Here is a 121896-nt window from a genome sequence, read left to right as displayed (position 1 = left end):
TGCTGGGGTCCAGCCTCAAACAACATTCCAGAAGTCTCTGAAGTACCAAGTTCCAAAACATTTTGGTAGCTTCGAGATGAAGTCGCGGGTGGGGGGTGGGGGTGGGGGACAGGTCTCAGAAAACAACCTCTGGAGGCCGCTAGTGCAATACAAATGTGCCAGGAGGGGGTTAATAGGGTTCGATGGGGGTGGTGGGGGGAGCTTTTTGGTCTGTCACAAGGCAGCTGGTGCTACTGTAAGGTCTGTGGCAACTAGAGAGATTAAGCGTTGGTTATACGCCAGCACCCAAATACCTCCCACACAGGAAACCTTCTCTCTGTCCCGGGCCTAGAAGGGGGAGTTAGGATAAGAGTGCAGGAGAGGAGAGTCCTCGAAGCTCAAAGGCACTGGACTGAACAAATGGAAGTTGGAAGGGAAAAGAGAACCCGGGAGGTTGGGACTTGCTCCCACCCTACCCGAGGGCCGATACCCAGATTAGAGGCAGAGGGAAGCCCTTCCCTCGCATTAGACAGGTTGGGTCTCCCGTGCCTCTGGTCCGGTAAGGTCCCCAGCCATCAGCACCCTGCCCAGACTGGAGGAAAGCAGTCCCCCATTCCTCCCAAAGGCAGCTCTGAACTGGCGCCCCAGGCTAAATAGTTGAGCTGAGGCTGAGATTAGGGAGAACAGAGGAGAGGGCTGGACAGGACTCCTTGGTGCTCTGGTGCCGAGGAGTCCCGGGTGGGAGGTTTAGTTCAGGAGGTGACAGAGCTGGGCGAAGCTTCTGGGGAGGTGCACGTGGACTGGTCGGAGGTGTCTCCAGTCGCCTCCTTGGGACAGCCTGGAGGGGCTGGGGGCACCCGGCCTCCCTCCCGCTCCCGCTTCTTCTGCTTCATGCGCCGGTTCTGGAACCATATCTTGACCTGCGTCTCATTGAGCTCCAGGGTGGCAGCGATCTCCACCCTCCGGGCCCGGCTCAGGTACTTGTTGAAATGAAACTCCTTCTCCAGTTCGGTCAGCTGCCGAGTGGTGAAGTTGGTGCGGAGGCCACCTGGCGCGCCCAGGCCCAGCTCGGACACCTTCGCTAGGGGCGGGGCAAGAGAAGGGCCACGTCAGTTCTCTCCTCTTTCTCCTTCCCCTCCCCACCGCCCCCCTGCCCCGCCAGCTCTGCACCCCCAGTCACCATTCTATCCAGCTTCAGCTCTCAAAGTTTCCATGGATCACCAGGCACCCCTCCAGGCAACCTGGAGCAGGCCCCACACTTCCACCCCCGAGCTCCCCCTCCTCGGAACACCAGGTCCTAGGCCTGCGCTGAGCACACAGATCGAAGTAGGGGTGTGTCTGGAGACTTACTCTTAAGGATAACTGGGCACTCACTGGGTGGGGAGACCCCACCTGACCTGAGACTGAGCACAGTGCTCTTACCTGCCTCTACCCGGTGGTGCAGACAGGAACCCAGCCCAGGACACCTCAGTGCAAAAGCAGCAGAGCCGCTCTGAGCCCCTAGAGAGGGGGTGGCCACATCTGAGCCCTACCTGTCTTGGGTGGGTTCCTCTTAACCTTCATCCAGTCGAAGGTCTGGGCTGTAGGGGTGCTCGTTTCTGACGTGCAGGCCGATTCCTTGTCCTCGGAGAGGAGATCAGCACAGGCCGGTGCAAAGCTCCCTGTCTGCTCGTTCCCATAATGGGGCTGTGGTGGAGGGTAGGGCCCTGGGCCCACTCCAGCGGTTCCATAGCCATCGGAGGACAAGGCCCCTAGCTGGGCCCCGTAACTTGAAGGATGAAAATAGCCTCCATCTCCTTCCAGCTGGCCCAGAGGGTAGTACTGAGAAGACCCGTAGCTGGCACTGCAGGCAGCCGGGGAGTACCCCGAGGTCGCAGAGCTGGGGAAGGGCACCCCTAATGCCGAGGGTGGCTGTTGGGCCAGATAGCCTGAGTTCTGCTGCAGTGCAGAGCTGGGCAGCCCCCCACCATAGCGGGTCTCGCCTGCATAGCTGTCAACAGCAGAAGCCGAGCTCGAGGGGAAGGAGGTAGGGGCGCTGTGGGCGCTGTAGGCGCTGGGTCCCCGGTTACAGAGTGGGTACTCTAAGAAGGAGTTCATCCTATTATAGTCCATGCGTGGAGGCCGCAGGAGGGTCGGCCCGTTTGGGGGAGACACCCTCTTGCCCTACAACCTTTCGGCAGTATGTCACAGCGCCGAAGCTTGCATCCATGGCCTAACCCAGCTCGCCTGGGCCAGCGCTCCCCCAGGAAGGGGGTAGGGAGTGGGGGTGGAAGGGTGCATGTGATCTCTCCCAGGCCAATGGGCGCAGCGGGCCACAGTTTGGCAGCCCCAGCGCCCATCCATCACCCCCCAAGCATTAGCATGACAAAGACACTTCAATCACCCGCAGCCCATCCATCTGAGGGCGACATGGAAGCGTCAAAAACATCTTTCTTCAAAGACTTTTGGAAAGAAGGGACCAGAGGGAGAGGGGGCAAAAGTTAGAGGAATATTCAAGACTTTCCTCCCCTCTCAGTCCCCAAGGCCTTCAATAGGCTCCTAGGTTATTAGATTTGGACAAATTCAACCCAGCTGCCCTTCATTCTTCCCACCACCGCCCCCCTCACCTCACAAAGGAGCAACCCCCTCCCCAAGTCTGTAGACCAGGAGATGGGGAATCCAGCCTCCTTTGCCCAGAACTCCCACTCTGAGTTTCTTTCTCCTAATTTGGGGTGATGGGCTAGAACAGCCAAGTGAGGTATGTTGTCTTGGGCCAAATGGATGACTGTGAAGGAAGAGGGTGCAAAAACACCTAAGGGTGTGAGGCAGGGCCTAGAATCTAGAGAAAGAATTCATTAAGTGAGGGGTGGAAAACTGGCATTTCAAGGAGCAAGACAAGATGACAGAACTGCGGAGAAGAGGATGAGAAATGCCCCATTCCCCTCTCCACCTCTCTACATAACCACTCTCTCCTCATTCACACATCCATTTCTCTCCCTCAGCTTCTTTTTATATTCTCTCTGTCTCAATCCATCTCTCTGTTCCTCCATCTCTCTCCATATTTATATTCCTTCCCTACCTATCCATCAACTCATCTCTCCGGATGTATTTATCCTCTCTCTAGCCATCCATAGCTGTAGTTGGCTCACTCACTCAGACTCAAATAACTCCCTGTGTCTCTCCAGAGAGCCACAATGAGCACAGAGCTAGGTGATGTTTACTTACAGGTGAAGACGAGGGAATTTTTATTCTTTTCCTGAAATGCTTTAAACTAGTGTAGTGCATTCTTCTGGTTCCTTCCTGCCCCACACCCCTCTCCCCCAAAATCCCAAGCCTCAAATCCGTAAATTCAATAGCAGTTATATCTTAAAGATTACTCAAGTTTCCAAGGAATTTTGTAGAATAGATCAAAGGACTTTGCTTAGAGAATGGGAGCTTCTGAGTGGCGAGTGGCGGGTCTTGAGGCTCAGGAGGGGAGTCTCACCCCTTTCTGCTGGGTGTGTCTGTTGGGTTATGGTTGGGGGAGGGGAGGGGAACAGGAAGTGCCTCCTTCAGTCCGTTCAGACTGAGATGGAACTAGAGGGAAGCTCTTAGGTAGAGCCCATTGATTCCCCTCCTCCAGACTCTGGGGACAAGAGCTTGGCGCAATCTAACACCCACGCTCATTTGTAATCTGTCAGGGTGTCTGCCTGGCTGAGCCCTGGGGCCGGGGCTAGGGCAAGTCCAGGAGGGCAAGAGTTCAGAGGAGGATCTCTGTAAACAACTGAGCTAAGGGGAGGAAGGGAAAGCAGGTGGGACAGGCCCAGAGAGGACCCTCAAAACTTCTCAGGTTTCCCCACCCCAGAAAGGGCAGGGCAGGGCGAGTCCTCATCTCTCTGCAGGAGGCCCAAAGTTGTCTCTCTCAGTCTCTGTGTCACTGCTCCCTCTTTCTGTTTCCCAGTTCCCTTGCTTTGCCTGCTCTCTTCTACTTTCCGTCTCTATCACCAGACTTGCACTGCCTTTCTCTTTTCTTAATAACTGTGAGCCTTACTTAGCCCCCAACTATGAAAAAGCTTAAAGCATTTCACAGGACCCCTGCTTCCCTCCCTCTGCTTCAGAGGAGCAGGACAAGTTGTGGGGAGGGACCAGCTGGCAACTCTTTTAAGAGAGATGCAGTGGGGGAGGGTGAGAGACTGTTCAGTGCCAAGGGATGAGGATGGACAAAGGAAAGGAGGGTTGAGGTGGGAGGTGGAAGTTGGAGGGGGCAGGCAGTGGCTGCAGAAGGATTGACGAGAAAAGGAGTATTGAGGTGAGAGCAAGCATATTTCTGTTGCCCTTTTTGGATTGGTAGATGCTCCCAACTGTTTCCTCTCACTTTAAGATGTCCTCCACAGAGGCCTTTGGAAAAGAGGGAAGAAGGGAACCAGGGTTTCCCTTCAAACCTCACATCTGAGCTAGGCCTTTATCTGACCTGGCTGCCCTTCTTCTGGGAGACTTGAGACTCCACTTTCTACATTTCCCTCCCAGGGAGAACCTCCTCACCTCATCCCTTGCTCTTCTAATCAAGGAAACAATTTGAGGTCTAAAAGAGGAAGTAAATTCCAAATCAGATTGATAAAAGAGTAGAAATCATTCTGGGAGTTGGGGAAATGCAGTCTCCCTAGTTAATAGCTGAAGTCACCAATAGTCAATTATAAATACAGAAGGAAAGGGATGGAGCAAAAGTGCCTCAAATTGTACTATCAAGTGCAGTAATTGTTTAGGCCTCAGCGTCCCAATTCATCCCTGAACCTTGCTACCTTCTCCTATGTAGCAGAAAGATGAAAACTTTCCAGATTTCCTGCTGGCTTCCCTGGTGGCTCAGCAGTATAGAATCCTCTTGCAGTGCAGAAGACATGGGTTCAATCCCTGAGTCTGGAAGATCCCGTGGAGGAGGAAATGGCAGCATTCTTGTCTGGGAAATCCTATGGACTGAGGCTGGTGGGCTACAATCTATGGGGTTGCAAAGTCAGACATGACTGAGCAACTAAATAACTCCCAACCCCAGCAGAAAGGACTGAGAGAAAAGGCAACGTGGGTTCTTAGGTTCCCAGTCTCTTCCTCCTTAAAAGAAACCTCACTGGCCTCTGGCTTGAGGAGAAAATCTATGGAGCCTGGATTCCTTGTTAAACCCACAGCTGAGGGCAACCAAAACAAAGTAATCCCCATCTGAAGTAGCCTGTGGCCTATAGGAGTATCTGGTTGGCCAGATTAAATTCACCAGGGATGGTCTGTGTAGACTCAACACCAAAGTTAAAAATGGTTGATTTCCTCTTTTTATAACCTATTTAGACATATAGGTGAGCAAGGAGAACACAGGAATATTTAGAACTGATACGATCTTTGAGAGATGCTGGTCCCTATACCACAAAGACAAGACCATTCAAATCAGAATAGGGATGTGTTAGTAGTTTATACCTGATTCTGGACCTTTCAATGGAGGAAGCTGCTTTAGGTGAAGGTTGGCAGAAGCAATCGGAACAGATCTTTCGTTAAGTCCTTAAGTGCCTCTCCGCCTGCTCTCCCAGCCCAGATCTTAAAGGCCAAAGCCCAAGATCAAAGATTGGAACTTAAGAATTAAAAGGATATTTGGGGTTATAATTTTTTTCTCTGTAAGAAATGATTTCTTGTTGCTGTTTTTGGGGAGGATGCAATCTGAATTTAGGGGTGTGTTTTATTGCAAGCTCATTAAAATGTCACATGTCTGGTTGAGAACCATAGACTGTGGATGGTGCATATTGTAATGGGAAAACTATTAGTTTTGGGCCTAGAAAACTTGGGTTCAAATCCTTGCTTAACCATTTCTTAGCATTATAATCCTGGACAAGTTCCCTGGTTTCTCTGAATCTCAGCCTCAGAGAAGAAGCATGGGTTTAATACTACTTACCTCCCTACATTGTTAGTAGGATTAAAGCAAACAAGAAAACATAAACCATAGAGAACTCTGTAAGTGTATGATATTAACATATACATGCACATTCTGAAATACTATGAGCAGTCTTCTGTTTTTAATATAACTGACATATTAAAATATGGAAATATGTGATGGGAAAATAGCAGATGTGCTATATTTTTATATACCATATCACATATATTATGTAATATGTACTTTATCATATGCACATTTCATTGAAAATTCAGAAGGCTGCCTCTGTTTAGGCAAAGAAGTTTCTTCTAAACTGAAGAGGTGGTTTTTTTTAAGTAAAGCCTAGTATTATATAATCTATAACAAACCCTAACCTCACCTAATATAACTCTAATATTATATAATATATTAAAACTGCAGCAGAAAGATTTGAGATTGGGCATTAACAAGAACTCCCTGACTTTCCCAATTTGGGAGAAAACTGTCCTTGTCAGGGTTGAGGGTTGAACCTGACTTCTGTGATGTCAGAACAGGATGAAAACCTCTATCTGGATGGAAAAGTAAGTCAGAGAGTTGGGATCTTGCTAAAAGGAAAGATTAGAGTGACATGAAGAGTTGTACTTATTATTAACTTATTATTAAGTTGCTACTTAATTGGGCTTATCCAGGTATAGTGGTTGTGGCCAAAATATCCACATTGGAAACTTTATTGAACACTAACTGAGCTGAATTTGTATCCAAATGACTGTCCAGACTGTGATTTTTCTGTGGTGGTTGGGAATTAGAGACGGTTTTGTGTGTTAGCCACACAGTCATGTCCAGCTCTTTGTAACCCCATGGACTGCAGCCCACTCGGCTCCTCTGTTCATGGGATTTCCCAGGCAAGAATACTGGAGTGGGTTGCCATTTCCTTCTCCAGGGGATCTTCCCAAACCAGTAATCAAACCCAGGTCTCCTGCATCGTAGGTGGATTCTTTACCATCTGAGCCACCAGGGAAGTCCAGAGAAGGTTTTAGGAAGGCACTTTTACTGCTAACTCTCTCCTCAGAGGAGGAAGCAGTTTGTTATATCTCCTTCAGGCACCAAATATCTGCTTCTGAGTAGGAAGAAGGATGGGGGTGGGGAGCAGGAGGGCAGAGCTGGGCTGGAAAGGTCAGTGGAGGATTTGGGCCACATTAGCTGCAACAGGTGGAGAGACTGATGTAGGGCCTAAGAGTCTACTTTCTGCAAACTGAGGACATGTATTCAATAGAGCATATTTCAGAAGGATGTACAGTGGGACCATTGAGTGTTTGTCAGAGACTTGAAGGAAAGGTGGAGAGAAGGTTCAGCAGAGCTATTTAGGGAGACCCATAACTTGTACCTATGTTCTAATGCCCTAGCAACCAGATAAACACTGACCAAAGGGGATTTTTAAAGTCTAGTACACTGGGAACTCCTGGCAGCCCAGTGGTTAGGACTCAGTGCTTCTACTGCAGGGGCCACAGGTTCCATCCCTGGTCCAGGAACTAAGATCCCACATGCTCAGTGTGACCAAAATGTATGTGTGCCCAGTCATAGCCAACTCTCTGCGACCCCATGGACTGTAGCCTGCCAGGCTACTCTGTCCGTGAAATTTTCCAGGCAAGAATACTGGAGTGGGTTGCCATTTCCTACTCCAGGGGATCTTCCCGACCCAGGGATTGAATCCGTGTCTTCTGCGTCTCCTGCACTGGCAGGCAGATTCTTTACCACTGCACCACCTAGGAAGCCCTTAAATAAATAAATAAACATTTTAAAAAAAAATGAAGTCTAGTACATCATGGCAAAGAAGTTTGGTGCCTCTTTTTTTATAAAATGTCCCACTTCTTAATACTCATATTCATTGAATACCTGGCGCCTGGCACACAGCACTACAGCTAATTACATTCTTGTTGAAAAGGTTTCTCTCCCTGCTCACTTAAATAATGCTTGGGGCATGATTGTTGGTGTAAATAGGCAAATTAAAATTCATTAAAATGGCTCTACCAGATACTTGGGAAGTGGGTTATCATCAGACATCAAAAGTCACCACCTCCATTTAAAAGCACCTGACACCAGGTGCTATAATAAATATTTGATACGTTGTTTGTGAAGACTAATGAATATACTTTTGGCATATACTGATGCAGAGAACATTAGAGTCATTTAGTTCTTCCATTTATTTTACAGTTGGAGAAACTGAGGTCCAGAAAGGGGAAGAGACTTACCCAGGCATAAGTTTTTTAAAAGTGTAATGACTCAGGATTAGAGTGATTGCAAATAATTTCTCAATCTAATGGTCTTTTGCTTTCACCATAATATTAATGGGCCATTCTTCTTAAAAAATGACTCACCAAGAGTAGGACGGACTGACCAGCAGCTTTCAGGACAGCACTGAAGCCTTCCCACTCCAACCACAGCCAGTTTATAACCAGTCTGTCCTACAGACCACTTAAGAGGAGCCATACCACATCAGGATGGGATAACTGAGTGCAGCCACCTGGCACTGCCCTCTAACCTGCCATTGACGGGGGGCAGTCTGCTGCCCTGTCTAAGAACTCCCTTCTCTTTGCCTTCCTTCTCCATAGCCAGCCTGGAAGACTCAGGTTAAAAAGGATGACCCTAGAGATGAAACAAACAGAAGGAGCTAACTTAGAAAACAACTTAGGCACCCTGAGTCCAGTTCCTTACGAATTCTAAATTGCCATGCATTCCTTTGAATTTGAAGTCAGATGGAACAGAAAAGAGAAGTCATTTCTTTTTAGAAATGCCTTGCCTCTTTGTTCTTCTCTGGTGGCATCAAAGATGGTGAGTTTCATGAACAGGAGACAGGAGAAAGAAACAGAGGCTGTGTGTTGCCTGTAAAAACAGCTCTAACTCCTCTCTAATAAGCAAGGGAAATACTGGACCTTCTGATTTCCTGGATTGGTTGTTTCTCACCCCCAGGATGCAAAAAGTACCTAGATCTAAGCAGGTAGATTGAGCCTTTGGTTGGGCCCTCCCAACTCCCACTCTGTTGGGCAGGGAAGATTCAGGAATTCAGGGAAGACTCAGGCAGAAGCTAAAATTCAGGGCCCTTTGGGCCTCTGGTTTGGGTTGGGGAGGATTGGAAGGAGGTGACCAGATAAAGTGGGTGAAAAATTGTTAAACATGGAGGAAGGCAGGAAGCAAGGTGGCACTGTGATCCAGCAGTACTTCTCAGACTTTAGTTTGCCTGTAAGTTACTTGGGGATCTGCTAAATTGAGATTTTGATTCAGTAGATTTGGAGTGGGGCCTAAGAGTCTGCATTTCTAACTAGCCCACAGGTAGTGCTGATGCTGCTGGTCCATGGAGCAGCAAGTCTCTTAGAAAACTGGAGTCTCAGAGGCCCCTGAGTATTACAAACCAAGCCATGATTCCAGGAGGTGAATTCTCTCCAACGGAGCAGAGCCTGTATTTTTGGCATTGATGAAGTGTGCTCTCCTTTTGACCAAAGAAAGCTGAAAGGTGGGCAATTAGCAAGATCCTTCTGGTATTCTCCATCTTTGTAAACAATCTGCTATAGCTGAAAGAGCATTTTTAATTAGATCAAATTATCTAGTTTGGCTGTCCATAGAAATCAAAACCCCAGCTGAAATGTCTGTTTTATTTTGTTGGTGTAGAGATGGTTATGTGCTGTGATTTTAAAGAGGTTAAACACTGCCTATAGGCATATTTTATGGAGAAATAAACACACAGCCCAATGAGATGTATAGTGTGGTTTTACTATATTATATATTCACTTATTTATGGGGAAAATAAACACATAAGCCAACAAGCTGTATTATTACTTTAATATATTGAAATTATTTCATATGTATATATTTTATGAGGGAAAATAAACTAATAAGATACATGGTATTATTATAATAACACATCTAATTGTTCTATATTAATTTATTTATGAAAGAAATAAGTGCAATTTAACATGGCATAAGATTATTTAATGCAGGAGATGAATTCTATATTAAGACAGTTTAAGGGATTAAATTCCAGCTGAATAAGATGTGTGTACTGCCCACACTGAAAGACCAGATTTAAAAAAAAATATGCAGGGGTCTGTTTAGTCCTGTATGTCACGACCTATGTTCGCTCCTGGCTTTTCCTGACAGTTGTTGCCTTTGAGTGCCTGGTACTCCAAGTCCCCATCCTGCTGGTTCAGGGGAAAGTCTGGGAGGTCCGGGAATAAACTGCTTTTCAAGAACAGCAGCATCTGCTGGGGAGGTAGCCCTGCGGTGTCTGTTTCTGAGCCCGAGAAATATTAAATAAACCTAAGGAGGATGGATGGCTTTCCAGGGCCCTTTAAATCTCCACGTTCCCCGGAACAAACCAGGAGGCAGGTGGAAAGATCGATCCTTGCCTCCCGCTTACTGGGTTTGCAAGAAACCTGCTAAGGTGAGGTGAGGGATAGGAAATAGTGCTGAGACGGCAAATGAAGTTGTTGGCAAAGACAGGTAGGTCTGCATTTGGAGAACGCTCTGGCCGGGCATCAAATCCCAGAGCGAAGGATCAAAAGTCAGATTTGGCGAGGCAGACCCAGCCAGAAAGATCCGCCATTCACCCTCTCCCATTCCCACCCCCTCGCGGACTATCTGTCCGGCTCGCATCCTCAGCATCCGTTGGGCTGATTTTTCAAACAATACAATACAAAAACAAAAAAGGAACCCGTGAGACAGGGCTCCCTGTCTTCACAGGCATCGGGATGGTCCAAAAAGGTGAAGGTGGGTGCGGGGACGGTCCCGGGGCTGGCCGCGCGCATCCTGAGGCGGCTGTCATGGCGGCCACAGTCTCTTCCCTCCCCTCCCTGCCTCCCGACCCCAGCGCCATTTTGAGCATCTTCCTGGCTTCCCTGTCTCTCTCCCGCTCTTCTCGCTCCTCCTTCGCTTTATACAAGCCAAGCGCCTCCCAACGCTGCCCGGGCCTCCCGGAGCTTGTCGCCCCGCAGCTCCTCGGACGCTCCTCCCAACCCCAGGAGCCTTAGGGTGACCGAGGGACCCGAAGAGCATTAGTGCCCGCTCCCGCTACATTTTCCACACGGCCTCCTTTCTTGTCCACTTGGGAGGCCAGTGACCATCCCTGGGTACGGGACCCTGCTTCTCAAGAAAACTCCCGACCCTACTCCACTCCTTGGCCCTGCGCATGACCCCAGACCTCGAGTTCCCCAGGCGTCCTGCGTCCTGGAAAAAACCCCTCCATTCCACTTGGGGCACTGAGGCGAGAAGCCTAGGAAGCCCTAGGGACCCTCCCAATCTAGCTGAACCTCTACGCCTCCCATCACAACTCTGAAGCCGGTGCCTGAGATCTCTTTTTGCTCTCACTTCAGTTGGCAGCACACCCTCTTCCTCCAAGGGGCCCCTTTTGTACCACCCGGACTTACCCGGCCCAGGGCAGACCCAGAAAGAGAGAGAGAGAGGGCGGCCTGGCCTAGTGGGTGCGGGGAGGAAAGGGACTGGGTCCCAACACAAACATTATCTCGTATCCGTATTATAAAGACATTTATTTAATCTATGAAAATAATGTACAATAAATACTTTCCCCTTTTCCTATTAGTAAAGAATTTTAATAAATAATCTACGGCCTAAAACTTAAAAAAAAAAAAAGAGACAGAGAGGAAAATAGGTTCCTCTAGTTCTTAAGAAAGCACACCCCCGCTCCCCAGAGTTTAATTATTCCTGAGATTTCGTTGGAAGGACTCTACCAAACGGATTTTTTTATGTGTAATTTGTAAAAGACGCCCGTGTGTCCAATATTTTAGAGAAGAAAGGAGGTGGATTAAACGCTAATTCAATAATACCTGAATTTTAGCAAAACACATAAAGAAGTCCATACAACTTGGGGAGGGGGGTCCTTGGGTTTCCCCGCAGGCTGCTGAGGGGGGCCGGGGGTCGAGAGAAGGAAGCGGGTTATTAAGGGAACTGCAGGTCGATGGCACACAGCGTGCTGGTGAAGAAGTCCAGCTCTTCCTCGGAAAAGGGAACCGGGCTGTCCAGAGAGCCCTGGAGACTAGGGGAGAGGCCTCCGGACAGCTGGAGACAGGAATCGGCCGCGAAGAAGCTGAGGTCCGGCAAGAAAGGCGAATCCTGCCGCTCTGAGAAGGCGTCTTCTGGCAACGGCTCCGGCTCCCGTCCGCCGGCCCCGCGCAGCGCGCCGCCCGGGCTCCGCGCGTCTGCGCCCTCCACGCGAGCGGCCAAAGCCCGGGGGCCCGAGACGCCCGGAGGCCCTTGCGCGACCTCGGGCGTGAGACAACAGGCTGCTCGCGAGGCCTGCAATACGGAGGGGCGACCCGGGCTAGCCACAGGCTCTTCGGCTGGCTCGCCGGTGTTCCGCAGCGCGCCCGGGCAGGCTGGCTCCCCGTCGGGCGGCTCTCGGTGCTGCGTCTGCCGCTTGTGCTTCATGCGCCGGTTCTGGAACCACACTTTAACCTGCCTCTCGGTGAGGTCCAACAAGGCCGCGATCTCCACGCGGCGCGGCCGGCACAGGTACTTGTTAAAGTGGAATTCCTTCTCCAGCTCCAGCAGCTGCGTATTGGTGTAAGCGGTGCGCAGCCTGCGCGCCCCGCCGCCGGCGGCCTCCGGCAGTCCCGGCCCATCTGCGGGGAAAGCGGGCTGGGCGTCAACGCGGGCCGTGTCCTCAGCCCAACCTCAACTCGGCTGAAATAAAAGACTATCCCATCCTCCCAAAACAATGTCAGCGGCACCCCCAACCTGCCCGCCTACCAAAGCGGCTCGCTCCCACGGCTCTTGCCTTCTTTCTCGTCCCTCTCTCTCTCCGCCAGACCCGGCCAGAGTCAGCGCGCAGCATTCAGAGAGCCGCCCACGGACCATGCAGGGGTTACGGAGCGGCTCCCCTTCGCCCCCAGAACCTCAGAGCCCCTCCCAGGTCCTCCGAGTGGATCCCTCATTTCAGCACTTTCCAACTCAGCCTGGGGAGAGGATTCATAAAGAAAGATTGTTCCTCACCTCTTCTCCTCCCTAGCCCCCAGCTCTCAAATTCCCCCTCTTCTCCTAGAGCTAGATTAGATGGGATAGAATCTTTTCCTGCCTCCAGATTCGACCCCATCCAACAATACTCCTCCACACAGCTAAATGTGAAACCTCAATCGAATCCTTTTCTCCTAGCAGAAAAAGATGCTCTTCCCCAATCGGCTTCCAAAATCTGCTGTAGGGAAAGGGAAAAAACCAAAATGCTGGCAGCGGCCAGGCCTGAACCAAAACGATCTTTTCTGCTTTCTCGTCCCTGGAATCGACGGGGGCAAGAAACCCCAACAGGCTCGACACCTTTTTCTACCTCCCCCATCGCTCTTTCTCCCCCTTTTTTTCTAGCTGCCCCTCACCCAACCCCTATCACGCTTACCGACCTGCCGGCGATCCGACCCCGGAGGCCAGGACGGAGGAGGCGGCCGGGGGAGACGCGGCGGATTGGCTGGGTTTCTTGGCGGATTTCTTCTCTTTCATCCAGGGGAACTCGGGGGCCAGGGGGGCGGCGGGGAGCGGCGGCAGCGGCGGCAGAGCGGGCCCATCTTCGGCTCGCTTTTGGCTCCCGGGTCTCTGAAGGGTGGAGGCGCCGGGCTGGAGGCTGGGGAAGGTTTGCTCGAAAGGAGGAGGAGGAGGAATTAATGTCGACTCCTTGATTGATGAAGTTTGAAATGTCTCCAAGACAGCGGGGAAGGAAGTCAGACACTCGGCGAGCGATGGCTGGCTGTTTATAAACCCAATCTCCCTCTCAAATTCAAAATTCATGGCTTTCAATGGTGGGGGAGGGGGCCTGCTGGGGGGGCGTCAGGAGGGAGGATCGGAAGGGACCCCCCCTCCTGCCCCCCCCAGGTTTGTGTGATGCAGCGATTTTGGGAGGGGAAGATTTTGTTCTCTCTCTCTTTTTTGTTTTTTTAAATTTTGGGCCTTTATAATTGTATATTGCTGATAAATACAAGCGTATGGGGACTCTCTCTATTAAACCCAGGACTCCGGCGAAATTGCAGGGAATTCATGGTCACGGGACCCGCCTTGGCCAATCACTCGTCTGGGCCTGGTAGAAAACAGAGCATTATTTGCTTTAATTGATTCAAAAACTCTAGAGGACCATGACCTGGACACCATGAGCCCCCCAGTCCTACATACCTGCTCCCCATGCCCCGCTTTCTCCAGAAAAGCTAAAGGAACCTTGTCTTCATCCCCTTCAGAGGAGGGGAGGTTCTGGAACCCAGGAAACAAGAGAACCTGAGGGAGAAGTCTTTCTCTTTTTCAAATATTTTTAATACAGTAAAGCTTTCTTTACAAGGCCAGCAGCATTCCCTGCCCCCACCCCGGAAAAAAAAGAAAGCTGAGCGAGGATCTCAATATGGGAGGAAGAGGTAGTAGAAAGAAGTTTTCCCCTTTGGGAAAGGCCTGTGTTACAGTGCAATAAGGAAGAGAAGAGATTTACAATCATCAGCATCACTATCCCCAACCCACCCCCTAAAAGCAACAGATAAATCTTAGAAAATCGACAAGCACTCCTAGGCTGACACAGAGGAGTGAGATAGACAGTGAGGAGCCCTTTTGGGCCTCTGGCCTGTGGAGCTGTGAAGTCTTCTCTGCCCAGCATTTGCAGCACTGCCCCTGCCCCTATGTCTACCTGCCTCCTCACCTGGAGGCATCTGCTCCTCAATGACACCCCAGCAGACAGGGTCTAAGATGCACATGCACCCTCTCAAGCCTCAAGCCTGTATCTGCATCTATATCCAGGAACAGGACCAAGGTAGCCCCCAGTTTGACTTAAAGAACTCTCAAACCTCAGGTCAATGTATTGGAAGGGGGTACTCCCCCCCACAGGAATGCCCTTGCCATTTTCGTCATTGTATGTATGTATAAATATCCCCAACAAGATAGAATTCTCTGAACATGGAGGGGGTGCAAAAATAATGATCAGAGATGATATCTCATTTCTAGCCCCTGGGGAAATTGTTGTTTTTATTTCTTTTCAGAAGTTCAAGATAGTATGAACTTTAGGGAGTACTGTAATTTACTGGAGGGACTGACTGGGTACAAGACTCAGGGCCCCAAGCAATCGTTGGAAAACTAGATCTCAAAGCAGAAAATGAAAAGTCGATCTGGGGTAAGATTTTTAAATAAGTGGGTCAGAGGGACCGAGAGGAGATGAGGCCATCAATCTTAGCCCCCTGACAGCTCCCTCCGATGGCATCAAAGAATTTGTTTCTTTGGGAAAGCAGAGGGAACAGCCGAAATTCCCCATCCCTTTAAAAGGCCTGGAGGTAGGGGGTGTTAGCGAAAGAGAAAGGTGATTCTGGGAGAGCAGGGAAACAGATGGGAAATGGGGACAGAGGAAAGGCGCCGGGTTGGGTGGAAAGTTTTTCTGGAGAACTCCCACGGCTCCGGCCTCCCCTCCCCCTCCTCGCTCGCTGCCGCGGAGCAAGGAGGAGAAGGCTGGTTAGCAGAGAAATGGCAACTACTCGGCCGGGAGCTGGAACTAGAAACTTTCTGTCAGTGTCTAACAGCCGCGTGGGTGGTGGTAAGTATTCATCCGTGTGGGGGGGGGGGGGAGGGTGAGTGTTTAAAAAGGACAGAGAAATCTGAGGAGAAGGGTAGGGGTGGAGGAGAGCCAGGAGGAAAAAGGGGGAGCTGGACGTGGGGGCTGCAGGGACAAGGGGCGGCAGGCTCTGGAGGGCTCAGATCCAAGGGAGCTGCTCTGAAAAACGGGGCAAACTAGCCAGAGACGGTTGTGTCCAGCTCGGCTCCAAAGAAAGTAATTTTTGCCACTTGGAGGTGAGGACGGGGGTGGAAGTGGGGGAGGAGGCACAGAAGAGTAGTCGTCTGCAGGTTGTGCAGGGAGGCCTAAGAGGGGTCTCCCTCCGGCCACCCCCTTAAGAAGCCCTGGAAGTTTTTTCACAGCCTCTCCAGCTGGCTGCAGGGTTGAGCGATTCTCTCCGCAACAACTCCGGCTGTCCCTGCAGGAAATACGGCTCTCTCTAACCCTGCTGACAGATTTTACGGCCAGATTAGAGAACAGCAGAAAACTTGGGTGTTAAAAGGGGCCAAGAGAACCTTCCTTCCCAGAGTCGCTGCTTCCCCGCCCCCTTGTTGTGCTGTGAATCCTACTGTACAGATATTTTCCCCTCGACTTTGGCTGCTTAGCTAGGGGCTGAAATCTCTAAGAGAGAAGGGAGGGGGACACCAAGCCAAGGTGGCCCTGATTTTTCTTGTTTGCAATTCCAGTGTCAAGCCAAAGCTCTGTTTTTCAAACTCAAGTTAAACTTTCTGACTTGGCCTGCCTCTCTCCTGCTAGATAAATAATCAGTCCACTCTACATCTAGAGCCAAACATGGCGCTTCATCTAGTTACATCATTCAGAAAATGTTATTCAGGGAAGACGAAGAGAGAAAGAAAGAAAGAAAAACCCTTGAGCGTTATTTGATCCCAATCAAACTTTGCACGCTCTTATGCCTTTAAATTATAGCCTGACCCAATGCTAAATTGCTTGCTGCTTGGATGAGCCTAGTCCAGTTAAAATCCTACTTGGTGGTGGTGTGGGGGGTGGGGTGAAGAATTCAGGTTGCTTTTTTATTGTTATTTATTGTTGCATAAAGACTATAATTACTAACCTTGGACTGCCAGGATACAACATAAAAATGAAAATCAGCCCTGGCTTTAAGGCTGAGGGCCTGGAATGATTCTCACCGACACGCCCCCCACCCCCCCACCATCTCTACCTCCAAATATATGCTCCTAATTAAGCAATGCGAGAGCATCGCTTACAATTAGAATTATGCAACTCTTCAGCAAGCAGCCATCGCTTCTCTTTCAACGAATTAGCTCCATATTTCAGCTTCCCTGTCTCCTAGCTCTTATCGGCTTCAGCGACGCGGTGGTGACATTTCATCTTTGACAGACCCTCTCTATCCTCGCTCCAATGTGATAAAACTTTTATGGAACCACGACTAAGAAATGAAGTTTTCCCAAGGATCGTGGAAACAGAGCGGCACATTAGCCTGGGGACCGTTTTATGTATGCTTGGATCCATAGCTTCTCCCACCCTCCTCCTCTCCCCTTACCCTGGCAGGGGAAATCAAACAGGCCTCCTCTCCCTCTGCCCTGAGTTTTATTTAGTGATTTAATTTCACTTTAGTTTTAAGGTTTGACCTGAGAAGTCTAGGCCTCAGAATTTTTTTTTTTAAGATTAATCATTTTCCTTTGTTTTCATTTTAGACCCAATGGTGGTTGGGCTTCGGGTCACGTGACGACTTCTTTGTAGCTCCGGAAGAGAACTGTGAAGTTTAGGTTGGAGAAGCAGTAATGGGCCAGATTTCTGTTGTTGTTGATGGGTTGGGGGGGGGGGGGGGGGGGCGGGGCAGCGAGGAGGCTGTGGCCAAAGAAGCAAAAAGACAAAAGGTCAGTCAATGAGGAAAAACTGAGAGGGGAAAAAGACAAACAGAAAAGACCTAGACAGAGTCCCCTAGTCTCCCTTTGCCCCAAACTTGTTACTTAAATCTTAAGAAGTTGGCAGAATGTTTGTTCCAAGCTTGTGTGAGAAAAACCAAATAAACCTGAGACACAGATGGGGGAGGTAGGGCCCTGAGCAGGGGAGCATAAAAAGGCCAGGATAGGGTCTTCACCATTCTTCTTCCCTTGGGGAAATCTGGCAGTCAGCAGCCTGCTGCTCTGCTATCTAAATTGGACCACCAAGACAAGATAAAATTGATAACAGAAAGTTTATTCAAGAATTATATGACAGACAACCCTTTTAAGTAAGGAAAAAAAGTAACTACAGAAGAACAAAGAAAGTTCCAAGAGGGAATTAACTCTAATTCTACAAATTCAGGACTATACAGTGACAATTAGGAGCTGAGTTCATGCCTTTTAGAACTAATTACAATTGTTCATAAGTACAAGTTTAACATAAATCTATAGCTTTTTTCTAGAGTACAATAACTAAAATAGCTGGTTTTACATGACAGGGAACACAACGTCCTTTATAACAAGTAAATACTAAAAAAAAAGTACAATTTTTTCCTTTTTCCCTCATATAAATACATAAAGTAGGGGGATAAATAATACAAAAAAAAAAAAGAAAATATCTTAACAAGCTATAACCAATAAATATATATGAAAATGTTCACTAGAACACACGTTTTTTGAGCAATGCTGGACTCCTGCAGGCCCAGGCATCTCTCACAGTTGTTTTTATATCCATTAAAATGTAAACTCTAAGTGCAACAAAAGTGTCCTGTCCAGGGTTGAGCAAGGCACACAGGCCCAGCTGCAGCCCCCGCCTGGGACAGTTTGTCAAAATATACCCTGTTTTCACGTTAAGTCAAGAGAGCAACAGAAGAAAAGAAAAGTGTAGAACCTCGCTGTCACCGACTGCTTTCTGTGAAGAGAGGGGGATGGACCTGGAGCTGAGATGGGAGACAGCGGAATGGGCAGACCTTTAGTCCTGACAACTTGCCTGCCCTCACCTCCCAGCTTTGCCATAAAAGAAAATATATATATATATATTTATAATATAGACAGCTCTTTCAGGATCTCTCACCATCCCTGAGCCCTCTGAAGAGTGTAATTGATAGGGGTGGGGTATAGATATTAATGTCCTAGAGCAGAAAAATATGGGACTAGAAATGGAGTGCCCAATCAACCTTCTCCTATCATGGGAAGAAATCTGAGGATTCAGGAAAGTGGGAGGGGGACATGCTTTGTGCCCTTGGTTTTGAAATGTATTTGAATTTTTTTTTAAAGGAGAATTGCCAGGAAAGAAAAATCAAGATTTGGGGGAATTAACCACATGAAAGGTAAGTTGGTTGGTTGGCTGGTGATGGCCTAGCCATCTTGTCTGTTTTTTAAAATGTGCTTCTTTGCCTGTTTCCCTATCTCCTCTTCCTCTACCCGACTCCCTAAGGTGGAATTCCAACTGGATATTGCTGGAGGCCTAGGGTTGATGGGGTCATCTCCAATCTGCTGTAGATTCCTTTCCAATGGGTTGGCAGGCAGACTAAACAAGAGCTGCAGGACTTAAAAAGCAACCTCTCAGGCCAGGGGGAGGGGAAGGACCTCCAGGCCCTTTCTTCCCAGGAAGCCTGGCTGCCATCTCCCTGCCTCCTCTTTCAGACCTCCCGACTGCACCCAACTCCACAGCCCCCGTCCCTCCTGGGTCTTCTCCACCCCAAGACCTGCTCCTCAGCCCTCCCTCTCCCATCACAGGTGTGTTAACTTGGGCGCTTCTTGGATTCTACCCTGAGGAGGAGGCGCATGGTGAGAGGAGAGGTCTGTGTAGGTGGGGTGGGGGTCGCAGGGTCCGTGGTGCTGGCTGGGGGCCATAGGGGGCGCCCCGTTGTAGTCCAGGTTCCCCGAGGGGTGGTGGGAAAGGTGGTTGAGGCCGTAGAGGGAGGGGCCGGCAGGGGGCGGCAACGGATCCGCGTAGCCGCCCCCGCCCACGTACACGGGGCTGCCCTGCATGGTGGGCGTCCCGTAGGCGCCCCCGTTGGTTTGAAGGACGTGAGGCTCGTAATCGGGCGCCGGGGTCTGGGGATACTTCTGCGGGGCGCCGCAGCCTTTGAGGGGGGGCTGGTAGTTGGAGGGCAGCGCATAGGCATTCTGGTGGGCTTTGCCGAAGGCGGGCGGGGACGGGCTCTCATAGCTGGGGGTCATGGAATGCAAGGCGTTCATGAAGCCAGCCGTGGACTGCATGGGCTGCGAGGGGCTGCCGGCGGGAGAGGGGCCCCCCGAAGACGAGGCCAGGCCCTTGGCCTTCTGGTCCTTCTTGTATTTCATGCGCCGGTTCTGGAACCAGATCTTGATCTGCCGCTCGCTGAGGTTCAGCAGGTTGGCCATCTCCACGCGGCGCGGCCGGCATAGGTAGCGGTTGAAGTGGAACTCCTTCTCCAGCTCCACCAGCTGCGCGCTCGTGTACGCCGTCCGCGCCCGCTTGGAGGCCGCAGACCCCGGGGGGCTCTTGTCCCCTCCCCCGCCGCCGCCCCCACTGCTGCCACTGCCGCCGCCTCCTCCGCCGCCGCTGCCGCAGCCCTCCGCTGGACCCGAGGGGGAGGGGTGGGAAGGGGAGAAAATGAAATAAAAGATAATTACTGAACACGCCGAAATTGAATGCATCGTTTCTTAATAAATCCAGGCCTGGACTCGGAGGCCCCGCCGCCCTCCCCTTCGCGTCCCCGCCTCCTCCTCTCCACCGCCCCCCGCCCCCACCCGCCGCATTAGCGGACACTCTATAATAGTGGCATTTATTAAGAGACCTGTTCTCCTCTCACTGCCCCAGCTTATGAAAATTTGATCATGTCACGCAGACAGAGCCGCATGGCCATTTATTTAGGGCTGGATTTTCTCGCACACGCTTTCTCCCCCCTTTTATCCCTAGTTCCAGGTGTAGAAGACACTCCTCCGCCCTCCACTGCGCCCCGTCCTGTGGCCCAGACAGGTGCTTGAGGAGAGCTCCTGGGCGAGTCTGGACATTCTGGGCAGGGCACGGAAATGGGGGGGGGGGGTGGCAAAGAGGTTGCCATGCCTGGAGGCCAAGACCGCGGGCCGCCCGAGCGATTGTGATTAATACCCACAGTAGTAATACTTAATAACAATCAATCGTTGACGACTCTGCGTCTACTGGCAGCGTCTCGTGACTCTGCGGCCTTGCAAAGGGCTGAGGCCGAGCACCTGGCCTTCTGGGCCTCTCAGAAGTTCAGGTGGAGGAGGGCAGGAGGGAGAGGGTGCTGGCGGGGTCAGGGGTCGCCAGGTGAGGGGGGAGGGTATGGGAAATGCGCCGTAGCTGCCGCCGCCGCCTGGGCGCCTAGGGGCTGGGTGCTAGAATAACAGTGACATTCCTGGCCGGGACAAAAGCTGACGACGACGAAGCCAGAGAGCCGGTACCTGTGCCAGGGGAGCTGTTTTTCAGCTTGGACGTTTGCCTCGACTCTTTCATCCAGGGGAATATCTGTTTGGTGAGGGTGGAGTTGGAGCCGGCACCGCACTTGGGGGGGCCGCTTTTGCTGGGACCGCCCCCGTTACTGCTGTTGCTAGTGGTACTGGTAGGTGCGGCGCTGGGCGGGGGCGAGCCGGGCGGGGCCGGCAGGGGCTCCGAGGCCAGGCCCGGCCTCATGCAGCTGCCGTTGAGTTCCTTGCCCTTGGCGTGTGGGGCGGCGTTGCCCAGGGACTGCAGCGAGCACGCTGAGCGCTGGTAGTCACTTTCCAGGTGCGTGGCGGCCTGGAAGGGGGGCTGAGGGGGACCGTCGTAGCCGAAGCCATTGCTGCCAGGGTATGAGGGGTAGCCTCCGAAGAGTGCTGCGGCGGTGTTGTCGTAGTAGGTGGCTTTCTGCATCGCTGGGTGAGGCCCTGGTGGTGGGTGGCAACTTGCAAGGGCCAGATACCCTCACGACCGGACATTGGCACCCCTTGGGGTCACGTGGCACGCCGGACCCCCCCCCCTTTCTGCCCCCCTCCTCCCGGGATCTCTTCGTAGCGGTTGACCTGCGGGGTGAGAGAAGAGACACGGGGAGAAGAGGACTGGGGCTCGAATCCATCTTAGGAACTGAAAAGGGAACTGACATCAATAGGGTTTTTCTTCTCCCCCACCCAACATCTTCACAGCAGATGCTGAGGCCACTTGTTTGGCCTGAAATGGATTTTTCTTATATCAGTGCTTTAATTTTAAAAGAAAAAGCCCACCAGTTTTCATCTTCACTTAAAAAAAATAAGGACTCCACTCCTTTGGGAACTCTCTGGATATAGAATCTTACTATGGCAAGGGCCATGGCTTCTCTCCTGCCTGCCTACTAGCCCCTGACCTTTCTTCTCTCTCCCTACACCCGTCCCCCAACTCTGGGATAGGGTGGCTCAAGGGGGGGGGACTCCAAAATAAAAGCATCATCAACACCCTCCTCTGAGCTGAGAGGCCTCCTGCTTTTGCCCCCATCTAGGTCCCTTTCATCCAAGCAGAGTCTAACCTGGAGAAAAAAACTGAGGCTGAGGATCGCTGGTAGAGGCAGCAGGAAGAAGCAAGTTGAGCAGGGAACCTTCTGGTGTGAGGGAGCCTCTCCTTACCCTCCCATCTCAAGAAGCAGCACCCTGACCCAAAACTTCCTGAAGATTTTTAACCTCCAGAGCCAGTGGAACTGAGCCGCCTCCATGGCCTTTGCTGCAGGTACCACCACCTCCAGTCTGAGTGTTTGCTAACCAAGTCTGGGATCCCACAGCCAGCGGCCCCCATGGGGCCCCCAAATGGAACAGGATTGTTTCTTTGGTGGGACTGGTTGGTGCTGTGACCATTTGGCTAGGTCTTCCCCCACTCTGTTTTTTTTCATCAGGCGTAATTTTTTTTACCCACCCTTTCCTTGACAGTCTGCTTCCTTTGATTTTTCCAAAAGAAGAAAAGAAGAAAGAAACTGGGTAACTGCTGGACTTTTCTACAAAGAGATGGGAAAGTCTTTCTAAAACAGAATTTTTTTCCCCTAAGAAAAAAGAAAGTAAACAAAGCAATCTAAGCAATATTATCTGGGCTGGAAACTGGGTGCCCCTGTTTACTGAAGTTCTTTGAGGCAAAAAAAAAAAAAAAACTTTAATGCAGGCTTTTAAAAGTGTGCTGGAAAAATAAAGGTTCAAGCTGTCACAGGATTTTGTGTATTTCTTCCGAAACTTCTGACTACATCCCCCCAAGCTCACCAAATCTGTCTTCTCAACTCCTCACCATCACTTTTCATAGAATCTTTAGATTGACCCTCTCTTCTGACATATGAGTTTGGACTAGTTAAATCTCATTCAGCCCAGCTAGTCAACTCCAAAGAAAACTAAAAATAGGAAAATAAAAAGGGAGTCCAGGTGAAGGAAATCCCTCCCACACATAAATCCCCTTCTTAATGGCACAGATTTATACTCAAAAGGGAGCTGGGTAACTCTGAGTTCCGATTGGTTTCTGGGAAGAATTTGTTTCTGGGAAACACACAGGGGTCTGCAAAGCAGGAGGTCCTTCCAGGGAGGAGAACTGGAGTTCAATTGACCAGGCTGACCCAATCCCTTTATTATTATTACCATTAGCCTCTGATGATTTAACCAAAATTAGCTTCGGAGCAGCCCTGGTTGAAGGGGGAATTAATTAACAGGCATCAGTTGAGTTTGTTATTAATAGATAAGAGAATGAAATAAAAACGTTGGAGGGGGTTGGCTGGCTGGGCCCTGGCTTTATTTAGTCTAAATGATTGTTACAGCAGTAATGATGATGATGATGATGATAGTTATAATAAAACAATAATTTGACTAGACGCCTGGGGCCGAAATTCCTGTCGCTCCCCCTGCAATGAACTCGCAAACCATTGCAGAAACGAGGCCAGGCAAGTGTGGGAAGCAAGAAGCTAGAGACATGATAGGAAAGAATGGAGGCTCCACCGGCAGCCAGAAAGGGCCGGGAAGGTTTGTGGATGGAGTTAGTCCCTGGCTGCCGCTGTCGCCGCCGGGCTGTCTCGGTTGCTGCTGCCATGGTGCCTGGCGACAAGCTATGTTGGCCAAGGAGAAGAGAAGCGTTCAGGACGCAGAAACGATTTAGCAGCGGCAGGTTCCAAGCACACCCGGCCGAGGACCGGCCCTAGGGCGGCAGCAAGTTTGGGCGCTGAAGGTAACTAAATTAAAAGGCGCCTTAGTAACTCCACACCGGGACTTTGTCAGGCCCGGCCGGCCGGAGGGCGCACACAGAGGCCCGGCTGATGGGACAGTGAGAAGAAGGAGAGGTGCCGAGGGGATCCGAAACCTGGGGATCCAGGAAAAGGGGGGTGGGGTGCAGTTCTACCAAGCCAAACACATCTATTTCCCTTGCCTCCATGTTGAAAAAATCCAGGCTCCATCTGGCTCCTCGGGAGAGAGAGAGGGAGGGAAGGAGACGGTGGCTCCCGGCTTCCCCCCAGGGTCTCACTGGACAGGGGCGGTGAGCCACCCCAAGAAACCCACTTTTCCAAGCAACCCCCGCCCCCAAAAGCTTGGGAGAGTAACAATAGCTGGGAAGACCAGGGAGAGGGGCTAGGCCACCTTCCAGGACTTAAAAAAAAAAAAAACACATAGAAAGAAGAGAAATAGAACAAAAAAGGAAGAGAGAAAAAAGGTTAGGCTCTTCTTAGCAGCCGGGCGAAAATTCAGTCCAGATCTGGCTGCTGAAAGAAAAGAGAAGAGAAAAGGAAAGAAGCAGGAAGAGAGAGGGAGAGGGAGAGAGGGAGGGAGGGAGAGAGAGAGAGAGAGAGGGAGAGAGAGAGAGAGAGTCGCTGCGTGGAAGGAAGCTTAAAGCTTGTGAACTCTTCTTGAACCGAGATTGGAGTCATATGGGCCATAAATCATTGAGACATACTCTCCGCCATTCACAAACTGATAGCCTATTTCAGTCCAGCTTACCTTAGCCACCGACGAGGGGAGAACAGGCAGACATAATATATATTCACATCGAGCCCCAGCGCGAGCGGCAGGCGAGAAATCTCCCCTCCTTGAAGGCAAAGGAAAAAAAGACCACTGTTTAAAGCGGCGTCGCCCCCCTCCCCAATAGCCACCCCGGCTGGGGAGCCCGAGGGGCAGACCGGCCGGAGGAGCCGCTCGGCGTCCGCTTCAATTCACTCGGCTTAGGAGCGGGGGTGCGCAGGAGGGAGGGGGTAGGGGAGCGGGAAAAAAATAGAAGATCGAAAGGTGCTCGGGCGGCTCAGCTCGCCGAGAATCCAGCTCCAGGCTCCGGCACGGCCAAGCCGCCACAGTGCGGTTGCCCTATAAGACTGGTACGCCCTACTCTCCGTAACAATGGCCTCTGCTTTTGCACAGGGAAAAAAACCACACAGACACACACACTCACACACACACACACACACATACACACACAAGCTCACACACACCCCCACCTCTCCCCCTTTAGCAAGCTTAGATGCCTGATAAGGAAGGAAGGTGATGGTGGTAATGGGGGAGGGGGGCATTTTGAACGCCCCCCCCCCCCCGTTAAAAAAAAAGACTGAGAAAGGAAAGAAGGTAGAGCTTTTAAGTTTTGTTTTTGTTTTTTAAGGACAGGTAAATTTTTAAATTCAGATTTTGGTGAGGGAGGAAGAGGAGCGCAAAGACAAGGCAAAGCTGGTGGAGTTCACAGCTCCCCACCACCACCACTAGTAAAACCTTCTGTCTAAGCGGAGAAGTAGCTTGGCCTTGCGGGGCTTGGGGGGGATGGTTCCTGGGTGCCCCTCTGCATTCATTTGCAGTGGGAACACTAGGACTTTTTTTTTTTTTTAAGTCGTTTCACTCTTGTGGGACTGGTGGCTGAGTCTCAGCAGTCTGTTTGTTCTCTCCTCCACACCCTCTATTCCTCTTCTCTCCCGGCAAATCTCCTGGCCCAGTTTCCAACCTGGGGTGGGGGGAACAAGACCTTTCTTTTCAAAAACCCCCTCCCATTTTTGAGAACAGACAACAAGCGGTGAGTGATTATTTCAAAAATCCAGACCATCTTGTAGGGGAGGGTGACAAAAGGAAGACCTTGTGTTTAGCTTGAGTTCCAGACACTGCTGGCAATAGAGAGGCTGTAAGAACTTCACGAAGAAGTTTCTGTTAAGATTCTCACCTCCGGATAGGCAGAAGGGGCTAAGAGGTGATAAGGACATTTGTACTTCTAAGAAGATTCAAAGAACCAGCAAAATGCCTTAATTTTAAATGCACTGGCAAAAGAGATGGAGGATAGTTATTTTTATTATTATTGTTCAGAACAAATCTGTTTACTTCTCTTAGCTCTGCAAGATTTAGGACTCTTGAAACAAGTGAGGAAAACTACAAAAGCTCAAGTTGTCTTAGAGTGCGTTTTAGAAGGGCAGGGAAAGGCTAGGAGGCCTGTAGGAGGAAGATAGGAGGCAAGAATGTAGGTGTCTGCAGATTTGGGGCAGGGGTGGGGAAGAGCCATTCCTGGTGGAAGAAAAAGACAAAAAAGCACCAGGACTTTTCCAAAAGCAGGAGTGTTTGCAACTTGGCAGAACTGCTGACTCCGGGCTTAGAGGATAAAATAGAAGTCCGGCAGTTTCTCTTTTCTACGAAGGCAGCTTGGAAAACTTGTTCTCTTAACTCTGCGTAGACAGAGCCAGCTACTACCCTGTGATGTCCTGGTTAGAATCCTTGGCTTTTGCTTTTTCCCATCTGGATGGACCAGGAGAGAAGGGACTGGGAGAACAAAGGTGAGAATGGTTTCCAGCTATTGTCTCCCTTCCAGAAGAGGGTGGCGGTATCTGGCAAAACTTCCCTCACACCCCATAGCTCCCCACTCACTGGCTTTGCTTTGGGCTGAGAAAGGGTCCTACTGTCTACTCTCATCAGGTGTGGCCCCTGGCCTCCTCCAGTCCCCACGTCTTTCAGGCCCACTAAGTCAGGCTTACTTCGTGGGCTGGAATAGCCAGTTTCCTGGGGCCCTGATGAACTGGAGTGGAGAGGGGGACTCTGGCCTTCTTAACCTCCAGCAAGGAACCCGTTGAAGAGTCTCCTACTGTGAGGTCCCTAGGATCCTAATGCCTGCCTAGAGAGTTGGTGGCTGAGGGTTGTGGGGAGGTGAAGATGGAAGGTGGAAGCCATTTTTCTATGTTTATCAGTATCAAGAAAAGAAAATACCCAAGCTGGACCCACTGCTGGGGCTCAAGCCAGGACCGTCAGAGAAAGCAGTTAAGGCTACAAAGAGTCTGTCCTGAGATCTCCAGACCCCGGTTAGAGACCTGTTGGACTGGACTTTATGTAGCTCTAGGCCTGGTGGGTCAGTGACTCACTCACCCAGGATTCTAGAGGTTTAAGAGACCAGCACCTTTGGATCTTTTCCTCTCCCACATTAAAAAGTCAAGAATGTACCTCAGACCCTCCAACTCTTCTAGCTGTTACTGCCACTAGAGAGAGAGAGAGAGTCATTGTGAAGTTAAGAGGAGGATCTGGTCACTTGCGGGACCTGCACGGCTTCACCCCAATGAGTAAGACAGAACCCAGGGACATCCAGTCAGTTGCGGGCCTGCAAGAGGATCAGCCTGGAGCTAAGCCAAGGGCAGAGGAGTTTTCCAAACACAGCAGTGGACCCCTCCCCGCTCTGAGCCTGGATTCTTGTGGTCCCTTCTGGCTACACAAGGAGGTGGAGTACAGTGGAGTGGGAGCGGAAAAAGAGGGCTGGGAGAAAGAAAGTTAACTTGGAGCAAATTTTGAGAGGACATGCACCTCCAAATGCAGGAGGAAATAGAGTAAGGACTTCTTAAGTAATTCTGAGAGCAAAGCCCCTTCCAAATACTTGAGACACAATTAGATCCCAGTTTGGTTTCCTTCTGGACTTTATTATTCCTTTCTGGAGATTTCTGGTTGGCAGATAGCCCCTTTTGGGGGCTGGGAGGATGGGGGATGAATGGTAGAACGGCAGCTCCAGGGCACCCTTTTCCGAGGTACGTCTGCAGGCTAGAGACCTTCCAAATTTCAAGCGACAGAGTGGGGCAGTGAGGAGCCTGGGCAGGAAACTTGGGGTAGGAAACACCAGCGGGGCTGGAGGGAAGACTTTGAGGTCTGGAAAAGGAGGAGAGAGGGATTTATCATCCCTGATAGTGAAGTCATAATTTAGGGGGAGACTAGAGAGAGGAGGGAACAATCTCTCCCTGGATTCGAGCCGGGAAACTTGGGCAACTAACCGTGTTTGTGTCTGTGTATGTGTGTGTGAGAGAGAGAGAGAGAAATTTTTTTTTAATTTAAGAGAAAGATTAAGACACAGAAACCTTAGAAATTAATAATAAAGGCAAAAATCAGAGAAAATGCCCCCCCCCCCTTCATAGACATTCTTTCTTGTTTCCCCAGAGCTAGACCACTCACTCCTCCACTCCTAATCCATACCCAGTACCAGGACACCGGGCCCCTAAAATCCCCTTGAGCAATCACGGGGAGGGGGGCATCCTTGGAGGCCATTGGAGATGTCTGTTTCCCTCTGTGCCCAAAAAAACATCAAAGAACAAACGAAAATTCTCCTCTCAATAAGGGCAAACTGGCTGGTTCCTTTAAAATCGATTTCTGGTATCAGCCGTGGGATGACCAAGGGATTTTCCCCACCCCCTGCCCCAGCCTAGCGCCCAGCTCAGCCAGCCCCAAATCTGACTTGCCCGCTAGGCTCCCTGAGAAGCCAGGACCTGGGAGTGGGGCTGGAGGTGGTGAGGCGTTTAGCAATCTCTTTCTGGCCCTGTCTGGGTTCCGGGTCCCACACTCTTCCAGATTCACTGTCCAACTCTGTGGCCTCGGAGAGTCGTGAAAAGTACACACGCACACGCACACACACCCCTGAATCTCCATCTCTTTTAAATATTAATGAAATTTCAAAGATGGGGGCTATAAAATGGGAAATGCTCCTGCAAATCGCTCTTGGTATTTGGATCCCGAACTCCCACTTTTCTAAGATGCCTGAGCCAGTGGGAACAAAGGGGCAGAGGAAGGAAGATTTCCCGCCTGGGTGGAGGCTGGTGTAGACCCGGCTCAGTAGAAGCCGAGATCCAAAGAAGAAAAAGGCCACCGAGACTGAAGTAAATTGAAGTAAATTCCGAGTTGAACTCTCCCCTAACCCCAGGCGTGGGGGCAAGAAAAAGAGGAAGACAAAACAAGGCTCCCACAAGGGTTTGCAAAGTCTGCTCAGTGAGCAAGGAGGCCACGCCAGTGCCCCTATGCCGTGGACCAAGGCGGTGAGCGGCGCCCAGTTGGGTTTGAGCTTCACTGTATCAGGGGTCCCGCCTCACCCAGAAGCTCTGTCCCGGCCTGACAAACCCCACCCCTGTGGATGTAGAGACAAAAGGTGGGCAAGGCAAGAAGGAAAAGGGCAAATCTTGGACAGCTGGGGGCCTGGGGTCAGGGGTGGGTTGGGGGGTTTGGAGGGGGATTGCTGGGGAAGGAAGACAGAAGCTGACGAGGGAGGTACAGGGCCCAGGGAGTTGCTGCAAGGGACTGACTGCGCAGGTCTCTCCTGACAGATCAGATGCCTCTCTCCCACTGACCTCTGTTTAGCAGACAATAACTCATGGGATTAATGACCAATCAGTTGAAGGCCTCCTGAGCTGCCTCCAAATATAAAACTCCAAAGTCAGAATGGGATAGGCCCAGAATCTGGGCCTGCTGGCCCTTTCGTTTTTTTCTTTCTCTCAAATAGGGTTTGGGGTGAGACTTTAAGAAGTCTCAGGCAAAAACAGACTATTTCCTCTCAGGATTATCTGATTTCCAGGAGCTCTGATTTCTAGAATCCCCCCAAAATGAATTTGTTTCTCCTCTCTTCCCACTTCTTCCACCAGAATTCATATCCCTGACAACACTTCCTAAGGCAGTCTGGAAGCCGCCCCTCCTCTGCTAGCCTCCCCGTAGCCCTGATCCTACAAGAAATCTCCCTTCTCACATCCAGGCCACTTCTGAGAAGCCCCCACCTCTTTTGAATTTTATCTTTTTTTTTTCTCAGTTAGGAGAAGAAATGGAAAATAAGAGCAAGAAGACAGGGATCATCCACCTTGCAGGACTTCTGTCCTGGCTTCCCTGGGAGGAGACCTGGTGTAATGCCATGGCCCCCTGCGTCCAAAGGCTCAGGGGGGCAAAGTGAGGCTGGCAGTGGTGATGGTGGTCTCCTGTCTCAGATCTAAATTCTGAAACCATAATTTGGTCCCTGGGCTGGTGTTGGAGGGACTTCAAAAGCTGTTCCCAACAACTCCAGCCTCAGCTCCGAATCCTGGCAGAGAAAGTGCTCTGCTCTTTGAGGCTGAGCCCCTCCTTCCCTAGCTCCCCTCCAAATGCCAATCACGGCCCAACCCAGCTAGCTAGCCCCACCCACTGCGTTCTATCTCCAGTGCTCTAGGCTTGGGCTTCTCCTCTGCTGAGAATAAGGACACCTTCAGGAGAAGGAATAGTCCAGATTCCAGTGGATTTCCTCGAGTCAGTCTGAATAACCATGCACTTCTCTGGACATATACAAACTTCATGTATACTGCAAATATGCATGCACATAGCGACTTCTATACTCAGATGCCCACAGAACCCCAGAAGCAACAAAAAGGAGTTGCTCCCAAGCACTAAAGAGTTACTCAAGGTCAGAATTGGGAAGAACTCAGGGAGTGTCCTGTCCAATGCTGCCACTGCCAAAGATAGAGAAACTGAGGTCCAGAGCCAGGAAGTGGCTTGCCTAAAGTCGTACATAAAGGAAAGGTTTGGGAGTCAGGAGGCTTGGATTCTAGGTCCAGATTGGCTGTGTAATCTGAAGCAGAGACTTCACTGGGCCTCAGTTTTCCCCATCCCTAAAGCCAGATCACATGTGTGGAGGGGAGGGCTTGGGCTAAACGATCTTCCCTTTTGAGCTGACAGTTTGTGGTTCTCTGTGTACTGATGTAAAAGTGAGTGACAACAAGCAATCATAAACTGATTTCAGATAATAATGGGTACCATCTCATCCAAAATCAGACTATTTCCTCTTGGAATTTAAATGCTTACACCCCCACAACTGAGTGCCAACCCAACTCCTGAACCCTCAGAGGCTAGTGCACTGGTTTTTACTGCCTTTCTGTGTCGAGGGTGGGTTATTCTCCACCTTCATCACCAAATCAAAAGTACTATTTTCGGACATAGCAACCTGAGCAGTAAATAATTAATTTGTGTAATTAGAGGAGGAAGGCTTCAACCTGGCAATTTTTAACCAGGAGTCAATGCACCCATTGTACCAGCCTGGCCTTCTCACCCGACCCCCAACTCTACCCACACACCTACCAGCTTCCCCAACTGCCTCCCCCTACTGGGAGACCAGCATTCCCAGGACTGCCAGCCAGGGTTCATGGAGTCAGACTGTTCCCTCCCCAACAATGTTCCATTCTCTGCCTTCTCCCCTAAGAAACTGGTCTGCCTGCAGCTGCCCCTCGAAGCTAGCTTTCCCGACCCCCTAAAGCTGTGCTGGGCTCCAGGTACAGGCTCTCTGCTCTTGGGACACATGTAATCCACCTCCCAGCTCAAAATGCCCCAACAATGCAGCGAGTTTGCATTTCAAGAAACTCCCATTAATATCAATTTACTTCACTGAAACCTCGGGTTCTTCATCAAGTTGATGATTTATGATAAAATCAATTAAATTACAGCCACTTAGGGCCCAGCCGCTTCCTCTCAGATTTCATTGGTGCGGGGCCCAAGTGTCTGGTGGAAAAATGCAAGTTTAGCTGGAGGCGAGGAAAGATAATTCTGCGGCTGAGAAAATTTAATGCAAAACAATTTCCAGGCAAAGCCCGGTGTCTGGACAGAAATGCAAGAGCCACCGGTTGGCTGGCCTGCGGAAATAACTATCTGGGGTCAAAATATTTTTCTCCCACCCCCATCATCCTGCATGGCTCCTTTCCCCTGGTCCCCTTTGTGCTCACCGGCCCCCTCCCAAACAGAGATTTTGGGGGAATTTGAGCAGTACTAGTGGAACCCCCACCAGCCTCAAACCACCAACAGCCCCTACCACTTCAGGCCTTTTTCTCCCACCCCCTTCCCAATCCAGCTGTGCTCACTAATTCCTTAGTCTTGCATGGCAAAGTTAAAGGTTCAAAGTGAAGATCAGGCAGCGTGGGCAGATGACACAGAGGGGCCAGGGACCAGGCCAAGTGGGCACTGCTGCTTGTGGCTGTGGGAGGAAAGAAAGCACAGACTGCAGCAGCATTCCCCCATGGCGAGGGTACGAGGCAACAGAGAATGTCCAGAGCAACCAGGTCCTGCGTACCCAGACCTGAGAACACCAGGTCCCCATGCAGCTGCCGATGTGCTCACTTGTAAAGCGATGCTGTACCCGACAAACCCCGACCCGAATGAATACACATGTGCACTCACACAAAACACACCTACGTGTGTGTGCTTGCACACTCCTTACACCTCACATCCTGCCCCTGCAAAGAGACAGCTCCCACCATTTCCCCACATCTGGAAAAATAAATCCCAGTGAATCAACCTGGCATCGCCTTCCACTCCAAAGAGAGAGGCTTCTCCCGCCTCTGTTCTGTTTGGTTTTTGGTTTCCAGAGGAGGCAGGGAGTAAACACAGCTTCTCTGAAGCCATAAATCACCCCGTCTCCTACCTTCTCAGTTTAACACCCGTCCTTAGCGCAGCCCCTTGTAGTTTCAGCTTCAAATAACCCGCGAGGTGCTAGTAGGCTCTGACCATGGTGGCAGCTGGACTTTGGGAGCAGGACCCAGCCGCCCCCCACACCCCAGCAGCTGCCCCTCACATTTGCCGCACAACCCGGAGCTCCCAATTCCCCTGGAAAACTCCCCGCAGCTTCCACCGCCCTTCCTGAGCCCCAGCGCTCCCCAGGCCCAGCCGGGTCCCGTCCACACCCCGCATTCCTGCACACCGACCCGCACCCTACGCCCACCCTCACTGCCTCTTCAACTCGCCCCCATGTCTGTCTCGCACCGATCCGACTGTCCTCCTAGACCGGGGCGCGGGGATCTCGGGCACCCCGCTCTCACCCCGAGCCCGGCCCGGAGCCCGCACCTACCTGTGCGGTTCTGCTAGGGCGCGGGCAGAGGCAGGCGGCTGGCCGGGCCTGGGACCCGGGGCGCCAGCGGGGGCTGAGCGGCCGGCAGCATCCCGGCCCCACCGGCCGACGCGGGGAGAGGCCCGGAAGCACTCCCCCAGCCCACCTGCCGCGGCCGCCGCTTTGTTCGGCCCTCGAGGCGGCGCGCGGCCGGCCGCGTGGGGCTGCGGGAGGCTGGCGGGCCCGGCGTGGAGCGGGGTCGAGGCTTCGAGGCGTGAGCGGGCCGAGCGGCCAAGCGAGAGGAGCGGCGACTGCCGGGGCGCGGGGAATCGGGGGCGCCATGGCGGAAGGCGGGCGCGCAGCGGCTCTTCAATGTCACCGGCGAAATGGGTTCCATATGTCCGGCCCGGCGGAGGAGGGAGGGGAAGGGAGAGCATTCTGAGCAGGACGGGACGGGAGCATGGGGGGCGCGACGGGGGAGCCCAGCGGCGGCCAGGGGAGGGACTGGAGAGGCGAGCAAGATTTTCCATTTTCCCTGGAGTTGTCTAAAGCTGCTTAGGCTGGTGGCAACTTTCCACTTTTCCTTTTCTTTCCAGAACGATGGAGAAAGAAGGAGATTAGCGAGGGTAGCATCCATGTGTTCTGGCCAGGGCTTAAAGGGAGAAGATGTGGATTGGAGGTGAAAGGGAAAGTTCTCAGGCTGCTGGAAGATCAACTTCTCCCTGCCCCTGAAGAGGGAAAGAAGAGACCAAACGCAGGAGGGGGAAAGAGGCCAAGGAAGGAGTCCCAGGGTCCTGGTGTGAGAGACTGACAACAACCAGCAGCCCACCCCAGGGTGGGATTCTCTTTGGGAAGATTCCAATCTTTAAGTTACTGAAGATGGTGGTGGAAGAGGAGTTTGAAGTGCCCAAGACATCTTGGCCATTCTCAACACCAGTTCCTACCCCAGCTGCTTCACACCTGATTTAGCACCCCCGGGGCCTACTCTAGAGACGCTGCTTCTGGGATGGCCTCGGCTTTGGGCAGCTGCCTGTGAGAAGGCACAGAGCCTGGAGGAGCTTCCAGACCCTACAGTCCTTTCCTCAATGCCGCCCACCCCAAGGGGATGGGCTCTTTCTCTACATGTCTATCTCTATTTGTTTTTCTCCTCTCTCCCCCCTCCCTCCCTCCCTTTCTCCCTCTCTCTGCCTTTTCTAACCATCTCTGTGGTCTCTGTCCCTTTCTCACAGTCTTTTTGTCTTCTCACACTCTGCTTCTCTCTGTCTTTAGTGAATTTGAATGGGGCTTTGCTAAGGACTTCAACTTCGGAGTATCTCCAGAAATCACTTCTGGACTCGATTAGGCTGCTCCTCTGGGTAATGTGAAGCCCTTGGTCTAAGGGCCCTGTCCTCTTGGGGGTAGGGGGGTACTCATCCTTCTGCCATGGAGACATGTCCTACAGAGAAGGGGGCCAAAGTGAGTGGTTTCCTTTCCACTTCCCTTCTCACTTAACTCTTGTGTATGTACCTATCCAAATTGGGGGGTGCCTTCTGCCAGGACAGCCTCCCTGCCCCTCTGAGTGGCCTTTGTCTCCATTCTCCCTGTCATCCTCTCCTTGGGCTCTGCCTTGACCTCCCTCCTCAGAAAGGGAAACTGCTGCTGCTTCTCTCTCTGGGACCCTCTCTTTTTTCCTTCTAACTTTTTTTCCTTATCTTTCTAACTCCTCTGCTCATTAAAGCAATGGCAGCCCAGCTTCTTAAAGGCACAGAAATAAACACTATAATTATATACACAAAAGTGGACTCCAGCAGAGTCTGGGGAGAAGATAAGAGTCAGCAGCTTTCTTAAAGCCCCTTCTATCAAATACATTCTGCCCCATCTCCTGAACAGCACAAAAGCCAATGGTGTGTGTGTGTCTGCGTGCAGAACTGTAAGAAGCAGGGCACTTCATGGCTACATGAACCAAATGTTTAAAAAACAACAAACCTGCTGATCTGGAGGGTAGGCCTATATGCCTGGATGGAGGGCATCAGGCTTCACACAAGGAGATTTAGCAAGGGGCCAGAGACTGACTAAAAGATAATGGTAGAGAGGGATGTTCTCCCTGCTTTTGTCTCCAGGGGAAGAGAAGAGGAGGGGGGTATCCCCAGGGCCAGAAGAGACAAAGACATGAAGGGGGCAGAAAGAATGGAGAGGAAAAGCAGGGGGGGCGGTGGCGGATATCAGGCCTCCACTGTGACAGGGGGCGACACAGAAAGGGGAGTTGGAAGAACAGAGGCAAGGGCCTGTGAGGTTGGCTCCCAGCTCTCCTCTGGCCTGTCCCAGGGAGCAAACCCTTCAGCCTTCTTCTGCTATTCCCCACCCTCCAAAACAGGCTGAGCTCAGAAGCTACCAACACCCAACTGTTCCCTTCCCCCTGGCTCAGGGATTTTAAGACTTCAGCCTCAATCCTGAAGCACTGGATTGAGGGTGAACTCGCCCCCATCACTTCCCAGGTGAGGGAGAAGGAAATAGTTGCTTCCCACACTGAGGGGTGGGGGGCTTCTCCAACACCAAGGATGGGGTCCTGAAGCCCCCTATCCCTCAGGCCTCTCTGCTGCTCCTCCAGTCCTTCACACCTCCCCATGCTCTCCAGCCCTGTCAAAGCTGCCCTTGAATCCAGTCTCTCCCCAGCTCCTTTTAGCGACCCATCCCAGCCAAGGTCTTGGCCTTCTCCTTCTCTTTCTCACTGAACCCTTTTCAACCCAGACTCCCAAATTGGGAGGCCTCACCTACCACCCACCCCAAATGCTGTCTGTTCACAAGGACAGGGCTCAGTGCCCACTTGGAGCAGAGCGTGGGAGTGAGTTCCTAGGTGGACTGGGGCCTAAGCAGCCACTCCAAAGCACAGCTGATGCCATGAATAATTAACACCTGGGCGCGGCATCACTCTAATTTTCCTGCTCAAAGGTTTACACTAGCAGGCAGAGTTAAGTATCACAGATAATAGTGGCTATAAAGTCAGTTGGCCGGGCTCCAGCCAGGGAAGGAGATGCTAGCAGCCCCAACGGAACTTGGCCAATGTTCTGTCCCTCTGCCTCTCCTCCATAACAACTTTGAGGGGGGCAGTGCATAACATCCCTAAAAGCCACCTCTGGCTTTGCTCTCAACCGGCAGCCTCCTCCCCAGTGGGGAGGTACTGTGACCTCTCCCCCTCCCAGTCTGTACCCCATTTGCTCCCTCTTTGGATGGGGACTATGGACAGGAACATACCCTGTGTCCTGAAATGCTCTCCAACTTTCTGAGACCACCTGGAAACATTTCTCTTCTAGAAAAACTTAAGAGAACTTTTCCCTCCTTTAGCCCTCAACACACAGTCCCTCACCGCTGAGGAAACTTTCTTTGTTTCAGGAGGTCGAAGGAAGGCTACTAGGGTGTGAATTCACTTCCTTGTTTTGTTAGACAGAAGGGTGGGGAGCCAAAGCTTTCAGCTTCCCTCCCTGCCCTTCAGCCTCTGCCTCCATTGTCTTCCCCAGCTTGGGTAGCTCCTATCCCACCCTCAACTCTCTGTCACACAGGTCAGTCCTATAGGTTAAGCTTGAACACTATAACCAAATCCCTCCAGCCCCCTCCAGTTGCAGAGGACTTCTTTTTGGTCCCCATGGATTGCAAACATCTTTGCCTTCAACTTCAGTAATTTCTTCTCCTGCCTCCACCTCTCTTTCCCCCAGGCTCCTTCTGCCTTCAGAGTTGGGTTCTTTACCCCTGGCAGCATCGGAGCAGCCAAACTCCTGGAGGGGAACCGCTGAAAAATGAAGCTCTGTCTGCTGCTGCAGGAATGTTGGCTGTTATCAGGCTCACAAATATAATTTTTATATTAGGTCGTGGTCTTTGACTGGGTTTATATGCCAATGAGGCATTTCTAGTTTACCAAATTTATACAAATCTCGCCTTAATTGATAATCACAGATGCTGTAATTTAAGACCTCCAGCTATAGAGCTTTCATATTAACTGCTGATATATTACTGTAAATCGTCTGAAATAACCAACTCCTGGGAGCAGAGCAGAGAGAGAGGAAGTGCCTCCAAGAGTGACTCTTTCCCGGCCGCAGAAATAGCCCAGCTTCCACATCATTTTCTGTGAGAAATGATTTATCAAAGACATGGCCATAAACAACACAACTCGCTCACAAACACACGCAGACGCGCACGCACGCACACACACACACACACACACACACACACACACACAATGGCTGGCATGCCGGCCGAGAAGCTGACACCCATATTGCTATAAATCAAGAAAAAGGTTGGAGGAGAGGGAGAGGGAGAGAGAGAGAGAGATAGAGAAGAGGAATATTCCTAAAATCTCTATGCAATGCCTCAATGGGTACAAACACACAGAGCACCATGTGAAGAGAAATGGCAGGAAATGAAGATGGCTATTTGTCACATTTTACGACAATAACATTAATAACAAACAATAAATTTACATGGACATATAAGACGCGGTAGGTAGTGAGAAATCCCTTCTACTTACAATACCCCAGCCCGCGGTGTGGCTCCGGCTGCGGGGCTGTTTTATTGCTGCCTCCCTCTCTTTTTCTCTCTCTCTCCCTCTCTCTCCCCCTCTCTTTTTTTTTCTCGGGGTACAGGCTTGTTTTTCAAAGGACAGTTGAATTGCACGTCAGAAACAGGGAGACCGAGCCTGTGATTTTCCTGACGAATACATATCTATTCTGCAACCTCGGCATTAATTATTTAATGAATCACGTGACCAGGAGGGGGAAGGGGGTCTTTCGATTTCAGGCTCAAAGGACCACTATGACCTTCCCCTTCAGGAGGAGAAATTTTCCTGCGAAATAGGTTCCCCCCAACCCACCAATGGAATAGTAGCCAGTTCTCTTTCCCACATTCATATCTGTATCTGCTGTTTCTAACAGCATGTTTCTAACACTTCCTAACCAGCATCCCCCCCAGACACACACTTACCCACAGCCCACCTCTCCTCTCTCCCTTCTCCTCCTGCTTCTGCTTAGTTTGTGAAGGTGCAGAAATAGTCTGCAGGGGCGTCTCGGGGGGTGGGGTGGGATGGGCACAGAGTCCTTCTCCAAGCCCCTGGATTTCTCAGCATCCAGTTCCTCTCTCTACATCCTTTTAACATTAACATTCTCCCCAACTCTATTTTACCCTTACTCCTAGGATATTTTAGTGGGGCATACTCCCCCTCTTCCTTAAATGACCAACAAAATTTCTAAAGGGACCAGCTTCAAAAGAAACATTTCATAGATCCAGATTATATGTGTATAAAGAAGGGGGTTTCTGGCTTTGATTCTCTTTTTAAAAAAATCTTTTGTGGTACCTTTTGAAAGGGCAGAAAGGGGACAGGGTGAAGAGATGACTTAGGAGCTTCCAGAGTTGAGAGTAACCACAAGGGGGACTTTTTTTCCTTGTGTTGTTACTGTTAGAGGGAACCAAATTCTATTGAGAATACGCTCTAGAGACAAAGACCTGGAGTAAGAAGATTCCTACACAAAAGAAGTGGGCGCTTAATCTCTGGATACTTATGTCACACCCTGCCTCAGTCACTCCCCACCCACAACACACCAGTGAAGACAGCTAGAGGTTTGAACTGGAGGGGAGCAGAGGGAAGAAAGAGGCTTTGAAGTTGGCCTGACAGCCCAGTTCCTATTTTCCAGGTGTTAGTACCCGGCCCCCCAGCTTCCAATCAGCACACAATGGAGACAGATCAATAGGAAAAAGATGAGGGGTTTCATATTGAGGGGTTAAACACCAGTGCTGATAGAAGAAATCCATCCCCTCTGCCTAGAGAGAGAAACACACACAGATTTCTTCATCTCAGATATAAACAAAACAAAACATCCCTCCAAACCTTCACATACAGCTTGGCGCCAGAAGGAGCAGACCAGATACGACCAGAGTCCCAGAATCGAATCGGAGTCTTTGGCCACGGTGTGGGATGGGGTTGCAAAGGGAAGCAGAAAAGACATTCCTGAAGGAGCCCCTCGTCCAGCCCACACTTCCAGCCTTATCTTCAGCAGCTCTGGGGCAGCCGCAGGGGCCGGCGGACAAGGAAGAACAGATGTGGTTTGGGGCGGGGGTAGGGGGCCGAGGAGCCGCCAGCGGTTTATCTGGAGGGGTCTCAACCAAAAGCGACTCGAGGGGGAGAAGGTTGAAGACCCAGGTGCCCTCACCACCCCTGAAGAAACCACCAACCCAGGTGGTGTCTGGGTCCAGCGGGAGCGGCGGCGCGGGCCCCCGGCAGAGCACTGGGCCGGCCTGGTCCCCTAAGAATACCGCTCTTAACGCTCGGGTGGGGCGCCGGCGGGCCCGGGCTCTGTAGGGGGGTGATCGGCTTTGATTGTGCAGATACAAAACCCAGACTGGTATTGAATTCAGCCGCGCGCCCGGCTCCAGCGAGGGCAACTCCCTGCAAGGTCCTGGCCAGAGAAATCCATTAAAACTGCCTTCCCCCCAAGAAAAGCAGGCCACTAAAGTCTAAAAGGAAAATAGAGGGCGGGGGCGGGGGTAGCAGAGAAGAGAGGAGAGAATATGCGGGAGCATGGTAAGACACCAATCTCAAAACTGGTAAATTCATTTTAAGAACGAGCTAAAGAAAAGCCGGTAACACGGAGGCACGCCAGGCAGGTTCTGTTCAAATGCCCACACTCTTTTCGGATCCTGGGAATGTCCATGTTCAAATAAACAAGCGCCGGGGCGCAAGCAGAGAGCTTTCTTGCTGCCGATAAAGCGAACGTTTATACTGTGAGAAAGGCGAGATTGATTTACGAATCTGAACGCGCCGGTTTTATGGCCGATCACAAATCCGTCAGCGCTCAACTCACGCTGGGAAACTTCCCAACTCCGCTTTCCAACCAGACCCCCCTCCCGGGGCCGGCGCTTCCATGGGAGACCCACCACGGGCGCTGGGGCGGCCCCAGCGGCGGCCGGCACAGGCTAGTCGGGCAACCCCACTTTGCCTAGGCGGGTGCAAAGAGGAGGGAGCGTGGGGAGGGCCGACGAACTGGATGAAGAGAGGTCCAAAGGTTCGGAGGATAGAGGTGGCCGCTAGAATTGTAGAAGGTGAGCCCAAGGGGCTGGGGAGCCTGCCGGCAGCGCTCAGCTCTACAGAGGTTGGGGGTCTGGCAGCGAGGGTGGTGGGAAAGTCCCTCAGGTCCTGTTTGAAGGAACCCCAGCCTTCTCTTTTCCTTTGATGGACCTGTAATCCTCACATGGCAGAAAGTAGGTTGTAAAGACCCAGGTGACTAGATCTTCGTCACCTGAGCCTATAGAGGGCTCACAACTGGTTATCTGCTCTGAGGAGTTATAGGTGCACATCTCCCCTGAGTCCCAAATATTTTCATTTCAGGAGTCCAGCTTGCCTTTCTGCTGGCTCCCTTTTCTTACCAAGGCCACCAGCCCCTGCACTTGTTAAGCCACCCAGGGACAAAGGAGAGGCTGCCAACCAACGCCAGGCCAGTTATTGCTTGTCTGAGACAGTCCCCAAGACACAGGAGACCATTTACAAAATGCAAACCAACATCCCACATATATCCCAGCAAGGTTCTGTTTCTCCTAGTCTTAACTCAAGGGAACATTTCCTCTTCCCAGCTGGAATCTGTCTGTCTCTCTCTTTGTTTCTATCCCCTCCTAAGAGGATGGCTGCTGGTATAGATTTTTTTTAAGATACAGCAAGTAGAATTCAGATTTGGAAAGGCTCTCTGTTGAGTTCACATCTTAGCAAATGCTCCATGCATCTCTTAAAAGTTGTTGGAAACTTTGGTTAACATGGCACAGCTGTCCCTGAAAATGATCAGACAGCCTACACTGACCCTTCTCCCATCTCTCTTGCTCCTTTGGTGGGGAGGTACTCTGTGGGCACTGTGAGTAGCTGGGGTGGGATTGGAGAATGGGGAAGGGAGTGACAGTGATTATAGAAATAGCTTCCTAAACAAAGGGACTTCAGAAAATGGGTCAAGAATCTGTGGATTTGGAGAACAGACCTCAAGAGACAGTAACCACAACGGGGGCCCTCTCTCTCCTTAGGACCCAGGGGCTTGTTCCCCTAGCCCTCTGAAGCCCCTGGACCTCTCATATCTGTCTCCCTTTGTCTTTCTTCCCTCAGCCCCTCCAAAGGGACAGGAAAGGAGGAGGGGTGAACTGGACATGGATGGGGGGGTGGTGTGAATCTGCCTGAGGAAAGGAGCTCTGCACAGAAAGAGAAACCAGCACCCTACTTCCCTCCCCCATCTGAGCTTTTTTTTTTTTTTTTGCGCATTTTCTCTTCAATGGACTGTAATAGAAAAATAATCCAGAAACTTCAAGATAGAAAAAAAAAAAAAAAAACTGTTGGAGTCTAATGGAGGGTGAAGATGGGACATGCAACGGCCCAAGGACCCCTCGCTGCAGAGGTGTGACTTTCCCTTCTGGGCAGGAGGCAAGAGCCAACACAATGTCCAGTCTCAGAGAGGTCAAGGGGCTTCCGAGGTCATTTTGTGGTTCTAATACTGAGCTAATCGCCTAGAAAACGTGGCCTCTCCATGAACTCTCTCTCCTGCCGGCCTCCTACTTCCAAACCCTCAGTGAGTCCCAAGGAAAAAAGGCCAGCACATTCTGGTCTGAGGCAGAGCCTACTGGCTCCTTCACCCTTAGAAGCAGGGCCCCTGAGCGAGGAACAGAGCCCCCAAACCAAGAGAGCAAAAGGAAAGCAAACTAAACTCTGAGCCTTCAGGAAAAAGGGAGGGGGCAGAGTCGAAGAGGAAGATTCTGGCGTCAACGAACCTTGCCTGCAAGCAGAACAGTTTCCTGCTCCAGAGAGTGGCAAATATTTGTCTAGAACCCCAAGCTAGACACAAAAAGAAAAACTGAAGACATCCACCTATACCCACTCCGAGGTTGGGGCATTTCATCCAAAAGCTGCCTTCCATTTTTCCAGGAGGTAGCAGTGACAGCAACTCACCGGTAAACAGACCTGTGGGATACCAGCCCCAGAGTAGACAAGCAGAGTTATGGAACCCACAGGCCACATGTGCACCTCAGCTCAGTACACACACACACATGTTCTGGGGCTCCCCAGGCCCTGCTACATTTTCTAAAACCAGAAAGCACTTCTGAACTGCCTCCCTATCTTTTCTGGGGGCTTTCTGGGGCCCTAACACCTCAGTCCCAGTCAGATCAAACACTCTCCAGGTGTCAGTCCCTGACCCAAGCATCTGTCATCATAAAAGGCATCAAAACCGGACCAAGCATCCACCATAAAAACCCTGTGAAGATAGTTGAAAAAGAAAAAGAAGGAGGCGAGAGAGTATTTCTTCTTTCCCTTGTAAAAAGAGCTCATAAAACGATTAAAAAAAAAAAGCCAACCCAGGCGGGGGCTTTGTTACCTTTGCGCCTCTCGCCTCCTCTCGCCTGAACTCCACGGATCCCATTCATGACGAACAGCTTCTTCCAAACTGAGAGAAAAAAGTTTTCAACTTTATGGTTCCAAATTTTTTCCCCCTTGCAGATCCGGGAGTGGCGGCTAACACTTTTTTCCCCCAACAGCCGGTCTGCGGAGATTTGCTGTTGAATAATAACAAAGGAGAGAGGATACGTATTTAAAGAAAAGAAGTGATTAATGGTTTTCTGTATAATTCTCACATTTTTCTTAGCTCTTGTCTACACAGAATGGCTGTGAACTTTAAGCTCCATAGAAATCTTTTTTTTATTCTATTCATACCTTCCTAAGGGCAGCTTTGATTTGGTTCTATAGAGACATTCCTGGGGGGGGAGGTGGAATATGCTTTTTAGGAACTATTTTCCCCCTCTAGAAGGGAAGGCCGGCTGCATCCCTGGGCAGCTAAACATCACACCAGCGATTCTACTGAAAACAAAGCTCCGCTCTCAACCTCCAGGTCCAGGCGATTTGCTATGAGTCTCCCCACAGCATTGAAACAGGCGGTTCAAACACCCCTTCCCGTGTGGTGGACCCCAGGCCAGTCTGTCCCGGGGCCCTACCCAGCCTCAAACACCCGGGAGCTGCACACCGGAGAAATGCAAAAGAAATAACAGTAAAACGCGCTGGTGGAATTGGCTATTTTTATTTTCTGAAGGCAGATGGGACTGTAAAACGACTTTGAATTGCATTTGCTCTCCAGAGCCCTGAAATTTTGGGGGGCAAGATGGCTGTACCTGGGGCCACCACAGGACCAGAGTCCAAGACCAGAGCCTTAGAACTTCTCTTGGGCTTGATCCCAAAGTGGCCCAAGCCTCCCCAGAGCTTCTGAGGGTCACTTGCGCCCTCTTCCCCTTCCCCCATTCCATTCTAGGGGTGACTGGGACCTCAGAGACAGAAAGCTATTTGGTCCCCAGTCATACTTTCGATACTTTCTATGAGAAAGAAAATGAAAATTAATACAGGAGCAGGGCTTCACAAAAGAGGCCATTTGTCTTCTTGATTATCTATTTGCTTGTCAGAGTTTGAGCTATGGCACTGGCTAGCTCCTTTGTAATATAAAAATACTCTGAAAACCTGCAAACACCCAGAAACATCTGTGCAAAAAATTAGACTCATTAAAACCTTAAACACCTCAGAGGAAAAGGATACCTTCTTACAGGGAGGAAAGAGGCCAGCCGCGCAGAATCCTCCCTAGCAACTTTAATAAGCAAAGAGCCGTCTGTCTAGAAAGAGACAGCTTTAACCGCATTTTATTTGCTTATGACAAATAAATCACGATATGAAAGCTTTTGCCATACTTAAGCCTCTTGTGTCCTACAATGAAACATTTTCTCCCCATTAGGGATTGGAGTCAGCCCTCCCAGTCCTTTCAATCCATTTTTGGACTACAGGGAAAAAATTTAAAACCCCAAACAAAACACACCCACCCCAAAAGGAAAACACACCAGCTACCACAATTTGCAATCCTCTGAGAGAAGTTCCCATTGGATCCTTTGAAAAAATTCCTCAACCACGTAAATGTGAGGCCGAATGGACTGGGGTACTTTAAAATATACACTGGGTGGCATTGGTCTGCATCTTTACATCAAGATTTTAACAAAAACACGCCGTGCTGATCACAAGAAACCAAACATTTATTTCTATTGTCACTCTGTACATGACACACATTTTCACACCAACGAAGGGTTCTAGACTCAAGCAGCCCCAGGACTAGGAAGGGGCCTGGTTTGGAATGTCAGAAAGAGAATAGGAGAGAGGACAGACGCACATGACATAAAATAATAATAATAATAATTAATAATCATCATCATCATCATCAATGCAACAATGATAAACTATGGGAGAGGTCTCTGTAACCTTATCTCCCAGATGGGAAGGGCATTTTATTGCCTAGTTTCACATTCACTTTCAATCTAGGAGAAAAGGCCTCCACTGCACAACTCTAGATTGGGGAGAGGGTTGTGTCCAGCTCCCAGAAGGCAACTGGCCTCTCACCCCGCCAGGCATGGCTTGACCTTCCAAAGGAGGGCCCTCCCGGTCTCTGGGTCATCTTTTTCTCTCGGACTCAATTACCCTGCCCTGCTCCTGCGCAGCCAAGGCACCCTACGTCCACCTGTCCCCAGCCTGTCGTCCCTACCCCGGCCCCAAGGTGGAAGGGGGGTGAACGGGCATGGAGGGGGAAGGAGGTTGTGTGCGCGTGTTTGTTACCGTGGCCAAAACACTGTGCTATCTGGCAGTCAGAGGATGCTTTCGCTGGGTTTCAGGAATGAGGGACAAAGAAAGAAAATCCAGACTGTCTTCCAAGAGCGGCAGCAGCAGAGGCGGCGGCGGCCGAGCCGGGCCTCATTTGTTAGCCGGGTGTCGAGGTAATGGTCGCCACCGAGGCCCGTCCTCTCCTCGGCAGAGTAAACAAGACAGATGGGCCTGGGCCTGGCGTGATTAAAGATGAAACGTGGATCCATCTTCGCCAAAGCTGAAAATGAGGAGTGCAGCCTCCTCCTATTTCTCTTTCTGTCTTTTTCTTTCTTCCTTCTTCTTCTTTTTTTTTTTTTTTAAGGAAGAAAGCAAGAGACTTGAACCTTGCTTCTGGGGGGCCTCACCCGGCTCCCTATTGTCATTTCTATAAATAAAGCTTCCCCTCCCCCCTCCTCCGCATTTATTCGTGTAAATAGACAAAGTGGGGGGAGGGCAGGTAGGCTTTTTCGGGCCCATGCCCCAGGGTCCCCTCCCTCGTCTCCCCCAACCACCCGCGAGCTCGCAACCCACCCCCGCCCCGAGGTTCGCGGCTCCCGCAAGGGGGGCTCTAGAGCGCAGGGGGGCCTCCGTTGGGCCGGCCAGGGGGCCCTCCGGCTGAGCCTGCGGTGCCGCCCGAGCGGATCTTGGTGTTGGGCAACTTGTGGTCTTTTTTCCACTTCATGCGCCGGTTCTGGAACCAAATCTTGATCTGGCGCTCGGAGAGGCAGAGCGCGTGGGCGATCTCCACCCTCCGGCGCCGTGTCAGGTAGCGGTTGTAGTGAAATTCCTTCTCCAGCTCCAAGACCTGCTGGCGAGTGTAGGCGGTCCGAGAGCGCTTGGGCTCCCCGCCGGCGTAATTGGGGTTGACTGGACACACACAGAGAGAGGGAGAAAGAGAAAGTTTTATTGCCCCGAAAGGGAGGAGGGGAGCCCTTTCCTCCAGCTAACGCAATGTCTCCCTCCCTCTCCCGCCACCTCTTCTTCCTCCAGAGGGGGTGGGGACGAAGGAGAAAGCGGGACCCCAGGAGGAGAAAGAGACCTCTAAGTTTTGGACGACTGTGCGGTCACGACGTTGTTGTTTGGGGAGGGGGCGGGGAGGAGTGAGGAATCTTCACAAGGTTTTAATCGCTCATCTCTCCCCTTACTTGGCCTGGGGCCCGAGATGGGGAGAATGAAGGGTGAAAGAGGGAGGGGGCTTCCCTAAACCTTTCTGTTAGTTCCAACCCTCAATGTTCCGATTCCAAGTAGTGCTGCCCCCAGTAAAAACTTTTGCCCACTAGCCAAGAAGCCAGACTAGAGGAAAGAAAGGAAAAAATAAATACTGGGAGTTGACTCAACTCTCCGCTTAAATACAGATTACCTCCTCCCCCTTCTCCTCCCCCACCTCTCACACCCCTCCCCAATTTCCAACTTCACTGAGACTGCATCTCCCTGGCGAAAAAGTCGCTGGTGAGAATGGCAGAGGATGGGGAACCTACTTCAAAGGCGCGGGGCCCACCAGGCCATAAAAATTTATGGGGGATGTAATTATGTGGCTCTGAAAACAGGCGACCGTAAATCTCCGGCAATGGCGAGTTTATAGCGGGGACAATTGGCTTCCCCTAGCTCCCCCCACCCCCATGCCTTGAGGTCCCTTTGGTGTAAAGCGCCGGGGGTGGGAGGGGGAAGGGGTGCCCACGCACTCACCCGTGCTCACGTGAACTTTGCGCATCCAGGGGTAGACGACGGGCTCTTTGCACGCGGAGTGGGACGGGCTGGGGTGCAGGGGGTTCTGGGCGCAGGGAGGCGGCGGGGGGCTGCTGCTGATCGCCTCACAGCGCTGGCCCGGCTCCGGGAGGAGGGCCCCGGACGGCGGCTGTGCGGGAGCCCGAGGGGACAGCCCGGGCGGTGGCGGGGGCGGCGGGGGCGGCGGCTGAGGCGGCGGGGGCCCAGGGTCTCGGCAGGCCGCGTAACGCTGCACGGTGCACGCCGAGCGCCGCCCGAAGCCCGCCTCCGGCTGGAAGCTGCTCTCTCGCCTCTGGCCGCCGGCGTAGTACCCCGGCGAGTGGTCGCTGGGTAGGTAATCGCTCTGTGAATATTCCTCGCACGGAGGGAACTTGGGGTCGACATAGTTTGAGTTGATCAAAAAAGAACTCATAGCCATTAATTTCTGGGAATTGTCCACAAAATATACTAAAATTTATTCCGACCCCTGACTCGTTTTCCTGTTTCCGAAAGCCCTCCTACTTACTGTCAAGTGAACAAAGTTAGGGGCCCACGTGATCCTCGGAGCCAATGGCCGCCCCGCCTGCGATTCCCGGATAAGGAAATCTGCTCACCCGGACCCTACTCCAGCCAAAGAGGTTTATTTCCCCTTCTTCTCCACCCCCCCTCCCTACCCACCCAACACCAGGATTTACATAGGGCTCCTGCGGGGCCACCGCGTCCTCGCCTCGCCTCGCCTCTCCGGGATCGCGGAAAGGGAGGGAGAGAGAGAGAGTGAGCAGGTTGCCACCTAAGGGCCTGTTGGGGCGCTGGGCGGAGCGCAATCCCTGGATCCCCTCAGAAGTTGGGGCTCTGAATGTGGCCCCTCCCGTCCTGCCTCCCTCCCCCAGGCCTCCCTTAGGGTCTTGGCCCCTCTTATCGATGGGGGTATGGAGCATCTGCACCCAGCGTCTAAGCAGGGAAGTTAAGTGAGGGGCGGACTAGGGGCTCCGCCTGGAGAGGAGAACCCACACACAGGGGAACGAGGCATCAAGCGTGGGCCTTTTCTCTGCAGCCGCACGGGGAGGGGTAGTGAGTGAAAGAAGAGGCGTCGGAGCAACCAGGCGGGTGTACGGAGGGACTTGTCAGAGATGAATGGAACCACGGGCGGATCGATAGGAAATTCATGCACTAATTCGGGGAGACCTCGCCTTCCAAATCGCATTTAGCTGCGCTATTAGTTTGGCTGTGTCAGTCAGTCCGTCTGTTCCCCTCTCCTCTCCACTCCTCCCATTATCCCACGCGGCCCAAGCCGGGAGAAACGAGTTGGTTTCCCACACGGAACATGAACACTGGAGTAAAAAACCTCCAACTTCTGAGAGCACGTTGAATAGCAATTTGCTAATTCCAGAAACACCGGAGCAAGCCTAACCGCAGCTGCGAGATGTTCTAATTGCCGTTAATGCCGCGCCTCAGCAGCGAGCAGAAATCTCACATCCTCGTGATGCTAAGGATAGGAGTCTGGGTGATCCCCACACAATAACACCCTTTGGTAATCGCGTGTTTCCAGGGCATCTTGTTCTGCACCCAAACGGAAAGGCGACCTCTGCATCCGTTTGAAAAGTGAATTTCCTTTCCCTTCGCACACTGAAGACAATAGTCATTTTTACCAGATTTTCAGTGAAGCCTCCCTGCACCCAAAATAGGGAATAGCTGGACCAAAGGGAAAGGACAAAATAAAAACATCAGCAACAACATTAACCTTTTAAGATAAGTGAAAAAGGACTAAGGCTCCCAAGGGCAGGCATGGGTAGATTTCAGGTAGATGATTCCTCCATCTCTAACCAGTTGAGGGAGAAAAAGAAAAAGGAAGAAAGAAAAAGGAGTCTTCGTATCACCGGATGGTCCTCATTTAGGAAAAAAAATTTTGTCTTCAGAAAAAAAATGAGCGGAGTGTTTATGTCAACTACATATTCCCCTAGATACGAATTTGTGATCACAAAATTCCTTACACAAATTCGGATCTACAGGGTATATACAGAAGACAGACAGATCTTCTTGGCCCAGAAATTTTCCAGTCCTCCTATTTTCCGCGCATCCTTCGTTTGGGGTATGGTTTCAGTGCTTTGCTTTTCTTTTTCCCCCTAGTTTTGAGCTCTGGGAGCAGGAAAAGGCACTGTGTGTCCATTATTGGGATTACAAGATTTTCAACCCTCTTCCTCTTCTATTAGAGAGAAACAGAAACAGCAGGTTCCACAAAGGGACGCGAACCTTGGGGTTGCTGTGCATCTCCGCGGCAGTGCATGAATTATGAGATGTAAACATTAGCTAAGCACAAAAGGAGGAAGGGTCATCCTGAGGCTGCGGCATAGTCAGAATCAGGCCCTTCTGGGTGCCCTCCAGCCCCTCCCCTCCCCCAGGACTTTTTTTTTTTTTTTTTAAGAAAAACAAAACCCCAATCGGCAACTCCGTGTTCTTCTGCAGCCTTTAGTTTGTGATCAAACGAAAATCTAGATATTTTCCAAGGGGCCTCTCAGCAAAGGGAAGAGGGATAGGCGGCTGGGTGTGAAGGGGGTGTCATAAAAGTCCTTTTGGAAAAATTCAATGGTAAAAAGAGAAACAGCTGTAAAGAAAAATGCTGGGAGACTAAGCAGATGGGGCCCCAGATATTTAATGACGGGCAATTCCGTTTACAACCTGAGAAAAAGATCAAAGGCGTTTCATTTCCGAATAGAGGGTGAGGAGGAACCGTAAAAGATGCAGCCAGATGATATTCGGCCCCTCCCAACCTCCCATACCTCCTGGGGCCAGGAAAGGGGGATGATAGCTGAAGTGTGAGGAGTCCCATTTCCTCCACCTCCCTAGCTCCTGGCAGGCTCTCTTCATCTAAACTTGCTTATTCAGCCACCTGCTAGGGTTGCTGGCAATGGGACCTAAATGGGGATCTGGGAAACCTGGGGGATCTGGAGTTTCGAAGGGACTTCCTGAGGCTGCCAGTAACCTCCGAATTTACTAAGCTGGGAGACTGGGGATGGAGGGAATGGCATCCTAGACTGTGAAAGCTAAGGGCCTTCAGAGGGTGATGGGAAGGGTGCACAGAACCTTTTCTCCACCCAGACTCCTCACTCATCGCTCCAGGTCTGAGGAATATTTGCATCCCTAGTGATATAATAAAATTTTCTTTAATAAATACATCAACAAAACAAAAAACAACCCTCTAACCACCACACTCTAAAGGTCTGTGCCCATACCCAGCCCTGGGACCCTTGCATGTGGGTAGGAGGAGTTTTCACCTACTAGCCACTGAGTCCAGAGACTCTGATTTTTTATCCCAAATCTAGCTTGCCAGGTTTGGCTTCTAAGCTTGATTTCTAACACTGACACCTATATTTGAAAAATCACACACACACAATAATATTGCAGTTATTTTTGCCGAGAGGGTCCAGTAAGTAATTTCATACCTCCATTTGGGCACTCAGGAAGACTGGCACCTGGCCCTGGACCCACAGACAAAATGTGCGGACAGATGCACCACTAGCCCCCCAGCGTCAAGCAAGGACCTTTCCTAGTCTTGTCAAAGGCCACTTTAGTCAGGGGCACCATTCCAGCTGGCCAGACCACTTCCCCTACCCCATACCTCCTGTCCTTCTCAACTCGCCACCCTAAAACCCGTCCAACTCATACACTTTTCAGAATTGGGAGAGGGCCTCTGTGCTGCTCTACACTTTCTTAAGAGATGGAGTCCAGGTGCCCCCAAGCACCCCAAGAGGGAGGGTGGGAAGCAGAGCCTGTGGGGTTGATCCTGGGGACACAGCGCAGAGATTTTTCTCCTCTGTGCGCTGGGAGCCGCCACCTGCCCATCCCACCGAGGGGTCGCACTGCCCACCCCAGCCAGTCCCGCCGCGAGGGGTGGGGGACTGGGTTTATCAGCGACTTTCGAGACGAGGTTGGCCAGAGCAGGAGGCTGCCTCTCCCCTCCACTCGCGAAGACCACTAACATCAATACGCATACTAAAAATAAGAAAGAAAAAGCCAAGGCTCCGCGCGATTTCAGAGCCACCTCCCCCGCGCTCCCGGTGGCTCGCTGGCCCGCCGGCCGCCTTCTCCCGGCAGCCACAGGTTGCCGCAGTGACCTCTCGCTGCTCAGGCCCTCCGCCGTCCCGGGCGTGTCCAGCGCGCGCCACCACCGCTACCTTTTGTCGGCGGGGAGGGAGGGACAGAGCGAAGGAGGGAGTTCGCAGGCCGGGGAGGCGAGCCCCCGGGCGGCCCGCGTGGCAGCGGCCCGGAGGAGCGCCAGGCCCAGAGGGGCGCGGGCGGGAGTACTCACCGAGCCGCTCCCCGCGCCCTCCCGGCCGCCGGCCCGCTCGCGGGCCCGCGCGGCCCCCGACAAGCTCGCTCTCGTCCACTATTGTGTGTTCGGAAAACCGAACCGCCGCGGCGGGCAGAGGAGCTCCGGGGCCCCCTTGGTGGCCGGAACAAGACTTTTTTTTTTTGGTGTGTTGTTTTTGAAGTGCAAGTTTTCGTATTAATCTCATACTTTGGCAGTCTTTGTTAAACAGCTAGGCGCGTCACCAGGCTCTCGAACATTTTAATAATTTTTAGACGCCGTGACCTGCGGTTCACCCCCTCTCGGGCCTCCCCCAAGAGCAGGCAGTTACTATAATACGCTCGCGCAGTTCGCTGGGTCATATTGAATTTTGCGCAGGTCATTACTTGGGAGAAAAATGACAGAGCAAGGAATTTGATTCAGCTCATCCTCTCTAGCTCTACTTTTTGCCAGAACCTTCCCGTCCCTCCCCCCAACTCCTACCCGCCAAAGTCCCACTAGAATAGGGACTCAGCCGGTCCACCCCCACTTTGATATTCCATCATTTCAATATTTTTTGTCAGCTTTCCTTCTGGGGGCAAAGAGAGAGTGGGTAGAACTCTACAGGGGTTCACTTTGCAGCCCGTGATGGAGACCAGCACCTGGAGAAGTGGAAATGTGGGGATCTGGGTCCCAGAGAGCAGACTTGAGCCAGAACCCCTATAAATGGCCGCATTGACAGGGCCTGTATTCCCACTCAACTGCACACTCTGCTTTGTTCCGCCCCTCAGTGCCAGGGAGATCCCCATTTCTGCCTGAACTGGAAGCTCTCCTGGTGCTGAGATCTAGTCCACAGGCCAGCGTGTTTGGGGAAGATAGAATCCTGAGAGAAGGGCTGGACTGCACTGGTCCAACCTGGGGACTTGGCTTTCAGATGCTTTAATTCTCCTTTAAAAATCAAACAGTATCCTCCCCACCTCCATTTTTATTTAAAATTACTTCTCATCTATGCTATAACTCTTTGCCTGAACCACCACCAGGAGGTTCAGGAACGAATCAAAGAGGTGCTTAAAATACTCAGATTTTCTTTGGTTTATCCCTCCAGGACAGGACTAGAAATTGGTGGCATGCCAGCAACACATTTCAACCAGCAGAAGTAGATCAGGTGATTACCCCTCCACCCAGCTCGAGTCTCAGGCCAGTGTCTCCAAAGGGGTATCCCCCTAGTTTGGGGAGGTTGGGACTAAGCATCCCAAGGCACCCAGCTTGGCTTGGGATGGCAGAAGTCTCCCATTCCCAATTGTGAGGCCCCACCAAGCCCAGGACCCATTCTACTCCACAAAACTATCAACTTGCTAACACTCTGCCCTGCAGTGGAGGGGAAGAGACTAAGAACAGATAGAAATAGATTCTTGAGTTCAGGCTTTGACCTCTCCTTCCTCTGGAACCCAGGAATTCCCTCCTGGCCTGACTCCCCAGAAAAATCTGCCTGAAGGCCAAGCAGAAAGGAGGACCCATACCCAATTGGTTTAATTAAAAAAAAAAAAAACTGGGGTCAAATTGATTTGTTATCTTTTCTGGCCATGTTTCAAAAGGCGTTGATATGAAAACTCTCAAATTACCTTTTTTTCTGGCAGGACAAACACCCAGAGAGCACCTCCAATATGAAATGCTTAGAAGAGAACGATGACATCTCATAATGCAACAAACAGTCATCCAAAGATCCTAAATAAGCATATGTCCTGGTGTTATAATTACAGTGTCTCTAAGCGGTATACTTATGAGCTAAGCCCAATGCATAGATTCAAAGTTCATTTCAGGTCGCCAGTTAGAAAGATCTCTGTGAGGCCATTCAGTATTTTTCCTTCTCATTTTCCCTCCCTCCTTGAAACAGGAAGAGAGGCATTCTGAAAGAACACACAAGTGTAGGTTTGGGAGAGAGTGAGAGAATTAAGGTAACCTTCTTTCAATATCCAACTGCTTAAACTCAAGCACTTTGCAAGGAGGGATAGGAGTTTTTAAACTCCCTCTAGTCCTGGCCCATGGTTACTGGACTCCAACTGCCTGGACCCCACCTGAGGGTTAGGAATCCCTGAAAAACTAGCCTGCCTGGAGGGAGAAGGAGCTGGGGGATCCAGCTATTTTGCCCCTTTAGAGGAAGCCTGATGGGGCTGGTGTGGGTGGGAATCAGGAAGCCTTGGAAGGCTTCCTTGGCCCCACCAAACGTCCTACAAGGACGTGTGGGTAATTGGATTTTTAAAACGTGTGCGGCTGGGTAGGTTTTAATTAAATTTTATATGGCGACTCAAAGGTTATCTTTAGGAAAGAATATTGCATAGAGGATTGGCCATGCCCAGAGCGCTTTATTTTGTGCATCTCCCTAGCCCACCAGAGCCAGTCTGGGGAGGAGGACTTCTTCCTTCCGTTCTCCTTCCCCAGATATCTGCCTCTCCGCTCTCAGCGCCGCTACCCCACTCCCCGAGCCCACGAGTCTTCCTTACCTCGAGCATCCCCAGCTTGCTCTCTTCTCTCTTCACACACACACAGCCTCCTCCCCTCTCCCACCCCGCCCCCGCCGCGGCCGGCTCACGCACGCTGTAAACTTTTGACCCTCCAACTTTGCGACCCCTCCGGCAATAACACTGGCCTCTCCGCCCAGGGTCTCATTCTGCCGCTCCGGGTGCAGAAACCCAAGCGCAAACCATTTTCCCTGCCCTTCCCCCGTCGCCCCCTACCCCCGGACTCCCCTTCCGCCGCCCCCCGCCCCCCCCTCCCCGCCTACTACCCCCACTAAGGGCCTTAGACCTGGGAAAAAGGAGTCAATCTTTTTCCATTATTAAATAACTCCTCGGGAAAAGATGCCAACTGCACTTCCGACTTTTTTTCACCACTTCCCGCATTTTCACCATCTCTCATGGTAGATGCCTGGAAGAGCTTCTGACGACCCACCCCTCTCCATTCTTGTGTCCCCTAGAGTGGGGGCGCCATGGCTTTTGCCAGGCGAAAGGACATACGGCAGCCATAGAGTGGGCTGACCGAGAAGGGTGTTTCTGGGCCGAGGAGTGGATAGAGCTTGGAGGAAGGGTTCCTTGGGACCGGAGGGGGCCCAGGCCCCAGAAGGCTGGAGAGAGAGCTCAGGGTCCAGGCTCTGCAAGACCCAGCGGGCCCCGGGCCACCTTGCCGGACCGCTCGCTGGCGCCTGGAAGGCTCCAGCCTGGCTGTGAACTTGGTCTAAGGCGGACTCTGCTGGCAGCTCGGGGACGTTACAGCCTCTGCCTCAGCTAATGCAGCGGCCGCGTAGCGACCTGCCCTCTTTCGCTTTCCTTTGCTCCCAAATATCACCTCCCAAGCCCCCAACTCCCACAGAGAAGGATTTTGTTCCTCCTTCCCTAGGGACCCTTGGGGATCTGTAAACAGAAAAGAGAGAGTTAAGACACATATACGGAGAAAAAGAGACTAGGACAACCAGAAGCTCCGATATATCGGGTTTATGCTCCATCGTGTCCCCAAGGCCCCAAAAGGAGATGTTTCCACATGCAAGGACTTTCCCCCTTCTGCTCCCCTAAACGCTCCTTTTTCAGGCTGAATCCACACTCCCCTCCACCGGGCCTTCCTGGGTCATCTCTTGACTAGGCAAGCGGTGTTGGGGCCTTCGAAGTACCTTCCTCTCTAGACACATTCGTCCCTATCCTACTCGGCTCCGGCTCCGGGGGTCAGGCATGGTCAGCCGCTGCGTTCAGAGGCCGCAGCGGGGCCGCAGCTAGGGAGGCTCAGACCAGAGCGTGGCTGTGCAGCGGGGGCCGGGGGGTGGGGGTGGGGGGAAGCTAGAGGAGGCCAAGAGGAGATTTAGGGAGAGAACAGATAGGACAGAGGACGCCTGAAGCATCGAAGGAGAAAGAAGCGGGAGAGAAAGAGATTAAAACTTGGGAACGTGCTGATCTATTCGGGGTCCGACAGGTCCAGAATGGCCCGAAGTCCAATCCTCTCCAGTCTCCTGAATCCCCCACTTCCTCTTGAAGCCCGAAATCTAGGTCTCAGTAAATTCGCCAAAAGGAGGAAAAATCGGCCTAAACCTGTAGGAGCGCTGAAGGTGACGGCGGTGCGGCCGGCGGCGCTAATGTATGCGGCAGCGGCTCGGAGCCCCAAGTAGGCCGGCGCTCGGCCCGTCTGCTGACCTCTGCGTGATCCCGGACTCTATGAATTATTGATGAGATATGAGCGTTGATTTCCCCTTTCAGGATGCAAACTCCATTATATTGTTAAAATGGCGATTTAATCGTTGAGAATAGCTTTGGTGTGGGTTTTTTCCCCCAACTCATTTGCGCCTCCTTCCTTTTCATTTAATTCTCTTAATTAAATCCTTTAACAGATTTTAATCACTTTTTGGAGGGAGGGATAGGAGGAAGGAGAAGGCCATCACTACCACCACCAACAAACACTAAACACAACCCGGAAAGCCATAAAAAGCTTCTACCTTGGGGAAGTTGAAAGGAAGGTGGAGAGGGGATGTTAACCCCTCTAAAAATGTCCTGCTGGAAACAACCACCATCGGAGTGCTGGGGCAAGGTAACTCTGAAGTGTTTGGGCCTGGGAAGTGTTTAATTCCACCCTGAAGAAGTGTGTAGTCCGACTGTGAAGAGTAAGTCAGGCTTACCCTTCTTGCTGAGAAGTCAAGGGACACGCAGCTTGGGGAAGACACGTGTTTCTTGTGGGGAAATGATTCTCCAATCTGAGCCCCAGGGCATGAATTACTGATAAATGTCCATTTTCCTTAAAGGCCCCCAATTTCTCCCCTCCCCCATCCCAAACAGCTTGGTTTCCAGGCGGTGTCTGGGTTAATTAATATGGATGTGTAACAGCGCTGCAGCAATCGATAAATCCCGCTGTGGGCAGATCCCAGCCTCGAAATCTGATTATTCCGAGAAACTCCAAAAAATGGAGACAGTGACCAGTGGGCTCTGCTCTAAAAGAGGGGAAGTGTTCTTGCTAGCCCTGTTCTCCTTGCTTGGATGGGCTGATCCCAAGCTGTGAAACCCATACAGGCAATTGCCTTCTCTGCTCTGTCCCAAAAGGGACTGAGTTTGGGGGACTGTGCTGAGCGGTCTGCTTCTCCCTCATTTGGAATCCTTGGCATCCACCTCAGCATTCAAACCCCAGGATAAAGGAGCCATCCTAAGAGAGGAGCTTACTCTTGGATCCCGCCCCCCCCGCCCCCCCCACCAGACCCCAGTGAATACTTGTCACAGCCAGGGAAGAGTTAAGTGTCCCTGCAGCAGTTACAGAGAGGAAGCTGCCAATGAAATATGGGCGCTTGGAACTCCAGGCCCGGCTGGCTTTCCTGTTTACACTTCTTTATACTTCCTCCCACACCACAGCCTCAGAGAAACAAAACAAAAATAATAATAAAAAATAACCAAGTAAAACAAAAAACTAAATTGTCTATTGAGTGGTGGTCAAGCTGGCCTCAGAGGGAAAAGGGAATCTATAGCCTTACCCTCCGACTGCCAGTCTCCTCTATCCTGCCCCAGATGGAAAGTACCACAGATGGGCATGAGGATTGGGCTAGTAAGTTCCAGCCTGCAGCTCAAAAGGTTGGGGCCTGAATGCAGCCGGGGAGAGGAGAGAGAGGAACAGCTTTCTTGGAGAGTGTCTTGGGGAAGGCTGGAGAGCAAGACACGGCCTGGGGCAGAGAGAGCTCCTTTGCATGAGAAATCCCTGGGAAGCTCTCATCTTCTCCCCCAACAGATCCTTGCTGGGGTTCAGGGAAGACAGTTACCCAGAGAACCTGAAGTGGGGAAGAGGAAAGCCCAGCTAGGATGGGATCTTCCCCAGATAGGATCTGCTCAGAGCAAGAGGAGATCCTCCAAGAGTTTTGGCTATTGTGGCAGAAGTGGGCACCCTCTCCAGAGCTGCCCTTTGCCATTCCGGAAAATCTCTCTAGATATGCGGAACAGATGTCCCTGGGCTGCTGGCCCCATACATTCTTTATCAGAATTTGCAGAACTGATGTGGAACGGGGCCAAAAAATCTTTAGCAGCAGGCCTGGTGGTCTGGGGTTTCTGAGAGGGTGGCTGGTGGCATCAGAGTGAGACCAAGGGTACCATAGGAATGGGGTCCCCTCATCAGATTCTGTGCCCACTACACTCTTCCTTTGCATCTTTATTTAACTCATTTGCCTTGTCCAGAGTGGAAACCTGTGGAAGTCATGCCTCCGGATTTTACTAGTATTTTAAATGGTGCTTGATGTCCTCTGGGAACTGAGCAGAATCTCCTTTCCATGGGACACAGATGCCCCAACATTCTGGGAGAGATGTGTCTTCACACCAAGGGGAGGACACCTTTGCACTCAAAGCCTCTGTCCTCTGTCCTCTTTGCACTCAAAGCCCATGAAGGGTGACCAGTAAGTTAGGCCTGATCTGAGAGCTCAGGGAATAGGGAGCAGCTGCTGGAGAGAGTGTAGATGTTCTTTAATGTGAAAAGGGGAGGATCTTGTGAACCTCTCCTGGTCCCAAAGATCAGAAACCCCTTAAGTTGTCACAGATCCAATTCCAGGGACAACAGGAGTTGGCGAGCTATATCTAGAGATGGCAAAAGCAGGCATGAGGGGATGGTTGATCCGCATGTGTCTTAAAAAATGGAGAGGTCGATTTGGTGAGGAAGAGGCCTCTAGCTTTCAGAAAGAGGGTGACTTATCCTTAGAAAATAACGGGCCCCCTGGGGTCAAATAAGGCAATCCTTCTGGTTTGTGGTGCCACAAAACAAAGGGCCTCTAGGCTCTGGTAGGGAGAGAAGAAGAAAGGAGAGGAAAGAGAACACCTTTCCAATGTTCTCTCGCAGCTCCTGAGACCCTTTTACTCTCCCGACAGTTGGGAATCTGCGTTCTTCAGCAACTTTTATTTTTGGAGGGATCGCTAGGGATCTGCTTAAACACACAGATCCTCTAGACATAAAAAGAAGCTCTCCCCTTCTCCCCACTCCTGGCCAGGAATTAGGTTTTGGATTTGAGGGAAATGCCCTCCTCTGCTCCCCATTGGGACCTCAGGACCCTACATAGAGTCAAGTCAGCAGGTTGGCTTGGAACCAAAAGTCTGAAGTTGGGTGCAAAGGCAGGCAGGCGCGGCGCACCCCATTCCAGATAGCCCTGATGAAGGCATGGAGAACTCAGGTACCCCCTTTCATGGGTTCAAAGATCTAAAAGCCAGAGAGTGCGCCAGTGCAAGGCAGCCCACAGCAGCTGCTTAGCCTTCCCCAAGCTTTTTCTCAGCTCAGATGTATCCAGATAAAAGTGCCTAACGGCGCGCCCCCACACACCCCTGACAAATGAATGTCATAAAGTTTCTTTCCTAGGGGTGGGGAGGCGTCTGTTTGAAGATGGCCAGTAGTGGAGTGCCCCCCGCAACATGGGGCCCTCCTATCAGCAGTACACACCCCTCATTTTTGCCCCCTAAATTTCCAAGAGGACTGAAGGAACCCACACAAGCCTTTTGCCCACAAAAAGTCAGGCACTCCTGCAAATAAAACCAGGCACCCAACGACTGCGGAGGCCTTATCACATTGAACTAGATGCCCCACTTCAGACACCCAGCTGGTCAGAACTTGGTGCAAAACCAGGCTAAATTTCTCCCACTTATTACCCTATAGCCCTGCTGGAGGCACGGTTTCCTTCCCCTAGTTTCAAGCCCCACAGTTTCAAGGGGAAAAGCGAAAGCTGGAAGCAACTTACTGCGGGAGAGCTGGGCCTGGGCTGCCGCCACACCACCGCCTTCTGGGCCCGGAGAGCGCTCACCTACCTCTGCCCCCTTCCCCACCACAGCGAGCAGTTAAAGTGTCACTTAACATTCTGGAGAATGTGAAATATACCGCGCGGTGTCAACTCCCCAAAACCATAAAACTAACTTTATGGACCTCACGTGACTTTCTCGAGCCAGTGAGGGGTATCTGTCTGACTTCTCCGCGATTTTTACGATCTAACTTCAAGATAAAACCCCTATCCATTTGACATCTAAATGTCATAGCGACTTTTGGGATAGTTTGCTATGGACAAAGGGGGACAAAGTCAAGGGGGAAGGGGGAAAGAGGGCCCAATAGAGCCTCCAAGACCCTCGGCTGCCTCCTCACCAGCTCCCCCTCCCCTCCCCCAGCCCTGTAAGAAGTTGGGCCAAGCTGGAAGGGACGGACTGGGTAAGTGTCCAGACTTGACTCTTGTACTCAGGGTGGAGGCTGACTTGGATGGAAGAGGACTGGGCCCGGGCCCTGGGCCAGTTCGGCTGAAGGGGAAACCAAGGGCCTTCTAGGAGGGAACCCAGCTCCTAATCAAGAGGGCAGGTCAGTTGGGCCCCTGGAGAGAGGAAGCCCTTGATAAATGTAGAGAAGACTGAGGGTAAGAGGAAACCTTTGAAATTGAGCTGATTTTTTTTGGAGGGGGTGGGGGTTGCCTACTGGGTAACAGGGTTGAATTGGGATTTAGACTAGGGGGCCAGGGGGCTGGGCAGGCCTGTATCTCTTCCAAGACCAGGAGCCTCCTGCTTAGGGCTTAGGCCCAAATTACTTTTCCTGAAGAGGTTTCCAGAGACTTTTCTGGCCAGCTGGTGGAAGACCAGGGTGGAGTCCAGCTCAGCCTTTCCCTTGTCCCTTGCTTCAGCTTCAGGTGGGATTTCTGGGCCTCTCAGTCCCCCAGGCATGAAAGCCTGTCCCCTGGCCCAAGTACCGCTGGACTAAGCAGAGACTTAGGAGGCTGAGAGGGGCTGCTGGGGAGCATCCTACTCTCCCTTCCCCACACCCCAGATCTATCAAGAATGGTCTAGGGTGTGCCTGGTGATGGGAGAAGCAGGTCCCCAGAGAAAAGACAAGTGGAAGGGCAGTGGAGGAGGGGAGACATTTATTTGACTTCAAGGAAAGCTACAAACAAATACCAAAAGCGAATCACTGAGACAGGCCCGGCAAAGACAGATTTCACACGTAGCACAGCATCCACTCGCTCACTACAAATGGTCTTGGAATCGAAATGGGTAGGGAAGAGGGGATAGGTCTGACCCAGACTATCCCCATATTTACAAGCTTTGGGCCCTCTATACCAGACCCATGGATTCACAGAGAAATACACAAGACATTTTACACTGAGGATTATTTTTGTTTTCTGAGGCTCCCAGACCAGGCCTTGTGGGGCCTACCCAGGCGGCAGGAACTTAAATCTCACTATGTACCTTTCCTCTTTTCAACATCACCCCTTTGGTCCCCCTTAGCTCCCTCCCACCTCAGGACCAAGCCTTAGGAAACTTGGGCCTGGGAGTGGGGAGAGAGGAGGAAGAGGAAGGAGGAAAGAGACACAGTCATGGACTCCCGGTCTCCGAGGCCAGCTCAGCTGGGCCCCGCGCTGCGGCACTATCCCACCTCAACTGCTGCCCCTTTTAGAGAAGTTTCCAGCTGAAACTCAAAATACAGCGATCATCCTTTTATAAATAAGTTATAACACAGATGGGGAGGGGAAAGTTCACATTAAACATGCGAGTTTCTTTTTTTCCTGGGGGAAGGAGTGCAACCACAGACACGAACATTCAGAAACACTGGCGGATTGGGGGTGAACGCAGGGGAGTGGGGAGCATGGAGGAAAAATAATAATTATCATTATTATTACAATAATAACAAGATTAACCAGTCCAGGAGAGAGGGAGCCACAGGAAGACCTAAGACCAAACGAAAAATCGTAACACAAGGCCCGGGCTGAGGCAGGCTCGTGGGAACCGGTTCCCAGCGGGCGGCGGCAGCGCGAGGAGGCTTGGAGGGGCCAGGGCTGGGGGCGGCATGAACTCTTGGGCCGCCCGGGCTCCTCCCGGCGGGCTCAGGGCTGGAAGGCGCTGCCGGCTGTAGCCAGGCTCATACTTTTCAGTTTGTTGTCTTTCTTCCACTTCATGCGCCGGTTCTGGAACCAGATCTTGATCTGGCGCTCGGACAGGCAGAGCGCGTGGGCGATCTCGATGCGCCGCCGCCGCGTCAGGTAGCGGTTGAAGTGGAACTCCTTTTCCAGCTCCAGGGTCTGGTAGCGGGTGTACGCGGTTCGGGCCCTTTTCCCGTCCGGCCCGGTCATGTCTGGAGCAGACAGAGCAGAGCGGCGAGGCCGCGTTATTCTGGTTAAGGGAGGGGGCACTGGGTGGGAGGGGGGCGTGGAGCAGGACCCAGGCGTCCCCGGCACCCAGCTCACCGCAGCTCCGATCCTCCCCACTCCAGATGCCCGCATCCGAGCCTGTTTCCTGATGCCCCCTTCTCCTACAGCCCCCACTTCTGCCCGCAGCGAATGCGCCCGGCTTTGTCTCTTGCTCCCTCCCTGTGCCTCACCCTTCGCTGGGCTCAGGCGGCCGCTCACCCCGGGAGGGAGGAGAACGGTTGCACTTTTGCCCTGGAAAGCTCGTTTTACTGCTCGCCCCTCCTCTGCTAAAAGCAGTCTCAAAATTTCGGGGGCAAGCAGGACCCTTCCCCATGTTACATAAACCCCATCCTTCATCCTAAAGCTAGTACAGCTGGGCAAATAAAACCTAAGGCGAATCTGTGAACAAATTATTAAAAATACTCCTCTTCAACCCCCCAGCTAAGCCCTCTTTTGGCTCTGTCCCTCCGAGCTTTTTCTCCCCCTCCGAAAAAGAGAAATCTATATTTGAGGAAAAGCCAAGCTCTCCTCGCCGACTCCCCCCACCCACAAACGTGGAGAAGGAAAAGCCGAGAAGACAAAAAGGGGAGCGAGAGCGAGAATTACCATGGCTGATGTGAAGCTTCCTCATCCAGGGGAATATCTGCGGAGTCTGCCCCTCGGGCGCGGCTGTGGAGGTGGCCATGGGCTCTGGCTGCGCCCGAGCTAGGCTTGGGCTGCTTAGCTGGCTCGCCGCTTCCTCAGGCTCCGAGGACGCGCTGGCCTCGTCTATTTCGGTGAAATTGGCGCTGGAGCTGGCCGGGGTCGCCTGGTCGGAGGGGGACGAAGCAGAGGGCTTGGCGCCGTGGCTGTCGCCGTTGGTGCAGGGCAAGGACTCGGGCGAGGACAGGGAGCAGCTCGACGCCGCTTGCCTGAAGCGGGGCTCCTGGGCGGGCGCAGGGAAGGCGCGCGAGCTCTCGCCCACCGCCCCAAAGTGGCTGGAGGAGGCCGAGGAGCGGTTGACGCTGAGGTCCATCCCATTGTAATTGTAGCCGTAAGAGCCGGTGTGCATGGCAGCGGGATCCCTGTAAGAGCCGCTCAGAGAGCTGCCACTGCCATAATTTAGCAACTGATAGTCCGGGCCATTTGGATAACGCCCCGAGAAGGAGTTTACAAAGTACGAGCTCATTTGGGTGATTTTGGAGGGCTTGATTTGTGGATCGTGGTCGTTATAACCCTGTGCTTCACGATTTATGATGTATTAATGAATTATAGCGATGCACTGTACTTCGTTTTGCTATGTATGCGGCCAAATATGGGGGGGGGGTTGGAAGGGGGATGGGGGGGCGTTAGGGAATCACGTGCTTTTGTTGACCAGTCGTAAATTCTCGCTGATGACCTCAAGAGGTAATTCATGCTCTATGGTTACAAATAATGACGATCCGAGAATCGTTAGGGCCGATTCAATGCGAGCCTCCGAGAGAGGGGGAAAAAGGAGAAGGGGGAGAAACAGGGAGAAGGTTGGTGGCAGCCTCTGAGCAGAGCGCGCCACCTCCCGGCGAACGGCGGGAGCGCGGGCCGCTGACTGGCATGGCGGCGACGACTGCCTCCCTGCTGGCTCCGTGCAACCGCCGGGCTAGAAAGAAACCCGGCCTAGGCTCACCCGAAGGGTTGAGTCTTTTAGAAGAGAAACCCGATTAAGCCTTTACCCACTTTCTCGTAAGTGGAGTTTGTCTATCGTTCGGTACTTCTCCCTGTCGTCGTCGTTATTATTATTATTTTAACTGAAGGTGACCAAAGCTTGATTTGCTCTTCCTTTACTCGGGCCTTGCAAGTCTCCGAGTTGGGGGCAGAAATGGGGGAGAGGTTGGAAGATGTGTGTGAAAAACAATTATTGCAAAGGGTTTCCCTTGTGAGCCCGGCCTGGTCTGCTTCCTGACCCGGCTGCAGTGGTCCATCCACAGCATCCAGGCCAAGCCCGTGGGGCAAAGCCAAGGGTTCGAAGGAGAAACTTTCGCTTCTCCGGGTCCCCTGAGAACTTTGAAATACTCTTCCTCATCCTTAGCCCAGGACGGAAGGATGGCAGAACAGGATAGGGACCCCAAAAGAAGAGCCCAGCTGGGGCCAAGTGGCTTAGATGGGAGAAAAACGGTAGAGGCCACCGCATCAGGGACTCGGGTTTGGCTATAAATGTGGTCCTGAGATTCTGGGATCAAGGAAGAATCCTTCCGCTTTCTCACCAACTGCCTGCTATTGCCTTGGGAATCCCTACTTGAGACCCCTTGCTGGCATGTGGGTAGTTTCAGAATTTGCCGGGCGGCTCACGCCTTCCCGGGAAAGGAGTTCGGAGGACCAGCAGCGCCTTGCTGAGCGCGCTTGGCGGCCAGAGACCGCCACAGCTGGGCCCCCTCTGCCGGACGGCTATTTTCTTTAAAAATAAAAAAAGGGAAAGAGAGGGAGGAGGAAGAAAGGAAAACAGTCTCCTCATCTTGTCGCCTGGGTGAGGGTGGGGGTGGGGGGTGGGATGGGGTGGGGACAGAATGGGTCCGTTATAGTTGATGGGATGTGACCAAACTGCCCCATCACCTGGCTTCCTGCCCTCAGGTCTCCAAAGAGCAGGGGAAAGTCTTGCCCTTCGCCCAGGCGCCTGCCGGCGGCTTCACATCCCCCTACTTGTCGCTAAGCCGCTACTTGAGGCAGGAAGGGACGCCTGGAGACTGCAGCTGTGGGCAGGGAGACAGACACCCGGTGGCCCCAATTTAGGCCAGGAGCCGAGGGCCAAGGCCGGCGGAAATCAGGCCATGTGGGCAGGCCAAAGATCTTCGGCCTCAGGGATCCTGCGGACATAACCCAGCGCTGAGGCACAGAGACCCGCCTAGCTCAGTCTCTGCAGGAGCTCCCGGCTAGGGGGCCTCGGTGGCGTTCCCTCCTGCCACGGACAAACGAAGAAAAGCTAGAGAATAAAAGGGGAACGACTCTTCTCCGTCCCCCAGTTCTGCACGAGAAGAGGCTGTTGTGAGCCTCAGCACCGGCGAGGCGCGGCGTTGGAGCCTGGGCCGGACCGCTGCAGCCTTTATCTCAACTGTAACTTCCGAGTCGCCTCTGGCCCTCTGGGGCCGACCAGAGCTCCGGCCTTCGCTGCAGAGTTTCCGGCACCGGGACGCAGGGGTGGCGGTGGGGGTGGGGGAGTGGCAGGGGAGGAGCAGAGGTGACTGAGCAGCGAGGTTTTACGTCTTTATTATTATTATCATTATTAATAATATTAATATTATTACCGAAGTATTTCACGTCCAGAGCTAAGACACGACTACAAACACAACACATAGAAAATTAATAAAATAGAACTTTGTTTTCTTCTGAGGCTCCTCTTCTTACTTCTAGGTAGTATGTGCTCCTTCCAGTGGCTTTGGGGAGGGGCTGGGAGAGAGGTCTGGGGTCAGGGAGTCTTCGAGGCCCCCGCTGAGGGGACTGCGAATCTACCATTGAACCGTGCACGGGCGACATGGACGAAATGAGACGCGACACGGACAAGAGCATTTTGCTCTGCTTCCAGGAAACATCAAGTGAGTCCGGTCCTCAGTTCTCACGCGGGAGCCTGTTCGGGCGGAGGCGGTTGTGCGGGCATGGAGGCGGCGCTGGGGTGCCGGCTGGGCTCAGGCAGCACGGCCTCCCAGCGCCCAGGGAGGGCTCTGCGGGCGGGGGCGTCCAGGAGAGCGCGGGGCCCCGCCTGTCGCGCTCTGGAGAGCAGGTCCCCAGGCTCCCCCGCCCGCAGAGCCTTTCCCGGAGCTCTTCGCTGCCCTCCGTTCCCCGCAGGCCTCTCCCTTCGCGTCCCCCCGCCCCCTGCCAGCGCCTTCATTCGGCCGGTTTTTCTTCTTCCTCCTCGGCACTGAGCTGAGACGCGCTGAGCAGTTTGCTCTCCTTTTTCCACTTCATGCGCCGGTTCTGGAACCAGATCTTGATCTGCCGTTCCGTCAGGCACAGGGCGTGCGCGATCTCAATGCGCCGCCGCCGCGTCAAGTAGCGATTGTAGTGAAACTCCTTCTCCAGCTCCAGCGTCTGGTAGCGCGTGTAGGTCTGGCGGCCGCGGCGGCCGCTGGGCCCAAAGGATGAACCTGTTACGCAGAGAGGAGATGTTGAGGCCTGGGGTTACCAAGGCCAGAACCCCCCCTCCCCCATTCGACCCTCAAATGGGGACTCTAGCCTGTCCCGGGATGCCCTCCACTCTCCCTGGTTCCTTGCCCACCCCCTCCTTTCCTCACTCCTCCAGCGCCCCCTCCAGATTCCCTCCGGGTCTCCTAGGCTTTTGCCTTCTGTCTAGATTCTTGGTGGGGGGATGGGAGGAGCAGTTTTAAATCCCACCTGAGCCTAGGGGGAGGGGCTGGAGAAGCACTGGCCAGGTGTGTCTCTTCCTAGACGCATCTTTTTTTTCCATCTGGCTCCCCCACCACCCCGTGATAGATTCCGGCCCTTAATCTGTAATGACGTGGATCGATCCGTAGTCAGCATTAAGGGCTCCTCACTTTCGTGTCCCGTTAATGGACATCAATTTGGGATTTAAGACCGACAAATAATCCAACCTGAGACCCCGGCGCCTGCTTCTCCCTCTCTCCGACTCCGCCCGCTCCCTCTCTTTCTTCCCCTTATTCTCCCCCCCTCCTCTGACTACCACCCCTTTCCGGGTGCCTCCTCTTTCCCCAGCCCCCGACCCCCAGGGAAAACCAGTCCGGGACAGACTCAACTCTCCCTCGCCAGCGTCACGCCGCCCCCCTTCCCATGACGTACTCCGTTTTTAATGAACAGTCTTGGGGTGGGGGACCGGGCCAGAGCTGGGGGCGCCAGGGAGAGCCCAACCAGTGGCTGCGCGGACTCTGCCTGCCTCCCTGACCCGGATCTCGGTTGCGGCCTGGCCCTCGCAGAGAACCCACTCGCTCCCCCTGGCTCGGAGTGCATCTGGGACTTTGCAAACTTTGCAACTCTTGAGGGCGTGAGGGCAGCGCGGGAGATCGAGGCAGGCGCCCAATCTTCCCTAAGCTCCAACCCGAGATGCTTTCTCCGTGGAAAAATTGGGGCTCTCTAGTTCTGACGCTGGTGGGGGGGGGAGCCCGCGGGGGTCGCGGCGGTCGCAGCAAGTCTCACTCACTGTTGCATGAATTCATCCGCTGCATCCAGGGGTAGACCGGGGTGGAGCACTTTTGCTCCTCGGCCTCGCCGAACACGCTCTTGTCCTGCGCACAGTCGGACTTCCGCGGCTCCGGGTGGAACGGGGGCGGCTCGTCGGCGCCCGAGAGCGCGCAGGCCGACTCCTTCTCGCGGTAGAAGGCCGGCGCCGGCCCGTAGTCGCAGGGCGCCGCCCGGCCGTAGCCGCCGCCGGCCGGCGGGTAATAGGAGGAAGCGGCAAAGCCCTTGTCTTGGCCGGGCCCAGGCCCGTAGGGCGCGGGGTAGTGCCTCAGAGGGTCCGCATACCCCGACGAGTAGAGAGGGAGCTGGCCCAGGAAGGACTCCTGCCCGCTGGCCAGAGTGACGGGGAAGGTGGAGTTCACGAAATAGGAACTCATTGGGAGGGGAGGCGCGCGCGGCCGCTGCTGCTCCGCCGGGTTTATGATTTGTTGTGTTTTATAGTCCGAGCGCCGCGCCTATTAGTAGTATATCTGAGATTGGGTTTTAGCTGAGGGGGGATGGCGAGGTGCCAGTGAGGGCCAGAAGGAAATACAACCATCTGATCCAACACTGACCAATGGCAGAGGCAGGAATTGTCAAATAGCACCCAGGAGGAGCGCAGCCCGCGCGAGGGACCCGCGCACAAACCTATCAACCTTTTTTCCTCCTTCTCCTTCTGCTTTCTCTCTCTCTCTCCCCAACAGCACAACGCGTCCCGTTCCACCTACGTAGGATCTGCGAAAGAGGCGTCTGTGCCTTTGAGGGAGGAGGGAGCACTTGGATTGAGACCACCCCATCCTCCAGTGATTAAATAAATATATCCCTCCCCTCCCCACGCAGAATAGGAAAAAGTTAATTGTGTTTTCAGAAAAGTTAACCCCTGACTTGCTTGAGCCCCATTCCCTCAAGGGAAGGTGGATAAATATCTCGGAATCTGGAATCTCAGTCTCCCTAGAAGAGAACTAAAGGAGAAGGCTGGTTTCTCGGGTTTTGTGTTGGTAGGAGGGGAGAAGAGTTCTCCGCTGATTAGCATCGCTTTCAGAAATCGAGAAGCAAAACAAGAAGAAACCATCTCCTTCCCAGGTTTTGAAAACCGTTTTTCCTGTTTCTCAGACCTACTCCATCTCCTCCAAGCCTGGGCTTATTATTCCTGCCTCTTTACAGCTCTTGTAGTCTGAGAGGCAGGCCAGAGGACCCAGAAGACTGGGAATTGGGAGGAGGGTCTGAGCCTAAAAGCTTCTCCCTTTTGCTGTGCGGTTAGGCTAGGAGCTTCTTGGAAGGCTACCGCTGCCGCTGCCCAAGATATCTTGCCTGGTTCTAGTATGTACTGCTTGCTCTTGGCACAGGAAGGGGCACTGGGAAGAAGGGGATAGGGAGAGGAGGGGTGAGAGGATTGTCTGATCCCTATCCTGCCTGAAACCCTCCCTCCACCCCACTTCCTACCCCAAAAGACGTTAGAATATCCTGGGCTACAAATTCTTAGGTATCAAAGGTGCCTCAGTAAGTACAGGAAAGAAAATTTTTCCTCCTCCAGTTCCAGGTCTGCAGACCCTCCTGATTTTGGAGACAATGAGAAACCACTGGGAAGAGAGGAGCCATCGCTCCTTTTCCAGGTCTCTCCAGAAGCTGACAGTTCTTTTTTAATTAATTCTTTCTCAAGACAGTTTTTGTTTCATTTTATAAAGGGGAGGGTTGGGTCCTCCTGGGGCCGCAGCAGGCAGCTTACCACTATCATTCCGTATCCCCTCTCCAGATGCTCACTACCCTTCTGTCTCTCAGCATCTCTACAATCCCTCCCACCTCTCATATATGTATCACCAGCCTGCTGCCTACAAGCTTTGGTGTGAAAGAGTGTGTACATCTCTGACTCTTATTTTAGGAAAATGAGCATTGGAACCAGCCTGGAAGACTGAACCACAGTGTATTTTCAACATTCTAATGCGCATAAAGGATGACAAGCTTTGGACCTGGGGCCAGGAATGGGCCAGAATGTGGGACAAAACCTGATGATGAAGGGACCAGGCTGACCCTTCTCTGACTTGTTCTCTGGACTCCTTTTTGTAGGCCAAATCTGCCCACTGAAGATGGCACAAGACACTAGGAAAAGTGGTAAAGGATTGAGGTTAGTGACCAGGGATGGAACTGGGTTGTTGCAAAGCGGCCCACAAGGCTCCCTAAACTTAGGACAACTTCTCTGCTGTGCCTTTATGGTTAAGTGGCTATTCCTGGTTGTCCCATCAACCACTTCCTAGCCCCTCTTTGGAGGTGGGGGTTGTCAGATTTTAAAAGATAAACTCTAGCCTCCTAATGATGCAGTCATAAGTGCTCAAATCCAGCTGTGATTAGGCCCACTCCTGGAAAGGAATGAACATTTGGGCTGGAGGAGCAAGGTGGAGAGAGTGCCTTGTGTACCTCCCTCCTCCTTGCTACTGAGGCTGGGCCTTGGGCCTCAGCCCTCCCTTCCTCCTTTCTGGTCACAGTGGCCTCAAACTAGGACTGTTTGGTATGGCCTTTCCCATGAAGCCTGGATAACATAAGATTCAGTAAGAGATGAAGACTTCCCCTATGATAGAAGCACGAAAACAATCGCCTTATCCTTAGAGTCATAGCCCCAAATTAACCTCACCTCTGCAGGTTGCCTGTCGTGAGATGGAGCCGCAAAGGCAGGGCCTGGGCGCCTGGAGTCGGGCATGAAAGGAAATAGCGCCTCATCGCTCTTATCTAAGCCCAGAGGTATTTATGAGCGTTTATTCGTCTGATCCGTTTGTTTGGGAGAAAGAGCAGGCAGGCAGGGCTGGGCCAGAGGCTGCCTGACTTCTGGAGTCAGATCTCTATGAATCTGTCTGTGGTTGCATCCACCGTCGTCGGTCTGTCTCCAAGAGGGAACATATAAATACACAGTGGGCACAGCCATCTGCTGGTCTGGGATGTCTCTCCCTGCTCAAGGAGGAGGTGTGTGTACGGAGAGGTGGATGTAAATGTGTTTTAAGTCTTGCGTACACAACAGAAGGATTGTATAGAAATCCCATTGGCAGGACTTATAATTGTAATTTCCTGAGCTGTGAATCTGTGGTCCTGTGGACATACACACATTCCAGCTCCCCGGTAAATGTCGAAGTTGTGTTCAGCTCCAGAGTAGAATTCTCCTGCACTGGTAATCTCAGGGAGGGTATGTGCCAGTAGGTGTTTGGAGGGGATGGGTATTAAGACATTGTCCAGGCTTCCCACTTCCTCTTAGCTGCAAAGCTCCCTCCCACTCCCAGCTCTTAAGAGTTGTGGGCAACTTCCCCCACCCCAATCTCAACTCTGATTGGGGTGGGGTGAATTCAAACATCTCAACCCAATTCTTCCTCTAGATTCCACGATTCTCTGGGCTTGGGGAACATATATGTTCCCAGAGGAGCCGTGTGGCCTCTCCCAATCTTTGAGAGCAGTTTACAGGGAACACTGCCTTAAAATTGGCTCCTCCAAAGCAAGGTACAAAGACATTTCCATTATGCAAATGAATGGCATCTTCTCTGTTGGAGAGGGGAGCAGTGGCCCTCAGCTCCCTCTCCCCAGGCCCATGGGCACCCTAAGAGCCCTTAAAGGTTTCAACCCTCTGTACAGCTGCCTTCCCCTCTCCATCTGTCCTTCCGATTGTCCGCAAGAAAAACCTCCGAGGGGCCCAAGACTTTCAGGGAGCACTCCCTTGGGGGCTCCTGCACTGGGCCGGGCCTTCCAGCCGCCAGAAAGTCACTCTCTGCTGAAAAGCTGAAAGGGCTGCTCCTGCGAGGCAGACTCGCAAGGCGCCAGAGCCTCGGGCCGCAGAGACCCCGCGTTTGCCCCTAGTACCGCTGGGCCCCTCCACTTCGGCAGCTCCTCCAGCTCCAGACCCCGTAACACCTAGGCCTGACTGGCACCAGAGGCAATTTCCTGGAGCCCCCCGCCCAGGAACTGGGGCCACAGCACCTTGAAAGGAGCGGCCAGAGCTTCCTCCTGCGGCTTGAAAGCCCGAGCTAATCAGTAACCCGTGAGACGGGCCAATATTCAAACTCGGCGGCAGCGGCGCGTACCCTCGCCCTCGCCACCCCCTCCTGGGAAAGCAGTCGGCTTCAGCGGGTGTGAGGAGTCGGGCAGGAACGGAAATTACAATGGTTTGCTTCCTTAATGATTGATCCCCTCTCCCCGCTTTTTCCCAAAGCATGTTTGTGTCGATTTCGCTTGAAATGATTGGGAATGGGGAAGGGGACACACACTCGCTCACTTGCAGACACCAACAATTTCCAGAAAGCTCGGTTCAGTTCTTTCACCATACACTCAACCGGCCAAGGAACTGGCAAGACCCACCAGTCAACCCGGAGAACACAGACTCGGTTTGTCTTTTGACAACCGAGTGGAACTGCCCGGGCCGGCGCCTCCCTTGCAGGACCCCTCCCTTGGCCGAAAAGAAAACCAAATAAACCTTGAACAGCCTTGGCCTCGGATGGATCTCCCTAGCGGCCCTGGTGATCCCCTCTTGAGTTTGTCGGGGACGTCGGGGAGAGGGCTCTCGACTCTGATCCCCCAACCCTTTGATTCAGGGCCCCATTCCCGCCAGATGCAGTATTAGTCCTTTTAAAATATGCCCTAGAAAAAAGCCGCTTCCCCCAGCCAGCCGCCAGGTTTGGAGCTGGGATGGGCCTGACAGAGAGAGGGATCCTCGTTTTCCAATCCACATGTGGGCGAGCTGGAACCAAGATCCAGCGGAAGGTGATAATCTGGCCCGAAAGTCCCCGGAATCCCGCCGAACCTGAGCGGCTGGGGGCTCCGGGCGTGGGGCCGGGTTCAGGCAGCGTCGCCGAGCTTGCGGCGCCGAAGCCGCATGTCTCCAAACCGACGGTAGATGGCAGCAAACCGCATAATTTGGGTCAGAGCGAAGTGTCTAAGGGATGATTTATACCCCGGCAAGACTACAGGAGAAAAAGACCTTTAGTCTGGGTAGGTTTGGGGAATTTTTCCTTTGAGAATAGGCTCCGAGTGCCGCGGGTGCTGGCCGAGAACTTCTCTGACTTCGCAGCCGAGGGGTCCCTTCAGGCACCCATAACTGGGCCTGCTTCCAGGGCATCTACCTGTGCCACCAGAGGCCCCCTCCCGCGCCACAAGTGGCGCTCTCTCTTCTCAGCTCAGTATTGAGAAGGCCAATATTCCCCTATGCGCATCCAGACCCTGCAATCCCTGGGCCACCAGAGACCCGAGATTGAAATCTCTGCATCTGGTCCTTAAAAAGAGGAAAGCAATCACCCATTTCTGCAAACCAAACTAAATCACAGTCTCTCCTGCTCTACGAGCCCTAAGTCCCTTATCTCTCAGCTGGCAGCTTCCCCAGAACCCCTCTCTATTTTTAAGTCTTCACCTAGCGACTGGCGCCTTCTTCAACCCCACCAGCTACTTTAGGAATCTAGGCTTCCCGCCCCACGGTTTTTCTCCCGGCTCCCCCCACCCCCTACCCCCTACCCCCTACCCCAGGCCTGGCTCAGGAATGGAATCAGGCGCCGGAGGGACAAGACTAGCTGTCTGAGCTCAGTGCCAGGCAGCTTTCTAGTCCAGACACTATCAAATCCCCTAATGGGAATTTCTTTTAATTTTCTTCTCTTTATTTTTCTTTTTTGTTTCCATACCTAAAACAACAACGTTTTAAACAGCTTCTTCACAATCACCACATTTGGATCCAGGAAAGTTTGAAACGTTTCCACATCAGACACACATGGCAATTTTCTCCTCCACAGAAATCCACACATCCCATACCAATACAGAACCAGTATTACACAGAAACCAACACGCTGTAACCTACCGCGTTAAAAAACACAAAATTGTCTCCTTGCAGAGCGAGCCTCCCTCCTACGGGAGTGGCCAAAGAACTGAGCATTTTCAGGCAGGCTTCTTGGGAGGAGGGGGTTTCCCTCAATTTGGGTGCCTCCACCCACAGCCCTTTAATTTCAGAAATGTTTCCGAAGGGAGATAATGAGTATTTCTCCGTGAATTGTTCTTTCTGTATCTCTCTAGCCGCCTGCTCACCCTCGCTGGCCTCAACGGAGATTCCAGGCCCTCCAGAGACCAGGACGTCTCTCAGCGCCACCGCCCCTCGTGCCAACGGTGCCGGAAAGCCACGGAGACCCGTACCCGCACCGGGCAAGAGAACTGCGCCGGGGCAATTGGGGGAGGCCGGAACAAGGGAGAGATGGTGGGAGGGGGAGGGGGCGCAAACCCACAGAGGCCGTAGCAACCGGCTTTATGCCGGCACCCCAAGTCCAGACACCCCCTATCTTTTCTTTCGCAGCCCTCTAGCTTAAACGTCTTCTCCCAGCTTAAAAAGGCCACTTAGAGCTCGCCTCCCGTGGCCCCTTTCGGTTCCTCCGACCGTCTTCCCTGCCTTGCTTCTCCTCCAGGAAGCAACCACCCCTCTCTCAGCCACCGAATTTCCTAGGAAGCCTCTCCCTGCAGCGCCCAGAGGTGGGGTTCAGCCCTGTCTTGGAAGAGGGGGGAGAGAGACAAACCCAAGCCCCACCCCCTACAAAACCGATGCAAAAGAATAAGAAGAAAATTGTAGAATCTCCCTTACCTTTGCAGACCTTGGGGTTTCTTTCCTCCGATTGAAAGGGGTGGGAGAAAGGGGGGCGGGGAAGAGCGTTCGGTTTCTTCTTCATCTTCCAGATAATATTGTCCCAACCTGAGAGCCGTTGCTTCCCCTTCTCTGACTTGGGAGAGAGGGTGTTTCGCTTTTCTGATATTTGCATAGAAAATGGAGTAAGTTCTGGCTTTGAAAAATGGTATCAGGCTGCAGTCCTGGGCAGATTGTCCATTTACTCTCCATGATGACTAAAATCCCAGATCAGCAAGCAAATTAACTTAGAAATTAAAATTATTTTTGGTTCTCTCTTTTGTGTAATTCCCACCCCTCCTTCTCTCTCTCTCCCCCGCTCTCTCTTCTTTTCTCTCCCCCTCGGTTTTCCTCTCTCTCTTTTGCTTTATCGAGCTGATACTGAAGTATAAAAATATCAAGAGGCTGGAGCCCTGAAGGACGACAGTGCTCCGACCTAGGTGTGGTGTCCAAAAGAATGCTGCATTATAACCACCAGGGAAATGATAAAAAGTTCATGTTCACGATCGCCTGGCCACATGACCGGCGCTGGCCAATCGCTGGATTCAACCACTCATAAACTTCTATCACAAAGTTGTAAATTTTCATAAAACAACAAGGAATTTATTGCATTTCTTCATGGCTGCTCCACCAGCAACCCTTTTCTCAGTCGCCATCTTCTTTTCTTCTCCTTCTCGATTTTTGGGGAAACCCCAATCTGAGAAGGTGTGAGTTTTGGGGTGTGGGGAATCAGACAGAGGAGGCACAAGCATCCATCTGGGAAGGGGGTTCTTTTTGGAACCTCCCTATTCTCACTGGAGCTCTGTCCTTCTTTTCTAGTAAAAATTCACCCCAAAACCTCCACACAGGGTCTTTTCTAAGGCAATTTGGGGGTGAGTTGGGAGCAACAGCCAATGCCCAGAGCTGCCACTAGCCTCGGGGCAAAATGAAAGCGTCAAAGCCCCCTTTCCCCCTCTGAATGCCCCCCTCACTCCCAGCCCTATAGATGGCAGGACCCCACCTGTGAGGGCTTGTAGCACTGCGGGTGTGGGGGCCGTAGATTCCCCTAGGGCCTAGCTTTTGTCCCAAGTAAGGTGGCCCTAATGGAGGCCAAGGCAGACACTCTAGCCACCGAATGATTGCCTCTGCATCCCAGGAATTGGAGGAGAGCAAAGCCGGACCCAGACACTTGGCTCTCTCGTCCAAATGTGCACTTGCCCAGGTTCCCAAGGACAACTCCCCATGCTCTCTGCGGGGGGAGGGGGTGGTCTGCGGTCCTTAATGTGGGTACCGCAGGCTTAGGAGCCTTTTACTTACAAATTTAGAGTAAACAGATTCTCCTAAACCTTGCTTCCTTCCAATCCTCTTACCCTTTCAGTGCCCGACGCCTGTTTTTTAAATTTAAATAAGCCAGGATTTATAATCGAATAAATACTAAAAATCAGCTCCGAAGGTCTAGACGGCATCCTCCGGTATTTCTCAATCAAGGGGATGTTTTGGAGCCAAACAACCCAAATTCACCCCGGGTTTTCCCAGGTCCTCTGATATACGCCGGTATTTTGAATTGAGCTACCAGCGCCCAAATTCAGGAAAGGAAATAACCTCCCTCGCAAATTGTTCTTCTTTTTCTCTTTCTCTGTACCCCGGAGATTTCCAGGTTGCCGGCAGCGCGGACAGCGGGCAGAAAAGCGCGGAGGCAGCCGGCGGAGCCCGGGAGGCCCGGCGGCCGGGCGGCCGGGCTCAGAGCGACCGGGATGCGGCCACAGCAGCCGGCTAACTCGCACTGCTCGGCCTCTCGCTCCCGGCGCTCATTTTTTTCTCCCCCAGTTTTAAGTTTTATTTGGGTCCGTGGATCAATTTAAAATGAGGTAAATTAAATGAAAGTAAAATAAATTGAAATAAAATAACCGAATAGCTCTTGCAGAAAATATTTGCGGGCTGAGCGGAAAGCCGGGAGCATCTCGAGGTTGGAGGCCTGTCTGGGCGGTCGGGAGGTTTCTGCTCGCCCGCCCGGCCTGTGCCCAACGCCGCCTGCCCACCCACTCGCCGGCCGGAGAAGGAGTGGATTTGGGTGGTCACCTTCCCTTTCCTTCTGCTCTTCCTTAGCTTGGGGCCTAGAACTTTGGATTTCAGCTCTGTATGTTTGTGCCCCGTGGCGGTGCCGAGTCACAGCCTGGTGTGAAGGCTTGGACGAGGAAAGGTCTGTGGAACTCTGGGGTTTGGTTTGGCTTGGTTTTGTGAATGTGTGTGACTGAGCCTGTGGACTCAAGGACGTGTTTACTAGGGGGCAAATGTGAGTCTGTGTGTTTATAAGCCAATGTGTGAGTGTTATCCTGGTATGTATAAATGTGTCCGTGAGTGAGTGTGAATGTAGGTTTACTTGTGTGAGTGAATGTGAATACATGTGTTCTGGAAAGGGTTTAGGATGTGTGAATGCTTGTATATTTATTTGTGAACATAATGAATATGGGTGTTTGTGACTCTGTATGACAAGGTATATATTTATGTGCAATGTCTGCCTGTAACTAAGTGTGATTGTGTGCATTTGTGTGTCAATATGTGTAAAAAAAAAAGGGGGGCTACATATGTGTGGTATCTGGCCAGAGCAAGGAACCCAAGGAAAAAGAGAGCAGATACCAGCACATTAAGAAATGAGCCACAGCAGAAGCTGGGCGCAGGTATGCATGACTATCTCTCACCTACTCCCAGCCTTAGAGACACAGAAAATAGGACATATGTTTATTTTTAATTTTTTATTTCTCCATCTTTCAGATATACATAGAATGGAAAGAGGATCACAGGGCTGGCAGGAGCAAGGAGCAGTGGGCAGACCAGTTGCACAGAGGGTACACTTGAGCTGGTTGGTGGGTCCTTGGGGCTCCCTAAGGCCCCTTCAGTGCCACTACTGGGAACGCAGGGTGCTCAGGAAGACAGGGAACCACACACAGTCCAGACCCACAGACCACAAAGACAGCATCAAAGAGGGGGCTTACAAAACAACAAGATTTTACCAAAGACCTTACAATTAGCGACATAAAAAAGGGGGAGGCAAATTCCAGAAAGCTACAGAACAGGTAGATGATGTCCTTTCCATATAGTACAAAACAAACCTGATGGACTTTCCTATAGGTAGTATTTTTTTCAGTGTTAAGAAACCAAAATTTCACCTTCTCTTCTTAAAAAAAAATTAACTGCTTTCCATTTAAATAGTTTTGTTTTTTGCTTTTTTTCCCTCTCTATTTGACTTGAGTTTCCTGGTTCAGTTCCCAAAGCTGAGCTTCTCTCTCTCTCTTCCTCTCCCTTTCTCTTCTCTCTTCCTCTCCCCTTTCTCTGTCCCTCACTCTTCCTCATCCTCCTCCATCTCGGCCTTGTCCTGGCTGGCGGCCCCGGGGCCTGAGGTCTTGTTCTCTTTTTTCCACTTCATGCGGCGGTTCTGGAACCAGATCTTGATCTGTCTTTCTGTGAGGCAGAGCGCGTGCGCGATCTCGATGCGCCGCCGCCTCGTCAGGTAGCGATTGTAGTGAAACTCCTTCTCCAGCTCCAGGGTCTGATAGCGGGTGTAGGTCTGGCGTCCTCGCTTGCGGTCGGTCCCTGCGCAGAGTATTTACGGGAGAAAAGTCAGTGCGTGCAGAATAAGCCATAACAAGGAAAACCATGCAAGTGACCCTGGAGTGCGACTCTAGGCCTGCCCTGAGGGCTTTTCGCAAAAAGAAAAGGAGACAAACCGCCTTACAGGTCCAGTCTACCCCCTCCCCCATCCTGTTATGGAATGAGGAGGAGGTGAGAATTTGCAGATTTCCTTGGCGCAGTGGAGTTGGTCTGAGAGCAGTTGCCCTCTGCTACTTTCCAATGAGTGGCTGAGGTTCAGGCTGTCCTGCCTGCCCACCTGCCCAGACAACTCAGCCCTCCAAAGCAATCTTTGGGCCTCTGGGAAGGCACAGGAGGAGAGGAGAGACAGCAGCCTGGTTTGGGGTGGAACACTCAGTACCTGGCTGGTGGGGGCAGATGGGCAGGGGAGAGCTTCCCAGGTTAGGCCCCAAACCCTGAGGAAGCTGGAGGGAGGTTGTGCTGGGGGAGGTGCTGGTGCCAGCCCTCCTAGGAAGGAGACAGTGGGAGGAGGGGTTGGGGGCCTAATTTCAAGTCAGATAAAAGCCAAGCTGAAATGTTTATGAGCAGAAAAATTTGGGCTTTAATAAATCAGCTGGAAAGGCAGTTGAATTATGGAGCAGGTAATGTGAACTGTGACCACTAATACTGATGGAATAAGAGCTGGGCTTCTCTTGGCCCTCAACCCTGGCTGGACTGGGAGCCTCTGACCACATATCTTGGGTTTCCTGGATCTTGAGAGAGGCCTTGGAGTCCAGGGCAACACAAAGAAGGCTGTCTGGGACAGGCTTGTCAGGAGACCCCCACAGTGCCTCTGGTCTCTTGGGGTTTCTGCAGTAGCTGCCTCAGCGGCCTGCACTCTCTAACTCTTGATTTGACTTCTTGGAGTCCTTGTTTCTCCCCCAAGAGAACATCCATCCTTCTGGAAGGACACTGGAAAACTTGTTGGCCAGTTCTCCAGGGGTGCTAGGAAGGGCACCTGAGGAAGTCAGCTGGGCTCCCCATGAGGCCTCTGCTCCATTCTCTAGTTCTCCTGCCTCCCCCTTCCCAAGTTCACTGGGGAGTCAGAAGCCTCTCTCTTTTGGCCTCCGCCCCCTTCTCTCCACCTGCCTCTGTGTCCCTGACTGAATCCTCAGCTCTTCTCACACCCCCTCCTCCCGCCAGGCCTCTAGAGCCCACCTCTAATTGTCCAGAAGGGAATAATGGGGGAGCGGGTTGGCTGGGAGGAAAGAGGGAGGGGAGAACCGCTCAGAGCTACAGCCCCCTCCCCCAGACCTCATCCAAGCTGGGGCTGAGGGGACACACCCGGAGATGAGATCCCCGCCGGGGGAAGGGTGAAGGGAGGGGGGGAGACCCTAATGGCTATTCTCTGCAAACCCCAGCCTTCCTCCGCAAGACAAACGGCCTCGTCTCCAGCCCGTGCCGGCGCGGCTGATAAATATTTAAAGCTAAAAGGCCAGGAGGAAGAGTGGGGGGTGGGCTGGGGGCTCAGAGCGCCGCGGCGTCGGCGAAGAGGGATCCGCCAGGGAAGCAGAGCGAGCCTGAGAGCACCAAGCAAAAATGGGAGGGGGGCGGCGCGCCGTGTCGCGGCTCAGGGGGGGCCGCGTCCCCAGGGCCGATCTCCTACCAGGAGCACTCTGGACGCGAAGAAGGGCGGTTGGCCGGGAAGGGGGCGCCTTCCGGGATATGTGCCCGGGCCACTGCGGCTCGGGACGGCTCGGTGCGCGGCGTTACCTGAGCTTCGCATCCAGGGGTAGATCCGGAAGTTACTCTCGGCCGCCAAGTCCGAGTCCCTCTGCTCCTTGGCGCCCGCCGCCTTGGCAGAGTCGCCGGGACACACCCCGGAGAGGTTCTGCTCAAAGGGCGCGCAGTGCATGTTGAAGGAACTCGGCTCGAGCCCGTAGCCGGCCGCGTAGACGCCGGCTGCGCTCTGGCCCGCCATGCCCCCCCCGCCGGGGTACAAGCCCTGCATCGAGGCGGCGAAGGAAGCGCCCGAACCGGCTCCATAGCCCGGGCGCTGGGGGTTGGAAGCAAACGCACAAGAAGTTTGTTCGGGGAAGGCTCCGGTAGCGAAAACCGAACTTGCGGCAGGATATTTAGAAAATAAAGCATTCGCATAATACAATGAACTCATAATTTGGCCGGATGATTTGTAGGCAGGGACGTTTTAGTGTCGGTTTTACGAGATTCCTTGATATATTACAGAATTAGAGTCCAGATTTACACCAAAAAGGACCCCCTTTTTCCTCTCTGGACCACGTGACCCCGCCCACGTGACGTCCCCTCAGCCAATGGCCGAGCAGCCTCCCCACGGCTCCCGGTAATGTGGAAAAAATTGTGTGGCGTTGGATTTATAAAATATGATCAATAATGAATGGGAAAGCCAGGCCCTATGGATTGGGGCTGGGGGGCTCCAGGGCCGCTGTCGACCCCCGTGGGCTGGAGGCAGCTTGCAGGCGAGATTTGGAGGAGGAAGGGATTGAGTGGAAGGGAAAACAAATAACCTGAGAGGGATCCGAGTTGTCACCCACCCCCGCCCCATCCTCCCCAGCCCGTTACCCAGCCAGAAACAAACGCAGAGATTGCACACAACCGGTGGGTGGGGGCGGGCAGGCCAGGTCTTTATTAATCTGGAGCGATTCAGCCTGCCTGGCCCTTTGGGGAAACTTGGTCCGGACTTGGTCCGTTTCTCCTGAGGTGAGGCGCGAGGTGAGCCTGGCCTCACGCTTTCTCTGTGTGCGGCCCAGACAGAACGGGCAGGGATGCAGCGAGGTTTCGTGGGTGCTCCCAGCGGTGCGGGATCCAGCCCCTGGGGCGTTGGATGCTGTAGTTTCTGATGGCTTAAAAAAAAAAAAAAAAAGGTTTGAAAATAAAAAAAAGGAAGACGGTGGGGTGGGTGGGAAGAGAAAGGAAGGGAGGAGGGTGCCCCGGTATGCTGCTCTGATTCTGGGAGGCGGATGCCTCAGTCGAGCGTGGCTGCTGGAGAAGCAGAGCGAGAAAAAGAAGGCAGGCAGTGAACCACCACCTCGGCGCTGGGCGAAGGTAGCCAAGTCCCAGAAAGGGAGAGGCAGGGAAGAGCATCTCCCTTCTCCTTCTCCCCCCACCAGAGTACGAGAAAAATAAAAATATAAGTCAGTTTAGCAGCTCGGTACTGAACCTCTACCCCTGCGCGCGCGCGCACACACACACACACACACACACACACACACTCACACACAAGAGAGAACACGCAAAAACAAAGGGGGAGGTGCGGGGGGTGGGGTGGGACAAAGTCAACAGCCCACGCGCATCTCTCCAGCGTGGCCTGGGCGCGAGGGTCTCCGGGGCCCGCAGCCTCGGAACGCGAAGGGAGGGGGTTTCTCTCGGCTCCCCTCCCTCGTTTCTCTCTCCTCCAATCGCGCGCAGCCGCCTCCCTCACCCCCTGCGCCCCTGGGCCAAGGGACTGCACCACCTGCCTCCAGCCTCCGCCCCCTCCTCTGCGCGGCCGGGCCTGGCGGGCGCTAGAGCCGGTAGACCGGCTCCCCCAGCAAATCTGCAAGGCGCTGGGAGCAAATGAGGAGAGCGGGTCGGGCCAGTCTCGGGTTCTCGCTTGTAAACTTTATTGTAACTCTTCCGCCCTTTTCAGGCGCAGACAACAGAACAAAGTATAGAGGAACAACAAAATATATAATTAGCCCTCCCTCCCCCCAATAAAGCAATTCACGGATACAGGATACATTCTCTTCACAGTAAACCTAAGAACACTTTTAACAATTGCCCACAGCGCGCATGCTAACTAAAGTAACCTCTTTTGAGAAACACTTAAGACGAAATTGTCAAACCAAAGCGGCGGGCGCGGGGGGGTGGGGGGGTGGAGGAAAAGAGAGAAGCCAGAGAAAGCCAGCGAGCTAGGAAGGACAGCGGGGAGGGGGGATGGGAGGGGAAATGAGGACAAGGCGAGAGAGAGAGAGAGAGAGAGAGAGAGAGAAAGAGAGAGAAAAGAGAGGGAGGGAGACAGAAAGAATTACGGCGTGAATAGGCAGTTTCATGTTGTTGGGAGAACTTAGCAGAAATCGGTACCTCGGTCATTACAAAGAAGCACGTTCAAAGGAAAAAAAGACCATTGCACAAGGAGGCTTTTTACACGGGGCGGGGGCGTGGGGGGGGGGGTGCTCAGCCAGGCCGCAGCCGCTTACCCTCGCAGGGCGAGGGAGTCCATGCTTAAAATTCTTTTCTTTCCCCCTGGCCCCCAAGAGAAGGGAAGGAGATCCACGGTAGCTCACACACAGAAGCTATTACGAGATACTACCACTAGCGGGGACTGGCGCGGCGGGGACGCTGCGGTGGGAGGCCAGGCTCCGGGCCCCGCTCGCGGGGCCAGAGCTCTCTCGGGCGGGGGCGGGCGACGGTGGCGCGGTCGGGGGACCGGCGGCCGCAGGGCGGCCGCGGCCCTGGCAGTCCCAGCTGGAGCCTACTTCTTGTCGCCCTTCTGCGCGTCTCCCTCGTCCGCCGCCTCCGGGGCCCGCTCCAGCTTCTGTTTCTCCAGCTCCTCCTGCTCGCATTTGCTGCTGGGGAACTTGTCTTTGTTGTTCTCTTTTTTCCACTTCATCCTCCGGTTCTGGAACCAAATTTTGACCTGTCTCTCTGTCAGTCCCAGTGCATGCGATACCTCGATCCGCCGCTTGCGAGTCAGATAGGGATTAAATAGGAACTCCTTCTCCAGCTCCAGGGTCTGGTAGCGGCTGTAGGTCTGTCGGCCTCGCCTGCGTCCGGCGGCTGCTGGGAATAGGGGAAAGGGCGAGACAGAGGGGAGGGGAGGGTGGGGGAGGGGGCAGAGACGGAGAAGGTTGGAAGATTCGTGAACCAGCCTAGGAGACCAGTATATTAAGGGCAGGGGACCTTCTACCCCGCGCAGGGGCGGGGGCGCTGGGAGGCCGCGGTCAGTGGAGGGGGGGGGCGGGGATGAGGGGGATCAGACACCACTGAATCTAAGGGAGCCAGAAAGGGGTCCCCCCTCCCCTGGTAAGCAGCTCCAGAGAGTTGGGCGGGGGTGGTTGAATCTATTAAAAGTGCCATAAACTTTAGAAGGAAGGATGTGAAGGAGGGGGAAAAATAAGAATAAAAAAAGCCGGGATGGGGACGAATGGACCCACCTTGAAAAGCCCCCAGAGCCTCTGCCCCAGAAGAAAAGTTTCTTCAGGGTAATTAAACTATAAAGCAATTGAGAAGTGCAAAAGTTGAGCGCCCCCACTCCCGCCACCCTTTCTCCACTACCCCCCATAAAACAGTAAAAGGGGGAAAAGGAGGGGAAGAAGAAAAGTCAGGCAGGGTGAGGGGTTTATGGATTCAGGAAATGTCGCTTAGCGACCTCCTTCGAGGGAAACAAAAAGAAGAAAAGGAAGGAAAGGGAGGAAGGAAGGAAAGAAAGGGGAGGCTATCTGAAACGGAGCGAGCACGTCTTCCAGGAGCTGGGGACACCGCTGCCCGGCCTGCCCGGCCCCCTGCCCGTCCTGGGCCCCGGGTCTCCCTTCCTCCCCCGCCCCCCGCCGGCCCCCGACGCGAGCTCACCTTGCGGGCGCATCCAGGGGAAGAGCTGTGTGGGCGACGGGCTCTGCTCGGACCCCTCGGCCTCCTCTCCCAGGCCGCTGGCGGCGGCGAGCTTGCAGTCGGCGTACTGCACCAGGTCTGGATCCTGCGCACCGAACAGGCTCTGCCGCTGCAGCGGGTCGTAGCCGTAGAAGTTGCCCGGGTCCCCGTGGCACGCCACAGCGCACGGGTTCTGCTGGTAGGGAGCCGTGGACAGCGAAGACGGCCCGTGGTAGAACTCCTGGATTTGCGACGGGTGCTGGAAGCTACCGCCGCTGCTGGGACCGTACACCACGGTGGGTCGGCCGCCCAGGTCCTGGGCGAAGCCGCAGTCATAATAATTGGGGCGCAGGGACTCCCCGGTTTTGTATTTGGAGAACAGTGAGTTGACGAAATAAGAGCTCATTTTATTGAATTTTGAGGCGGCGGCGGCGGCGGCGGCTGTAGTTGGGGGCTGTTGGGGAGGGGGTGGGGAGGGGGAAAGGGAGGGAGAGAGAGAGAAAAAAACGCGGATTCGCCGGCTCCTAGTCACCCTCGCCAGGAAAGGAGACGGGAAGGGAGGAGGTGGGGGAAAGAAAAGAAAGAAAAGGCGAAGAAGATCTCGAAGCCACCACACTTTTTGTGATTTCCAGGAATAGAAAAGGACAGCGAAGCCTCCAAAAGTCTAAGCTTGCATGGCAGCCGCGGCTCGCTCGCCCTCCCCCCACCCCCCACCCCCCACACAAAAATATACCGCCACTTAAAGAGGTCCTCGCTTTACATTTCGAAGAAGGGATGCCAGTTCATAAACAGTTTTCGGTGATTTACTTCCCTGCAAATGAGTTGTTTCATATTTTGCACTGTCTTTTCATGATCATTTGCATCCATTAGAGACCCCGCATCCTATTGGCTTCTCCGTACTCCTCCCGGACAGAACGCAGAGCGAGGGTGAGAGCGAGGGAGAGCGAGCGAGAGAGAGAGCGAGAGCAGAGAGCGCCAGGGAGTGAGGAGACAGCGGAAAAAAAAAGGAGGGGAAGAAAAAAAAAAAAAACACCCAGGGAGAGAGAGGGGGAGAGGGGGAGAGAGGGGGGAAGGAGAGGGGGGGAGAGAGAGAATGAATACGGATTAAATCTGTTTAACTACCTACATTAATGAGATATCTCTTGCCTCACAACAAATCAAATACCTTCGCAGACCACCCCCAAAGACTGATGTGGGGGAGTCACGGAAAAAAACACGCACACACATACACAACGCGCCAGGCGTAGGCACGCTGTTAATTTCGCGATTTTAACGAGGCAGTTGGAGTCTTTTTAAATGTCAGGGTCGCTTCGGAAAAATGTAAAAGAACACGGTTTAATTGCGCCGAGTTTTAAAAGGTCCTATAAATGTAATTGGTATTTTAATACAAGTTATCAAATCATACAGCTTCCTCTCCTAAACATATTTTCAAACAAACGAGGTAGTCATATTTAAAGCTTTAATGATCAATTTCCTTATTATTGATAAAGGTTTAACTATCGTGTGGAGGGAATTGGCTGGGTAACCGGCCCCCCAAAAAACGGCTGTAAACTCTTTAACAAACTATAAAACGCAATAAAGCCGAGTCTGTTGTTGTTTATGCCGCAGCGCATAAAAGCTGTTAGCATTTTACGAGTTCTTTCCTCTACAGCTATAAAACTGCAGCTTCGATCGCCCCCGCCGCCCGACTGCAGCACGGTGGGGGTGACAAAGCCGAAATGAGAATGATTATGAGGTTTTTTTTTCGGCGCAAACGGTGACTTTTCTGAGATTTTCCGCCTCCTTCAGCTGTGGGAGCACCTGCCCCCACTCCCTCTCTGGAGCCCCCAAAGTAGCCCTCTCTGCCCCACCCAGGCCACTCACCAACTTTCCTTCGTTAAACAAACAAGGTTTTTCTTTGGAGAAGGGATTCAGGAGGGCTTGAGGAGGCATCCGGAGGAAGAGCTGAAACTTTCTGGTTAATGGGCAGTGGAGAAATCCTGAACAAAGCTCACCCTGCAATTCATTCTGTAGTTTAACACAGCCTTGGGTGGCTTGGGAAGGGGGTGCTAGAATGAGGAGGGGGTCTCTAGAAGGCACTGGGGCCCAGTAAGCAAGCCTTTAGGAGACCAACTCTGTATGATGGGAGAGGGGCCTGATGCCACCCACAGGATAACACCAGCTGGGCTGCCCTAGTCCTGCACCCAGGCCTTGGGACCCAGTAACCAAGCCCAACTGGCTCCCAACCTTCTCAGGCCAGTTCACTACGCCTTCCACATCACCACTAGGTGAGAGGGCACCACCGGGCCAGCAGCACATCAGAGGGAGGGGAGAGCAACTGAGGCTGCCCTCCCGGTGTCTGGCCTTGGTGCCCGAAGTCTTGTGCTTTCCTTCCTCTGCCCTGGGCAGTGACTGCAGAGGGTGTGTGGGGAGGGGCACCTTTTAGCCTTCACTGTCCTTTCAGCCACTGTCACTGCCTCACCTGACCTTGGGATGGAGGGATTTGGATACAGCAAGGCCAGAGTCCCCCATGTTCTCTCCTTTCCCCTTGGGCGCCTCTATTTAAACCTGGCTCTCCCTCCAGACCTAAGGACCTAGGGCCTGAAACACAGAGTGCAGAACCCAGCTGACTGGGTGCCACCCTGTCTTGCCAGTTGCCTTTGCCGGCCTACTGGGCCTAGTGACAGTGGTGGCCAAGCTTTAGAAGGCCCCAAACTGAGAATCTGAACCAATGGCTTCCTGAAGAGGCTCCTTGACCAAGGAAAGGAAAGAAGGAAGGAAGGGAGACAGAAAGACATTTTCTAGCAACAAAGGTGGAGGCTTTATAAATACATTCAGTCTATTGTTTATTCATGAGAGAGTGGCTTGCTTTTGGAGGGGTGTTTTGGGGGGTTCCACTCATCTTCCCCTTTGTAAAAATGAAACCTATTACCTCTTCTAAGGGGAAGGTACCACTGGGGCCACTTGATCCTTCAAAAGTGAATCTGAAGACTGGAGAGGGGCTGATAGGGAAAGGGAGAAAGGAGAAAAGGAGAGGAGCAAACCAGGGTCTTGAATGTTTACCGCCTGGCTGATAGGTGGTGAGGCAGCGGGAGGCAGAGTTAAGTTGTTGCCGAAGCAAACATTTTTATCAAGTGCAGGGGATTTTATGGTCATGATTTGAGGACTCACCGGTGAGGTAGAAATTCAATGGCTTGTTCTAAATCATCCCTACACCGTGCCAGAAATTCCTGATGGAAGGAAAATGTTTCTATTATAAGAAAAAACAAGAAAGAGCGAGGAGATAATTTATAAACACCCAACGGAGCGCAGATTTATTAGAGAAACTCAAGTTGAGAAACTCCGCTTTCCGCTTCGCACCGGGTCCAGGGGGAGGAGAGGCGAGGCTGCAGAGTGGCTAATTTTAAGGAGAAGGGGGGCACCTATTTCTCGCGCAGGTTTGTCCGAAATGGGGAGCAAGGATCGGGCCGGGCCGGGTGGGGAGGAAATGGGAGATTTGGAATCTAAGGGGCTATGGGCAGGGGCTGACAGCGCGCGGGTCACCGAACGAAAAACGTCTGGAGCCCAGGCCTCCAGCTGCTAACTTGAGAAAGGACTGGTGCTCTCCAGGTCTGCCTGAGGCCGGGGCCAGGGCGCACGGAGCCGGAGCTCTCACCTGGAAACCACGGGACGCGGGAGAACCGAGCCCGTGCTTCCTGCACTGCGCCTGTCCCCACAGCCACGCAGAAAACGCACTCTTTTCTGGCGGCCCAACTTGGCCCAGAACTACTCAGGAAATACCCGAGCCTTTCGCACCTCGCCGTCCTGGGGAGCCCCTGCCCCAGCCTGGATCGCCCGGCGCCGCCCCGCCCAGCCCCGGCCACATACAAAGGCTCTGGAGCCTCGGTCCTTGCCGAGCCGCAACGCCGGCTCTGGGCACCTCCGAATCCCCGCCAAAGCCACGGATCCGTTCCCCCTATAGTGCCCCTATCCCCCACCCGGCCTGGCTCACCCGGTTCCCTCTCCCGCCGATCTTGCAGCAGCCTGGGGCGGCTTTCTCTCCATCCGACCCGCTTCTGCCCGCTCGCCCTCTCACCTGACCTGCTCACCCGTATCCGCAGGCATTCTTCTCCCCCCCATCCCGGAAAATCTCATTTTTCTGAACCAATCCTCCTCTTTTATTTGGATTCACTGGTTCTATAGTTACTATTATTCCCCATTTTCATGCATTTGTTGTCCCACGGAACATAGAAACTGGGTGAGAAGCCCTGAGCCCTCCTTCTGGGGGAAATAAAATGATCATTTGAGGAGAGGAGGTCAATCAACATCACTATATCTTAAATCTATAAAATGGGGGAAACGGCCATAATGAACCCTATTTTTATTCTGGGCAAATACTTCATGACTTTTGGTAGCGCTCAATTCATAGATTTCAGGGCCGACCGAGGTGCGAGGTGCAGCCGCAGCGCCCGAAGCCGCCGCACCGGGGATTTTTCACGTGGAGCAAGGATGCCATCTAGCGGCCGTGTTGAGGAAAGGCGCCGCCGCCACCGCTCCCTCCTGCCTCTCCGAGAACCTGCCACCGTGCCAACAACCCCGAGAAACTTTCAATATTAGCCTAAAAGGAGAGGAAAATGAGAGCGTGCGAAGGGGAAGGCGTCGGAAATCAGGAAATGGTTCATGAAATTGTGCAGTTAAGTTAGAGATTTAAAAAAGAGAGAGAGGAACAAAAAGAGAGGGTGGGAAGGGAAAAATAAGTCAGCTTTTCTCTCACCCCCCACCTCAAGCCCTTAATTTCGGGCGGTGACGGCCGAGCAGTGCGCCTTGTATGGCCCCTAAAAGGGGGAGCCGAACACTTTTCAAACCCAACACGATTGTTTCAAATTCTGAGGGAAAACAATTGGGCTTTCTGTGGGGGGAGAGGAGGCCCGAGAGGGTGGGACAGAACTAAAAGGATCAAGAGGCTGCTCGCGCCCAGACGTCTGGCCCCGCCGGACCTGCGTGTGTGTGTGTGTGTGTGCCCGCGCGCGTGTGCAGGGGGCTTCTCTTTATGACGCCCGATTGGGGGGGGGGGGGCCGCTTACAAGGAACAAAGACTAGAGTCTCAATTGCGTTCTGTGAAGCGTTTGTGACAACAAAGTGTTCTTCCCTCGCCCCTCCCTCCTCGCCCCTCTTTGCCCCCTGGGGCCCCCCGGAAACCCCGCGCCCCGCGCTCCGGGCGGGTGTAGGTGGGGGCGGCCGAGCCAAGCCCACCCATTCGCCCGCCAGGCCGGGAGCCCAGGCCCAGCTGTGGCTCTCTCAGCTCCGGAAAGTTTCCCCTCACTGTTTGCTTTGCTGCTGTTTAGTTTCTTAACCTTCAGAAATTTATACGCTATAAACTTTTATAGCGGTCATATTCTTTTATTGCTGCGCACACGGCATTGAATTCCTCTCCCGGCTTCTCTCTGGCTCGCACTCTCCCGGTCCCCCTCTCTGAATCTCTCTCTTTTATTACAGCAGATTTCCCCATCTCCGGCTTCCGAGCCTCTGCATCTTCGTCTTTGTTTGTCTTTAAAGAAGCCACCCGGGGCTGGGGACCCAGACGCCGCCGCCTGAGGCTTCCCGGGGCGCCCTCGCCCCCCTACCCGGCAGCACTCCGTTCAGTTCCTGCCTCTCTTTTTGCGTTTTCCTTTTGGCGGAATCTGGCCTTCTCAGCTCCTTCTCAGCTCAGGCTGGCTCCTGGGAGCCCAGGATGGGGAGGGAGCCGAGTCTACGCAAGCTCTAAAGGCAGATTCACTTGATATACCGACTGGAACCCTCGGAGGAGGACGCGGGTTGGGGCCCCGGCGTACCAGGAGCTTCGCGTTCTCCTGCCTCCGGCTGTCTCTCCGATTTTGCGTTCGCTGGAGAGGGGTAGGCCTGGCCTTTTCGCTTCCAGGCCGATTTCACAAGGGCCAGGCTTTGTCCCCACCTCTATCCCAACCTCAGGGTCTCCGCGGACTGCAGCGCCGTTGGGTGGGCCCGGTGGGAGGCTCCAGCAGGAGACCGGTGCCCAAGAGCCAGCCCGGCAGAAGCGGAATCCCAGCGCCTGGATGAGAACCGCCTGGCGGCCGACAACAGCGCTCCTCATCTGAGGCTTTGGTGGTGGACCCGCAGTCTGAGAGGGACAAAAAGGTGCCTTTTGAAACCGAATTTAGTTTTGGGGTCCGATTGGGGAAGGGACTCCCACCCCCCGCCCCGCCTCAACTATTTCTGTTCGACACACAACCTTCTCTCCCAGCCTGAAAGAGCTGCCTCCCCAGGCCCCACTCCCACCAAACTCCACCCGCGTTACACCAAGGCTGCGACCCCGAGGCTCAGATTGGAGCCTCAGACTCCAGGTGGGGATTGAAAACCTAGGGTTCACTCTTTTTGAGGGGTGGAAGAAAGGACAGCCTGGCCTTGTAGAGACCTCTATTTGCATCCTGTCCCTCTGCTGCAGGGAATAGCAGAAAGAAGTTACTGCTCTCTTCACTTGTGTGACATTTTAAAGTGGCCAAACCAAGGTGCCTTTCTCAGCCAGCTGAGAGAGGACCTGCTTCCAGGCATGGCAGGGCAACCTTGCCTTTCTTCTGGCTCTGGAGGTGGTGGGGAAGTCTCCAGCATAACAAGAGGAAGGTCTCATTGCTGCCTGCAGACCCAGACCCCATCTCTAATCTTTCTTTCCTTTTCTTCCCCTCCAGTCTCCCAGCCCTCCTGTTGGAAGGTTCTTCTCAGTTTAAGCAGAGGTCCTGGGTCCAGACCAGCTCTCAGCTCCTGCAGGAAGCCCACCCTACAAAGTCTAAGGAGAAATCTCTTGGGCACAGGACTTTTCTCTTTTTTTCCAAGCCACCCTCTTGGAACTAGCACCTCTACTCTGGTCAGGTGAGGAGAGCCAACACAGAATGACACACGAGAGGCTTATTGTCTAGAGTGATATATATTTTTTGTTCTTTTTCTTGTTTCTTTTTCTTCCAAAACAATCAGAGCTCTAAGCCCTTCACCCTCCCCTCTCCCACCCACAACCCTCCCTTGTAAGCGACAACTGAAAACAGGCGAGACGATCACCCCCAAAGAAATCACAAAACACAGCACAATTTCACGACTGCCACCGACGAAGCAAAAAAAGTTCTACTGGAATGTCCCCTTGCAGGGTCGGGATTAGCAGGAGCCAGAGTCTATGAATTGAGGGGGGTTGGAAAGGGGGGGAAGCAGGGGGAGGAAAGGAAGCAGAGAGTAAGCCCTAGTCTAACGCTTAGGTGCGATTTCGGCCTCTTTTCTTAGCAAGCGGGACTGCTCCCCAGAAGCCTGCGCGCGCAGGTCGCCATCCAGGCGGGTCTCAGCGCTTCTGCGCTGAAGCGGCAGCTGCCAAGCCCGAGGCTCCTCCGCAGGGGTCGGACTGGGCAGGACTGGAGGAATAAGTCAAGCTCCGCAAGCCCAGAGTTTTTGCTCCTCCCTGTCCTCCACGACTTGCTCTGGAGAGGAGCCCAGGAATCGATGCACAATAAATTCTCCATCGGGTTCTCCTGACCTGCTTTCCCGCCTAAGGAGTAGAGCTAGCAGAGGATGGAGGGTGGAGAGGGGGGTTCTACAGGGGTGACTTGACTCGCTGGTGCAAGGTGGACTGGCCGAACAGAGTTGATTTCAGAGCTGGGGAGGATGCAGAAGAATGCAGCAGGGCCGGTGTCAAGCAAGAGAAGCCACAGTCTCTGTCAAGCAGGGCACAGATGAACGGGAGGATGACATTGTCAAGGCTTATGACCCACGATCTGACCTCCTTTTGTTGGAAGGATAGGAAAACAACATGCAGAATTAAACATTTCCTGCAGCAAAACGTGTGTATGTGGACTACTTTCATAAAACCTAAGAGACTCTCCTAAGACCACCACGGCCTTTCCTTGCCCTTTCTAGCCCACCAGCTGGGGAACTGAGTTTATCCCATTTGGCCTTGAGTCCATGCCTGGGGACAGTTAAGGAGTCCATGGGGGTGGTGGTGTGATGCTGGGCCCCTTGAACTGCAGCGCCTCATTCAGGAATGTGTCTTGAGACATCTTCTTCGTGTGTATTGCATTGGGGGTAGACCCTGGACTTTTCTGATGGTCTAGGGGCTATTCTGCCAGACGTGGGGTGTGATGGCACTTGGGGTGTCACTTGAGTGTTGACTGTGGGCTTTTCCCATTGTTACTGTGGGCTCCAGGCTTTATCCAGGCGGGCATCTGTTGGGCTGTGTGCATTTGGAGTGTCCCCGGGTGACTTTGGGATAAGTATGTGGGAAGGAACAGGCAGGTTGGAAGTGAGGAACTGGGGTTGCCCAGAAAAATTAGGAGGGTTACTAGGGACTCTACTAGGGGTTGTCTTTCCTTGTGGCCCATCACCTTCTTAGGAATCAACTACATCTACCTTCTAAATCAATAAAAACTCCTCCTGAGACCCAGGGAGAAGAGAAGGACAGGTGAGGGCAAAGGAAAGGAGAGAGCCTCTAGATACAGAAAAGGACTTTGAAGAGAAAGATCCCCTTCCCCATTCACTTGAATACATCCCAGACAGCACTGGCTCTGCAGCCATCACTTATAAATAAGTGTGAGATGGAGAAGGGGTGGGGTGGGCTAGAGGAATCTTTACTCTTTGCCCTGTTCCTTATTCATTTTCTTCATTTTCATCCGCCGGTTCTGAAACCAGATTTTGACTTGTCTCTCACTCAGATTGAGGAGTCTGGCCACTTCGTGCCTACGGTCCCTGGTGAGGTACATATTGAACAGAAACTCCTTCTCTAGCTCCAGCGTCTGGTATTTGGTGTAGGGACAGCGCTTTTTCCGGGAAGAGCGAGCGTGCAGCCAGTTGGCGGAGGGGTTGGCTGAAAGAGAAGCAGCGATAGAATCAAAGAAAGGAAAGGGGGTGAAGGGCCCCTGTGTTCTCCTTCCAAGAGGGTGCCCCTTTGGTCTCTACTCCCCATTTTGCATTAGAGAAAGGGCCACCTGGGCCTTCAGCTCCCAGAAAGGGTCTCAGAGATGGGCCAGGAGTTGCTATAGACATTTCCAGGTGAGAGATTTTGGGACAGGATAGAGCCAAACCTGTGCCAGGCATCCCACAACTTCCCAGGCTTTCCCTGTCCCAGGCCCTCTCTCAGTCTCTTTCTCGGCTTGGGTCAGAACTGGTTAGGATTCAGGTCAGAGCCCAGCCTGGCTGAAGCCCCCTCCCCCACCAGCTCTACAAGACTAACTAGGCTGACTGAAGAGTACTAGCTCTAAGTCTGAGAGGTAAGAGAAAGACTGAGCTGGGGGAGAGGAGAGTGGCTTCTGCCCAGCCAAACTGAGGGGCCTCCTGGCCCTCCAGTCCAGTGCACCCTCCTGTCTTAATCACAAGCGTGGGTCTCTCGGCCACATGGCAGCAGGCATATGTGTCTATGTGATATCTCGCTGCCCACCCCCCCCAACACCACACACCACAAATATGGTTTGCATTTAAAGACGCAAACATTCAGCACACTCCAATTCACATGCAACCCAATTACAACCATTTATCACCTCCAGCCTGTGGACAAGAGAGCGCTGGGGGCTCACAGATAACTTATGGTCGCAATAGTCTCCGTTTCCGCTCCTGCTCATCTCGCAGTTTGGTTAAAGCAAGTTCAGGGAAATTGGGACGCAAGATTGCTCCAGTCCCAAGGTGGGGAGCCATGGATCATGTGGGGGTAACAGAAGTCCATCACAGCACACCTAAATCCAACTGGCTCCACCCGGTGAGAGGGAACAGAGAAAAGGGTGACTGAGGGGAAGTGGGGGATAAAAAGGAAACAAAAATATATGCAAGTTTCTCTTCTCCTTACCCCTGAACTCAGAAAAGTTGCCAAATAAAGCAGAGTTAATTAAAAATAGCAGCCACCCTCTGCTAGATTTCTTCATCTCAAATGAAAAACACTGAATTTTTTTTTTTTAAAGTAATAATAATCTGGTTCATCCTACACTAAGTACCCTGTCTTACCAATTTGCAGTGCTATTTCCTTAATGTGATTGCCTGGGATGAGACCCGCAGTCACATTAAATATGAAAGAGGAAAAAAAAAAAAAACTGTTAATAATTGATCCTAGCCAAACTGCTGCCTTGCAATAATGGACTTTCCAGGCAGAGTTTGGGGGCCTGGGGTGGGGGGCCTGCTTGGGTGTGAGCAGGGAGGCTTTGGGAAGAGCCGTGTTACCCAAATGTCAGCTCTTGTGATCCCACCTGGCAGGTTGGAAGGGGTGACCTGAGGGAGTAGGGCAGCTCTCTTCCCTCCAGCAGGCAATAAACCCCAAAGGACCCGTGGGTCACTCTGTTGGTGGGAAATCCGGCAGGGCAAGCAGAGACTTAAAAAATCTGACCCTCACTCTTGAAAAAGAGTAAGGGGTGAGGACTTGTCCCCACCAGCCTGCAGGTTATTGTTTGGGGCCTAAGAGCTCCGACCAACTTGCCCTTCTCAGCCTTAAAAAACGAAAAATCCGAGACTCTTTCTGATCCCCTTAGGGAGCAGCACCTCCTGGAAATTAGGCAGACTGGGGTTCCTGGAGGGGGTGCATTTGGAGGGGTGGGAGACGGTGAGAAACTACCTTCCGAGGATAAAGTTCTCCGCCTCTCCGCAAGCCTCTCTTCCCCCCACCCTTCCTCTCCCCAGGGTCCTTTCGGGATCTCTCTCCACGCCGCGGGTCGGCCCTGAAGTTCGGAAGCGATTCCTCGACTCCCCGCGAGGCGGACAGCTCCGGCTGGGGCTAGGGAGCCCTGCGGAGAGCAGCGGGAACCGCAGGAAAGGAAGCCGCAACCCGGGCGAGAATGCCAAAGGAGGGGAGGCGGCGACCGGAGGGAAGGCTCCTGGGGAGGGGCCGGCGCATCCCGGGAGGGGGCTCAGTCTCTAGGTCCTGGGCTTCCCCCGCCCCTCCCGGCGCCGGCTGCGGACCCTGAGCGGCTACTGAGCGAGATCTGCTAGGAACAATCCTCCGCCAAGCTGTTGCATCGCAAATAAAATCCTAATGAGCCCCCTCCCACTTCCCCTTGGCCGGCTTTTACGGTGTGCGCGTGGCGCGGGGAGCCCTGCCAGCCGTGCAGGGCCCGGCTTCCCGGCGCGCTCCCGCCCTGGCCCGCGCGGGCTCTCGGCTTCTCTGGCTGCCTCCCCGGCCCCGCCAGCTCTTCTCCCAGCCGGCGGTTGTCGGCCTCTTCCCGGGCTTTCGGCGGGCCTCCGGGGTGTGGGGGAAGAGAGGCCGAGAGAGCGGCGAGCTGATCCCTGAGCCCCGGGTTCCCGCTGGACTTGACGGAGTGGGGCGGCGCGCCTCCGGCGGCCTCAGTCTCCCTTTCTGGGGCACCCAGCTGCCTCCCTTCCTTCCTCCGTCTTCCCTCCGCCCTCGCCTGCTCTCTGGCCAACGCCGCGGTTTCCCTTCACATTGTCCGCAGTTTATTGCCTCTCCCCTCCCCTCCCCCTCGCCTGGCCTTCGGCCTGGGTATTTCCTCACTTTTTATAACTTACTTTGATCCGGCCTCTCTTTGTCCTCGCTTCCTTCGCAAATTTTATTGTCCCCGTAGCCGGGTCTTTGATTAGACAGGACGGCCTCCCTGCCCGCCGAAGTTTCCAAACTGTACTCGGGCGTGCCCTGCTTGAGCAGCTCCCCAGGCGCGCCCAGCAGCGGCTCCGCCTTCACAGCCGCCTGGCCCTGCCCCGGAGCAGCTTCGCCGCGCGGCGCCGGCTCCAGCCAGGTGCGGAGGTACCTGCTCTCGGCCGGCGGGACGCCCTGGGGCTGGATGTAGGGGTGGTAGACGGACGGCAGGCTTCCGGACGCGTGCGGGCTCAGCGGCGCCCAGGATGCGCCGAACACCGGCGCTTTGGGCTGGAAGCTGCACGAGGGGAACTCCAGGTGCTCCGCGTGGCCCGGCTGCCGGGGGCTCGCGTACTGGCCGGAAGGAAACTTGGCTGGAGGCGCGTCCTCACTCTCGTGACTTATGATCGAGTCGACATAATAGCTGCTAAGCGTCCCAGAAATGGACATTCTCAGACATTATCCGGGCGCTCGCAGGGGGAAGGGAAACGCTCGCGCGCGGCGCTCAAGCAGGGAGAGGTGGCACCCGGACCGGTGTGAGGGCTTTCGGACGCGACCCCCCCAGCCCCCCACCCTCCCACCCCCACCCCCTGCTCAACTTCTCAGCCAACAAAGTACAGTGGAGCAGCCCGGCTCAGCGCTCCTTGCAAAATGATTGGTCAAAGTTTTTCCGACTGCCTGATAAAGCGTCAGCTCCGACATAAATCAATCGGGCGAGGGGGCTGCGCTCTCGCTGTCATACGTCCGCACCGCATTCCATATCGAGGATGGATTGTTTTATGCTGATGCAATGTGCTATCACGTCAGGGCTCCGGCGGCCACGTAACCTCAGCCCAAGCTGCCGGCCGCCCGCCCCCCACCCCCGCTTTTGCAAGAAGGGGGGCAGTTCTCGACGTGGGGCGGCGGGGGCTGAGGAGAGGCGGAGGGAAAGCAGCGGGCTGCCTCGGGAGGGACGCTGGCTGTGGAGCCCTCTCCCCAGGCGGGTCCGAGAGGGAGCGCAGGACACAGGGAGGGAGAGAGCTGCAGCCAGGGGAGCGGCCCGAGAGGCCCGGGGCATAATTAAAGAAAGAGGAGGTGGTCCCGGCCAAACACACCTCCACTCCACCCCGCCGGCCCTCGCTTCCTCTTCCCAGTCCCTTGACGCAATATGTTTATTAAACAATAGCGCGGCAGCAAGCCACTGGAGATGAAGGAAAGGGGATGGGGGAGAGTTGGGGTTTTATAGGAGGGGACTCTGTAACTAGTTTGGGATGTTTATAGGCCTGGGACTTTCTCCTGACCCCTCAGTAGCTGAGGGAGGAGAGAAGGGAATAAAAGTGCCTGAGTGTCCAAAGATACTGTCCTAAAATCTAGCTGTCTTGAAATTAGAGCCCATATGAGGATAAAGGGATTCATCAGGCAGGCCCTGGAAAGTTGATCCTCTGAAAGAGTCTAGTACAACTAGTCAAAGCTCCTTTAAATTTCTTGGGCCTCTCTGGCCTTGATCAGAGGAAAGGGAGGTGCACAGCCATCTCTCCTTTCCTCCACTGAACACCAGACCCTTAACACTGCCCATGGGGGAGCCGAACGGGAGAAAGGGTTAAGGGAAGTTCCCTAAGGCGTCAGCAGAGCAGAGCTGTGAGAAGGGGTCCAGAGTTATCTCCCCTTCCACCCAGTGGGGAAGGAGGTGAGTCCGGGAGTTTTCGCCTCTCTTGACCGCTCTTCCCCAGCATTGCCCGCTCCGAAGGATTTCCAAACACGCTGTATTGGGCACCAGCATAGACTGGGAACCTGCGGGTCAGTCTCCCGCTCACCCGCCGCTTTTCCTCCTGCAGACTCCTGCAAGGAGCTACCAAATAGCCCACTTGATTGGTATCTACTCAGCGGCCCTGCGCCGGGACTCCCCCGGGGCCACCGGCTGGCTTCCTGGCCCATCTCCAGCCGTCGCTCCTCCGGCTTCTGCCCTCGCTGCTGTTGCTTCTGGTGGTGTGGACGCTCAGGGAGGGGCGGCCCCTGGACAGACCCGCTTCTCTCCGGTCAGGCTTCAGGCAGGCTGGGGCCGATTTTCTTAGCATTCTCCGACCCTGGGCCCTGGTAAGACAGGCTGTCCCAGTCCTGTCGTTTTAATAAAAGCGGGACCATTCTAATTTGCGGTTGTATCTGTTTGGCCATGCACCCTTCTGCCATGCAGAAGGCTGAGGATCACCTCCACACACGCACAGACACACTCCCGCCCGCTTTTCTTTCCAAATGAAGCCATCTCGTGTCATTACGTGTGAAATACGAGGGCAAAGCGCCATATTTCTTCACATTATGGCGATTTCAAAATGATTTTTTAAAGATCAATGCCGGCGCCCACTCAGCCCCCTCCTTTTCCACCCCAGCTCTCTGAGGGCGACAGCCCAGCAGATCCGGAACCAAACAGCGTGAAGATCTGCTCTTTCCATGGGACCCAAGTGGGAAAACAGAAATTTGATGCAAATTCTTCTAAGTAGCGTTTGGACACTGGGGAAAGTCGAGGGAGCTCCCCAGACTCGCTAGCGAAAAAGCTGGGCACCGGGCGAATGAATCACAGTTATGGAAAAGCACCTGTTCTCCATTTGCCAGACCTATGCCTATGCCGTCTGCTGTTGGCTTTACCTGTGATACAGATATTCTTAAGAAAAAAAAAAAAGAAAAGAAAGAAAAAACTCCTCTCCTACTGTAAATAATGGTGTTATGAAGCATGGCGGGCTGAGTATATGACTTTCCGTAATATATAAATTAGGGCCCCAAAGGACATGAGGTCTGTGGCCAGGGACTTTTTTATTTATGGCAGAGCCACAGTGCACTGGGCTCTTCTTAAGACCCAGGCTGTGCAGACGCTGGGCTCCCGCCCTTCTGGTTGCCATTCTGTCTCTGGCTTTGCCGCTGCCTCTCTTTGTGACAAGAGAGAAGTTGAGAGAGTCACTTAGTTTAGGGAAGAAGTTTGAGGAAGAAGAACATTTAGGCTCATGACCTGTGCCCTACAAGGGTGGGGTGTCCCCACAGACAGGTTTGTGGACTGCAGTCTGTCTGGTGAGTTGCCCCTAACCCCTGGTGGCTCCAGGGTGCTGGGTGAAGAGGGGACTCAGACCTCTTTTCTGAGACCAAAACTTAGCTTTTGCTCACAAACAAGCTGGAGGGTGGGAATAATTCCAAAGTGACAGGTTTTGGAGGTCTTGTCATCTTCTCAGGAGAGGTGACTCTGGAGGAAAGAGAATGAACCAGCACTCAAGCCCTGGAGTCTGCACCCCAGCTCGTCTCCTCCAAGTGGGGATCCAGATACACCAAGCAGTAAGTCCCACTTCAGCCAGGCTTTCTAGAAAGCACTGCTGCTCCAAATTGGAGCTCAATTTCAGCTTAGGCTTCCTCTCAGTCAGCTGAGAGAAAGCTCCTTGTCTGGGTGATCTGAGGGCTTGTGAACCGCCCCCCAAACCTTGTTTTCTCTCCCAGACAATGATACCCACCATGAAGAAGAGAAGCAAATAGGATTGTGGCCCCTGGAGCCCAGCATCTAGTGCTGCTGAATAGAGGGTTGCTTGAGTGGGGGTCACTTCACCCTGAGAGACCAAACTGCTCCCCACCTCCCCCCAACCCTAAAGAGAAAGAAGGAAAACCCTCTTGAAGCCTCTTGCCATTCCCTGCACCGGAGCTGTGCCTGAACACAGCTGGGGCCAGTAGCTGATAGTTCCGGGAAGGGCAGGCAGGGAAGAGCTGCAGCTTCTGCCCACAGTGGGGCCCAGAGCAGCCAAGAACCACGAAGGAGGCCGAGGTGAGAAGATGAGAGGCCAGCCCTGGCCAGGACCAGCCGGTGAGTGCCTGTGGTTTAAGGGCTGTTTTAGAGGCGCCCTTCACTCTGAGATAGAGAGAAAATCTAGACAGAGGGAAGGAAATAAAAGCAAGGAGAAAAACAAAAAAGAAAAACAGTAAGTGGAAAAGGGGGAAAGTTTTTTAATCAATAAGCTAAGCTGAAATCTATGCATGTGTATTTGAATAGATCTGTTTCCTGTACCTATATTTCAAATCAATATTTCCATATGGGGAACCCAGCGTGCAAATGCGCTGTGCTCTATGCTGTGTACAGAATATACAATAAATAAATCTGCCCAACTATAATACTATATGTGCTTGGGCATTTGTATATAAGATCTAATGGTGCATATGTAGATGTGTGTATGATACGGGTTTGCAATTCTGCTCACATAAAAAGATCTATAACCCCAAAGCTTGTGTGTACATTTTTATAACCATCACACACTTATAGACAGGGCAAAAGCTTGAGTATTTGTGTACTCGAATTGTGGCGATAAGACATTAGCTGATTCAGAAGCTTCACTATATTCAAGCAAAATATCCACAAACGCGTGTGACCTAAGTCTGGTTTCTTTTACAACTCCATTCTGAAATATTTCTATGAGAGGTGAAGGAAATGCCTCAACTTGGCCCAGAGCGGGTTGTGAAATTTTGTGACTGTTCTGTCTGACCATGACATCCTTTACTGCGTCTCTTACCCAAAAACCACAGGGAGAGTGTACATTCTGTGATGCTTATTTCATGGTTGTGATGGACACGGGGATGAAGGCACAGTTCCTTGTGCACAAGTGTGTCTCACACAAGTGTGAATCTGACCAGTGGTCAGAGATGAGTTGAAATGTGAAAGCTCTCAAGTAACTGTAGAGGTCACACAAAAGCACTGCTGTGTACAATGAAATCAGGAAAGTCCCCATGGCACCTGGAGTTTATTTCTTCTGACCCACGATCAGAGTCCAGCCCCACTGTTGGAAAGAATGAGGTGTGGGAACACTTGTTCCAGGGGATAAAGTCAAGATTCCCCAGAACCTTCACCCTTTACACACAGCAGCCTCCAAAAGGAGCTGCATCCGATCTGCAAACATGGGTTCAACCCTTAGTGCTTCCACACCCTCCAAGTGGGGATTTTAATTGTAAAGTAACGAAATCTTCTCCCAAACCTCCCTCCAGGTTGTCAGAGGTGAAAAGAAGAACAGACAAAGAGGTCAGTTGCCCAATTACATCCCGGGAATTTCTAACCAGCTACCAGCCACCAGGAATATGGGAGGCCATGGGGTGGCTGACTCTTTGGGAGCGCGTATCCAGGAGGCCAAACGGGGTGGGCGGCAGGCGGGGCGGAAAGGAGTTGAGCAGGTAGAAGGTTATTACGGAATTGCTTCCATAAAACCTGTGGCTGTTGTAAAACTCTCTGCTTTCCAAAGACTTTATTTCCTCCTTTCTCTCTAACATCCCCCTTTTTTCTTTTTACAGCACTGTTCCTGGGAGGGGGTGGCCAAGGGACACCAAGGGATGGAGGACAGTCAGGCTCTGAGTGGCTGGGCAGGTTCCTGAGAGGCTGAGGAAAAGGAAGGTAAGGCAACAAGACGCTCCAGACCTTCTTCACCCAAACCCGAGGACGAGGAGGAAATGTCAGGACAGTGGGCTGCATTTCCTCCCAGGCTGAGGGTGGGTCTCCCAAGGACCTCTTCCACCCTAGCAGGGGCCCCTTATTCAGAGACACCCTTCACCCGCCCTCCAAGTCAGACCCGGCGCCAGAGCCCCATCCGGTCAGGCCTCTTCCCCAGACCCCCTTCCGCCATTCCTCTGCCTCAAGCAGGAGGAAAAAAGTTTGGGAACAAAAGTTAGCTTATGCTTTGGACTGTCCCCCTCCTTCCACCAGCACTTGTAGTCACTCCTTTCCTGGGCAGAGAGCCAGCAGCCTGGAGAAGGCTGGGGTCAAAGAGGGTATCACAGCTTTGCCCCTGCCCCCTCCCCATCTCCTGTCACTCCATCAGTCTGGGCTGAACTGTCCAATAGTCTGGGGTCCCCACTAGCCTGCAAGACAGGCCCCTCTGGGTGGGGGTGGCCCTCCAGACTTGGGATACCCACAGCCCAGCCCAAGGGTCTACAGGGGAACCCTGGCCACTCAGTGCAAAGAGGCCAGCTGAGGGCCAGGGAAAGGAGGACTGTTTTGGACCCACCTCTGTCTCACTAGGGGGAGGGTAGAAAGGACCCTGGGAGCCTGGAGGCTGAGACTGCAAGAGATCCTGATGTTTCCTTTTCAGAATAGGATAGGCTGAGCCCCACTCAAGGACACCTGAAGCCTCTTGTGGAAGTGGAGCCCTGTCCACCCGGCAAAAGGTTACAGAGACCTCAAGGTCATCCTGTGAATCTGTTGAAATCAAGTGCTTGCCAAGTTGGGGAGACTTTCTTTGGGAAGTCTGAATGTAGCCCAAGCAGTTAGCTTGAAGCCCTGACTCAAATCCTTCTGGCTCTGTAGAACAGCCCAGAAAGGTGCCTTTGGAGAGTGGAACACTCTTCAGTGCCCCTTCCCCTCCCAACACACATGTAAACGAATGCATAAGTGGGAAGACACCCTAGGGCAGCCCAGATCTCCTCTCTGGGGAACATTCTTGCTGCTCCTGGATTAGGAACATCATACCTCTTCACGTGTTGCAAGGGTGAGACTAGTTCTGAGTCTGCTTCCCCACCCACCCTCCACTCCTCCAGCTAAGCGAGGAGCAGTAACTGCCGTGAGTCGGGTGGTTTAATGTCGTTGTGTTCAGAAATCCAGGCCCAACAACATGAAACTACCTAATTCACTCAGCAGTTCCAGTTCACGCTCCAGGTCAAGGGCTCACTGGGGACAGGCCCCTGCAGCCATTTTTGTGGGCCCAAAGGGCTGGCCAGCTAACTTCCTTTTTCTCCACCTCTTCCCAAACAGAACACAGCTGCTAGTAAACAACAAGTCCAGAGAACTGGAGGCAGGACTCCAGGCAAAGCCTCTGGAGCTGGTTCTGGCAGCTCAGATTCCAGGAACTTTTGTTCCCTCTCAGGAGCTCTAGTCAGAGGGGAACCTGGGCCCCGCCTGGGCAGGGCTGTGTGGATATACCTGCTTGGTCACTGCCTCTCAGACTCTGTCTCTGAAGCTGGAGGTTTCAGCAGCCAAAAAAATTTCTCTCAACTTCAAACTGTTATCATGGTATGTGTGTGGTCACCATCTGTCTAGCGCCTATCCTCCAGGGTCACCCAGGGTAGTAGCTCTAAGAAGCCGAATCCTCAAGCCCTACATCAGACCCCAACTTTGAAACGGGCACAGACAAGAGAGTGGAGAAAAACTGACAATCGGAGCGGGAGCGGAAGAGCAGAGCATGAGAAAGTCTCAGGAAGACTAGGGCGCAAACAGTAGCCCAGAACTGGAAAGGCAAGGGGGTTGACCTGAGCAGCCTCCAGGAAGTTACCCTGCCCGTCTCCGCAGAGGCAGAGCTGTCCCAGGTAAAACAACCCATTCTGAATTCACAGATGAAACCGGGATACTCGCTCCTTCCTTCTGGACCTTCTCTCCCCGGTCCCCACCGATGTTCCCTGCTGCCACTTCCGTCCCTCCGGACCCCGCGCCCTCACAGGTGCCCGGGCGCACACGCCGCACCCGGCGGCGGCCGAGCGGGCCGAGCGGCGGACTTACCTGGGCGGCGGCGGCGGCGGGAGCGGCCGTCGGAAGGGGCGGCAGGCGCGGAGCCAGCGGTCCTGTCCCGCCGGGCCGGGCTCCCTCCCGGCCTCGTCCGGGAGGCCAGGGTCCCAGCGGCCACGTGTCAGACGGGGAAGTCCGAGGGGGCGCAGGAGTCTGCGGGGCCGCCCGCTCCCCCTCCCGGGTATAAATCTTGGGGACCGGAAATACAATAAAACTTCACCGTGTTGATGAACTTCAAATGGTTTACATCCCCTCCTGTCCTGAAAAGAAAGACGGCCGGGGGCGGGTTAAAGGAAGGGGAAACAAATTTACGAGCCGCGGAAGCACCCGCTCGGCCCCTTTCTTTCGCCGGGCGGCCGATGTCCGCGTGGAGAGAAGCGGTCTGGCCTCGGACTTGGCCCGCGGTCCCCGCCGCCCCGCTCGGCGTTCACGGGGTCTGGAGGCCACCTCCCCCCGGAAAACACACCGAGGCCTCTGCTCGCCTCCCCGCTCCTCGCGAGCAGAGCTAGGCGCCGGGCCTCCTGGTTACGGCTCTGACTGCCAGCCACGGCCTGACCTCGGTTCTTTGCATCTTTCCGCCGAAAGCGGGTTTTTTCCCTTTTTTCTCTCTAGCCGCCAGATCTTTGCCCTGCCCATCCCTGTTTATTGCCTGGAACTTGCTGGAAAGGAGGAGAAGAGAGTCAGAAGGTCTGAGGGGCTGAGTCGGGCAAGGGCACCCAGAGGAGAAACCGAGGGGCCGGTCTTCGCCGGAGTGGCAGTGACGGCCAGCGGCTAATAGTGTCCCAAATCGTCTTCTCTCTGCTTTCCTAAAATACTCAAAATCAAACAAAAATGACCACTACCCAGCCCGCCACTAATCCTCTCCACAGTTCTTTTCTGCCCTGGGCCATTTTTCTGTTTTGTTTTGTTTTTACAAACTTTGTGGAATCCAGATTTGGAAGGGCAGTTCGGCCGTGTTAACCAAAACTGAGAAAAATCCCTTTCACCTTGGGCTCCAGATAACTGGGAGTGAAGTTACTGATTTCTTGCTCACTTTGATGAAGGGGTCTGGTTAGGTGCACTTCAGGGTGGGAGAGCAAAGGAATTCCAGCGTGACTCACTAGTTATTCACAAAACAAAACAAGAGAAAACAACCAAGGATTCGGGTCTGACAGGCTCTGGGGAGGTTTGTGTACAGGACTGAGGGCCGGCTGCAGACGGAGGTGGGGGTCTGGTGCACTGATGCTCACCTTCTCGCACAGACACACAGGTATGACCCTGCATGACTCATGAACTCCACCACCTACCCCTCCAGGAAAAGGCCCCAAAGCATTACTGGGGATTTTTAAAAAATGGATTAAAAGTGGTATGGACAGGAAAAATATGAGGCTGTGGCTTACAGTTTCCAAATTTTCTGAAAGGCCAACTCTGCTTCAGGCAGTCCCACTCTGCTTTAGCTGGCAAGGGGTGGGGAATGCCCTCTGGCCCCTTCCCGTTCACCAAGGAGGAAGAAGCTGGGAGCTCATTAACAGCTGGAAGACAGGAAGTAACTTGTTTCTATCCCAACATCCATATTCCAGGATATGCATGGGGTGCCCCTCCAGCATGCGCCCCATTTCCCTCTTTTCACTCCTCATCTTGCTGTACATTTTTTTTTTTTCACTAAACAGTCATTCCTTCTATCAGGATTTGCCTCTGAGAGTTATTAGTGACAGAAGAAGAGCAGACCAGAGGGGCGGCAGTTTCCACAGCATTCTAGAGTGCCGTTGCCCACCCCTGCCCTCCTAGGCTGTGGGGTGAGGGCGGGCAGAGACGGGTCAGTGTGCTGGCTTCCTGCCCATTGCTGACCTCAGTCTCTGGAATCTGGAAAAACGGAAGAGACGACAGCCTTAGAATGACATACCTGAGCACACACTAATTTTGCACACACTTTTCGGGGGGCTTTCTGGTTTCCCTTTACCCCATCCCAGGAACCCAGGCCGTGGATTTCAGTTTAAAAATTAAACTCTGCATGGGGCCTCCAGCACCTGAAACCATAGATGCTGGGTAGCCTTTTTCATCCCGAGGTCACCTGGCCCCAGAGTCAACTTTCAAATGCTCACCACAGATACCCAGCAACAGGGGAGCTGGTGCCAACAAGCAACCTCCTGAAAGTCTCTCATACACTAGTTGATGGTATGAGTGAGTAAAGGCCACTTAGGCAATGTTTCCTTTCACCCTCAACAGTTTTTCCAAAAGCACGTCCATTTCCAAGTTATTCTGAAAATTGAAAATGTAGATGATCAAGCTGTTAGATTTGGGGGAGGCTTTTCCCTACTGCAGTCCCTCCTGGAAGACACAGCAGAGTTCTAGCATAATTGGTGGAGAATGGACAATTTGGATGGCGAGATAAGACAGTGAAGACGAGATGCCCAACACCGGATCCTCAAAGGAACAGAAATTGCGACACCACCGCCCCCTCCCATTTAGTGAGAATTACAAGAATAAATATTTTTGGGCCTTCCAGGTCCGCGTCCCTTCCTAGGGTTCATTAAGCGGGGGCTGTCTCAGACAAGTCAAAGGTGCCAGAGGCCGTGCTCCTGAAACCCGAGCTGAATTCGCTCCCTGCCCACCCCAATTTGTGGGTCGGCTGCGGAAGCAGCTCTGAGGTCGCTGGCGGATGGGGCTGTGGCCGCCGCCGACCTCTAGGCGGCGGCCTGGTGCTGAGTCCGCGCTGAAGAAGATCCTCCTCCCGCAGCTTTGTGTCCTTCGCCGGGTGAAGGGGCCTGCAGACGGACTGGGCTTGGCCTGGAGCTGGCCGCCGGCGTGTCGCCTTTGGCGCCCTCTGCCAAGCAAAAGAAACACGATTAAACGAGTGAGGGCTGGGAAAGGAATCCACAGCTAATCATGGCTCCATCTGCTCCCAACCCCCTACCCCATCCCCGACTCTAGGGAGCCTTCCACAGCCCAAATCTCCTTTGATCTCTCCGGAAGCCGGTTCAGGGGCAGCGCCAGAAGCTTTAACCCGCTCCCATAACTTGCAAAAGAAGTCACTGAGTCCCGAAGAAATTAAGTGGTTAACCCCAAATCAGAGCAGCTATTTAGAATGGTGAAGGAGGGTTGGAGGACATGTCCTCTACTCCAAATGTAACGTTTTTATTCCAAACTATGATGGCCCCAGCAAAAATGTCTTTCTTGTAAGCAAAGTTCATCTCCAGAATAACAGACTTTGGAAGTTGTCTATATTGGAAGTTTGGTATTTCCTGGATTTAAGATTTGGGGGGACACATAGGGAATTGGAGACAGACATAGGAATGACTCAGCTAGCATCAGGAGCCAAGACAGGTCCTGCCCCTTCTCTTCTAGGACTGGTCAGCTCAAAGCTGCTGTCACCTCCCTAGCTGTGTCTGATCATGGGCAAGTGCTTTAGGCTTTCGAAGGCCTGGATGAAAATGACCTACTAGACAGGGATATTGTAAGGTCTGATCACGTTGTAAAAGAGACCCCATGATTAAGAGAAGATGCTTGATATAAGACTGTCCCATAAACCCCAAAGAGAGGGGCTTTTAGAGTAGGCAGTTGGGCCATTCTCCTTGGCTTGAATGGGACCAGTTATAGGGGGTAAGGGAAAAGAGGGGCTTCCCTCATAGCTCAGTTGGTAAAGAGTCTGCCTGCAATGCAGGAAACCCTGGTTTGATTCCTGGGCCAGGAAGATTTGCTGGAGAAGGGATAGGCTACCCACTTCAGTATTCTTGGGCTTCTCTTGTGGCTCAGCTGGTAAAGAATCTGCCTGCAATGCAGGAGACCTGGGTTTGATCCCTGGGTTGGGAAGATCCTTTGGAGAAGGGAAAGGCTATCCATTCCAGTACTCTGGCCTGGAGAATTCCATAGAGTGTATAGTCCATGGGGTCACAAAGAGTCTGACCGACTGAGCAACTTTCACTTACGCTTAGGGGAAAAGAGGCCTGTTCAGGACCCAGTCCCTCTGAGCCTGAGTTCAGAGACATCCAGAAACCCGAGGAGGTTGGGAGGAACTGGGGTTGCTCTCTCCCAAAGCAGAGATATCATTTTATACTGCAGAACCCTCTAAGAGAAGATTCTCCAAAGTTAGTCTTCGGACAGAATTCCCAGAGACTCCCCTGTGGGAAAGGGAGGGAAGAAGAGAGGCGAGGTGGCCATTGGGGCCACAGCAGCAAAGGGCACGTGCTACCGTGGAGGAAACTGCAGGATGCAGTGCCTGCCCAGGTCTGGGCCTCAGGGGACACTGTTCTCCCAGACAGGCAGGGGTTCTTGCGGACGCCTAATTACTGAGCACACATCTGGAGCAGCTGCGCCCCACTCAGCCTCGGGCACATTATTCTGCTCCAAATTCTATTTTCATTCCTGAGGCTGAGTCATAAAAGACTCTAGAGGCAGGATAAAGTCGGGTCTGTGTGTGTCAGCATTCCTGTGTGTGTGTGTGTGTGAGTCTGTGCGGGTAGGGTCTGCGAATCTCACTGTGATTGCCCAATCGATTTGCAAAAGTTGGGGGGGAATGGAGCAACATCAGGCGAATTCAACTGCGAACATACTGTGGGCCTCATTATCCGCCCATTTCAAGGGGAAGCATTTGGGGCTCGGAATTAGCCAGTTAATTGCAGCACTTCTTTGTTCATTTTAGGGCAGGAGGAACTGCATTCTATGAAAATATTCCAAGTTTCAAAAACTTTTAAGATCTTTTCATTGTCATTGTTCTTTATTTCCATCCTCATTATGCCACTTGAGCATTCAGATCTGCCAGTATCACATCAACATTATTTTACACACACACACACACACACACACACACACACACATGCTTCATGCCTGGAAAAGTAACTCAGTTTCTTTGCATCAGCAAAATCTGCAAGTCTTAACTCTTTGGATTGTTGTAAGGTTTAATTAATGGACAACATGTCTAGGATTTAGCACAATGCCTAATGAACAAAGAGTAAAGAGGAACTGTTAATAACAGAAGGAGCAGAAAAGAGGTGGAGGAGAGAGGAACCGGAGAAAGAGGAGGAAGTCTGCTTTGTCCTCAGAGAACCAGTCTAGATTGGAGGGTGTGCGTCTCAGCCTGTATATGTATAATGTATTCTTTTGACTTACAGCTATGTCCATAAAAGTGAGGCCCCTTGAACCCCTTGGCCTGTAACTACCTCTTCAATAAGGAACAGAGAATTGGGGCAATTATCTGGCTCATTTCAGGTTCAAACTCTCTTTAGCCTGAAGTATCTGGATCTGGTGGGGGAAAGGTCTGGGGAGTGGTGGCATATTCTTTTTTTTTTTTTTTGGCATATTCTAATCTGACTTCTCAATGAGCCTTTTCCCATTGCTGCAGTGAGCAAGAGCCTGCCCTAGAGAACGGGTAGAAAAGAAACAGAGGCCCCAGAAAGCTGAAATTAAAACAGAACATCTGAGAAATGCTTGAGAAAAACCAGGTCTTGCTTGTTTCCTGGGCAGCTATGAGGCCTTGGAGCTCCCTGATGAACCAGCCTCAGAGGCTCCCCAGACAAGCCACAGACATTTGCCTGGTGGGAACTTTCATTCCATGTTCAACAAACATTTCATGAGTGCCCACTGTGTGCCCAGCGCTGGCTGAGCTCTGGGGCTCCAGTGGGAGTTGCCCCCCACCAGTTAGCCTTGTTGATTTGCAGCCATCCAGAAGTCTCTGCTCCCAGAAACTAGTCCAGAGGCCTGGGAAGGGGGATAACCCTGCTGGGCAAGAACTTCTGGCCAATGACAGCATTGCCTTTTCAGAGCCAAAGTCCCCATGCAGGGGAGGAGCCAGATGGTCTGGGCATCCCCCTCCCATTGTCTGTCAGAAAGAGGCCAACTCCACGGTGGGGATGGCCTTGTGGGGGGAGGGGTGGGGCAGAGGGGCATGAAGCGGGGAGGAGAGATGACTACAGGCTCCTGACCCTCAGTCGGAAGTTTTTAAGAACACCAATTAGCTTTTTTAATTAGTAAAGGAGAGAACAAACAGGCATATATTTCTTCTGCTCTGATTAAAAGCATTTAGGTCAGGTGTTCACAGCCAGAATTATTCAGTTTAAGTTGTCCCAAGCAGAAAATGGTTTATTTTTTCTTTTATTTTCAGGCAGGGGTCTGAATACTATTAGCCAACCAGTGGCTTCTTGTTCCAGCCCAGAACTGCTTTGGCTGGTAGGTGGTGGTTGTGCCCCTCAGAGAGGGGCAACCAGGAGTGGGTTGGGAATCTGTCCTGCCCCCAGTCACATTTGCTTGAAATGTGTAGGCAGTTGAGGGGTGGAATGTGTGTGTAGCGGGAGGGTGCAATAAAGGTAATAATTTCCAGTTGCCTTAATTTGTCTGAACATCACCCAAGAAGAAGGAAGTTTCTTCACCTCCCAGACCCCAAAGAAACCTGATTTTTCTTCTGGGAGGTATGGTTTGGTCAACTGAAAGGAGTGAAGAGAAGGCCAGGAAGCTTTTACTATTAGTAGACTGGAGAGAAAGAATAAAGTCTAAACAAGTCTCAAACATCGAGTGAGTTTAGATGAAACTAGGAGGTCTCTGAGGCTTGTCAGGGACCACCTGCTGCTTGGCTCCTACTAAGGGTTACAAAAGTATTTGGGAGCAAATGTCTTCCCCTTTTAGCTCAGTGTCTAGTATCCACCACCGCCTCCTCTCCACTCCCCACTAGCCCCGGCCTTCTCGGTCTTCTAACCTTGGCTGTCTCTAGCCCCACAAAGAGTTGGGATATCCAACAAAACTGAATAGGTAGATCAGTAAGGGACACAAAAGAACATTTGCTGGGCTCACAGACAGCATTATCTAGGGGGTTGTTGTCAAACAGCCTTCCCTTCCCAGGAGTTCCAGCATGTTTCTTATTTCCTGGGAGGCTGCTCAAGCCTGGTATCCCTCAAGCAGTTGGTCCCACTCTTGGGGGGGTCCAAGATCTGCTTTGCCCCAGCACCCCACCAAAGTTTCTCCACACTTTCTCAAGCATACAGATCCAGCGAGGGAAGAAAGACCAGCTATACTGGGAACCCAGACCCCGCCAGTAGTGGTGGGGAGAGAAGCACTGCGGCATCGGTGTTCTTAATGGTGAAGGCTGGCCTGGCAGCCACAGCGGGAAGTGAAGATCTGAGTTAGCTGACCGTATTTGGTCTCAGTATTTTCCAGACACTAGCTTCTTTAACTGATCTAAATAGGAGTTCATAACCTGGGGTCCAAAGGGTCTGAAACCCTCTGAAATTGTGGGGTTTGGTGAGTACTGTGTTGGTTCGTTTTTTCCCTGTGGGGACAAGGAAAGCAACAGCTTTTTTTTTTTTTAATTAGATTTTAAAGTATGGGCAACTAATTCCCAAAATGCTAGGAACTTTTTATTCACTTGTGCTTGTGCTAAATTGCTCAGTCATGTCCAACTCTTCTCGATCCACTGGACTTTAGCCCACCGGGCTCCTCTGTCCATGGGATTTTTCAGGCAAGAGTACTGGAGTGGCTTGCCATTTCCTTCACTATTCACATACAAGTACCACAAATAGGATGCTGAGGGAGGCAGTGAAATAGACTTGAGTATCTGACAAAATAAATTAAAGGAGCCGACAAACAATTGTGTGTACCAAGGTCACATGGATAGCCTTCCACAAGAGGTACATGTTCACAGGGGTTGAGAACCCCAGGACTGAGACAGGCAGCCCACAACACCCAGTCCCCACCTCTTGTGTGCTCCCTTGCCCACGTAGAAGGATGTGCAAGGTCTGTGTGTCTATAATAAAAATGAAATGGAGCTGTACTCCTCTGGAGCCTGGATCTTCAACCATTTGCTGCCTTGTCCATACCGAAAGAGGGCAGAAAGTTTCAGGATCTGTTTTCCCTTCACAAACGCCCTCCTCTTGGAGGGATGGGGTCCGGGAGGGGAATATTGCCGGATCTCCAGCTCCCTCAGCTTCAGCCAGGCCTATAGTGCCCCGTCTGAGCCCGCCAGCGGCTAGCCGGGGCCACTCGCCATGACCTTAAAGTTCTCTTGGTGCAGGCTGGACGCGGAGAAGGGCGCGAGATTCAGCAGGACAGGTAGACAGAAGCAGACACAAAGAAAGGGGCCTCGTCTCCTGTATTGCAGGCGGATTTCTTACTGTCTGAGCCATCAGGGAAGGGCCAGAGAGAAGATGGAGACTCACAAAGAGTGAAGTGAAGCAGACGGGCAGGAAAGCGGGAGCTGGAGCGCGGCGCGCAGGTGGAGAGGCGGAAACCCGCGTGCTGAGAAGGACCCAGAGGGGCCTCGGAGGCGGCCGGGCGCGTCTTCCTCCCAGCTTTACAGGGAGGTTAATGAGCGGCCCCTCGTTCTAAACCGCCTCTTACAACTCCTAGATCTCCTTAAGGCTCTGATTAATTAATCAGCCGACTCGAGAGGAGAGAGGTGCCCCTCCGCTGGGACCCGGCAGGTTTCGCCAGTTCGTTTATTAGTTGTGGTGAGGAAGGGCAGGGGAGGGGAAATCCCGGGCCAGGAAGTGGGGGCAAGTGGCACGGGCGGCCGGGAGGGAGCAAATGGACTGTTCCTGAGGGGCGGCTGAGCGCGGGGACCCAGAGATTAGGACCCACGCCCCCTTGGAGCAGGAGAGCGAGAACACCCCTCTCCCTCGGAAAGGGCGCCCCGCCCCAGCCTCCAGGGCGAGTCGCTCCCTGAGATGGAGGCTGGACGGAGCCCCCATCCCACCGCGTCTCCTCTCCTTAGACCGCGGAGGTTGTGCACCTACAGGCCCTTGGCGTTGCGGCGTCCCGGGGAAGAGGGGGTCACCTTGTAATTGCGACCTCCCTTCGCTCCGAAAATGCTATTTCCGGACGCTTCTGCCGGGTTTGAAAGCCTCATTTCTAATCCTTCAGCCAGGCTCCCGCCTCCAGAGGGCCGAGGCTCGGTGCTAGACCCTCCCAGGATTCCAGATCCCACCCCAGCGGCGCCAACCTGCGGATGGGCGGTCGGCGATGCGGCTGGAGGCGCGCGGAATCCCGAGGTGCCCCTGACCCTCCTCCGGACGCCAACTCTGCGGCTCCGGCTCGGCCGCCTCCCGGCCTGGCGACCTTCCTGCCCTCCTGCCCACAACCAGGCCAGCGCCCGGCACTGAGAGCTCCACCCCGCGCGCAGCCGGGAGGCGAAAGTGCTGATCCCCAGCCGAGCACCGCGGGATGCGCGCCGTCGGGGGCCGCCGCGCTGGCCCAGCGCCAGGGAGCCTAGCTAGGACTTGGTGTGTTCCGCACAATCCCAAATACGTCCGGAGTCGGGATCTAGGTGCGTAACGGAGGCAAATCCTTCCGCCACGACTTCTCCAGCCACCCCAGTCCCCAGGAGACGTGGTCCCACTGCAGTGAGCACTCTCTCCCTGGAGCCGCGGCAACTTGTGGAGCCTCATTCCCCCTGGTTCACATCAGAGCTCAGGATCCCGGCTCACCGGGGCCAAGGAGCTAACGGACTGATGAAGAGGTAAGAGGTTTAACAAGTAGAAATTTGGACCCTCTTCCTTTTTATTGTTTGAAAGGACAGGGTCCCTGGATATTGACCCCTCGCTCCAGAAGAGTTTCGGGCATTCTGACCAGTCCTTTCGAGTCCAATGGGGCGGGGGCTTCCGCCGTAGATTAAGGAGGAACTTTCCGGGATGGTAGAGGCTCAGGAGTTCATGGTTATTTTTCTCATTATTGTTACTCATTATTATCCAGTTAATTTGGGATTAAGCCCTCACCTCCACTCCTGCCGAGACAGCCTTGCACAGTAGCCCGGAATGAAAAGGGGGTGACTCAGAGCCGCCCCAAGATGGGATGGGGTGGGGGTGCTTTGGCCTTAATTACCCCTGCAAGGTAGAGGCTGTTTTCCTATAACTAGGGCTGAGGTGGGGACAGAAGGAGAAAGAATGGAGAGTGGGCTGAGGGCAGCCACTTTGGCATCTTCCTAAGAAAGCCCCACTGCTCTTCGTCCTACTCCTTACAGACAGCGGTGAGAGAGGAGCACTAACCTGGGTACTTTGACAGGAGGTGGATGGACCTGGTAAGCACCCAGTTATCATCTAAATAGAAAAAAGTGAAGACCTAACTGACCATATTTGGTCTCAGAATTTTCCAGATACTAAGTTCTCTGATGACTCCAAACAGGAGTTGTTAACCTGATGGTCAAGGACTCTGAAATCCCCTGAAATTGTGGGATTTCATGGCTCTGCAAGAAAGCCTTCATCATCTCCTGAGAAGCTCTGGGAGGAGAAGCAGCAGCTGGGGGTGGCACGGGGAAAGGAGGCCAGAGGCCCCACCTGCCGTCTAGTGTCCTAGACAATGAGCTCTGGACACCCGTCCACATATTGCCAAAACGGAGCGTGTAAATTTGCCAGTCAGCCATGGCGGCAGATTTTCTTCACTGCTTTCAGGACAGGTCGGGGTGCCTAAGCAGATTACAAATCTGGATGTTTTCCTTTCAGTTATTCTTGATTTGGGAGCTCTGGAGCCCTTAGGGCAGTAAAGCAGGAGAAGAACCTGTCCCCTGATCTCACCTCCACCTGGTAAACAGTCCAGCATCCCCTGCCGGCTGGGTCAGGGGTCAAACCTGCCCCACCAAGTCTCTGTCTGTGTCAGGCTTGGCCCCTCAACCCTGTCAGCTCTGAGGGCTCATTTCTCTGTGAGCCCAGGTCTGCTCCCTCCACACCTGGCCACCTGAATAACTACAGCAATTTTTCTTCTTCTTCCTATTTTTTGAAAACTGCAGAAGCCCCAAATCCTTAGCTCCTCTTAAGGAAGATGGTGCTTTTGGATCTTGGGATGAGGGGCATTGAGGAATCAAATTAACCTCTAAAGCATTGCAGGGCTGGGTCTCCTATGAGGACTCGGTGCTTCAGATCAGTTCTGGGTGCTGCCTGGATGGGTCAAATAGTCCCTCTGAGTTCAGAAAACCTATGGATTCCTCTGTCTTTCTATGTTTGAGAAGAAAAAGACAAAACCCAAGAGTAAGAGAGTGATGAGGGAGGAGAAAATGAGGGAGAGATTCCAACAGATTAAAACAATCAACTTCTCTTTCTAATCCCACAGCATCAGAAGTCTGATGCTTGTTTTAATCAGGCCAGAAAGAGAAGCTGGAGGCAGGGTGGGTGAGAGACTTAAGTTCTCAGCTGACTGAGCCGTGGGGTCAGTGCCTCTGAGGCAGTGAGAAGGCAGAACCATCCTCTGGGGATGGTACCGGTAGGGGTCTGGGTCTCCTCAACTGCAGTGTGGAGGAGTGTGGGGCTCTTAAGGGTCTCCAAGGTCTCCTGTGGTGCCTTGCCTGGGGTCTAGTAAAGGCTTTCCTTGCATTTCCTCTGGGGCACACTGCTTGTTTGTGGGGTATGTGTGTATAGAGGTAGTGGCTCTAAACCCTGGCAGATGGCTAAGAGCAACTGCCTCCCTGGGAGCCCAGGGCGATATGATTGATAGTAGAAAGAGGCTTCATTTTTCTAGGCTGGGGGAGTGAGGAGGGCTCTCTGGACTTGGAGCCAAGTGCTCCAGAGTCTAGGGAAATGGAGGAGCTGCAGCTCCAAAGGGGGATTTAGAGGACAGGTCTTATCAGGAAAAGCCCTGAACTCCCTACTGACTATAGTGTTATAAAGGAGTTTCCACCAAACTCCCTTCCTCCAAGAATCCGGACTTTCTCTAAGGGAACAACTCCTCACCATTATGGGTCTTTGTGCTTCTATTAACACTAGAAAGTACGATTCTGTGTCATATGTTTCCACATTTAACATACATGGAATATGAGAAATACTGTGTACCATTCTTTTTTTAAGGGGAATGTATATAGGTGAAAATATGAATTTCCTGTCTGCTACCTTTATTGCTGAGCACAGTTGGGAAAACATTATTTCCTGTCTCTTTTGCATGTTTTCATGAATCCTCTATCCTCAACCTTTACAGGACAGCTTAAGACTCTGAGAGGCACAGCTGCCCTGACCCAGGATTGCTCTCTGACTCCTAAGAGTTACCAATTCCTAGAAGACCTTGAAATACCCACCATGCAGCCCCTTTATGCCTGCTTCTCTCTACATGCCTTTTTCAGAGGCCAGTAATTTTGTATTGGCCCAGTCCACACAGATTGAGATACCTTCTCTGACTTCTGCCCCCTCCCATAAACAACAAGCCCCTGGACAAAAATACACACGCATCATTTTGTGAGTGTGAATTTCTAGTAAGATGGCGGCGCCTGGCATCCCTTCAGATTCAGATACAGGCTCTCCCAGGCAGAAGGCCCTGGGAGCCTCCGCACAGTCCGGAGGGCAACGAAATCTTGGTCCCCTCCCTACGTGGAAAGAGAGTCTGAAGCAAGACTCTCCCCAAACATTCTCCCTTCATCCCTTCTAGGGGGCTGCTGGAGTGAGAGCTGAGTGTGCATCTTGGGGGCCTGGAGGCTCCCATCCGAAAGCAGCGTTTCAGGCCAATTTCTAATTTCTGTGGAGAAAGAATAACCACTGTCCCTTTCCAAGCGACCCCCACCCACAAGACCGGTGGGGGCTGCGGGTCCCTGACTCTGTCTCTCTCCTCTTGGTATCCGGGACTCTGAACCGGGAGACCCCGCGGAGAGGGCCCAAGGCTGCCCTCAGCACCCGGCAGCGGGAGCCAGCGGCGCGCGGGAAGGATGGGAGGCGATTCTCTGCCCCCTTACACACACCTTCGCCTGGAGAGCGAGTCCGGTGGAAGCCAGCGGGGGTTGGGGAGCAGGCGTTGTGGGTACGCCCCAGACCCCACCCGGGAGGCTGGATCGGCCCAGAGCTCAAGGTGAGCTGGTGCCCCGGTAATCTACCCCCGCCGCGGCCTCTCGGCGCTCGAAGTGCGGCCGGGGTTGGGGGTGCTGCCCATCCCCAGAGAGCTCTTTGCGCCGCCGCTCGGAGCTGCGTGGTCCCGGCCCCCGGCGGCCAGTGGGAGGAGGGGAGTGTCTACCTACCTCTCCGGACCGCGCTGTCCTCCGCGAGTTTTCCAGGACTGCAGGAACCCGGGACGTGGGCACGACCGAGCCTGGGGACGGAGGTGACGGTGCCGGGGCCTGGGGTGAGGCTGCTGCCGGTCGCCGCCCCGTTCCCCGCCCTGGGAGGCCGCTGGGAGCAGAGTCTAGGTCTGGGGCGGCGGCGCCGACGGCGCGGGGGCGCGAAGGGACCCGTGCGCCCTGGTTCCCCTGGCGCCAGCGAGCGTTGCGGGTGGGGGGCGAGGACGGGGCCGGAGCCGCGGGTCCGCGCGGGTGCCACCTTCCTCCGCGTCCGCCCTGGCCGGGTTCCCGCCGGTCTCACCTGCCCCTCCCTGGGGCGCCGTCGGATCGCAGCGCGGCGGTTCCCAGAATGGGCCTTGCCTGCTTCTGGAAGGGCAGGGCCGCAGAGGAAAGGCGCCGAGATGGCCGGCAGAGAAAAGAGGGTGTGAGAGTGTGTGTGCGTGAGTGTGTGTGTGTGTGTGTGTGTGTGTGTGTGTGTGTGTGGAGAGAGATAGAGAGGGAGGCAAAGGCGAGGTGGGGGTGGGGTGGGGAGCGTATTACAGACTATAGGGAAGAGAATTCGAGGAAAGCTTCCCAGAAAAGCGGTCAGATGCAGAAATAGACAAAAGAAGTGGGAGAAAGCAGAGTCGGGGGGACAGAAAGGAGCCCCGGGCTTCTGAAGTGAGCGACAAGTTGTCTTCAGGAGTTGGGAATGTGAGCGGGAGGGGCGAGGCCGGAGGAGTCTGAGAAGAGGAGGGGGCGCCCTGACCTCGGCAGGAGGCGACAGACACAGGCGGAGGACCCCTCCTCCGACCCCACCCCCACCTCACCCAGTCCCTCGCCAGGTTGCAGCCCTTCTCTCGCTGGTGAGGCACCCGGGGCGACTTCCCGCGCTCCCCTCCTGCGGCGTCGCCGGCCTGGGGCTCAGACCGCCTGGGGGTCTGCACCAGACTGAGCGCTGCCCTTCTACCTGCCTTCTTTCTTCAGTTCCCTGGGCCTTAAATGGGACCTTCCCCCATTGAATGAACAGGACAGGCGAGGCCAGAGGGAACGACCTTGGCCAAGGTCAAAGAAAGAGCTCCTAAGTTTCACTTTCCATACCAGCCCTTAGGACTCCTTTGTGTTTAGTTCTTTCGGGTTGCTGAAGCGCCTTCCTGAAACCACAGGCGCTTTTTATTTTTCTATCAGACCCCAATAGAGGTTTCCACTTAACCTATTATCTGTGAAAACTGACACAATTTGAGTTCTAACCTTCCTAACTCCCAATTGGTTGGTCTCCAGGAACTGCCCTGTTTGCCAGGCCTCAGACTAAGCCTTCCTCCACAGCCAGCATGAGGCTGGTTAGTTAGCGTTAGTCGCTCAGTCATGTCTGACTCTGTGACCCCACGGACTGTAGCCTGCCAGCCTTCTCTGTCTGTGAAATTCTCCAGGCAAAAGTACTGGAATGGCTTGCCATTCCCTTCTCCGGGGGATCTTCCCAATCCAGGGATTGAACCCTGGTCTCCTGCATTACAAGCAGATTCTTTACCCTCTGAACCACCAGGGAAGCATGAGGCTGGGGAACCAGTCAGAATCCAGCCTGTTCTGCAGATGGTTGGTGGCGGGGGGCGGGTATGATGTGTCTCAGATCTGAGTTCTAGGCCTGGCCTCTGCCACTAACTTAAGCCCTGGCCACCCACCCCACTTTTTATTCAGTTTGTTTCCCTGTAAAATGGGGGAGCAGGTGAGAGGAATTGTTTTGCCTCTGCCTTTCCACTGGTTCACAGGTTCTGGTTAGCTTACACTGAAAAGGCATGCAAATGATGATTTTATTCTGAAGCTACTTAAATATGCATATAGAAATGACAACATTTAAGTTTGCTTAGTGAATGAGTTTATTTTTCTGTACTTTTATTGATAATGCAGCAAAATTGCTAATGTTAAGTGTGTGGCTCCATGTATTTTTGGGTATGTATGCGTGTACCTAAATCAAGATATTTTCAACCTTCCCTTATAACCTTGTAGTCAATAACCCTCAGAAGGAACCATAATTCCGTCTTCTATCACCTTAGATAAGTTTTGTCTGTCCTTGAACTTCATATATATGAAGTCATGATATGTAATTTTTCATGTTTGGCTTCATCTGCTTAATATTATGTGTGTGAGATTTATCCATGTCACTGTGTTACAGTAGCTCATTCTTTTTTATTGCCTTATTCTACTTAATGCCATATTCCATTGTTTGAATATATACCAATATATTTATTTATTCTTTTCTTTGTGGACATTTCAGTTGTTTCCAGTACTATAAAAAAGCCACTACGAATATGAGCATTTGTGTCCATGTGTTTTTTGATGGACACTTACAGTTAAGAGACTCAGGAGTGGAAATGCTGGGTCATCGGGAAGGGGTATGTTTATCTTCGATAGAAACTGACAGTTTTCCAAAGTGGTTAACTAATGTATACAGCCACCAGCAATGTATGAGAGATCCATATCCCTTCCAATACTTGGCATTATCTGTACTGTTCGCTTTAGTTATTACGGGGATATATAATGATGTTGCGATGTATGTATGTGCGTGCATGCATTTTTACAAAGTGGTAAAATAAATAACTTTTATAAAATTTATAACATAAAATATCCACTGATCAACAGCTCCCCTTCCACCATCCTACTTTCTGTTTCTATGAGTTTGAGTTCTTTAGATAGCTCACGTACGTAGAGTCATACATACAGTATTTGTTTTTTTATGACTGCCTTATTTAATATCTTCAGGGTTCATCTGTGTTGTGACATGTGACGGGATTTCCTTAGTTTTTAAAGCTGAGTAATATCCCATTGTATGTAGATACCACATTTTCTTTACTCATTCACCTGTTGATGGACATCTGGGTTTCTTTTATCTTTCCACTATTGCAATTAATGCTGACATGAACATGTGTGCAAATCCCTCTTTAAGATCCTACTTTTCAATTCTCTTGTGTATATACTCAGAAATGGGATTGCTGGATAGTTCTATTTATAATTTTTTGAGGAACTTCTATACTGTTTTCCATAGGGGCTGCACCATTTTTACATTCCCACCAACAGTGCATGGGACATTAATTTTTCCACATCCTCAACACTTGTTATTTCCTGGTTTGTTTTATTTTAAATAGCTTTCATTCTAATGGGTAAGAGGTGATTTTAATGTGCATTTCTTTGAAGATAGTGAGGTTGAGCACTTTTTCATATGTTTATTTGCAGTTTGGATATCTGTTTCTGTGTCTTTTCATTAACGAATTCATTCATTCACACAGAGAGAATCAAGTCAAAGGGCCAACAGCTCTGAACTCCTCACCATGTAAGGAAAGCCATTCTGGACATGCCAGCCATCATGGAGCTCCAGCCAACACCTTAGGAAGCACAGGGATTCCCTCAGCACCCCCACAGAACCATGAGAAATAATCAGTTTAAGTCATTACATTTACCATGGTTTGTTTTTCAGCAGCAGATAATTGAAATAAGGTTTGTTTATTTTTTAAAAAGATTCATTCAGAAAACATTAACTGCTAAGCACTGAGAAGTAGAGTGATGACTACGATTTAGGCAGATCCTGTAGTCAGGGAGCCACACATTCCAGAGGGGAAAACAGAGAGGAGGCCAGAAGCCATCATACAAAGTGTCAGAAAACAGGCCCCAGGACCCTGCAGAGAACCCTTACCTGAGTAAGGGGCAGGAGAGGGCAGTCTTCTGTTCATTTAAAATATATTTACTCTTGGACTTCCCCAGTGGTCCAGCAGTTAAGAATCCACTTGCAGGGGACATGGGTTCAATCCTTGGTCTGGGAAGATTCCACATGTTGTGGGGCAACTAAGCTCATGCACCATAACTCTAGAGCCCATGAGCCACAACTGCTGAGCCTGTGCATTGCAGCTAGAGAAGGCCTGAGTGCAACAGCAAAGACCCAACACGGCCAAAAATAGAAATAAATACATAATAAAACATAAAAATATATATCTACTCTTAACAGATACATACTACTATATATAAAATAAACAATATAAAATAGATAAAGAAGGACCTATATAGCACTCAATACGCCAGCAAATTTGGAAAACTCAGCAGTGGCCACAGGACTGGAAAAGGTCAGTTTTCACTCCAATCCCAAAGAAAGGCAATGCCAAAGAATGCTCAAACTACCGCACAATTGCACTCATCTCACACGCTAGTAAAGTAATGCTCAAAATTCTCCAAGCCAGGCTTCAGCAATAGGTGAACCATGAACTTCCTGATGTTCAAGCTGGTTTTAGAAAAGGCAGAGGAACCAGAGATCAAATTGCCAACATCCGCTGGATCATAGAAAAAGCAAGAGAGTTCCAGAAAAACATCTACTTCTGCTTTATTGACTATGCCAAAGCCTTTGACTGTGTGGATCACAATAAACTGTGGAAAATTCTGAAAGAGATGGGAATACCAGACCACCTGACCTGCCTCTTGAGAAATTTGTATGCAGGTCAGGAAGCAACAGTTAGAACTGGACATGGAACAACAGACTGGTTCCAAATAGGAAAAGGAGTACGTCAAGGCTGTATATTGTCACCCTGTTTATTTAACTTGTATGCAGAGTACATCATGAGAAACGCTGGACTGGAAGAAACACAAGCTGGAATCAAGATTGCCGGGAGAAATATCAATAACCTCAGATATGCAGATGACACCACCCTTATGGCAGAAAGTGAAGAGGAACTCAAAAGCCTCTTGATGAAAGTGAAAGTGGAGAGTGAAAAAGTTGGCTTAAAGCTCAACATTCCGAAAACGAAGATCATGGCATCCGGTCCCACCACTTCATGGGAAATAGATGGGGAAACAGTGTCAGACTTTATGTTTCTGGACTCCAAAATCACTACAGATGGTGACTGCAGCCATGAAATTAAAAGATGCTTACTCCTTGGAAGGAAAGTTATGACCAACCTAGATAGCATATTCAAAAGCAGAGACATTACTTTGCCAACAAAGGTCTGTCTAGTCAAGGCTATGGTTTTTCCTGTGGTCATGTATGGATGTGAGAGTTGGACTGTGAAGAAGGCTGAGCACTGAAGAATTGATGCTTTTGAACTGTGGTGTTGGAGAAGACTCTTGAGAGTCCCTTGGACTGCAAGGAGATCCAACCAGTCCATTCTGAAGGAGATCAGCCCTGGGATTTCTTTGGAAGGAATGATGATAAAGCTGAAACTTCAGTACTTTGGCCACTTCATGCGAAGAGTTGACTCATTGGAAAAGACTCTGATGCTGGGAGGGATTGGGGGCAGGAGGAGAAGGGGACAACAAAGGATGAGATGGCTGGATGGCATCACTGACTCGATGGACGTGAGTCTGAATGAACTCCAGGAGTTGGTGATGGACATGGAGGCCTGGCGTGCTGCGATTCATGTGGTCGCAAAGAGTCGGACACGACTGAGCGACTGGTCTGATCTGATATAGCACAGGGAACTATACTCCATGTCTTGTAATAACCTATAATGGAGAAGAATATGAAAAAGTATATATGTGTATGAATCACTGTGCTGTACACCTGAAACTAACACAGCATTGTAAATCAACTATACCTCAATCAGAAAAACATATTTACTCTTCAACCCAGATTTATGAGTCAAACACTGTACTTTTTTAAAGTTTATGTGTGTGTTTTAAGATATTCTTCACTTGTTTTTCCCCAAATTATGTAAATTGGGAGTTTATAATAATACAAACTAATGTTGTATTTTTCCATACTTTTCTCTGTTGCTTTTACAAACATAAATACACACACAGAACTTTTCTTTATTTATTTGTCTGCTTTTAATGAGATACAAACACACACACACACACACACACACACACACACATTTAACTTTTCAGTCAACTTGCTTTTAGGAGATGGTCAAAGAGTATGTGTATTTCAATAGCCGTTACCAGTCAACTTTCTTTAAAAGCTACATTAACTCTCATTTCCACCAATAGCGTTTTTATCCTTTATCATATGTGCCAATGTGATAGAGAAAAGTTATCTCCTTTATTTCATTTGCTTTAACTGAATATTGGAGAGGCTTTCCATCTTTTCTCATATCTATTGACTATTTGGATGTGCTCTTTGTGTATTTTCTTTTTTAAAACTTTTTTTAAATTGTCAGTTATCAGCATTGCAACTATTTCCCCAATTTATTGTCAATTTCATTTATGGTCAAATTCATTTTTTTCATATGTTTTAAAAAATAAGGTCAAAGATGCATATCTTTTAAAAATAGAAGTTGAAGTATCTGGCTTTATTTAGAGAGTTCTCTGCACTCCACCAGGTGTTCATGTAGACACCTGTATTAGTTTTCTATTACTACCATAAAAAGCTTCTCACTGAGTTGTCATCTTACAATATGTAGCAGGTCATAAGTCACACACACAGAGGTTTCACCGAGCTGAAATCAAGGCATTGTGAATGCTGCATTCCTTTCTGGAGGCTCTAGGGAGAAACTGTTTGCTTGCTCATTTGAGTTGTTGGCAGAATTTACCTTCTTGCACTACAGGACCTCCATTTCCTTGTTGGTTGTCTACGGAGGCATGTTCTCAGCTTCTAGAGGTCAACCACATTCGTTGCCTCTCTCCTTTCTTCATCTTCAAAGCCATCACTGGCCTGTCAGGTCCTTCTAATGTTCACATTTTCCCCCCTTCTTCTCTGGTCTTCATCTCTCTAATTCAACCAAGAAAGATTCTTCAGTTTTCAAGATCTGTGTGATTGGTCCTATCTGGATAATACGGAATAATTTCCCTCAAGGACCTCAAGGTCCTTAATCATATCTCTGAGGTCCTTTTGCTGTATGAGATAACATATTTATAGGTTCCAGGAATTAGGGTATAGACATCTTTGAGGGGTCATTATTCTTTCTACCACAATATCTAAATGTTATTTTTCTTTATTTTTTAAATAAACCTGAGATTTATTTGTACATATGGTGTGAGAGTACAAGCTTTTAATAGGTTTGATCATCTTTTCATGAAATTATTGGCTCTTCTGTAAATTGCCTATTTAAAACCTAAGCTCATCTTAAGCGTTAACCTAATGTCATTTCATGTCATTTAGTGAGAGCTCTTTGTTTCGGGTAAATATTAATCTTCAGCCTTTTATCTGTCTATCATGATAAAAATAGCCTTTTGTGAACAAAAATAGGCACAATTTTTAACCTCATGAAACTTACATTCAGGGGGAACATAGATGTTAAATTTAGAAGTGAACATTTAATTACAGAGTCACATAAAGTGCTTGAAAAAAGAATAAGCCAGGCTCTATGATAGAGAATTTGGAAGAAATTCATGGAAGTTGTCTGTAAGGTTCACAGAAATTGTCTTATAATGACATGATATTGCAACTAAGACCTGAAAGGTAAAGAGTTATCTAGTAGAAGCATAGAAGACAAGGGTGTTCCTGGAAACTCTCTTCTCATCTCCACCATCCTGTGTGCGGCTGAATTTGCTCCTCGTCATGCCTTTTCACAAGACTTTCAGGATCAAGTGATTCCTGGTCATGAAACAAAAGAATCATCAATCCATTCTTCAATGGATTCGAATGAAAAGGGTAATAAAATCAGGTACAACTCCAAGAGAAGACATAGGAGAAGAACAAGGCTGCATCTATAAGGAACCTTGCCTATGAAGGGGCACACGGTGTCAAAGTTACTTGCCTTTTACCATAGCACTCTGAGAACATCACTACTGTCTGAACAGTTGGCTATGTTTCCCTGGAAGATGATTTTTCTCTTTCTGTTGGTGTTTCTTCTTCGCTAGTGTGTTGGTTTAGTAATAAATCCAGGGATTGGTGGAAAATAAAGTGTTCCTAGCAGAGACAGTAGTGCAAAGATCTTGAGATAGTGTATAAGGCTAATTAAAGACTAATTTTCTATAAATCTGAAGCTGTTTTTATAACAGGGTATTTGTATGGATTAAAGAGATTCAGGTTCATAGAAAGTGGGACTTTTTTTCCTTTAGTATTTTCTGTCAGCTTTATGGAAGTATACTTTATATATAATAAATTTTACCGGTTTAGAGTTTATAATCCAGTGATTTTTAATAAATGTTTGTAGTCCTGTAACTATTTCTATCCCCACAAAAATTTCCTGATATCGTTTTGCAGTCAGTCTGCTTCCCACCCATCCCCAAGCAACTGTTGAACTATAATCTTGTCACTATTAACTTGATTTTTGTAGACTTTCATCTAAGTGTAATTATTCAGAAAGTAGTATTTTTGTCCAGCTTCTGTCATTTAGCATGCTAACTTTGAGATTTTTTTCATATTATATGTTTCGGTAATTGGTTTCCTTTTGACACTGAGTGTATTTATTCCTTTTTATAGGTATACAACATTTATTTATCAATTTACTAAGTGTTGGACATTGGGGTTGTTTCCAGTTTGGCACTGTTATAAACGAAGTTGCCATAAACATTAACTACAAATCTTCATGTGGATAGATGTCTTCACTTCTCTTAGTAAAATCCCTAGGAGTGGGATTGCTGGGTTATATAGTTGGTGTATATTTCACTTGTATTCTGTGACCTTGTTAATATCTCTTATTTGCTATACTGGGAGTCTTTAAAGTAGATTTCTTAGGATTTTCAACATAGATGATCTGTGAATAAAGACAGTTTTCTTTGTTTCCACTCTATATGCTTCTTATTTCTCTTGCCTGTTTCACCGCATAGGACCAACAATTCAGGGTTAGTGGTGAGAGCAGATAACCTTGTCTTGCCCTGATCTCATGGAGAAGCATTCATTCTTTCAGTATTAGGTACACTGACAGCTATAAGTTTTTTTAGTTGCTCCTTATCAAATTGAGGAATTTCCCTTTTGTTCTTAGTTTGCTGAGAGTTTTTGTAATGAATGGATGGTAAATTTCATTAAGTAGTTTTTATGTCTATATCTTTTTTAGTTTTTTGATATAGTGAATTGAATTATATCGGGGTGGGTGTGTGTGTGTGTGCGTGCACACGCGCCACACTGTATGGTTTGTGGGACTTAAGTTC

General features: G+C 52.1%; 9 protein-coding genes, 2 long non-coding RNA genes and 3 other non-coding genes across 26 annotated transcripts; 2 read left to right on the top strand and 12 right to left on the bottom strand.

Moving 5' to 3' along the window:
- Window positions 1–731: 731 nt before the first annotated feature.
- Window positions 732–2091, bottom strand: HOXB1 (homeobox B1). The gene is made up of 2 exons (NM_001205954.2): window positions 1512–2091; window positions 732–1060 (listed from the first exon to the last, which is right to left on the bottom strand). The coding sequence occupies exons 1-2, from the start codon at window positions 2089–2091 to the stop codon at window positions 732–734; spliced, it is 909 nt and encodes a 302-aa protein (NP_001192883.1).
- Window positions 2092–11339: 9248 nt separating this feature from the next.
- Window positions 11340–13600, bottom strand: HOXB2 (homeobox B2). Its single transcript, NM_001191335.2, has 2 exons — window positions 13219–13600; window positions 11340–12450 (listed from the first exon to the last, which is right to left on the bottom strand). The coding sequence occupies exons 1-2, from the start codon at window positions 13598–13600 to the stop codon at window positions 11768–11770; spliced, it is 1065 nt and encodes a 354-aa protein (NP_001178264.1). The 3' UTR covers window positions 11340–11767.
- Window positions 13601–15267: 1667 nt separating this feature from the next.
- On the top strand, window positions 15268–22465 carry LOC100848766 (uncharacterized). Of its 4 annotated transcripts, none has more exons than XR_238726.5 (6): window positions 15268–15368; window positions 17063–17134; window positions 18590–18642; window positions 19052–19102; window positions 19641–21047; window positions 21772–22465. It is a non-coding gene; the product is annotated as an uncharacterized lncRNA (long non-coding RNA). The 4 variants fall into 4 exon arrangements; XR_009491737.1 differs by having other exon boundaries at window positions 19052–21047; window positions 21772–21995; window positions 22193–22465; XR_009491738.1 differs by having other exon boundaries at window positions 19052–20796.
- On the bottom strand, window positions 17547–72499 carry HOXB3 (homeobox B3). 4 transcript variants are annotated; one of them, XM_059878271.1, is made up of 5 exons: window positions 71806–72499; window positions 41672–41849; window positions 24224–24311; window positions 20726–21322; window positions 17547–19878 (listed from the first exon to the last, which is right to left on the bottom strand). In XM_059878271.1, the coding sequence occupies exons 4-5, from the start codon at window positions 21171–21173 to the stop codon at window positions 19046–19048; spliced, it is 1281 nt and encodes a 426-aa protein (XP_059734254.1). In that variant the 5' UTR covers window positions 21174–21322; window positions 24224–24311; window positions 41672–41849; window positions 71806–72499; the 3' UTR covers window positions 17547–19045.
- On the bottom strand, window positions 43335–46155 carry HOXB4 (homeobox B4). Its single transcript, NM_001078114.1, is given in 2 exon segments — window positions 43335–44826; window positions 45646–46155. Coding segments are annotated over 2 exon segments (756 nt in total). The 5' UTR covers window positions 46103–46155; the 3' UTR covers window positions 43335–44527.
- On the bottom strand, window positions 47589–47697 carry MIR10A (microRNA mir-10a). The gene has a single exon (NR_031364.1). It is a non-coding gene; the product is annotated as a microRNA mir-10a (primary transcript).
- On the bottom strand, window positions 54029–54103 carry MIR2886 (microRNA mir-2886). The gene has a single exon (NR_036351.1). It is a non-coding gene; the product is annotated as a microRNA mir-2886 (primary transcript).
- HOXB5 (homeobox B5) lies at window positions 58810–63200 on the bottom strand. Its single transcript, XM_024980823.1, has 2 exons — window positions 60696–63200; window positions 58810–60034 (listed from the first exon to the last, which is right to left on the bottom strand). The coding sequence occupies exons 1-2, from the start codon at window positions 61255–61257 to the stop codon at window positions 59787–59789; spliced, it is 810 nt and encodes a 269-aa protein (XP_024836591.1). The 5' UTR covers window positions 61258–63200; the 3' UTR covers window positions 58810–59786.
- HOXB6 (homeobox B6) lies at window positions 63290–70690 on the bottom strand. The gene is made up of 2 exons (XM_024980824.1): window positions 65209–70690; window positions 63290–64180 (listed from the first exon to the last, which is right to left on the bottom strand). The coding sequence occupies exons 1-2, from the start codon at window positions 65621–65623 to the stop codon at window positions 63921–63923; spliced, it is 675 nt and encodes a 224-aa protein (XP_024836592.1). The 5' UTR covers window positions 65624–70690; the 3' UTR covers window positions 63290–63920.
- A 2658-nt stretch (window positions 72500–75157) lies between the features above and the next one.
- HOXB7 (homeobox B7) lies at window positions 75158–77582 on the bottom strand. Its single transcript, NM_174342.2, is given in 2 exon segments — window positions 75158–75414; window positions 77164–77582. Coding segments are annotated over 2 exon segments (654 nt in total). The 5' UTR covers window positions 77564–77582; the 3' UTR covers window positions 75158–75160.
- Window positions 77583–79006: 1424 nt separating this feature from the next.
- HOXB8 (homeobox B8) lies at window positions 79007–92528 on the bottom strand. 6 transcript variants are annotated; one of them, XM_059878522.1, is made up of 5 exons: window positions 85734–86911; window positions 84965–85570; window positions 84145–84203; window positions 80977–81448; window positions 79007–80187 (listed from the first exon to the last, which is right to left on the bottom strand). In XM_059878522.1, the coding sequence occupies exons 4-5, from the start codon at window positions 81398–81400 to the stop codon at window positions 79880–79882; spliced, it is 732 nt and encodes a 243-aa protein (XP_059734505.1). In that variant the 5' UTR covers window positions 81401–81448; window positions 84145–84203; window positions 84965–85570; window positions 85734–86911; the 3' UTR covers window positions 79007–79879. The 6 variants fall into 6 exon arrangements, with proteins under 6 accessions (XP_059734505.1, XP_059734507.1, XP_024836589.1 ...); XM_059878524.1 differs by lacking the exons at window positions 84965–85570; window positions 85734–86911 and adding an exon at window positions 92440–92528; XM_024980821.2 differs by lacking the exons at window positions 84145–84203; window positions 84965–85570; window positions 85734–86911 and adding an exon at window positions 81728–82848.
- Window positions 86947–88320, top strand: LOC112442652 (uncharacterized). Its single transcript, XR_009491739.1, has 3 exons — window positions 86947–87105; window positions 87654–87834; window positions 88234–88320. It is a non-coding gene; the product is annotated as an uncharacterized lncRNA (long non-coding RNA).
- HOXB9 (homeobox B9) lies at window positions 88047–101446 on the bottom strand. 2 transcript variants are annotated; one of them, XM_059878286.1, is made up of 4 exons: window positions 101366–101446; window positions 99981–100246; window positions 92440–95711; window positions 88047–89803 (listed from the first exon to the last, which is right to left on the bottom strand). In XM_059878286.1, exons 3-4 carry the CDS (start codon window positions 92954–92956, stop codon window positions 89568–89570), a joined length of 753 nt encoding a protein of 250 aa, XP_059734269.1. In that variant the 5' UTR covers window positions 92957–95711; window positions 99981–100246; window positions 101366–101446; the 3' UTR covers window positions 88047–89567. The 2 variants fall into 2 exon arrangements, with proteins under 2 accessions (XP_059734269.1, NP_001178115.1); NM_001191186.1 differs by lacking the exons at window positions 99981–100246; window positions 101366–101446 and having other exon boundaries at window positions 89066–89803; window positions 92440–93017.
- On the bottom strand, window positions 99034–99135 carry MIR196A-1 (microRNA mir-196a-1). The gene has a single exon (NR_030828.1). It is a non-coding gene; the product is annotated as a microRNA mir-196a-1 (primary transcript).
- Window positions 101447–121896: the final 20450 nt, after the last annotated feature.

Source organism: Bos taurus, chromosome 19, assembly GCF_002263795.3.
Source record: "Bos taurus isolate L1 Dominette 01449 registration number 42190680 breed Hereford chromosome 19, ARS-UCD2.0, whole genome shotgun sequence".
NCBI classification, from domain to species: Eukaryota; Metazoa; Chordata; class Mammalia; order Artiodactyla; family Bovidae; genus Bos; species Bos taurus.
This window is presented reverse-complemented; position numbering and strand designations above follow the sequence as displayed.

What these genes read in the sequence shown, in the direction of transcription:
- HOXB1 (NM_001205954.2), bottom strand. Translation starts at nt 2,091, where the DNA reads ATGGACTATAATAGGATGAACTCCTTCTTAGAGTACCCACTCTGTAAC. An exon ending in GAGGAACCCACCCAAGACAG is followed by an intron (nt 1,061 to 1,511) that starts GTAGGGCTCAGA and finishes CCCCGCCCCTAG; the next exon opens with CGAAGGTGTCCGAGCTGGGC.
- HOXB2 (NM_001191335.2), bottom strand. Translation starts at nt 13,600, where the DNA reads ATGAATTTTGAATTTGAGAGGGAGATTGGGTTTATAAACAGCCAGCCA. An exon ending in CGGGGTCGGATCGCCGGCAG is followed by an intron (nt 12,451 to 13,218) that starts GTCGGTAAGCGT and finishes CTTTCCCCGCAG; the next exon opens with ATGGGCCGGGACTGCCGGAG.
- HOXB3 (XM_059878271.1), bottom strand. Translation starts at nt 21,173, where the DNA reads ATGCAGAAAGCCACCTACTACGACAACACCGCCGCAGCACTCTTCGGA. An exon ending in AAACAGCTCCCCTGGCACAG is followed by an intron (nt 19,879 to 20,725) that starts GTACCGGCTCTC and finishes CCTCGGGTCCAG; the next exon opens with CGGAGGGCTGCGGCAGCGGC.
- HOXB5 (XM_024980823.1), bottom strand. Translation starts at nt 61,257, where the DNA reads ATGAGCTCGTACTTTGTAAACTCCTTCTCGGGGCGTTATCCAAATGGC. An exon ending in GAAGCTTCACATCAGCCATG is followed by an intron (nt 60,035 to 60,695) that starts GTAATTCTCGCT and finishes TGTCTGCTCCAG; the next exon opens with ACATGACCGGGCCGGACGGG.
- HOXB6 (XM_024980824.1), bottom strand. Translation starts at nt 65,623, where the DNA reads ATGAGTTCCTATTTCGTGAACTCCACCTTCCCCGTCACTCTGGCCAGC. An exon ending in GCGGATGAATTCATGCAACA is followed by an intron (nt 64,181 to 65,208) that starts GTGAGTGAGACT and finishes TCTGCGTAACAG; the next exon opens with GTTCATCCTTTGGGCCCAGC.
- HOXB8 (XM_059878524.1), bottom strand. Translation starts at nt 81,400, where the DNA reads ATGAGCTCTTATTTCGTCAACTCACTGTTCTCCAAATACAAAACCGGG. An exon ending in CCCCTGGATGCGCCCGCAAG is followed by an intron (nt 80,188 to 80,976) that starts GTGAGCTCGCGT and finishes CCCTATTCCCAG; the next exon opens with CAGCCGCCGGACGCAGGCGA.
- HOXB9 (XM_059878286.1), bottom strand. Translation starts at nt 92,956, where the DNA reads ATGTCCATTTCTGGGACGCTTAGCAGCTATTATGTCGACTCGATCATA. An exon ending in CAAAGAGAGGCCGGATCAAA is followed by an intron (nt 89,804 to 92,439) that starts GTAAGTTATAAA and finishes CTTCTCTTTCAG; the next exon opens with CCAACCCCTCCGCCAACTGG.